At 41.5% G+C, this 144179-nt stretch overlaps 2 protein-coding genes and 1 long non-coding RNA gene across 8 annotated transcripts; all 3 read left to right on the forward strand.

The window, feature by feature from the left end:
• The first annotated feature begins 1728 nt into the window (after window positions 1-1728).
• CACUL1 (CDK2 associated cullin domain 1) lies at window positions 1729-54770 on the forward strand. 5 transcript variants are annotated; one of them, XM_030031528.2, is made up of 10 exons: window positions 1732-2217; window positions 8791-8917; window positions 13407-13509; window positions 20032-20118; window positions 24185-24280; window positions 30370-30472; window positions 43709-43798; window positions 46617-46755; window positions 50121-50164; window positions 51340-54770. In XM_030031528.2, the coding sequence occupies exons 1-10, from the start codon at window positions 1899-1901 to the stop codon at window positions 51378-51380; spliced, it is 1149 nt and encodes a 382-aa protein (XP_029887388.1). In that variant the 5' UTR covers window positions 1732-1898; the 3' UTR covers window positions 51381-54770. The 5 variants fall into 5 exon arrangements, with proteins under 5 accessions (XP_040983255.1, XP_040983256.1, XP_029887388.1 ...); XM_041127321.1 differs by lacking the exon at window positions 43709-43798 and having other exon boundaries at window positions 1729-2217; XM_030031529.2 differs by lacking the exon at window positions 20032-20118 and having other exon boundaries at window positions 1734-2217.
• A 64185-nt stretch (window positions 54771-118955) lies between these two features.
• Window positions 118956-125056, forward strand: LOC115348570. The gene is made up of 3 exons (XR_003925856.2): window positions 118956-119040; window positions 121341-121474; window positions 124984-125056. It is a non-coding gene; the product is annotated as an uncharacterized LOC115348570 (long non-coding RNA).
• Window positions 125057-130463: 5407 nt separating this feature from the next.
• Window positions 130464-141853, forward strand: PRLHR (prolactin releasing hormone receptor). 2 transcript variants are annotated; one of them, XM_030031469.1, is made up of 3 exons: window positions 130464-130599; window positions 133030-134292; window positions 140467-141853. In XM_030031469.1, the coding sequence occupies exon 2, from the start codon at window positions 133216-133218 to the stop codon at window positions 134248-134250; it is 1035 nt and encodes a 344-aa protein (XP_029887329.1). In that variant the 5' UTR covers window positions 130464-130599; window positions 133030-133215; the 3' UTR covers window positions 134251-134292; window positions 140467-141853. The 2 variants fall into 2 exon arrangements, with proteins under 2 accessions (XP_029887329.1, XP_029887328.1); XM_030031468.2 differs by lacking the exon at window positions 130464-130599 and adding an exon at window positions 132746-132917.
• Window positions 141854-144179: the final 2326 nt, after the last annotated feature.

The following is a 144179-nucleotide window of genomic DNA, read 5'->3' on the forward strand; positions in this document are numbered from 1 at the left end:
ACATAAGCACTTTCAAAATTAATAAAAGACAAAGATAAAGCTATGCTGATAAGTTCCTGATTTCCCCTCAGGTCACAGTGTTTTTAAATACTGGCAAACCATCTGAGACGCGCTCCTGAGATCAGTGGAAGCGGATGAGTAGGAGGGTACGACGGAGTTGCTCTGCAGGTTGAGAACACAAAGATGTCTTTCTTGAAGCAGTGAAGACACGCAAACTTCATTTACGTTTCTTTGTGATTACCAGAAAATTGCAACACTTACCTAAGCTAAAAATGGTTTGCTGCTTTAGCTTTCAAAGTTTAATATCCATTATAAGTGACGCTATTGATATTTGCATTGTATTATACAGCCCACTCAGTAAATGCAAAGATGTAGCAGAAGTGAACAAAAAATGTCCTTTCTGTCCTTTTTCCAGCTGTAGTTAAGGCATAGATAGAAACAGATCAACAGCCAAAGCAGGCGTGTGAATATGCTAAATCCATAATCTAAGATTTACGCATGGTGCGCCAAATCAGCTTTTGGTCTCTGAGACAAACTGTGACTTGCTGGCATCTACCAAGGTATAAAATGGAGAGGACTTGGTATATTGAACAGACCGTTGATATTCACTGTGTGATCTTGACGTATAAGAAAAACACTATTAGTTCAAATACATAAGGAAAAAATGCGATAGGGACCAATTCTTTCCATCGCCTGCTTCTATCATAGCAACCTGAGACAGCGCAGTGAAACCAGTGGCATCTTCTGCTTTTAGAAAACAGGACAATTTTGTCTCATGCTGAAGTAGAAATCTGCGTTTCTATTTGGAAAACAAATGACATGCTTTTCACTTTCCACGAGACGTTTTGGAAAGAAGGCTAGACACCTCTGCTTTTATCTATGCTTTTCACTTTTTTTGTTTGCTAGGCAAGAGCAAAACCCCACACAGTGGAAATGTGTTTGCAGTAAAACCCCACTATTCATTTCCGTCCTTCCATGGCAGCAGCCAGTTGCAAACGAAAATAAAACCGAAAGTAAGCGTACTTGAAGGCAACTAGACAACGTTAACGAATTGTTTTGAACCGTGACATCGTTCACTGACAAGACAAACGGTTCTGTGCGTTACTCGCGCAGGCTTTCCCTCAGCAACAGCCGAGGGGAATCCCTGTGAGGTGGCAACGCTGTGCCGGCGCCTCACAGAGCGCCAAGTACGAGCGGGAGGGGCGGCAGAACACCCGCAGCCGCGTTTCGGGTGGTTTTCTAAGGGGGATGTGGCCGTGCCCGTTTCCCCGGCGGGGCCCCGCCGCCCGCGGAGCGCTTTCCCGCTAGAGGGGGATGCAGCCCAAGGCCCCGAGGCCGACCGCAGGCCCCGGGCGGGGGCAGTCCCTTCTCCTCAGCGGGAGAGGTGAAACCAAAGCCGGGACCTGCCGGAGCCTGCCCTCTCGAACTAAAATTAACCACCGGGCTTGGGACGAGACGGGGAAGGGGAAACCCGGCCCCGCTCCACCTGCCCGCCAGCCCGCCCTTCTCCTCACAGCTCCGCCGAGCCCACCGCCACCCCACAATGCACAGCGCGCTGCCCGCCGGCGGGCGGCCCCGCCTCCTTCCGCACGCCAGCCAATCGCAGCTCCGTCCCGCCGGACTACACTCCCCAGCATGCCCCGCGGCGTTGTCAGTGCGTGCGTGTGGTGGTTGGCGGCGGCGGGGTGGGGCGTGCGCGTCCTCCCGGTCCGCTCCGCCGCCTTTCCGCCTCTGCCGCAAAGTGTCGCGCTGTGCGGCCGGAGCCTGGGCTGGCGGCCGCGGCGAGCCCCGGCGGGCGGAGAGCGGCCGCCATGGGCGGCGGGCGGTGATCCCCCCGCCCCGCTTGGCCTCGCTCTTCTCCTCTCCTCGCCGCCCCGGCCGGTAGGCAGGCAGCCGCCATGGAGGAGGAGAGCATGGAGGAGGAGGGCGGCGGCGGCTGCGAGGCCATGATGGACGACCAGAACCACAACAACTGGGGAGCCGGCGGCTACGGGCGGCACCTGCTGGGCCCCGCCGCCGCGCCGCTCGGTGACCGACTCCTGCGCGGCGCCGCCGCCGCCGCCGCCGGGCCCCCGGCAGGGCCGGAGCTCCCCGCGGTGCCCGAGGCCAACGGCGTGCTGCGAGGCTGCGAGCCGGGGGCCGCCGCCGCCGCGGGTAAGGGGGGAGCCGGAGCCATCGCCGCCGCCATCAACATCAACGCCTCGACCTCCAAGTTCCGTGAGTGACCGCCCTGCCCTCGGCCTCGGCCGCACGGGGGGGGACCCCGGTGTCAGTCCCTCCCTCCCTCCCTCCCTCCCCGCCCGCTTCTCCCGTGGCTGGGCTCAGGTCGGCCCTACGGCCGGTCCCTGACGTGGGTCTTGGCCCGAGAGGCTTCTCGAAGCGAAATCGAAGGGGTGAAGGCGCCTGGGAAGGAGAAAATAACCTTTCCTGCGCACACCCCAACTGTCTGCTGCTTTCCTGTCACGGCAAGGTGACGTGGTAGATCTGGCTGTTGAACTGGGAGAGCGGGTGTAGGCAGGGTGTTCAGCTGTACGGAGGCACTGTTGCTTTTCCTCAAGCTCTTAGCTCAGGCCGTGTTTTCCTGAAGACTTTTTCTTTCTGCCTGAAAAACCCAAAGGTGGGCCTGAAACCTGTTTGTCATTGCTGACGGCGGATGGCAATGTGTGCCGAGCCCCTGGAAGGGGTCTGCGGTCTTGGAAGGGACGTAGGCCTGCAAAGGCCTGACGAGAACGACTGAGGGCAAATTTACCCCTCCAAAACATCTTCTGCATATAGCTTTTAACAGAAATGGCCAATTTTTCTGTTGTTTTGCTGAGCTAAGGTTGAGGGAGGGGAAGACCTTTTGCTGTTCATTTCAATTCTGCTTTTATTTCCGGAAGTCACGCCTCTGGGCAAAATATGCCCTTTTCTCTAACGCTTGCAGAAAACTTGGATTTGGCTAGTTAAAAGTATTCCTCGAAGTGTAACCGTGTAACTGCCATGATGAAATTTTGATGGGAAGCGCACCTTTTTTTCTTTGTTTCCCCCCTTTCCCCAGTGCCAGCTCACCTGTCCAGCTCCTCAGTAGCTCAGCTCCAGAGCTGATCAGAAGCTCGAAGTTCAGGCTTCTGGATCCCTGCTTCTCTGGTAGCCTTGGATTTCATGGCTCTAGGCACATTGCCAAGGCTAGCAGCTTTGAAGTTGAGGCTCCCAGACTCCATGAGCTTTCTGGCTCTCTGCCTGCCTTGCTTGTCAGCTGCCTGCCTTGCTTGTCAGGACTCCAGGTACCTTGGGGTGGCTTGTAAGCACTTGAGTCAGTTGAAATGAAATGTCGTTCAGCCTTGCTAAACTCAGCTCTTGAATTCCCAATCGAGAAATTTAGAGTCTTAGTTTTTCCTTCTGTTTCAGAATGAAAATGGTTTTCAAGTTGGATCTTCACCAAATGGGAAGGTGACTTTCCGGCTAATCTGCAATTTATGTCTGAGGGGGAGAAGAAGAGGCTGTGCATGATTTTGCTTAGGGTGTGGTTTTTGAGTTCTTGTTTTCACTTCTCCAGCATTGGTATCTCAACCCAATGTCTGTCTTACTGATGTTAAGTATTGTTTTGAAGAAAATGAAAATTCCTGTAAAATACAAAATTATCTGAGTTAAGCTCATTAGAACTTATCTACACAGTTGTGTTGTGGATAGCCTGTGTATATGAACAGAACAAGTCCAGTGAAGTAATGTGCACTGAGAAAGTACAGGAGCTGAGTTGGGATCCTGCCTGTTCTAATCCTGGCTCTGGCAGAGGATCTCTTAATCGCCTCTGTTTAATTTTCAGGTATAGAAAGAGGAAGAAAGGTCACTTTCAGTGTAAACGTACAACGAAGAAGCGGACAGTGTGTGCTAGACCCCCTTCTGCATGCTCTGTCTTAGCAATGGCAGAATGTGTCGAGAAGGTGATTGTCTGTCTTAAGCTTGAGAGGAAAGTTGTCTGTTCTCTGCTGCATGAAGAACTTCTTGCAGTTGAATGAGCATGAGGACTCATGCCTTGCTTCGTGATGCAGAGGCTTAGCCTTAGACAGGTTATCCTACAGGTGACCTGCAAGAATGTTGGTGACGTGTAGTTTCCAACAATCCTATGACGAATTGGAGTGCCTCTGACGTTCAGATAGGTCTCTCCCTCCTGATTCTTTCCTCCAAAACAAAAAATCCAGTGCCTGTGTTCCAATACATAATTTCTTGCAGCTTGTTGGTTTTGTTCATGTTCGTAGTTGCAGACTAAAGCTGTTTGGTGGGCCTTTTTTGGTCTAATTCAGCTGGCAGAATTAGAATTCCTTCTGGAGGAAGAAGGTTAGATGGTGACCCTTTAAAATCTTTTGAAGGGGCCAAATCCAATTCTCCTTCCTTGAGATTTTGGTGAGACTGAGAACTAAAATCAGATATAATAATGCATAGTTCAGTTAATAGCCTTTCTTCTGATTAAAGCAACTTAAGAAATTTTTCTGTAGTGTGGTAAACTTATAACTAAATCTTTATTTACAGTTGATCAGCTTCAGTCATAGTTACAGATTTATAAAGTAGTAGTGTTATGAAAGATATTTTTCAAAGGCCGTAAGGGAGAAAATAAGAGTAAGAGCATTTAATACTTTAAGCAAAACTCTTCTGTACTAGTAATTGCAGTGTCTTGTTTTTTTCATCCTTTTCAGGCAAGGATGGTTATAAGTGTAGTTGATCCCAGTCCCATTTAGGATGGGCACATGTAGCTGTGAGCGTTGGCATATCCATTAAATCTGTTGACTACCCTGTTGCATAATGTAGTTCAGTGCAGTGTATGTGCTTTGCTGCGTAGGCAAATTGTCTGATGAAGAAAAAGTTTAACATTACTTTTACTAACCAGTCTTAACGCAGACTGAGAAACATGTAACAAAAATAGAATAGAACTGAAAGCAACTACAGGGCAGACTCATAAACGTGCTAATATATGCTAGGATGTGTCAGGCAGGGGATACAGCAAAATCTATTGTGTAAACACGCACATGATGGCTGAGAAAAAGGAAAGCGTAGAGCCACAGCAATAGCTACAAGTCTGTAGATTAGTCTCAGACATCTGCTTGAAGAGTCTGTACACTTTGACAAAATATTTTAGGATTGTGGGGTGCATTGCTAATTAAGCAGTAAAGCTTCATATATGTCACTTTGAGATGAAGCAAAGCTTCTGAAGGATGCCTAGCTGCTTTCTTTGATTTTTATTGTCAGAATAAATGACAGATAATTGTCAGACTGATGTCTGCTTACTTGACAGTAGGTTGGCTTACCTGTCCTGCTCTGTCCCCTGCTCTTATAGCTATGGTTTTAAAAGAAGGATGGTTTTTATATGTGAACGTAGTAAGCGTTTTGAGTAGCTTTTCAGGTTGTCTCATCTAAATAACAAAACCAACATTATCAATGATTTTTTTTTAATTATTATTCTATTCTTCACGTCCTGTACGTATTACTGTTCCAGCATCTTTTTTAAGCTATGTGTGTTTGTAAGTTTTTCTTATCAATTTCATGGGGGACGTATACCTCCTCTTAGACTTTTTGCTTTTGTTTTTTTAAAGTTGTAGTGTTTTTTGCCATTCTTTTGATTGAAGTTGATATCAAAGAATTTGGTAGCTTGGAGCAGGCTATGTTTCAATTATGGCTATGGTACTGAAATATCTAGGTTATGAAGTGAAGCTCATGCATATTCTTTTTCACTTAAATGGTTTCACTGCTGCATTTGACTTAAACAGATTTTCTTTTGAACTTTTCTGTATATGGAAAAGCAGCAGTTGCTTCTCAAGCTTTACTTGTGAAGTCTTTTATAATTCACTGGAAGATACTGGCTTCCTTTCTATCCGATCAGACTGATTTCTCTCCCAACCCCACCCCAAACTCGCTGTAGTTGGATAAAATCATGCATTCTAGCATGCTTTGTTACAAAAAGTCTGTGTCACTTCTCAGAAACTTAATAAATCTCAATGAAATGAAAGTCATCTTTTAGTATCATCCTTTCCTTGGGAGGAACGTAATGGAGGCTGTTGGACAAATCCTTTTAAATCTTGAATACCTAATGTAGGGATTAACATTTAAGAATGACATCCTAAAAAGATAGAAAAATAAAAAGTTAAAGATGTTTCTGAAAGGGCAGTCTGTCTTTTCTTTCTAAGGATTTGTGTGATTTCTTTCCTTCCTGGTCTTGAGTTTGTTCTTGCAGAGTTTGTAACTGGAGGACGCAACTTTAAGTCACCCTTCGCTTTTTTTTTTGTGTGTGTAAGCACTGCCAGAAAAAAAGGACATTAGTAACTTTTGGCAGTTACTAAAATTTTAAAGTAGTTTGTTTTCTGGATTAGAAGAATAAAAATAGTGATTGTTCAGTGTGTAGTCTTTGGACTTTTAACTATATAAATATTATGGTTGGCTTAGTTTCAGAACTGAAGTGTGGAAATCAAATGACATAGTACTTGTAGGAGTCTTTTGAATAAAAATGAAGCTTTTCTAGAATGTTACTTTGAACTTATCAGTGTTTCCTATGCAAGCCTCTTGGGGCTGTTCGTAAAAGCATTTTGTCTTTTACCTCTGCAGCACTTCTAACGGGCAGGCCTTCTTGTCTGCTGCTTCTTTCTTCTTCCACATTGTAAAAAAAAAAAAAAAAAAAAAAAAAAAAAAAAAAAAAAAAAAAATTGACATCTCAACAGCCTGTTAAACACTGCAAAATAGTTTTTTTCAATTCTTACTTGACTATTTTCTTTCAAATGAATAGAGCTCATTTAATATGTTAAACCAGATGTGGGTGTGATTATACATTGAAATCTTAAGTCAAGACTTGGTCTAATATTTATGCTGACTTCAGTTTAATGTTTTGTGTGGAAAAGAGCGCTTCTGTGGAGACCCACCTCTTTCGGGGTAACAAAGTGAAATACAAATGTTCAGATTTGCTACTGAGTATGAATAGTAAAGCTACTACATGGAAGCTGGTCCTGAGAACGTCTGCCCAGCGCCTGAGCTCTGTAAGACACGAGAACTCAAGCAAGTCATTGCAAGACAGATGAATAAGGGGTGATTTTACTGTCAGGCAGGTGCTGTGCTGTTCCTGACTGCACAGATGCTTTTACATTGTGGAGGTGACTTGCTGGACATGTTAACTTATGTCCTGGTAGTTGCGTACCAGGACCTGTAACCTTTATCAACCTGTTAGCGAATGGTGTCATACTTTTAGATAGCAGGCTGGAGTGTTGGGACAGCATCCTGCAGCATTTGGCGGTGGTGACCTGTTCACTAATCAGACACATACTGTGTTAATTAGATCCGTTTCTGTAACAGGTATGAAGCAAAAGTGAACCAATGACTAGGTGGGGGAAGGGGGGGCTAGAAGTACTGCACTAACATTCTTCACTAAGCAAGGTTTCTGGCTGAAATACCCTAAGACAACACACAACAGGAATCTGTAACACCTGCTCTTACAGATAGTGTCCAAACATTTCTTGTCTCACACCTCTCTTACTCCACATTTTCTTTATACTCTTCTTTTTCTCACGATAACTGTCTTGCCTGTATTTCCCTAGAATTGTTCTTCATAATGCTGCCAAAAGTGACTTACCCAGCTCCTTTCAGCCCTTTGTGAAAATAACATTTCAGAAACCTTGCTCCTCAAACCCAGCAGTGAATCTACATTTACACATGTATTTAAAATGCAGCCCTATTAAAAATATTTCTTTTCAGTGCAGTGTCTAAACTGGATTGTTTGGGGTGGGAACTATCTTTATTCTCTGTTCTATATAGCCTAGACCCACAGGTGGAGTTCAAATGAAGAAATTACTTTTGATTTCCTGGACTGGATAGTTTTGATGTGAAGTATACCCTGTGCTGTTATTTACTGAGGGCTTTGTTTTGAGTGGGTGCTGTGAAGCTATGGTGGTGTGACAAGCCAGCAAGGCAGTCCTGTGAGTACATCTCTGAAGGGAAGGTGCTAACCCTTCTCCTGTGGCTGCTGTTGGAACTGAGCCACGTGTGGTTGGTTCAGAAATCCTCCCTGAAAAGAGAGAGATTAAAAGTGTCTGTGAAGACACACTGAGGGGCTTGTGCAAGAAGGTGCCCTTGGGAAGCTCGGGGAGAAAATCAGGGAGTGATGGGGAACGGGAACGCTAATTTAAATGCCTCCTATTCTTCCCTGTGTTGATTCTTATCTGGAAAAGGAGTATTATTGTGTCTGCTAGAGGGGGAGCTGTAATACATATCCAAAACAGTTGCCCGGGAGCCTAACTGCAATTGAAGGCAGAGGGAATTGCATCACTTTTTAGGCCAAGGAAGCTTCTGGTTCCACCTGAGACTTGTAAAATTAATATATCTGCTGGGAAGGAGTATGCCAAAAACTACCAGTCTTGGCCAAAGCTTGTTCTCCTGCATGTAAGGACCCAGTGTTAATTGTTGATTCTGGACTCCCACAAAGTTGTGTAATTTATTAATCTGAACTATCTACTGAACTACACTTTTTTTTTTTTAAATTATTATTATTACATTGTCATGCTAGAACTCCCAGGACTTTGTTTTTCCCTGCTACTTGGGACCCTAAGAAATATGCAAGCACTGATTTGGCAGGTTTTCTGATTTTATTTTATTTTCTGTAAATAAAAAGGTACAAATTCAAGTCTGGGCTTTAGTTTTAGATGAGGTTATCTTAGCGGAAGTGAACTGTTCCCAGTGTTTTTGGGCAGCTGATTGGTGTGATCTGAAATTGCAGAGCATTCACTTGCTTCTAATCTTTTAGCTAAGATTACTAAATGTAGTTTTGTCTTTTTCTTGTAGTAATGAATGTTATAACAATTGAAGACTATAAGAGCACATATTGGCCAAAGTTGGACAGTGCCATAGATCAGCTTTTAACTCAGAGTCCTGGTGACTACATCCCTATCTCCTACGAACAAATATACAGGTAAGGAAATCTTTTAAGTGCTACGTTACTTTTTTTTTCTTTCAAGTTAAATGTTTGTTTTATCTTGCAGCCTATGCATATGTTATATTTTGTATTTATGAGGAGGAGAGTGGGAAGGTTATGGAAGTAACAATATTGTTTAAATGGTTGGAATGAGTGAATAAGATACAGATGTTGACATCCCATGTTAACAGGAATAAATGCCAGAGAATTAAAATGCATAAGTGCTGAAAACATTAACATTAAAGTAAGCTCCACCACAGTTGCTTAATGTAATATATTAAGAAATGTATTAAAGTCTCAACATCCCTTTCCTCAAAGGGGCAGAAGAGACTGGCATGGTAGGTGTTTGAGTTGATGTTTCAAAAGGCTTCTTTGTCATGTCTAATAGGAACTAATTTGGTGCAGTAGAGGTGCAGAAGTAAATAGAAGCAACCGGTGCCAGGGTCTGTCCATATAAACTGTCATTTGTGTTTTGCATCAGGTAGATTTGGTCTGATTTTCCCCTTGCCCAGCCATCCCACTGCATGTGTAGTTAGAGGCTGTCTGAAAGACTGACACAAGGTTCAGTCCTTTATATCTCCATTCTTGTCTGGAGAACATTTGATTTGTACCTGGCGTGGAGCTGCAGTTTGCTTTAAAAGGGATCTAGTCACGCACCAGAACTGCCTTGCAGACTAAGCTAGTGCACAGTGGTGGGGATGGTAGGGGATTTGCTTCAAAACCACACTACCGCTCCAAACCAAAATGCTAAATGCTTTAGAGACCTGGCAGTTTCTTAAGGGATTGACTAAAATTGAGATTTTTGTTCTGTAGGTGACAGGTATCCAGGATGTTGGTAAATAGGGTGGAAACTGGGTAGCTGCTGCTGCATTTGCTGGCCAAGATGCCATTAAAACTACTGGCCCTTGCCAGCAACACAACTAGTAGTGCTGCTGTCTTGATTTTCTTTACCACAGTGTTGCACTCTATGAAATAACACTGGCAGCTCAGTCACCGATTGCCATGTTTAGAGGCTTTCAGCTCTGTTGTCTCCTGCCCGCTTCATCTCTCCAGTTTGAAACTTTGGATTAGGGAATCAGATCCAAGAAGGGCAGGTGTTTAGTCTTCCCTCTTAACTCCAGTTAAAAACTTTAATAATTTTCCTCTTTCCTCTCCAAACTTTTGGAACTGCTGTTACCAAGACTCAGACATCAGCATGTGTCTCAGTAATTGAGGTGGTAAATTTGAACTGAGAGACATTTTGCAGCTTTAGTGTAAGTAATCAAAATCCTTTTCCTAGCTTGAAATCCCCAATGTGCAAACAACTGTCAGTAAGAGTTAAGCCAACATCTCTCCGTAGTCTTCTCTGATAAAGAGTAGGTGTGCAAAGTTAATGCTTTAATACCTAGAGTAGACCTGTACCTAGTTATGGGTTTCAGATAACTGCAGTATATCTTTGCCATCTTTTTACTGCTCAGAAGTTTAATTCTTAAAGGAATAATGGGTTTTAAGTTTCTCATAGATAACCCTTAGACATCAGGGTGACTTTTGATGCAGTATTGTAATGATGCACAGATGTCTGTTGCATGTATTTTGCCAAAACAAAAGATTGTCTGTAGTTCAGTGTTACTGATAAAGCTACTGTGTCAGTTTTTTAAATTTTCTTTTAAAAATTATGTCTGTGGATGTAATTACTCTGACACAGCCTCTTCCAACCAGGAGGGTTTTTTTATGTGTTTTTTTAATTTTATTTTAGAGGGTGTCCCTTTGCTTGACTTATAATCTAGACAACATAGATTGAGGATGGAAGAAAAACTGCTTTTTTGTTGAATTTAATGATGATGCTTGCTTGGAGTGTTACAGAAAGTCTGCAGCAGACTTGAGATTTAGATCCTCTCTGCTTCCCTAGGCTAGTTCTTTAGTCTGAAAATGAGGTGGTTTTTGAAGTGGTTCGAACAGCTACATATCTTTTATATTTTTTTTACAGTGAAACTGAGCTGAAAATACAGTGGTCTTTTTGATCGTCCTTGTGCTGACTAAAGGAATCAAGGTTTCCATAAAGCAAACTCAAAATATATTATTAGATACTCAAACTACTGTATTTGACATGATCAGTGATAACTGTAGGTGTCTACTCCACAGCAGTGAAGGCTAGGAGATAACTTCAAAGGTGTGTATGCAGATACTTACTACGGATCAGTTTACCCATAAGGTATCAAAGTGTGATTAGTGACTGTGTTTTCATCTTTGAGTCCAAAGCCTGCCTGTGCATAGTCACTTCCTATTACAAGGGTTAAATATATTGACAAATGTGAAGGAAACTTTGAGATGAGGAAAATGTGAGCAGTGAAGTTGTACTTCTGGCAAGCGTTACAGCTGCCTCCCAGGTACAATGCAGTTAGATTGCTGCTCTTCAAGACAACTTACAGATCTCAGATCTTCATCCCTCGCACTAAATGCTTACCTTCTAATGTCCTGCTTGAGTCTTCCTTTTCCTAAGGTGCTTGGTTATGCTAAAGGACTAACAAGCTCGTGACTTCCTTTGGGTAGTAGCAGGGCAAGGATGATTCACAGAATCAGCCCACAATCCGGAACTGAAAACAGGATCTGAAAATGGGGAAGGAACCTCTAAATAGAAGTGTTCAAATAAAATGTAAACACACTCTGCACGTACATACAAAGACTGGTGTTTGACTACAGAATGTGTTGCAGAAGTAGGTATAGCAATATTGTATGTAAGGCTAAGCAGAGGTGTACTTTAAAATTCAGTTTAGTTACATTGTTGCAAGTGGTCAACTTGTGGAAGTGGCTATATACTGGTTAGTTATGGAGTAAACAAATGTATGGCCATTTGCCTTTTACCTAGCTGGCTGGTTTGTAAGAGGTAACAAAAATCAGTCTGGCTTTTCTTATCAGTGTTTGTGTCTTTGGTATTTTTGCTGTTACTGCATCATACCAAAATGTCTTTTGCACTTGCTTGTTCCAAAATAGGATCTGCTATTGGTAGAATTCATGTGAAAGTAACAGGACGACTTTGACTATTATTTAAATAATATCAAACTACAGATACTGAATTATTTTTAAAATATAATAGTAGGAGAGGTGTGGGGTGTCTTTTGGGTTTTAAGAAATAGCATGGTTTGCCAAATGAGGAGGCTTTGCATAGGGGTGAATGCTGTATTTTTGAGGCTTTTGAAGTTGTCAAAGGGAATAAATACGAACTTCTAAAAATTAGTGATAATTCACTGGTAAAAACTTCCTCCAGAAGAAGCCCAATAGCCCATAGTCTATAGTTGTTTTAATCCCATCTTTGCAGTTTGTTTGTCATTGTACCACCTTCTCAGCAGAGAATCGGAATGTCATAATTCCCCTACAGAGAGACAGTGTTGTTGTACCATAGCTTTAGGCTTTCGGTGCTATTAAAAACCTGTAGAATTCAAGTCTGAGATCTGGACCTTGCTGGAAATAGGTTTTTTGTGCATGTCCTAAGGGGCGGTCTCTGGCCTAAGTTGCTCGCTGTCACAGTACTCAGTACAGAGGGATGGAGAGAGAGGGAAGCAGAACAGAGGCATGGGGAGGAGGTTTGGCTTGCCCAAGATATCAGGTGAAGTCTTCCTTGTGCCTCTTGATTTTTGGCAGCTAGCTTTCAAAATGCTGACTTCAAAGAATGAAAGCACTCGAGAGAAAAAGCTGTTTGGTACAGATAATGTTGGTGTTAGTCCTGACGATGATGACTACCTTAATGTAACTTCTTGCTGAAAGTAATATATATATTTGTTTTACAACTGTTGTAAATTTGTTTTCAACACATAGCCTTATTTTTCAGATATGTGTTATTGACTATGAGAGCAATAAAATGTTCTTAAAAAGCAAAGGTAACACTGAAGACCAGAGTTAACACAGCCAAGCCATGGGAAGTAGAATTAAAGTTTTGTTGCTCTGTCTCTGCATCTTTGTTTATTATGAAAATTTAGGGTTTTCTTAGAATTTAGGTAACAGAGGATGGAGTAACATGCTTGGGTTTCTAATTTTAGAACTTTTGCTGTTTTGTTCTGAAACGTTAGCATGGTTTTGGTGCAACTTCTATGACTGCATGTCAGTGTTGCCCTTCTTTTGATAAGGGTTTTGCCCTAGAATATGCATATAATCATTAAACCCGCTTATTTTAATGGAGACTTCATTCACATAGGAGAGACAAAAGCCAGAATTAGGACTGTGCTGTTGACAGAATTATCCTGGCTGTTCTGAAGTGCACTGTTAAGAGAACTCATAAGTTAAAGTGAGGTTGGGGAGGGGGAATGGGATGGACACACTGGGGCCTCCAGGGGAGATTTAAGAGTCTGCTGGAGCTCATTCCAAGCTTAGGACTGTATTTAAAAGTTCAGCAATCATTCAGTTAACTCTATTATCCTCTAAATTGAGACTTGAACAAAATATTTTGAAGTCTGTTACCCTTCATTGCAAACTGTTGTAAGTTCATTGTTTGTTCCTATATTTGTTTCTGCAGTTGTGTGTATAAGTGTGTATGCCAGCAGCATTCGGAACAGATGTATAGTGACCTAATAAAAAAGATAACTAACCACTTAGAGAGAGTCTCAAAGGAGCTGCAGGTAAGAAGCTGCACAATCTAATTCTGTCTTTCCTGGGATCTGTGATTATATCAGAGCAGCATGTAGATGGCCCATGGAGGGGATTGCCATTAAGACTGATTTACAGGAGTTTACTAAATTGTGGACTACTTCATTTGCTAACTGGCTGTCAGACAGAATACCAACTACTAGATCCAATTGTATGGCGCTGATTAGCCTTAGAGATCTGAACCACGTGGAGAGCAGTGGCTAAACCTGAATACGTAATATAGAATCAAAGATTAGAGAATCTACAGTATAATCTAGGATGTAAATGCTTCAGTCAAACATGATCTGAGCATATGACATGGATGTCTGCCATTGCTGTGTTAATCTATATAAACGGTTTGTGGTCCTTGTGCATCACAAGCAGCACAAAAGGGAAAATCTAAAGGAAAAAATTGAAGCTAATTAAATATGAATTGTGAAGTATAAATTAGAAATTATTGCATATGAAAGTATTGTGCTATGGTTTATTCTGCATTTTTCTTGCCTATCTCTAGATGTCAGTGGTTTACAGCAGTCCTAATACAGTTTGTATATCCCTATCCTTCTCTGCATCTTATTTGTGCATCCATGTTTGTTTTCACGTGTGTTCCTTGTTGAAAATTCCTTTTCGGCTAGAATCTCCAGGCACGTTCTTGAAATTGTCATTGCTGTAGCAACAACACTGTTTTATTTCCCCACAGCTTTTGTCAGTTCCATAACTGATGTTTGAGTTCTGTACTGACTGCAGTGTGTCAAGTAGGGACGCCAAATACAAAGGAACCCTTAGCTACAGCAGTTCCTTCAGTGCTTCTAACAATTGATAACTAATTTCTGTCAGTCAAAAGCAGTCTTACTACTTTTAACTGCATCAGGTACTTCTGGCTAAGCATGAATTCCCATCAGAATATATAGCACGGTGATTGCTCTGATGTCCTTCTCGCTTCACTATTTTCCTCTTGTTGCCTTCCTTATAAAGAAACATAACCACCCTGCACTTAATGGGCACTGTCTTTGGGACAGTCTTTGACTATAAAATATCTGGGTCATCCTGAGCTATGTTCTTTGCTTCTCTTTTACAATTCCTTTATTCCTCGTGGAATGACAGCCTCATTGTTCTGTAAAAATTGGTTAGAGTAGATGGACATAGTATTTAAAGTAAAGCCTTCCCTTGGTTCTGCTGAGCTGGTGCAGCCTGTACATTTTTCTTCTGCTTGTGAGAACTACGAATCATTGCAGCTGTACAGGTTTGGCCAGTTCTTCTGATACATCCCGTGGTAGTGTACTGCATTACTTTGAATTTGGGAATACTCCAAATTCTTTGCTCTGTGGTAGTCCTTGATTGTTTCCTCTGAAGCTCCAAAACTGACTGAGGCAGCTGCTTTTAAAGTTTGCTTTAGCACGTATGTGCATTAAATTCTTATGCCTAAAAACAAGGCTGCCTTCTGAACATCAGCTGTTGAAAAAATAATTGAGACAACTATTTAATGCAATCTTTGTTTTGCAAAAGTTTCCTTATGTAGGTTAGACACACCTTTGTGGTAGGTGGCAAGAGGACTATAATACACTCCAAGATGGTATCATGTTATATTACGTGAGTTTTGCCTGACACGAACGTGACTTTGGTTTTGGATGGTAAATCCATCTTTTTGAGCCACTTGAAGTAAAACTCGCATGCCTTAGAAAATTGTCCTGTAAAGAAACTGTTTTAACTGTGGGCTGTGAAATTTACTCTTAAGGAATTACTTTACTATAATATATTTTATTATCCTGATGTTCTTTTATCTTAATACGTTTTGGTGACACTCAGTCATTTGGGTTTTATGTTGAAAATGCGGTGCTAAATCTTTACCCTAGTAACAACAACTTACTTTGTAAATGTTGGTCACTTGGAAGTGTCTGGTTCACACAGGCAAACAATACAAAAACCCTAAATATGAATCCTTTTAATGCACAATATGTGGTGTTTTGCTTTCTCTGACATAAACTCATTCCACTTGCTGACAGTATTTAAACTAATTGCAGAGTTCTGTTTAGTTGGCAAGGTGTGACTTGATGCAAGATAATTTTTTTTTTTTTTTTTTTTTTACATGCAGAGATGCAAATGTAGCCCAATATAAGCGGGAATGTTGGTTTGTGTGAGAAAGCAGATGATCATGAGAACTGAAATGGCAGGCAAATGCAATGTCTTATTCTGGACAAGCCAAGCAGCTCTGCGTAGAAGTGCAACAGTTTAATGGCAAGTGGATTGCAGAATATATGCATGTAACCAACATGCCAGAGCAAGCTGTTTCCTACAAGAACCACTCATCAACAGCAAAAGCAGTAAAACTGTCAGATACCAAACAGTAAAAGTGGGAGCATCTCAGGGGACCGGTCAGACTTGCTCTTGCATGGTTCTAGCCTTATTGGAGTTGGTCTTCTTTCTGCGTGGCATTCACTGCAGAAATTCCCTATATTCTTTTTCTTCCCCTGTGTGCTTAGCCCTCAGCTTGCCCGACCAGCTGGCCTCAGCTGAAGTCAGAAGAGTGGCGGGCACTCGGGGGCCCCGAGCTGGGTGTCTTGGATGCTGCCGCCGGGGCCCCATGGTCACACAGGGGCATGCACGTACTCCCTGGTCATCCCCTGCGTGACTTCTGCTCTCCCAGACTGCAAGACACCTTGCGTGGCATTGGTGTTTGTCACCACGTGTACCCTTGAAGGTCTGCTTCACAGGTTTTCAACTAAAAATCTAATTTTCAGTGGTGGCAGTATGGCATTACGAAAATGTCGGTGGGGCTGATGTATTCTCTGCGTGTTAGACGTTGGGTGAAAAGCAGTGAATGTTGCCTCCTGAGTAGTAGTAGTACATTTAGATGAGATGAGTTGCCTGTCATCAGACCATCAGCTCTTTGATATGGGGCCTCCTATATCCCAAGACATTTGTAGCTCCCTCCTCACTTATGTGTGTAAGTAAATGATCCTCTCTTCAGGCTGTTTCAGTTATGTGTTTCAGTTATGGAAAGACTTCCTTTCTTGCAATTGATGTATGACCAGTTTCTTTGCATTAGTAAGACTGAGTTTTGCCATGTGAAGCTTCCAGTAGTTGAGAATTAAATTTCCCTAATTCTTGAGTTGATCAGAATTTTGTATTTTGTGTGCTTAAAAAAAAATAAAATAAAATAATGGGTGGCTGCAGAAAACACAAATGAACGTGTTTCCTGTTGTCTTGAGGTCTGTAAAGCCTGTAGTATACAGATGATTTTTCCAAGATGCTTTATTTGGAAACATTTTATTGGTAATGGACATAGCCCATTATGTTGTGGTTTAAAATAATGACAGCTGTTTTTGTGGGTAAGTGCTGAGTCATTCAGATGTATGAGGTAGGGTGGATACACAGGCATATGCTTTCAAATTAAATACATCTATTTTTAAAATGAATAAAACTATATTTGCATTAGGCACTAGTGTTTCTGGCTTACCTTATTCTTATGCACTCTGATAAAGTCATTTAAAATCAAGTACTCTGCCCATTACATATCTCTTCAGCAGAAGACACTGGACAGTACTTTAGGCATTGACAGTCAACATGCATTGAGGCATTGAGCTGCCCTGTGACAAAAGTAGCTTTTTTTGTGCAAGTGCAGTGAAATATTTTCATTTTAGTTAGAATAATCTCAATTCCTTTAGGAAATGACTGAGAGCTGAAAAGCAGTTCTTTGTCAAGTTGCACCCTTTTTTTATTTAGAGAAGAAGGCATGTGTTGTTTTTTGTTTGTGTGTGTGTGTTGCTTTTTTTTTTTTTTTGTCTTGACCAGAAACAGTTGAACTCGCTAACTGTGTGTCATTTTTATGTTCATTGAAGTTAATAAGTGAGAATCAGTCTTTTGCTGAGTAAATAAACACCGGTTTTCTTGCATTGTTTCTATTTTAAATCAAACAGAAGTGGTAGAGCTAAACCACCAGAATTTCTTGCTTAAATTCCATCTGTCTAAAAGCATTGGATTAAATTTGGAGCCAATTGCTTGTAATATACTTAAGCTCCTGAGCTCTCCAGAGGGCTCGGGGTTTTTCTTCTCTATTATGTCTTGAGATATGTATGAATATGTGTGTGTATTTTTTTTATTATTATTATGAACAATATATTTCTTTTCTAATGAACATGACCGAACTGAGCAGTCACTGGTGTTGGTAGGTAATTTGCGTGGCTGCCGTGTGTCCCCCAGGACCTGCAGATTTAGGGTCTTCGCTGTGCAATGCCAGAAAGCTTTCCTGCCTCATATTAATCCTTACAACTTCTCAGCCTTCTGTCTTGTCAGCTCTCAAACCCGTCAGCGCAGTGTGTGAAAATATCTTCTCACCTATTGTTTCCTTGGAAGAATATGCATTGGAGTCAGGTTACTGTAAAAGCTATTCCACTGTTTTGAGGAGTGCCAAGTCTCTGGGAACCGAGTGCCTTGTACCACATCACTGTCGGTTGCCATCTGTTCTTAAAAATATGTCAGCCATATCTGTTGTGGACAATCTGTTCCTTCCTTGCCTTTTCCTTTCTTCTTTTCTGTCTCACGTTTACCTTCCACTTGTCCCCTGTGATTATATAGAGTTTTGCCATCCAGTGGTGAGGAGCCTGTCGTTTCCTGCCCCAACTCTTTCTGAAACACTGATCTGATGAATACAGATGTCTTACTCCAAACTTCAGATTAGATTCTGAACTTCCTTATTTGTCTTTTAGAAACAGTTGTGTAACTTCCAGTATTTCTTCTGATTGCAGGAGTAAAAGCATGAAGCTTAAGTGGCTTGTCACGTTTATCTTGTGAGCTTTGCATATAGTCAGGGTGGTTGAAAAATGCATTCAAGTAGTGCTTTGAGAGACTGGTAGAACTGAACTTCTGACCGTGGGCAGTGTTAGGTACTGGGTACCACCTCATAGCAGTTCTTGATATTTATACTTTTAAGGTAATTTTACCCGAGATTGTTTTTGTAGATACATTTTGCTTTCCTTTCAAGGTACGCTGATGATTACATTACCTTTATATAGTGCTATATTGTAATTGAACAGTTATGCCAGTCTGTAAAATAGAACTTTTGACATCATCATCTGTGGCTGTTTTTTGTGTAAACTTAGTAAATCATCAGATTGCTAATGAAGTTATGATTAGACTTTAGTAATGTTCTTAGTGGAAGGCCAGGCTATATACTCCGTCTATGTGAAGAAGCCCATTCTTATTACACTGTTTGTGTGGGCATTGTTGTCTGACTTGCTAGCCAAATGAGAAATAGCCAGCCTTCTTCATGATTCATGTCTCATCTCTTGTAGCATAGAAATAACACTCAAATTAGCTCTTGTTAATTTGAAATTAGTTGATTCCCTGAAATAATTTCCATAGTTGCAGTAGTTTCTCAAACATTGATGTAGAAAACAATTCTGCCTCCTCTATGCTCTGCCTACAGAAAAAATCAGAAGTAGAGGTGGAAAATGGAAACTGAGAACTTGTATTTCCTAACTCTTTTCTTACTAAATATGTTAAATCACTAGTGTTTCTTAAAGTTCATTCGGGTCAACTGCATGATCTGTTAATATCGACAGTCCGTTTTTTAAAGAGGAGGAGACTCAGACTGGCTGTTTATCTGGTCTATAACATTTAAAAGGAAAAAAACCAACAAATGCAAACATCCAGTGCCATAGGCATTTATCCATCAGTTTTGTTGGGGGAACATTGCTTAATTGTGTGTGAAACAAGGCTTTACTGCTGTGAATCACACTGAATTGAATCAGATCAAATGAATGATCAGTATTAGAACTCAGCAGAAACCAGAAGTGTTAGAAATGTGTGCATCTTCATGTGTGGACATAAAAAAGATGGCTTTTGACTTGAGGTAGAAGTAGGGGTCACTGTATTGCCAGAATTGCCATTAAAAATGACATTGTCATGAGGAAGCTAACCTGAAAGAAGCATCCTTGCCTGCAGCTTTTTGAAAAGGCTTGTATTCCTGCAGTTATTTTTAGTCCCTTGCCACAGTACACTGGGTGCTGCAGACCCTGATATAATTACAGAAAGATGTAAGTAAATACAGCACAAATGGATATATATTTACTAGATGGAAGAGGTTCTGAAGATCTCTTACTATTAAACAAAGTTTTTGTGGTCCTTAGGTACAACGTCTTTTTGTTTTACAAACGTGTAGAATGAAAATGGAAATGTGGCCCACATCTGCTACCCTGCTCTAAGACAATTATACGACAGTATGTCACGGTGCTGTACAGCTTTGAACAGTTCTGAGTGCAGACTTGAATAGGAAGACGCAGTCAGTCTTTGAATGAATTGTACTTTGGCTTGATGTCTGTTTTTTATAAAAAGTTTTAATAGTACTCTTGTCTAGTGAGGTGGACCTGGGCATCATATAAATAGTCTGCAAGGCGAAGTGAACAAATTACATTTTCTTGAGAAAGAACAAACACTGGTTTAAAAGATTCAGACCACTTATATGAATAGCAGGTTAATTTGTGTAGTCATAGCCATTCTCCCTTTTCACTTGGCAGGCATGGGAGAGATGCTGCAGCATGTATGCTGGCATTTTGGCAGTGAGCATGTTCCCAGGAAAATGGAATTCCATTCTACATAGGAATGTAAGCTTTACTGAATATATTGCTGATTGTGCCAGACAACTGTTCATAAACAGATTAACTTTGTGTTCCTCAAGCAAAGAACTGTTGTCACTGTTTCTTTCTTGTGAGCCATTTCTGAGTTGTCTTGAGCCAGCAGCATGTCTTCTGGTTTCATTCATATGTTCGGTTAAAAGAATGATATTCAAACTGGTTTTCAAACTGAAAAAACCCACATCTTTTTCATGTATACAGTTTCTTGCCCACAAGTTCATTGAAATGCCTAGGTATTAGATTTTAAATAAGAGAAGGGTGATTTAGTACACTGGGTCTCTAACTGCTTTGTTTTGTTTGAAGATGTCTGTCTTACATGTCATCCTTTCTCAAATGTGTTTTCTTGTTACTTCTCATTTTTCCCGGTGCTGAGATGTCCACTATGGTGTGTAAGTAGATTAAATGATGTCTTTAACATCAGGTTTTAACAGCAGCCATAGCATTTTATGCTAAGAAGTAGTCGACTCAAAACCAAGCTGAAGATGTTAAGCAAATGCAACTGCATCACAACTTGAGAAACCTGACCAAACGTTCAGTGCTCCCGTGGACAGATGCACTGTATAGTTGCTACTGGAAAACTGTTCTTAACCTTTTGAGTGGTAGATGAGAGCAAATGTAGGAGAGGATTTAAGCTGTCTCCCTGTATAGAGTGTCTTAAAAAAACCAAAACTGAATTGACAGTTTGATAGGGTTCAGGATGGGGAGTGAAGGAACAAAGGATTCTCTTCTTTCCTGGAAAACCTTATGCTAGCAGTATATTCTTCTTTCTTTGAATAGCTTCTGTAATACATTCCTCAGGTAAGATAGGAGTGGATTTAAAGACTTAATGTTTATTGGGGGGAGGGGGGGGGTGGGGGGTGTTGTAAGAAGTAAATGTCATGCTTAATTCTGCCCCTCCCCCAGTAATGAAAACAGCTGAATGTGTGTGTTATCTTTTCTGGACTAGAACCAAGAGTGAAAAATGTCAGCCTAAGCAGTTTCTTTCTTTTTTGTAATAGTTATAGCTGAATAAATACAGATTTTAAATGGAAGTTCCACTCTAATGGTGGCCATTTAATAGAAGAATCTTAGCAACATCTATTTACTCATGAATGTGGTGCCATGCACTGCTTTTTAGTTTGTAAAATTCATGTAGTTTCTATAAAGCTAGTCCCACTCCAGTTACTGTCTTATTAATGTCAATGTAGAGATGTGGAGAAAGTTCCTATGCTCAAAGTAGTAATTGATTTCAGTCTAGCAGTTTTGAGCAGCCACACAGTAACACCCTAATGAACGGAAAACAGATGGTTCTGTTTTCCCCACACAGGTTACGGTAATTCATAGATGAGCTGTGAAAATACTATTATTGATTTCTCTTTGGCTTGGGTTTTTTGTTAGTTTACAAGTCAAGCAAGGAGAGTTTGATTGTCAAGCTTTTTTTTTTTTTTTTTTAACAAGCAGTGTCAGGTAGTATGTGCTTTCCTGTTAGTTCCTTGACTGTTGAGGCTTGACATGGAACACTATCATAAGAACAAAACTGAAACGTAACATCTCATGCTGATAAAGCAGTTAACACTGTGATTTTGCATTCCAGGAGTTAAGACCAAGGCCTTGATACTTGCCTGACACTAGTGAGTGCTCCTCCTGAAGCTGTCAGGACTTTTCTTAGCTTGTTTGTCTTTATCTAGAGCACTTATTTTCCACTTGGTTGGAGGGTGGTAGTGGTGGTTAACAGCTTCCAGGTATCCTTCCATTAAAGGACTCTTGAGGTTATTCTCAGGAGACAGCTGGGTGTGCAGTCGTTGTTCCCTCTTAAAATGTCTCTCTTAATGGGACATAGGCTTTGTTAGGTGAGCTAGCAAAGTTTTCATCTTCGGTGGAGGAAAAATCCTTAATGTCCCCTGTAAAAAGGCTGGCAGACTGGCTGTCTACCATTGCCTAGAGTCTGTTCATGGGATTAAATCACACACTGTCCAGACAACTTCTGTCTCTGGGGTTTTTTTGTTTTTAATGAAAAGTGCAAACTGCTAGTGAGAGAAGAGTGGTGCCCTGTGTCAGGCTATGGTCTCCTTTTGTCTGACATGTTCTTTGAAGTAGAATTTTCCTTTTTCTTTAATCTTGGAAGCTGTATACCAAGCTTTTACGAATCAGAGAGTGTAACCATATTTAAAGTTGAGGTTAAAAAGGAGTGAAGCAGGAATACATACTGCTTAGAAATGCAGATTTCATTGCATGTTATTTGCAACAAATTATATATGTAACTATATATGAAAGGGAGTCCTTGGAGTTCATAGTTGCTTTTATACGTTGTTGGCATTTTGAACTAAAATTTGTTTGGCCACCCCTGAGAACTGCATCTGCACTAAGATTAAAAGCTTATGATCAAAATGAGGAATAACCATACATAATCTTTGGCAACAGCATATGGAATAACGCTCTTTATTCCTTTGCCAGTTTTGCTTTCCTTTCTGAAATGTCTGCTCTCTATCGGTGTTTGCTGTGAAAATTACCCACGTGTTCATTAAGCATATTAAGGAAGGAGGCAAAAGAAGCTAGTTTAAAGGCAAAAAAACTTAATAAACTTAGAATACTTAATAGAGCAAAAAGTCAACATAAATTTTAACTGTTCTCTTAGGGCCTCTGATGAATGTCCATAAAAAGGCTGAAAAATCTGCTTTGTAAAGATAAGAGCTTTAAGTTCCAGTAAGGTGGTTGAGGTGCAGCTAGCCTTGAGTTTTTCTCATGCCACAGACGCTTTGGCTTTAGAAAAATCTTTGAGCTTGTTTTCTTGCAAGGTCCCAGTCACTGCTGCATTCTCTATCCTCTTCTGGCTTGGTGCTGTCAGAGGGGAAAATGGTGCAAGGGCAGAGAAGTTTTGCTTCTCATTAGCAAGCAACACTTTGTCCTTGGGTGTGTGTAGCTGTGTATATGTATATGAACAGCAGAAACTCAGGCAGCTACCCACCTCTGTCTGAAAAGACCATAGTAGGGCAAGCAGGAGGAGTGGGGCCAGAAGCAGAGCACTGTATGCGGGTGGGGTGGGATGGAGAGGGGGATAGCGGAGGAACACGTTACCCCAGCTCCACTTCCATCCCTGCCTGTGTAAGTGCACTCCTGAATGCTCTAACACAGCTCCCCTGCATCCTTCCAAATAAATATTTATAAAAGAAACAGTGGTTAGTGCTTCCCATTTTTCTGGTTCCCTTCTCAATTTAACTTAGCTTGCTGCAGAGCAGATCTTTTTAGCTTCCTTATTTCCTCCTTTGGGAAAGATAGTATTGTACATGGAAAATAGCAGGGCTGTCACTGTGGGCTCTACAAGGCCTATCATAAAGTTGGCACATTCAGGTTTTGCGTAGCAAAGTTTTTTGCTTGGGGCTACAGGGTAATGCTGTGTGTTGGAGCACTGCAGCAGATTTTCATGGGCCTGATCTGGAGTGCAGGACGCCAGATGTGGAGCTCTATCTGAAGCCATTGCTTCATAGTCCCTCCAGCTCTACGCCCTGAATACTTGCCTTGCCTTAGGTGACCCAGCAAAAACTTAAAAATGTTTCCTGTGAAGGACAGTGCTCCCTGGAGCTGGAGGATGTGCTGCTTGCCAGCTCAGATGCAAAGCAGCAGCTTAATGCCACCCTACTGTCTTGGACTAAAAGCTTGCAGGGGGGTTGGAGCACACACTGCAGCACTCGTTGAAATTTGGTTATGGATTCTAGGCGTGACAGATAGTCCTTTCAAAATGAAGGTCTGGTCTTCAATAAGTGTTTTGATTTGCATATGCTAAATGTTAGTTTGTTACAGGCATACTGTATTTCTTATTGAATGCACCTTTTGCTGGGCACTGACACATAGTCCTAGGCAAAAACCAGTTACTGAAGAAAACTGTTTTTGCTGGAGGGAGTTATAGAAGAAACTCTGGAATGATGTGTGGCTTGCTTTGTGTGGACTTAGTGTATCAAATACTTTGTAGTTTTTTGAGTTTGCTATGAAAGCATAGCCCATGCTGTTCCAGATCTTTCTCTTGTTCAAATTGCAACCTGACTTTTACGGTTTCTTGCAGGCCAGCCCTCCAGATCTCTATATTGAAAGATTTAACGTAGCTCTTGGACAGTATATGGGAGCATTGCAGAGCATTGTGCCTCTTTTCATATATATGGTAAGTTTTAGAAAATTCTTTTCAAATAAAGTATGTCCATACACAAGATGCTGACTGAAAGTGAAAAGAATAAAATGCAGCTGTAATGATTTTTAACTTGTAGAACTTATGATTCATGCCTGGTTTTGCTACTTGCATAACAGTACTGATGAAGTTGTATGGGGAGAGGAAGGGGGAGTCGTGCTTTCAAATGTGGAGTTTTGCAGTTGGTTTCTACCCTAATATTTCTTTCCTGGGAGTGGGGGAATGGTTTTTATTTTGATTGCAAAAAAGCTGTCCCAAATAGTTAGGTCATTATTTATATCTTTCTGAATAGAGAGAGTTATTGGCTTGTTATATGTTGGCTTGGTAGTTTGGGCAGGTTACAAAGATGATTGCTTCTTGCTTTTAAATTGCACAGATTCAGACAAGACGGAAAGAAATGTCTCTTGGAAATGTCCGTGTCCCTTGATAAAGCAATTTACAGCATTGGTTGACTGGATGAAGACAAACTTATGTTCATAGCACTGTCAGGCATACTTGCAGAGGTTCAGAAACCATTGGCTATAAGTGTTTGTTGTGCTGATTTTGTAGATTATGAAGTCTTCTATACCTTTGAAGAAGTTTATAATTTGCATTGGTTTTGTCAAAGTGCCAAGACTTTTATTCCTTTTTTTTTTATGGTAATGAATAACTTAGGCTTGAAATTTGTCCTTCTCCTAGAAACTGTCCTTGCCTTGGCATTATAAATAAATAAAAATAAAGGAAATACTTGTTGGGAAAGAAACTTTATTTAAAAGGAAAAACTATTTAAACTGATTTAGATTAAATAAATCTCAAACTCTTTTTAAAATTATTCTCATTGGTAGCTTCCCAGAGTTTGGGAAGCAGTAGAAGGATCTCCTATGGTTCAGTGAATGTATCTGAAACCAGGTAACTTGCTACAGTCTTTCGGCATAGTGTTACTGTACACATTTGTTGCATTAAAGGAAGAATTTGCCTTTCTTGAGCTGGGTGTCTTGTAATTTGCTCTTTTATCTAGTTTATACAGAATGAAATCCAGTTGGTACAGCTTCACTTGTAAGCTAAGGGATGTGTTCCTGGTGATGATTTTTTTTATTTTTCTCCTGGTTCTTGTCGTAAAATGCTGGGGAAAAAACTAGGAAGAGACTTTTTCCCCCTATTGCATTCAGATATTTTTAGATGCTACTGTTTTTTCACTTGTGTGCTTCGCTTGTTTATTGCACACAGGTGTTTAAGCAATCTCATAATTTAATATCCATTTACAGGTGGAGATAAGCTGTTCAGGTGTGTACTTTTATTGAATGCTCTGTTCTGTCACTGAGGTTCTTCCATCACAGAGGTCCAAATCTATTCTTAACAATTAAGACTGCAGTAACTATCGTTGAAAAAATTTCATGATAGACATATAAACAGACAGGTTTTACCATCATAAGCTTTGTCTGTATGACCAGATGAGGTATAAATTGCCGAATAGATCTCCATATCTTTCTTTGTGATGTAGTGTTTGTATCTTCAAATGAGGAGTGCTCTGTATCCCATCGTTTCTTTTTTAGAGTTTGAGTCTAACTGATACCTGAACATAGTAAAAATGGTTAATGAGTAATAAACAGACCTGTAAAATAAGTAGTTAGATAGTAACTTTTTAATTTGAGAACAAAGAAAAGTGAAAGTACGCTATGGTTTTAAAGGAGAAGCTTCTTTAAAGCATGACTAGTGATTTGTTCAGGCAGTAAAACTCTGTTAATGCAAACACTTTTCATTTAAGTGACTTAATTAAAGTTAGGCCTGAGAGTTATCATAGAATCATAGAACGGTTTGGGTTGGAAGGGACATTTAAATGTCCTCTAGTCCAGCCCCCCCCCCTGCAATGAGCAAGGACATCTTCAACTAGATCAGGTTGCTCAGAGCCCCGTCCAGCCTGACCTGGAATGTTCCCAGGGATGGGGCATCGACCGCCTCTTTGGGCAACCTGTGCCGGTGTTTCAGCACCCTCATCGTAAAAAATGTCTTCTTTATATCTAGTCTGGATCTACCCTCTTTTAGTTTAAAACCATTACCCCCTGTCTTATCGCAGCAGGCCTGCTAAAAAGTCTCTCCCCATCCTTCTTATAAGCCCCCTTTGAGTAGAGTTAGTGACTTATGTGTTAGTTCCTCTTGCTGCCAAACACAATGCTGATTTGGCTCAGCTATATAGCTGGTTTTGTAGGCTGATGTCAAATTAAGTCTCATACTTTTTCTCTGAAATAATTTATTAATCAGTGCTGTGCATGATGTGGAAAATATCTCTAGAGAAGTCAGGATGAAAAAATGTTTGCCTCAGTTTTTTTTTTCTGTGTGTATTTGGAAGTACTTTTATGTACAGCTACTCTTGCAATTTTACATTGTAGCATCTAATCAAGTTTTCTCTCATACAGCAGCAGCAGTTTCCTTTATTTAGGCAAGAAAATACAATTAAAAAACAATTGGAAGAGGTGAAAGCCTAATTATGCTAGGTATAAATTACAGCTTTGCAGTTACTTTAATAGATACTTTCAGTGTATTTTTAAGTGAAGAGGACTAAGTTGTTGAACTCTGCCTTTTTATCAGAGATGGCAGGGCTTTCCTTTTTTGGTAGTGATGTGATTGCTTTAATCAGGAGTTTCCAAGGCTGTTGAGTTGCACAGATAAACTTTGTTCTGAAAGGATAATTATGTTGCTGCTTAGGAAGACTTTTAATATGCATTTAAATATTTTAAAATCTAGGAAGCTGAGGAAAACCTAGAGGTTTTTTGTGCAACTGTAACATGCTTTTGCCCCTTGGTGGCCAAAAAAGGCGTAGTATTTTGCCTTAGGCTTAGTCTTGTGTGTTTTGATATCAACAGCAGCACTTTTCTTCTTTTTCCTGATGTACCAAACCATATTCTTGTGTGTGAATGGTGGGGAATACAGGAAAGGTGTTTTCTTAACCTGCTTGTATATGGGACCAAGGTGTGTTTCAAAGCTTATTTTGAGTGCTGGTTAGGAGGGCTGACTTTGCAATTGAGGGAGTTTTCTTTTTCCTTCTCTTGCTAGGAGCACTAGTGGTTGGTTTTTTTCGCGTGGTGATGGATTTTTTTCAGTCTTACGCTGCTACAGTGGACTTTTCAAGAAAGCATGGAGATGCAGAGCACTTTTGTCCCTCCAAAATTCTGTGGGTTTAAGTTTCTTCAAATGTTCTGGGACGTAACTGCATATAAAGCAAATTAAACTGGAAGTCAGCTTAGCACACAGTGCTTTATTCCTAAGAATAATTCCTAGTGAATAACTGTTTGCTTTATAAATCTAAATGAGGTTATTCTGGATGCTTACAGATTGTACATATCACAGTATGCTGCATGTGTGAAGGAATAAAAATCATATTTCCACTTCAAGAAAATTTCAAGTCAGCATTTGGATGATATACTTTTTTCTAATAGGTTCTCAATCGTTAATTATGCTTAGAGATGTAGCTGAAAATCTGTTATCTTGTGGCATTAAATGAGCCTAGCATTTGTGAGCACCATGGTTTTAGGATAGTTAAGAATTTTTTCATTGCCTCTAAAATATTACTATTCTTACTGGGTGGTATTGCACTTTGTTGCTTATCAGCTAGAGGGCATTTTGTGTGTGTCTATACACAAATATATGTGAGTATATATATGTGGATGAGATGATAAGCACTCTTATATACTGTTTTTTCTCTTTCAAGGATTTATTGCTCTCCTCTTAATATTAACACAATTATGTGTTTTAATGTGTGCCAGATTGCTTTATGTTATGGTGGTTTGTAGAAGAAATGCTTATATCGTATCTGACTTTCTCACTTATTGCTGTCTGCTTACCTTTTACCTGTCAGTTAGACCTTTAGGTGACTTGACACACTTTTCAAGAAATACTGGTACAGCCTAGGTAGTGACATCTTACACAGAAAATCTTCCTGGTTTTCCTCTAACAAGAATGGGGAAGGTGACAGCTCTTCTGCTATCTTCTTTCAGCACTGTGGATTGGAAATGAAGTACTTACGTTAGGTGATTTTTCATTGTCTGTTTAAATCCATGCAAGTGTAACATCTTTTTGGAAAGGTGTCTCCAAGTAAGCAAATGTGAAGAGTATTTTACAGTTGTTCTATGTATAAGTATTGTGTTGTAACTCTTCCCCTTGAAACTACAGGGGGGGTTTTGTTGCTTTTCTAGTTAGGAAACTTAAGATATAGGCTTTCCAACTCTTAAACAAAAGAAAGCATCACAGTTTGCACATGTCACTGCCAGCTGCTTTTAATGCGAGAAGGTCTAGAGGCTGGGAAGGGAACTGAGTAAGTTATTTCCTTAGCCGGGCGCATCTCATCTGTCAGCTCATAAGAATCAGTAGTTTGACATTGTCAGGTTTGATTCAGGTCAGTAGACTTGTGCTGAGATGCTCTGGTCACGCCTGTGTGTTGCACCAGTGGGGACATGGCAATATGTGGTCAGGAAGCTCAAGGTGGAAATGGTTTAGGAAGTTAAGCCTGATGAAAAACTGTAGTATGGTGTGTAGTTTAACACCTCCTAGAAGATGTGTATCTTCAGCTGCTGTTCAATTTCTGTTGCATTGGCAATTCACCATTGACCAAAAATTTTACAAATTAAGTTAGTCTGTTTCTTACAAGACAGGTTATTCTGTCTGCAGAGCCTTTCTCTCAATCTCTGTTTGAAGAACAGGCCCAGGTGAGGGGGAAATAACTGAGTCATAGCCCTTGATAAAACCTCTACAGGTAGGATAGCTTCAGGAAGGGAACTGGCGGTAGGAAGCTACTAAATTTTTTAAAAATCTTTTTAAGATTGTTGTCCATTACTGCAACAAACCTAAACCGTGTATTCAGCCCTCGTTTTGCCTTTGTTTGAACAGGTTCAGTTTTCATTAAAGGTAAATAACTACTGCTCAATGCTTGCCGTGAAAATTTAAGTGGTTTCTGCATGGACAGTTTATTACGGTATGTCTATAGTTTTGGTAATGGCCAAGAGAATGGGTTTCACGAAAAAATGTAAAGATTGCTCTAATAGCGTTCTGAGGGTTTGTTCCAATTATGTTTAAATACATTAGCAATTAGGAGAACATCTTGATTTAAAGTGTGGAAAAACCTCTCTCCCTTAAGATATCCCTTCCTCTAGTAAATCTCTCAGATAAGTGTTCCAGTATGTTATTTTTGATTAACTTGATTTTTCTGTTACAGTATTTGTTTAACTCTTTTACACAAGTTGTCCAGATGAATTCAGTTGTTCTACTTTCATGTTAGTGTTGTAATGATAGAAGATTTATATTGAAACAACTATTTTTTTCCAGCATTTAAAACCCACCTATGAATAAAGTACAGACAAGAAATCTTACTATTAATTGCAAGCTGGGAACTGAGGCATAACACCAAATAGTATATTAGGTATAGAGGCCCTCAAGGAACTCATGAATAGAATTTCCTCTGAGGGTTGAAGAGATTAATTTATTATTAATGCTGAGTGTGTCAAGATAATTGAATCCTAAAAATTTTAATGTAGTTGAGTTTTGTATAGATTTGTATATATCACTTATTTCCACAGTTGATTAATTCTGAGTAGCTGTTCTCTGAGATTATCGATGAACCATAGAAGTGGATAGCTGTACTGATGATTTATTGTTGTAACATACCTATTTTAATGGCTTAATCACTTTTAGGCATTGGTAAAAATGTTTTCTTTTGTTATAAACATGATGTCCAGCCCTGTTTTGGTGTTAGAGTGTTTATAAGGTTCTAAAACGAAGTGTTTTTTCTGCAAACTCCCCAATCTCGATCGATATGGAGATATATCTCTAGATATAGGAAAAAAAAACCCATATGCATGCCTGTATGTAAATAGGTTTGTTACCAATAGTACCACATGCATTCTTAATTTTAAATATATGGTTTTTTGTTGTACAGGAATGTTCTATTTATTATAAATGCAGTCACCAAGGAAGCACGTTACAGCTCAAATATTCTACAGCTTTAAAATTTTGAGTTATTTTTCTTCAGGGAAAAAGTAAGTTTACTGTTTGCTATTATGAAAAACAAACCTGAAAACTTCTGTCTTATTTTCCAGAATAAATTTTACATAGAAACCAAGCTTAACAGAGACTTAAAAGATGACCTTATAAAGCTGTTTACGGAACATGTTGCAGAAAAGCACATTTACAACCTAATGCGTAAGTAAACCTATTGAATTTTTCTTACAGTGGGACTCTGGAAAATGACAGTGCTTTCAGATATTGCAGAAATCCACAGCAAATAGGAAGAAAGTGGGAAATGATTAGTGAACTTAAATACAACTTCATTTTTAAGGCGTCCACGTGAAGAAATGTGGCACACTTCAACTTTTTTTTTTTTTTTTCCAAAAATACGACTTTGTATGAAGTCATGGTTTTCTTGAGTATCTGGGGGAACCAATATATATTTTCGCTTATGACTATGGCATAACAAATGCTTTATTCTCCTGTTGCTTATGTTGTTATTCTTTAATTTCATTATCAAAATATTGACAGGTATCATTAAGAATGTGGTGTGGTCAAAGAATTGTGATACCGCTGGGGTTATTGTCACGCTGTACTCAAGTAGTCCCTGGTAGTTAGTGAACTGCATAATGCTGACAGCAGTTTCTCTGTTAAGCTAATGGGTTAATGCAAATAGAATACATTTCAAGTGATATGCTTCCCATTAAGTGCTCCTGTCGTGAGCCACTGAGTTTGCCTGCAACCTGCCACCATCAGTGTGTGCTTGTGTGACCATGGGGACCTTGCTTCTGACCTGGTTAGCTCCTCAAGAGGGCAATTAGCAAAGGCAGAGATAATCGGACTTGGAGTTCAAATTGGAAAAGTTTGCAGAGTGGTGAGCAGTTGACCAGCGTGCTGGGAGAATTGCAACTGTAGGTGCTTCGTGCAACTGGGTAGTTCCTGTGCCCTGTGCTGAGTTCAGTATCTAGCCTGGGGTACTCCTCTCTGTGACCCAGCCCTACTCGGTGTCTCTGTTTTCATCTAGTTGCTCCCCTCCTCTTTTTTGTGAAGCAATCGCTATCTGTATGCTAAATGGAGACCAAATGATGGGTGATTAGAGTTGAGTATATTTTGCCTTTTGCCTTCACTTGGGTAGTAATGTCCTTTTATCTCCAGCGAAGGGCTGGGGGAAAAGAGCTTTGCTATGTTTTTTTAGGGTCACTGTGAGTTGGCATCCTGGGAGAAGGGTGGGTGAACAAGGTGACTACCCTGAGGGCAGGGAGCCTGGTACCCTAGAATGATGGGAGACCATCAGCTCTGATGCCATCTTGTTCTTGCCATCTGGAAAAGTCTCCCTAAGAAATGCTTTTAGCCATGTAGCAGATCAGATCACCTTGGAAATAGCAGGACAATGAGGAATGCCCACCCATGGACCTGATGTTTTATTTTGTGCCAAAGAGGTTTAATGGTATCCTGAAACCTGGTAAGATAATTGCTGTAACAGGATCATGGAAAATTCAGCTGATATTGCCTTAAAATTGAATACATTTAATTTTAAGTGTGTGCATTTTTCAGGCAATGAAAACATTAATCTGGTGGTTTTTTTTTTTTTTTTTTTCAATGACAAAGCAAAGGTAACACCAGTCAAATCTTTAGAATGTAAGTAATGTCAGATGTGTGTTGCTATGTAGTTCGTTTTCTGTGGATGATAATATGAGAATCAAATAGAAATTGCAGATGAACTATTGAAAGGAAAATACCTGTGGTTGTGTGTGTGAAACCTGAAATACTTCTCCCCAGCTCTGTGTTAGTTGCAGAAGTAAAATTAAAAGAAAACATTGAAAAATAAAAATAAGCTGTCACCGACTGTGTTGCTGTATATGGTGCTATTGTTTAATATGCAACTTCCTTGGATTTCATTTCAGTGTTACCGTCAGTTTATTAAAACTAAGTTATTTAGTTTTCATCTTACTCCTAAGTAAGACAATATATACTGACATGTTTAAACTCTTAACTGTGATCTGACTTGGATAAATCTTGGATAATATGATCTTTAAATTGAGTTAAAGTATGCCTAAATAAAACTCTAACCTTGCTAACAGATTCCTGGGAAATAATTGAAGACACATAGCACATGATATATTGCTGTAGACGTGCTGAAAAAGTTCTAGTGTTGTATAATTTTCTGCCATTGTCAGCTGTTCTTTCTAACTTGCTGAAATTCAGACCGTAATACATAAGAATATTACCTTCATTTTTTGGAAGTGTAAGGGCTCTATGAAAATAGGATATAAGTCAGTGTTTGTTAATTACTTTACTTCCCGATGTCATTGTCAGTATGTGGTACCATTTCCTGATATTTGATATAGATTTGGTTCAATAGAAAAGTGTTTTTGTATTTGGGGGGGTGAGGGGGGTGGGAAATAAGGTTTTGAGTGGGTATGCTTAGGAAATTAAAGTCAATGAAATTGTGGTCTATATAGAGAAATGGAATCCTGGGGCTGTTTTTTAAAGAGATGCTGCAGCTGCCACTTCAGTGAGAAGCAGCATGCCTTCCTCTATTTTAAAAAATGAACAACAAAATCAGTTTAATCAGTTTATGATCTAGACTCAGAGGACAAGAATAATATCTGCTCTTGCTATATTTTTCATACGAAGGGGTTTTTGTTTGTAGTATCTTGTCATTCTATCAGAGCCTGGAAGCTGGCATTTCTATTTGAAGTTGTGCTCAGGAAGGACTGTAAGTACATTTCAGGTTCATTTGATCTAAGAAAAAGTTCTTGCTCCACTTCAAAAGATGGGGAAAAAAAATGTCAGAAAAGCGGTGCAGCACAGATCTCTTCCTTAGTGTTTGATCTTGCTCAAACTCCCACTGGTTGAGTCGGCCCTAGTCTCTGTGCTGTGTGGTTGAAAGCAGGAAGATGCAAAATGAACTCCTGGTACAATGGTCTCTGTGGTGGGAGCACTTATCTGAGCACTTAGTTGCAGAAAATAGAGTGATTAAGCTGTGAATTCATTATTTACAGAAGAAATATTGCCCAAGTGAACTTTATGTGGATAAATTTTGCCTGCACAAACACTGATTTGGTTCCTTTTTTTTTTTTTTTTTGATAGAGGAAATGTTTTTTTTTTTTAAAAAAAAAGCTCTACTATCTAGAGCACTTCTGAGCTTTTAAAGGAAATACATAAAAAAATATAATACACAGATCCATGAACACAGTTGTGTTTGTGAAACACTTTTACACTCACACATACTTACCAAGTCAATGCTGTTCAAAGTGGATACATTTGAACTAAGTGAATATAACCTGATCATTTTCCTTACAAAGCCAAAGCTGGCTCTTGCTGATAAGACTGCTGTATTAAATGGCTTGGGAGAAGTTGCTATGTGCAGAACTACTTAACTGAATGTAACAAGCAAAGATGTAGCATCTTATTTACAAGAAGCTTCAGAAATGGCAGGAGGAAAAGATGTGGATAATACCCCCTTGTCACGAGGGAAGGGATGGTGGCGAATGTTGTCTTTGTTCCTGCTGGAGTTCTGCATAAGATGACTTTAAGCAGTAAAATTCAGAAGTATGTGTTTTCTCTCCTTATGCAGCCACTGTCTCTTCTAGTAGGTTAGACCTGGGTTTCTGGGACTGTAATCTCAGTGCCCTGGAAACATCCTGCCTGTTTGTTCTTGTGTCTAGAAGAATGGCAATTACTGCAAATGTTAACTGTCTTCAGTAGTGAAAATGAGTAACAGCTCCTGAAACTCTACTTTAGTACTTGCGGTAGGTAAAATTCAATGGCAGCGAGTATTTGCAAGTAACTGCCACTCTTCTCTTTTTGGATATTGGCAGCTTAGCGCCCAAAACAAGCTTGCTTTTGAATCTAACAAAAGAGGAAAAGCTATTAACAGTATACTGTTGTTTCTGGTTGGTGGATAGATCACTTGGTTTACAATTACAAGAGTTTGTAATTACCCCTGTTCTCTTTCCAGAAACTAGAGAAAGGAAGGTGAGTGCTAGGCTGGAGTCCTGAACTGACAGGGTTGATGAGGTTCTCAATATCTTGATATTGAGAAGAAAAGCAATTATAACTGAAACTGGTCATATAGGTGAAAGCAGTTTTAGAAGGCAATCTGAGGAAAAGGAGTCTCCTTATTCTTCACTTAAAATGGTGTTCGTGGGGGAAGTGGGATGTATCAGATTGATTATGGCACTTCCAAATAAGTGGTAGCCTTAGCATATCGCTGTCGTACTTCATCCATTTCTATCTGTGTGTGTATGAGCTGTTTCTTTCCTTCCATGTTAAGTGTTTTGAGTTCAGGAAGTGGTTTCTACTCTTGTAGGATCAATGTACTGGTAGATATCATTCAGTACAAGCTGGTTCTTCCCAAAGAAGCATCTGCCTGAACTTCTGGACAGAAGTTAATCAACTAGGAAGTCAAGTGAACTCTATCAGAGGGAAAAGCGCTTTCTTCAACACTTCTGTTTTTGTTCCTATTGACAGGGATAAGCAGTGAATATTTGTGTGCTCCCATCTTTGATCTACTGTGTCAGGAATAAATCATAGAAGCAGATCCTTTTTATCCAGAGGAAAGGAAACCTCTTGGGGCATGGCGAAAATGCCATAGAATAAATAGGGCGTAAGACTTCATGGGTCTTAAAATTGTTATCAGGATCCAAGGTGATAACACGGCCTGTGAACAAGACAATTCCCTTGAAACTTACTGATTCAGAACTAGAGCATGGGCTTGAAAACATGTGAAATATAGGCAAAATGATTATTGAGGATTAAAGCATTAGATCTCAGCTTCTGGCTGTGTCAGATTTTTGTTCATGATATATATCAAGATAATTACAGAATTAGCTACAGAAACCTGAGCATACAGAGCAGTTATCTGTATGTAGATTCTAATAGCATGTAGGCAATTGTTGAATGTCGTTTTCCATATCAGTGCTTGTGTGAGTTCAGAGCTAAAACCCAGTGTAGAAATGCATCATCTGTAAAACTAGCAGCTTTTCTCATGGTTTTCCAAGAAAAAATTTTTTGTAAAAAGTCTGGAGGAGGGTGAGGAATCACAGCCTATTTCATTATGTTTGCAGTTTCTAATTAGTTACTGGGAAAAACTTTTCTCTGAAGATTCTTACATATGACAGCTTTCTTCCCAGTTATGTCACTTGGATTCAGCTGTGGTGAAGAGATCTTGCCGCTCCATTTTCTTAATTTTTATTTTTTTGCTGGGGGTATATTATAGTTCAATAGAAGGTCTGTTTATGTTGGAAAAGGTTTTCCTTTATAAAGATGTCAGGAAAGCTATTTCCACTGCATTGGTGCTTTCTGAAAAGTACCAGAAAAGTTAACTCAAAAGTTGGAGAAGGTTGCTAACAGCTTTTTGATGATGAAGTTGTGCAACTGTCCTTTTTGGTTGCAGCAGGTACAAATTTAATACAAAATTACAGAGAATGAATCAAGTTATAACTGTTAGAGGTTGATAGATGTAGCAGGGAGCATGTTTCCTGTGCAGAGATTTTTTCCTGTTGTTTGTGTAGTGGGTAAGCGGGAGAGGGTGTGTTTCTCCATGGGCGTCCAGATCTACATACTTAGCAGATGTGTTTTGCTGTGTTGACCTCCAGAAGCCTGTTGATCTCAGTCAAGCAAGGGACCCTTGTCTCTTTGGCTGTGTACTGCTATGACATAATGCCTTTAGTTAATAAATTCCATATCTAGCTTTTGTTTGTGAATACCCCAGGAGAAGAGCAGCAGTGCAAAAGGCTGAGAGAAGGACTGTGATTGATGCCAGGTTCATAGCCTGACTATACAGTTGCAACAGAGACCACAGGGTTTATTTTGATGTGTTGGGTTTTTTTAATTCACTCTCCATGCCTCACCCTTTGGCAGAGATAGACAAGAAAAAGATGGATTGGGTTGGCTTTTTCCCTGCTCTAGTTGGCATTTCTTTTTTTCCCCTCCAATTTGACATCTGTCTCAAATGATCTGCATATGAGAAGCAAGCTGTCATTGCCTTGACCCACAAACTGCAGAGAAAATCCCCTGAAAAGGGGGGAAAACACTCCTGTTATTTTGCAGCTTCTTATGGAAGGCATTGCCCCCATGCTTTTTGTATGCTGCCCTTTTGGATTTACATTCAAGAAGTTGTTCTTCTTTGTGCTTCTCATTTCCGTGTCAGATCTAATGCTTCTGTTTCATAAAGAAATACTAGTTAGTTTCATAAATGAACTTGTTTTTGAATGGCTGTACTGAACTGGATCAAAAGTCAGTGTAGCCCAGTGTCCTGGCAAAAAAGCATGGAGTTTCATTATAGGTTTGGTGCAGCAGAAGTTCGATGACCATGGTTTTATATCTTGAAATGTATGTGCCCTGTAGGAAGAGCTGAAGGTTTCCTTGCACGTTTTAGTCTATGTCTACATTAATAAGTGGTGTGGTGCAAAGGGAGCAGATCTACAGAGTATGAAAGGCCTGTGTGTTGGTGTTGAGGACCCAGTGGTCGCCTTAACACGTGTTTTGGAGAGTTGTATTTCACGCTTGCTAATGTCTGGTCCTGTGGACAGAATGCCAGTTAGTAGTTTGAGCACATCTGGTTTAATCTTGTCCAAAAGGAATTAAGTTAATACGCTCCAAGGCAGCTCTGTCATATGAACCAAGGAGCAGTAAGTGGGGATGATCAGTGAATTTGCTTCAAAAGCACATTTCTAATCTGAACTAAAGCATTAATATATAATCTGCCCTTAAGCATTTGAAATCACTGTTCTTTTTTCTTTGAGACACAGAGTGACTACTGTGGTGGCAGAAGCAATATTTTGTTAAAAAAATGTCCTATTCGATTGCTGAGGCTTTTCCCTTCTGTAATATACTGGATGTTGCTCAGCCCCTAGACACTGCTTTGCTTATTTTTTTTCCTTAAAGTGTGCAAAATCAGTATGAGAAGAAAACCTGCACAACCTCACTTTGCCACCTTCATAAAGCTATGCTTCTTGCTTTTTAAGTTTAAGAATGATACAGAAAAATAAAATGGTAGGTTTCTTTAAAAAAAAAAAAAAAAAACCACCAAAAAAACCCGCAGAATTACTTGCCTATGGAGTGACTTGCTCTCCGTCTTTAGAATCAGCCTACTTGTCTGGATGGGTAAAATGAAATGAGAAGATTCCTTCCTGAGAGCCTCAAAAAATGAAGCAAGGTAGCAGAGCACTAGGAGAAAATACTGATTCATTCCAGTGTATTTGTACCAGACTAAAATGGGGTGATTTCTGTTAGAATTCTTCTACAACAAAAAGCTAATTTACTTTTTTCCCAGCTATAAAGTTGTTGAAATACCAGCTTTGGGCAGCAAATGTTTTGGGGGACAAGAGGGTTCTATAGCATAAAGGGTCCTTTTTGAGATGTAGGGAAGGGATGCTTTTATTATCAAGTTCTTTGTTAAAAGTAATTTTTAAAGACTTTTGTGCATCTACAAGACTGTGAATCTGTTCAGTGTTTAATTTCTGGCTTATTCTACATAGGCAAATAGTTTAATCCCATTACCTCCACTTCAAATTCCCATTCTAACCTTAAACCAGTGTTTTCCTTCCTCTCTTCCTTCCAAATATTGGTAGACAGAGATAACCGATAGTGAAAATCAACTGCAGTATGTTCCATTTCTTTTCCAGCATGTGGGCAGTGTGCTGGGGCTCTGCTATTGCAGGATAATCAGCCATTCCTTCCTCTTCAGAATACTGAATTGGCACGTTAATGTCAGTCTGGTCTTAGACCTCAGCAGGTACCTACCCTACTCAAGGGCTGTATAGGATAGCTTTTGTAGCTATTAATCTTTCTTATATCCTCTGTGCTCTGCAGACCTGATGGAATAATCGAGAATAACACACTTGCCAGTTTAAGGGTGGTATCACTAATATTGAAGTGGTAGCTGTGATTTGACAGGGCTAAGTAATTGTGTTGTAACCATATTGGAAACAGTACTGTTATGAAGTATCATAGAATACCGTCATATTCTTTAAATAACATTTAATCTACACACAAATTTTGTCACTGAACTAAACTTTTCATCAAAGAACTAAGTTATTTTAAAATAAGTTGCAGCAGTGTTTCTTATTTTTCTTGTTCCATGTTGATAAAGTTGCAGCACCTCAAAGTAAGGGAATTTTTTAATTGGAAAATGATGGTCATTACTTGAGACTACATGTTTAATCTGGCTCCTTGGTAAAGAAATAGGAACAATGTTCCTATTTCAGTAAGCCTTCATAAAATTGTAAACATGAAAATACCACCTTATTTTCCAGTTATAGAAGTCCAAAAGTCTATAGTTCTATATTTATAGCTTTGTTTTTCATATTTATTCTTGTTACAACACTGAATATTTTCCATGTTATTAAGACTTGGAATTTTTATTTTGTGGCATTTTTATTAGATACTTTATAAAGCTTTTGGGCTATGTAATGAATATTTCAAAAGTAATCTGTGGCTTCATTAAATGCCTAGTGGCAAATGCCTAGTAATAAATACAACTTTTTATGTTTTTTTTCTAACGTACATTTTAATTAATTACAAACTTTTGAAGAATTTAACTTGCTAAGAATTTATTTTTGGTTCTGTTTAAAAGAAAATAAAAATGCAGAATCTCAAGGAGTTTGATGTAACAGCAAGTGTGAGGGTTAAGCCAGAGGGAAGGTCAGTTTTCATGCAAATGGCTTTTGAAGTTCTAAATCAATAGCTGACATGTACCTGGGTTAAAGTAATGAAAAGGTAACATATGATCAAACTTCATCAGTCAATTTAATAATAAAATAGGCAGCAGGTGAAAAAACCCCAACAAACCCCAAAGAACAAAAAAAATAACAGAAAACAACCAACCTCCCAAGAAGCCTCAACCCAAACAAACAACAACCTACAGCCACATCTCGGGGACGCCAGCTGTAGCAGTTCCCTTCCTGTTTAATTGCAGTTGGCGTGTGGGGTTCAGTCAAGTGCTTTGCATGGACTAGATTTGGGAGTAAAGAGTGGGATACAGGAACCTTATTCAAGGTGAATCTGATGTTATCACAGTGAAGTAGAAGGGTATGTGTGGTCAGATGGACCCGATATAATTTAGCTGAGAGAAAGGTAATTTATTATACTGTAGATTTGAATGCATGTGATCTTTCTATTTTGATGATATTTCTAAAGGGCAGAACTTGCAGGTGAGCCTGTGCTGTGAAGGTTCATTTAGGCTGTGCACTGGTGATGGCTCCATTGTTACAGCTGTGCATCCCTGTATTTCTCAAAGTTGTGCAAGGGCTCAAGTTCTGTGGAAATGTCGAAGTTGCTATTCTGCAAAATAATATTGTATTGGCTTTGTGTGGCAAGGTTTCGGTAGCGGGGGGGGGGGTGGTTACAGGGGTGGCTTCTGTGAGAAGCTGCTGGAAGCTTCCCCTGTGTCCAGCAAAGCCAATACCAGCCAGCTGTAAGATGGACCCGCCGCCAGCCAAGTCTGAGCCCATCAGCGATAGTGGTAGCGCCTCTGTTATAACAGATTTAAGAAGGAAAAAAATAAGTTGCTGGGACAGATGGAAACGGCAGCCGGAGAGAGGAGTGAGAACATGTAAGAGAAACAGCCCTGCAGACACCAAGGTCAGTGCAGAAGGAGGGGAGGAGATGCTCCAGACGCCGGAGCAGAGATTCCCCTGCAGCCCGTGGTGATGAAGACCACGGTGAGGCAGGCTGTCCCCCTGCAGCCCAGGGAGGTCCGGGGGAGTAGATCTCCACCTGCAGCCCGGGGAGGACCCCACGCCGGAGCAGGGGGATGCCCGAAGGAGGCTGTGACCCCGTGGGAACCCTGCGCTGGAGCAGGCTCCTGGCAGGACCTGCAGATCTGTGGAGAGGAGCCCATGGAGCAGGTTTTCTGGCAGGACTTGTGACCCCCGTGGCGGACCCACACTGGAGCAGTGTGCTCCTGAAGGACTGCACACCGTGGAAAGGACCCACACTGGAGCAGTTCATGAAGAACTGTCTCCTGTGGGAGGGACCCCACGCTGGAGCAGGGGAAGAGTGTGACGAGTCCTGCCCCTGAGGAGGATGAAGCGGCAGAAATAATGTGTGATGAACTGACCGTAAACCCCATTCCCCGTCCCCTTGCACTGCTGGAGGGGGGGTAGGTAGAGAATCTGGGAGTGAAGTTGTGCCCGGGAAGAAGGGAGGGCTGGAGGAAAGGTGTTCTGAGATTTGGTGTTATTTCTCATTACCCTACTCTGGTTGATTTGTAATAAATTGAGTTAATTTTCCCCAAGTTGATTCTGTTTTGCCCGTGACAGTAATTGGTGAGTGATCTCTCCTGTCCTTATCTTGACCCACGAGCCCTTTGTTATATTTTCTCTCCCCTGACCAGCTGAGGAGGGGGAGAGATAGAGCAGCTTTGGTGGGTACCTGGCGTTCAGCCAGGGTCAATCTGCCACAAATATAAATATTGCATATATATTAGAATTAAGCACTAAAGAGCACAGTTTGTACAATGGGATAAAGATCTCTGGAATAATTTGTTTTAATTTGAGTTACATTTAATGGGAATACACTTTATAATTTTAAGTGCATTATTGAATAGTTACAACTTTGACTACATCTGCCTAAGCCATACTTACGTATGATTGGTTAAAATATCTTACTTTGAAGTTCTATTAGATCACTGCAAAGGCAGGAAAAAAAATCTTCTGTTCTAACATGCAAAAGTTTCATTGTTCTGCCAGAAAAATTACATCTTTGCCAAGCAAAATAAATCTATTTTGAAAGGAATGTTGAAGGACAGAAAGAGATTTTTAGGATAGCCAACTCATAGTTTCTGCAAGTGAATCCTGAGTTATGAGCAAGTGAGTTTGAACTTATAAGATATCATCTGCTACTCTTGGAATTACTGCAGTCCTGGATCTTGCCCCAAGGACGCCACTGTAATTAGGAAGTAGCTTAAACCTTCATCAAGGGGCAAACTTCAGAGTACCTGAAGTGCTGCAGGTTCATACCTCACTTATTCCAATACAGTTCATCCTCCATTCCTCAAAAAAATCCTGAGGCCATTCTGGGTATTGTGTCTTACTTCAGTTCAACAATATTTCAAAGCATCTTGTATCTTTCTGCAATTAAAGCATTTCATCATGGGAACCCACACGTCTCTTCTTTGATTCTGCCATGAGTTATTTTCAAGACTATTTGCAGGTTAATTAACTCATTTGCATATTGGTTACTTAGTCTGTAAAGTGCAATATTAGTTCATAAACACTGTGGAGGTGGTCAGATAGTATCATAGTGTCATTACCACTGTCATTCATCTGAGGTTTAGTTTTATTCTGCCTCACCCTGTTCTGTCTTTGTAAATGCCACAGGTGGAGCTTCTGGGAGTAGGTAGAAGGAGTATGTCTCCAGTACCACAGCCTGAGAGGAATGAGGTGGGCTGCCAGTCTGGTGTGCTCATCACGTCTTGTCTTCGATCCATATATACCATAAAATAAAATTTTTCTTTGTCTCTGCCATCTACTTGTTCTATGTTATTTAAAAATAAAAAAAAAAAATAATTGAGAGATGGCAGTACGTACAACAGTGTGCTTGGGGTATAGGCACTGTATTTTGGATTTCATCCGTAGGTGGAGTGTGACCTGCAGTTTTCCATTTACTCAGAGATACCTAAGTAGTAAGATACCCTCTAGTTCATTATGTAGTTGTGAGCAGCTTCTGTTAATGCTTGGTTTGTCCCCAAAGCAACTCTGAATAGCTTCTTTCTCTTCTACAGTATGCCCTGTACATATACAATTACATAAAGTAGCTTCTGAAATATTTTAAAATTGCTTTTACTAGTTATAACTTGGATACTACTGGAGAGCACGGTTTTCAGTTTATCAGGAGTAAAATCAAGAAAGTCTGTTAACTGAATTACTTCTTAACATCTATTAAAATGTTCAAGTGACTTTTAACTCTGGACTTTGTGGTCTTTAAGTCAGTATTAATTTTTAGGCTTATTCTGTTTTAAATAATTTATTATACATAGCTTTGGAACATAATTTGGTGCCTACATATGAAGAATAAATTTTGGGTTCTCTGGACACTTTACAAATCTATTGGTGAAGTTTATGCTGAAGTAGTTACAGTCTAATTAAATATATATATATATGTATATACACACACATTGTATGGATTGTGCATTACTGTCTGCATATCTTCCTTACAAAGCATTATCCCCTTTTTAATTTTGATTTGCAACTTTCCTGGCTGCCAAGAGGCTGTTTGAAAAATCTTTAGGAAAGAGGCTGTAAATATGTCATTACAAAACAAATCACAGGTTCTCACCCCCTCAAGGCTTCAGCTGAAAGGAACAAGCACTTTTAAGATGGTTCTATGTAAAATAAATTCATCCATAACAGTTAAATATAACCACTTTGATTACTTGGAGGTTAGAAAAAATACTTTCTTTTTTTAATCTCCCTATTACATGAGCCCCTTAAACAATTTCACAAAGAGAAGAACATGCTGCAGAAGATTTTTCTTTTTATGGTAAGTACTATAGTGGCAGATGCTGAAGACAGAACTGAAGAAGCTTTGAAGTTTAAAAACCAGAGTCTCTACAATGTAAGCACAAGAGATATGCCCTTTAGGTAGAATTGTAAGAGTCATTTCTCCTCTACATAGTGGGTACAGAAAGGTGTGTATACTGCTCAAGTCCTTTGTAGAGGCATAAGAACTGAAAGGCAGCAGTTAGTTTTAAACCTTACTGATTTTTTTTTTTGATTGTTTGTTTATGTAATTCAGATGGATGTACAAACCTCATATAAATACACGGCAGGCTAAAGGTCTGGCTATTGTAATACAAGCAGTAGATCTGCTATTGCCAAGTTTTCCTACAAGAGGAAAATGCTGTTATTGCAATGTTTACTACAGAAGAGACCAAAAATGAAATAGAAATGTTCACTTGTGTTTAAAAGAACAAACAACTTTTCTTATTTGATTTTTACTTTTTTTTTCTTTTTTACACTACTTGTACTTCATTCATAGCCTTTCAATGCAGCCTTAATTTAATGGACAAGATGCTAAACACTGTAAAGCGAGGATCTGTGGATCTCGAGGTGTTCAGCACACTCGGAATGAGAGTGCTTCTAAAAATAAGTTGTTTACTTCAGTTCTGCATCTGAATACTTAGAGCTATTGCTTGCTTGGTTTTTCCTCAGAACTCCTGCTGCCTGTCTGAAAACAGATGAAAAATAAGTTATTTCATATTTTCATCATACATAATTTGAACAGACTACTTCTATCGAAAGGTGATGGTTTATTACTCTTGAGAATTAAGTTGCAATCGGATAACTGGCTGTTCCCTTTGTGAGGACATCAGATAACAAAAAAAGCACAACTGCTGTATTTCTTCGATATAAAAATGTATGTTTAAGAGCCGATATTTCTTGGTTAGAAAAATGGCTAATTCTCTTAATTTTATTTCAGCTTTACTTTTGGAAGCTCAGTCAACGCCGTTTCAAATAACTCCTTCAACCATGGCAAATATAGTGAAAGGCCTGTATACACTACGACCAGGTAAAAAAAGAAAAATGTTTCTAGGAGTCTCTCATACTGTTCCTAAATATGTATGCGGTTGCTGTCTATCTAATGCACATTTAACAAACAAATGTGCATTGTGTTCTGTCCATCATAATGCTTAGCATCTACTATGCAAAGGCCCTGGTTCTTCTTGTTGCCCATTTCTGTGACCTGGGTACCATGTGAACACCAAATTAATTTTAAAAAAAACAACCCAACCCTCTACTCTGGGGACAGAGGGAACACCTATTTCTTTTGCTTTGTAGAAATAAAGAAAGAAGGCTGTTTAATAAGTCAGTCATGGCAGAAGTTTAGAAGTCTTGAAATAGTGAAAGTTATATTGTGAGTCACGCTTCAGCCAGATCTTTGACATGAGATGACTGTTTTGTCTATGAAGCCATTACTTGGTTGGTATTATTTCATGGAAGAGCTTAGTTTAACTTGTGAGTACATCATGACCTCTTGTGCAACAAGCCTGACCTTGGTGCCAGGGAAGGTTGTGGAGCAGATCATCTTGAGTGCCATCACACGGCACGTACAGGACAAGCAGGTGATCAGGCCCAGCCAGCATGGGTTTCTGAAAGGCAGGCCCTGCTTGGCCAACCTGATCTCCTTCTGTGACAAGGTGACCCCTTGGTGGATGAGGGAAAGGCTGTGGATGTTGTCTACCTGGACTTTAGGAAAGCCTTTGACACCATTTCCCACAGCGTTCTCCTGGAGAAACTGGCTGTTCGTGGCTTGGATGGGTGTACGCTTTGCTGTGTTAAAACTGGCTGGATGGCCGGGGCCAAAGAGTTATGGTGAATGGAGTGAAGTCCAGTTGGTGTCTGGTCTCAGGTGGTGTTCCCCAGGGCTCAGTATTGGGGCCAGTTCAGTTTATTATCTGTATCAGTGATCTGGACGAGGGGATCGAGTGCACCCTCAGTCAGTTTTCAGGTGACACCAAGTTGGGCGGGAGGGTTGATCTGCTCGAGGGTAGGAAGGGTCTTCAGAGGGATCTGGACAGGCTGGGTCGATGGGCCGAGGCCGGTTGTATGAGGTTCAACACGGCCGAGTGCCGGGTCCTGCACCTGGGTCACAGCAACCCCACGCAGCGCTACGGGCCTGGGGAAGAGCGGCTGGGAAAGCTGCCCGGCGGAAAAGGACCTGGGGGTGCTGGTCCACAGACGGCTGAATGTGAGCCGGCCGTGTGCCCAGGCGGCCAAGAAGGCCAACGGCATCCTGGCCTGGATCAGAACCAGCGTGGCCAGCAGGAGCAGGGAGGTGACCGTCCCCTGTGCTGGGCACTGGTGAGGCCGCCCCTCGAGTCCTGTGTTCGGTTTGGGGCCCCTCACTGCAGGACAGACATGGAGGTGCTGGAGCGTGTCCAGAGAAGGGCGACGAAGGTGGTGAGGGGCCTGGAGCACAAGTCTGATGAGGAGCGGCTGAGGGAACTGGGGATGTTTAGCCTGGAGAAGAGGAGGCTGAGGGGAGACCTGATCGCTCTCTACAGCTGCCTGAAAGGAGGTTGTGGTGAGGTGGGTGCTGGTCTTTTCTATCAAGTAACTAGTGATAGGACTAGAGGAAATGGCCTCAAGTTGTGCCAGGGGAGGTTTAGGTTGGATATTAGGAAAAAATTTCTTTACTGAAAGGGTTGTCAGGTATTGGAACAGGCTGCCCAGGGAAGTGGTGGAGTCACCATCCCTGGAGGTATTTAAAAGCCGCGTAGACGTGGCACTTAGGGACATGGTTTAGGGTGGACTTGGCAGTGCTAGGTTTACAGTTGGACTCAATGATCTTAAAGGTCTTTTCCAACCTTAAATGATTCTACGATGAGGGAGGTTAGTGCATTGTTTTCTGTTTAAACCACCTGCACATATAGTAATAATTATTTAGTGAGTTTGCTGATTAAAGACTGTTGAAGCTTGGCATGGACCAAGTAACCAAATGTGGGAATTGGATAAAAACTCATAATGTGCCTTAGTGAATATGTTTAAAAGCATCCCTTTTTCCAAGTAAAGATGAGGTTTAAGATAAGTGCTAGAACCTCTGGAAAGTCTGGCTTCAGAAATAGTTGAGGAGTATTTATTTTTCTTAGAACTTCTTACACAGTTGCTATAAACCCCATTTTCATCTTTTGCTCCGTCTTCTGTGTTTCTTATCATCAGCCTTGAAGCAACTTTAACATAATCTGTCTTGCTTCCGTAAGGCAATGTTCAGTGTAGTGAAATTAAATCACATTTCTATCCTGAAGCTGAACTAGTACAGGTTAAAATTATATAATGAACATTAAAAAGTGTTCATCTAAGCTCTAGAAGATCAGTGAGAGAATTGCATTAATTCGTTTGAAATGGGGGATGGAGAAGCAGGGTTGTATGGTGGTATTACTGTGCTTTCTAGAAGTAGGGCTCAGGGAAGAGAGGTGTAAATTTTGTGAATACACTTCCTGGAGTAAAGTGTTACAAATGATCTGATTATCAAGGTGAGTTTGCTGATAGTCATTACCTGTCCTTGAGAATGTCCAGAGACTCAACAGGCCCTACGAGATGCAGCAAGAACTGAATTTCAATTTGATGATGACGTTGATGACCAAAAAACCCAGTAATTCCATTATCTACATGTAAACATCTGATTTTAACAGTTTGATTATGTGTTCTACTTTAAGACTTGGTTTCTGTGGTTTTGGGGGGATGCTTTGGGGTTTTTTGTTTTTGTTGTTTTTAAATTCAAGATCCTAAAATGTATTTAAAATAGAGCAAAGTTACATTTGTCAAAGAGTAAAATTTTCAAAAGATCTTTTCCACGTGTTTTGTTGTTGCTTTCCCTTTTCTTACAGAATGGGTACAGATGGCACCAGCTTTATTTTCTAAATTCATCCCAAATATTCTACCCCCTGCTGTGGAATCTGAGCTTCAGGAATATGCTGCTCAAGACCAGAAGCTTCAAAGAGAGCTTATGCAGAATGGATTTACTAGGTAATAATTATTAGTCTTCAGTAGTAATTGTGCTGGATGGTGCTGAAATGTTAAAATGGATACACCTAAAAATATTGAAGAAATAATTTAAGAGTTAATAAAGAACCTTCACAACTCAGTATCTGAAATATGGCCTTATTTTCCATACATTTTGAGCACTACTAACCCTGCAGATGGTACCAGAAAGTAGATGATCAGAAGTCTTGAGATATTTTCATGAAACAGATTGCTTACAGTTCATGCCTCCCTGTGTTTTGATTGCACTTCTAATGCATGATCATGCTCCTGTTCAGCCTTTACTTTGGCCATTTATTTTCTATGAGCTGACATTTTTTCATGATGCTTCTGAAAATGTCAGTTGATGACTTCTTATTCCACTTTCAGAGCTATTTTATACTGTCAAGGTGTTTATTTTTAATAGGTATTTCTCTTCTGGCTGTTGAATTGGGGGGAAAAAAAAGAACAAACAGTAAAAGAGACAGTGGAAAATTTTTGTAACCTATATTGTTCACTCTGGGCTGTGCCTGTTGCTCTGTGCTCTTCTATTTAACTGTCTAGACAGAAGCACAGCGCTTTCACCACAGCAGTGTGCCACTTTTGCAGTAGTCTGACAAACCAAGATCAAGCTGGGGAAGCTATTGTGCTCTGTTCCCAAGAGGTTTGTGAAGGGAATACATCTTCATCTTTCCTGTTACCTGTGCAGTGCTGAGAATCTGGTCCTGTAGTTTGAAGACCCACTAGATGTGGTTATGTTTATAGTGTTAGATGTACTCCTGGATTTCATACTCTTGTGTAGTTTTCCTTGAAGGTAATCTCTCTCTTCAAAGCTTGGTAAATTATTGAGCTTCAAAACTCTAATTCTGACCCAAATGCAAATGGTATTGTAGACTCATTCCTTGTAAGGCTTTCTGTTGAGGAAAAGAATTTTTTGATAGATATGCATGAGTTAAGACACTAAAAACAAACCCATAAGAGCTTGGGCTGAGAAAAGTAGTGCATTTGGCCCAAGAAATAGAAGTTTAGACTTTGAAACTGAGTGAGCATATAATGCTGACAGAGGATTGTAATGCACAGAACAAAACAAAACTAAGAACATTTTGGTTTTGTCTAACTTTCAATCTTACTAATTCTGTAGGTGACTTATAGTTCTGCTTACAACTGCATTTCACCAGTTTTACACTCCACAGAGAATTAAGAATGAAGTTTCAAGTAGTAACAGTCCATATCCACAAAAACAATTGGTTTCAAAAACATTTTTCCCTAGGTACCTGAAAATAAGACAGGCTTGTCAGCTTGATTTTGAAGTTCTTTGGCTGGTACTGTGAGGAGGATACTGTATAAAAGGCTAGGAAGGGTAGTAGGAAGGATGCTGACCATTGCAAAGGCAACATGCCTCTGTCGTGCTCTCCTGTTACAGACTTGGTGGGATCCTTCAGAATATATTTTAGCAACTCCTGTTTTATGCAGGAAAGTAATCTGTAGCACTGGAACTAATGCAAATCCATAGGAAACTGTTTCTATCCTGTGTGATAGGTGGGGACAAAGAAGAGATTAGGGCTTGAGGATAGTCATACAAGAAAGAACTAAGTAAAGATTTCTCTGTCACACGTTGTTTGCAGAGTCTAATTCCCAAGAGTTCCTCTTTCTTTTGGCTTTCTGCAGCATGTGGTGATCTGGCTATTGGACACGTGAAGAGTTTTGGTGTGCCTTATAGGTTTAGAAAATTGGCCCACCCTAGCCCATGCTTTTGTGCAACTGCTGTTTCTATGTAGCTTGCTTTCAATTTATTAAATAAAAATGCAAAGTAAAACTTTGCAGTGGAATAACTGATTGATGGCATTTAGTCTTTGATGAATGTGTTTTGCACAGTATATTTTATATGGTTGTACTGCGAGGGAGTCAGTGCAGTCTGGTAAACATAGAGGTTATATAAAGTGTTAGAGTCGAGTCTGTCATCATTAAAAGGACACAAGGAAAACAAAACTGAAGTACAGGTAATGTATTTGCTACATGCCATTTTGCAGTGGTATTTGAAATGCATTTTGCCTTGAAATGTATTTCAAGATGTAATGTGCTTCTTCCTGTGTTATGAACATAGATTATATTTATTTGTAATTTTTCAGAATTGTTATGAGGTTATATTCCTACACATATAGATGTATATATTTATATGTATGAAAGGATTGTTTTTCTCTTTTAGCAAGTAGTGTGCCAAGTCTGTTCTCTTCTGGGTTAGTATGAAATGTCATCTGTTCTCTAATTGCGCCAAAAAATGGTGAAGTCTTTGCTGCTGCGTTTCCTACAACAATACCCATGAGGAACACAGCACAGTGAGGTGTCTTCAGCAGCGTTAATGTCATGTCAGGCTCTGGTTTAAATAGTCAGCTTATCAACATTGTTAAATACTACTGCTGCAGCAAGTGGGAATACAAGCCAGTTCATTGCTGGTATTTCTCTTGTGAAAGACCTTAATTAAGGCATACACAGCAGATCCATCACCTTAAGAGTGGTTTCAGGGAAGAACACTTCATGTTATTCAAAAAAACCCCTATTTCTACCAACTTCCAGCAGATAAATATGAAATTACAACCGCTGTGATGAAAATATATTGAAATCTTCCTTCCTTATATAACACTATCAATAGCATATCTATCATCACAAGAAACTTGTGAAGTTTCTTCACAAGCAGGATTTTCCAGCTTTAAGAGTTTGTGTGCACAAGAAAAAAAGGGAAAAAAAAAGTTTTCCAAATAGACGGGAATTTGACTTTGGGTTTTCAGGAGCAGTGATGTCAACCGGTGTTTACACAACTTTAGTTATTTATTTAAATCATCTGCTTGAAGAGGGAATGCTGGCAGCTGAGACTTGCTTAGGGTCTGATTGTTGGGTTTTCAGGAGCATCTTACCTTTTTAGACTGATAGAGGCAGAATTTTTCAAATAGTTCTATAAAGTTTAGTTGAGGAGTTTGAATTGAGGAAAACAATTTTATGCATGACTTAAGACCACACTGCATATGAGCAATTTTCCTCATCTTAAGTTTATAAAAATCAAACCTACTATCTTTAACAAAAGGATGAGTTAATTAAATCTATAAAATACAGCTTATACTTCTGTTTTAGTAAATTGAGAATCCTGCGGTCATGTGTTATTGCTACTATGTTTGCATTTTGTTTCTAAAGTCTGTAAAAGTTGATGATTGTGTGGAGGTACTTCACTGTTGTTTTCCCTTTTTTAAAATCATAGAATGGTTTGGGTTGGTACGGACCTTTAAAGGTCATCTAGTCCAACTCCCTTGCAATGAGCAGGGACATCTTCAATTAGTTCAGGTCATCATGAAAATACCTTTCTTCCCCTTCTTTCCTAGAGGTGACCAGTCACGCAAGAGAGCTGGAGAAGAGTTAACTTACAGTAAGTATGCATCTAACCCTGCCCTCCAGTGTGCTACAGTCCCTGACGGGTTGGGCATACAGGTAGTGGTGGGCTTCTGGGTTCTTGGGGGATAGTAAGGTGTCAGAGGCTACATCTCCACACGCAGCTAGCTGTCTGCCAATGTAAACTTTACCATTCTAAGTAATAATAGGAACTTCTTGGATCTAGAGCCTGGCTAACTGTGCTGGAGTCCCACAGCCACCTGTAAGGTAGTAAGATATCCTAGCTACTGAGGCCAAGAAATTTGCACTTCATTTAAGTGGAAGCTGAGGTCTTGAGGAAAAAGGACGTAGTTGTCCCAAGTCTCTGCCTGGTCAGGATACGCAACAGGCAATGAAATGATGAGCCAGTCCACCTCTGATATAAATTACCTACTGGTAATGCATGTTTCTGTCCAGTGACAGAATGGAGAGTTTGGAGGGGTTTTTCACTTGGAACCCTCAATTAGTGTCTAATACAACCTGGGATCCACCTGTGTTGAGACACTAAAGGCAGTATTTGGCCACAAATGTTCAAGTCATGCAGCAGGGAAGTTCTCTTCCATTTGTAGATAAAGTCTCTTGCTGCATGTTTAACTGTAAGGTTCTTCACTTTGTTACTCCCTTAATTTCCCCCCATATAGTTTAGGGAGTGGGGGGAAGAGACACAGGGAGGAATTGTATTTCCATTCTCAGTTGGTTGCTCTACTCCAGACAGCCCTAATTTGGGTGCAGTCAGTCAAAGGTCTCATCTTCTCTGCTGACTAAATATCTAGCCAGGAGAGAATCTAGTCCCATACATTCTATGGTAGGATTGAAGTACAAAGTCCTGACTGTCGTTAAATAGGCTTGGGGATTGGGGAATAGCATCTGTTCTGGTACTGTTGTTAACTTCAGTTCATTTTATTGCATTCTTTCTACCAAGTTCCCTCCTGTGCATTCAGCTGAGTATGTTCGCTCTATTCCCTACCATAAAATGTCATACAGTTTTGTGATGAACTCTTATTACAACCTGAAATGAATGAATGGGTGTTTACGTGGTATATCAGCTTCTGTTTACACTGTTAACGTTTTGCAGGCAATGCTGGTTTTTGGGCTGTTGGGGGAAGAGGGGCAAAGGACATAAGGTGGAAGTTTAATATGAGAGAATTTCTTGAACTTTTTATGTAATTTCAGATGGCTCATCAGCTTGTGCAAGCTCCAGGGGGTACAGATAGTGAATATACTGGATCAGCTTCTATTCCTAGCCAGAACAGACACTGGAGGAGCGCAGGTGGTATCCGGAGCCTCCTTTGGCAACTGCTGATACTTGAGCTCTGACACGAACTATGCCTCAAAGAAGAATTTTGGACTTTCTTCTTTATATAATAAAATGTCAGTTGCTGCTACAATTGGGATGACTTTGAAAGACATGATTCCTTGGTCTAGCCTCTCAACAAGTTCATGTTCTGCGATTTTTGTGAGGAATGCACCTTGAAAAACAATCCTTTCAAAGTGGAAATGGGCAGCCGAAATCAGCAGCTTCCAAAAGCGTTAGAATGGAAGAATCTTTTTTGCACTCTTTTCTTAAATATTAAGGACATTCTTAAAACTAGTTAACACGTCAGTGTATTAGTTTTTAAACTTCAAGGTATTTTCTGGAGCTTTTCCTTAAATAATAAGAATAAATTTTCATTATTTTGCAGTATTTGTTCATTAGTTTAAAAGTTGTCACCTTTTAAGAGTTGGTCCCATATAAATGTATCTTCTGTCAGGGAGTTTTAAATTCCAGATTTTTCTTTTATCTCTTTTTTTGTTACTTGGTATTTTGAAATCTGTTTTCCTATGTGTTTGTACTCTGTGCCTTCAGCTTGTGCACTTTGCAACTTTATAGACCATATTTTGTTACTGCAAAATGTGTTCTTGAGGAAAAACTTGATGTGAACAAACATGCTGCAAAGTTGCACTTTCTCTTTGCATTAATGAGAGGTGAATTTAAGGAGGAAGGAAGAAAAGTTGAACCTATCACCATCTACTAATAGTGACTTGAAGTTTGTCCACTTTTTTTTTTTCATATGTATTAGTGTTTAATGCTGGGACCAACTCTTGTAGAACCCCTCTCATTGACTTTTCACTGGCTTCCATAATTGCAATAGATTGAGATGTGAATTCCAGACTGAGTGAAATACTAAGATGTGTATTATGCTGTGCTATGTAGAACCAGTGGGCAAAATTCTCCAGTCTCGTAGGTCCGCAAAGTGCATCTCCATCAGCACAAACCAGATTTGCACCTGATTAATTGGTGAACAATGGTACCTGTCCAAGATCACTTTGTGGCTCCTGTGCCATTTCTCCTGCTTCGGGGATGTGATGGGGGTGTGATAGTGGATGTGGTCAGAATCGGGGAGTTGAGGAGTGGTGTAATGCATGCGTGTGTACCCATCAGCCTCCTGCTTCCAGTCTTGTGTAAACTCAGCTGGAGATCCAGCTGAGCCCAGTTCCAGGAGATCTGGACCTATGGTCTAAACCCTAATGATTGTGACATGGGCTTGTAGTATGGCTAATGCAATTCTTTCATGAGGGGAGAAACATACTTGAAAAAGCAGTGTGACTACAGGTTGTGGGGTTGGTTTTTTTTTTTTGTTACTATGGATTTATTTTTTATCACCTTTAGTTATGAAGAGAAATGAGTTGGTAATATAAAATCTTTCTGAAGTGAAACAAAAGTTTGTTCAGTTTTGTCTTGCACAACCCTTATGCCCGTTCAAAAAACCTACACAAAAACCTGACACAACCCCCTTTATGCTTGCATGAATTCATTACAAAATGCAGGAAAAAGAGATGCGGCAGGGACAAAGTTTCTTTTTGTTTTGTAGCCAGGCTTCATGTAAATGAATTTAATTCTATCAGTTTCACATCAGCCACTTTGGCACTGCTGTTAGTTTGGAGGGGGTTGGGGGTAGGGGGTGGAGAATGAGGACGCTGCTGTGATTGACAGATTCACCTTTATATTTCTTTGCATATTTGCAAAGAAAATATTTAATTTTGAGGAAGTTTTTATTTTAAAAGTGAAAATGAATGCTTTAGTGTTTTGTTTTCTATGCAGAACAATGCCAGCAGTCTAATCTCTTCCCCAATCGTGGAAAACCAAACCACTCTGAGTAGGGATTTTTCAAGTGTTGATAATGTTTGCTTCAACTTTGCTACCAGCTAATTAAGTTGAAGCAGAATTAGATAAAAACAGGGGTTTTGAAAGTTTTGCTGAAGTATGCAGTGGAGAAGTTAATGAAGGCTAATAGGGAACAAAAATTATTTGCCAGCTTCCAGATTTTCATCAGTTTTGGCTTTAAACAAAAATAAAACCTCTGATAGTGTCCTTAGCTTTAAAAATCACTGTTTGCTGAAGTGACAATATTCTTAAGAATAGATACATTAACCTAATTTGGTTAAAGTTTGTTTACAACTTCATTACCATTCTAGTTCACATAACACAGTAATCAAGCTCTGTCATCTTTGTCAAGTGATCACAATTTTTTTTCTGTTCTTAAAGTGGTTTTACTGGTTCAAGTTTGTAAATAACACGTCGTGCTTTTGCTTCAAGTTTGAGGCAAGGGTTCAACATTCATTTTACATTGCATTATGTTTGGGACACAAACTTCTACAACAGTGATTCCATCAAAAGGTAAAACATTCCTGTCAACGTGTTTCACTTCTTATGCACTGAGTAGTGCTTGGATGCTTCTCAGTCCTGTGTAGCATTTTCACTAGGCCACCATACCTGAGAAATCTGTCTGTTAAGCACTGTATTATGTTGTAAATTTGGCATTAAAATTCCTGTATGTTTTGGCATTATTAACATAATGCTGAAATATTGTTTATCTGTTTGAAGACGTTATCATTGTGACTGAGCATGAAACAGAATACAGCATACTATACTAGATTATTTTGTTTCTCTGTAAACTTGCATTTTACTTACAGTAAAACTAACTCAGCCAACTTGAGCATCGGTACTGTAAAGCCACAATTACGAACAGCATGATCCTAATTGCAGTATTTAATTTAACCAAATAACTTGTGGTAAATCCGTTGCATCTGTAGCTTACTCTGTTAAGATTAAGAGTAAAGTCAGTTATACAATGGGTGTCCTCTTTATGTTGCACTGGTTCTATAGCCAAACTTGCTACATTAAAATATTTTTAGATTTTCATTTCTTGATTTGGGAAGTTGAAATATTTAAATTCATCCTGCTGACTACTATAATGGTAGGCAATTGTCAATATATGGTCAAGATACTCTTTGATACAAATGATGAAGGCGGGGGTCTAAACAGATAAGTACTCAGCTCTTCTACAGTTGGATCTCCTTCCTGCAGTTGTTGAGGAAGTGTTTGTGGATGAATACTTTGAAGCAAAAGTTTTTGACTCTTGTCATTTGACAGAGATACGATCAGCTAGATTAATTGCTTTTTGTTTTTCCCTGACATGATTGTTTACTTTCTACAGGTTAAAAAAAAAGAAACTACAAAGGCCATGTTCTGAGCAACTGAAAAATGTTTTTCATGTACACTATGACAACCCTAGTGAAAGGACTATTCTGTAGAACTACGGAATAAAACCCAACTGCTTGAATTTGACTCGTGTCTTCAACCCGGCTCCAGTAGAGAGAAAACAGATTTTTGATGCCTTGACATGCACCAGCTATCCAGAGGGCACTTAGTTCAGCTCACAGGGTGGACATTTAGGATCAATTGACCACAACCAAAAGGTACTGCTAGGGAGGGTTGGTCATTGCTTGGGTTGGTGTACTTCCCCTTCTGCTCTGCTGGGACCGTGTGGTAACATAGGGATAGTCACTGTGCTGATGCCACTCTAGTTGAAAATTCCTTTTTTGAGGGTAGTCTTGTGTTGACAACTCATTTAACCTTAAATTCACAGCCAAATACTGTAAATAAGTTTGTTAATGATAGTATTTCCTTGCATCAGTGGTGTTTGTTTTGCTGCTCTTCAGAGTTCCTTCACTGCTCTTAGAGCACCTCCTCTAGAAGCCTTTAAATGCACGTTACAGATCGCTGCACCTTTGTGGAGGTGTTTGCGTGGTGTAATACTGAGCTGCAAACTGTGCTCCAAACATTGTCACTGGGCAGGAAAAATGCAGGTGGTCAGGCTTTGCGTGTCCCCGTTTCTCTGACCTGGGGCTCTGCCGTACCAGATCCACGCGCCTCGCTAGTACGAGGTGCAGCCTTCTCTGTGCTGTCCCTTTGGCCGAGCGTGAGCAGGGGAGGATGGAGCCCTCCAGTGCAGTTGCTTTGCTGGCTGATGCATGCAAGTCATGGCAGTGCTGTAGCACGTACTCATGCACACGCTCCGCACAGAGTCTGATCTCGGTAACTACTGCAACTTTTGTGAAAGGAAATGGAGGTCTCAGTCCTATTTGATCTTTTATTTCTAGGTAAGATAGAGGAGAATTTGCACATAGTCTGATCTTTCTTTCTGGAGCTCTCTTGGGAAGCATTCTCTGGCTGGTAGAGGAGAGGGATCTTTCCTCCAAGGGAAAGGACTATGGGTCATCTGTCTCTGATTTTTGTCTGCTGGTCTCCAAGGCAAGGTGGTGCAAGACGGTCAGTCGTATTGAGTGCACTATGCTTATAGCACTGCAAGACTTAAATTTTGGATTTAATCTAGGATAAACAATGATCTTTTTGGTAGGCTTACAAACTTCAGGTATTGGTAGTCACAGAAGGCGTGAACCAGGGGTGGACTTACTCTGGCAGGTGTCATTCTAGTAATTATAGGTCAGAGGAAGTAATTTTGTCCCAGAGAACGTTACTTATTATAGCATACATTGGTGTGATACTGGCCTAACAAGATATTTTTAATACCCATAGCACCTGTTAACAGAAAAAGGTTGGAGAATCTAAATTTCATCTTCATCAGCACTGAACTACACTGGCTTTGCATTGGGAGCAGAATCACATGGGAGGGGAAGTCTTACCTTCTGTCAGGAGGCACAGATCATCAGCATTACTGCATTAACAAAACAAGACAAACTTGCTAATTTGGCCTCAGTTGAAAGCTCCTTCACAAAGTGCTTTGTACTTTGCTAGAGGGAGTGGAAGGATTAAACCCATATATCTTGACCTAACTTGAATGACTGGTTTAAGGGGATTCCAAAATTTCATAGGCAGTGAGTACTCAGAAATCCCTTCGAGCTGTCTCTGTCCCTGGGATGCTCCAGATACACTTGGTTAATGTTCCTCTTTCTGAGCTTCTGCTAACTGATCTAATTAGCACAGAACAGGAAAGTTGACTCCCCTAATGATGACAACAGAATGAATTTAGTAATAGCATTTATTGCCTCTTTAGTATTGTTTTTCAAACTAATCATTCCTTAAGAAAAACTGTTAGTTTCTGAGGTGATCTGGGTCATCGCCAGTTTCTATTAGAGGGCCGCAGGTAATTTATTTGTTAACACCATTTGCCATCTATCAGCAAATCGAATGATTTTGTACAGAGAACAGTTCATAAATGAGTATCTCAGGATGGTCGGTAGACGTTACCTTGTGGATGAGGTGTGTTGTCAGCATGCTGCTGTCCTACAGAAGCATATAGCGACCAGCAAAGTGAATTGCCCTGTGAGCATACACCCAAAAAGCCTCTACACAGTCCATTACCCTGGGATAGCTGATGGACTGCAAATTCACATCGTATCTTCATAGTAACCTGTTCCCATGGCAGGAATGGCTGAGCAGTGACATAGGACTCATGTTTGAAATGGGTCAAGGCATGCAGTCATAACATTACCTAGTTGTTAAGGTGCCTAACTTAAATTCCCCGTATGGTCAATGTGAAGCAAAAGATTTTTCCAGCAGATACCACACAGCACTAAATGGATGCACTTCAAGATTTCCGTTTTTGGGTCTCTGTTACTAGCCATGGCCTGCTGGTACTTGAACCCATCTCATCAAAGGAGCTGGAAGCAGAACTTGCCAGGCAGGACCTGTGCTACCTGTGCAAGAGCAGAAAGAAAGCAGGCCTGTTCAGTTCTTTTCCTTAATGACTTTTGTATTGAGTCTTTACTGAGCAGGCACCTTGTTGCTTAGATAGCCTGAGTTGTTCAAGGTACGCAGTTTTGATGGTTTAGTCTGTTGGAATGAATCTTAGGGAGAATTTCTTCCAAGCTATAGGACCATTTCCCTTAAAATACAGAGACGCATCATACCTGGTGATTGTAATGTAAATAATCTCATTATCCTATTTGTTCCCTCAGTCATAACTTGTGAAAGCATGTTCAAGTGTTCATGTGCTTTCCAGTTATGGTTCCAACCTTCTACTTAAGAGAATGTCACAGTTACTGAGTACAGATACGCAGGAGAGACCCATGCAGTAAGACAAAATTGTCCATGCATACTTCTGTTTCATGTTTCCCTCCAGGGATGTGTCATGAATTGAAAAACTACACACACAATCCTTCACCTCATTCATGTTTTGGCATAATAACATTTTATTCTTTCTTTTCTAATAATTCGCAGCGTTGAATTTGCCTTTTCTTAATAACTGCTAACACTTCTTAGAGCTATGTGTTATAATCTCAAGATGTCATTTGGGGGTAATAGTAGCTCCTCCTTGTGAAAGTAAAATTAGGATCGTGTTTTCCCAATGCATCATTTTGTCAGTCAATGTAAACATACGTAATCTGGATCTCTCACCCCATTGCTTAGTGAAATGAAGTCCTATAGCTCTTTGTAGTCAATCCTCTTTACTTCCCTGGATGATGGCACGTGAACTTTGCGTTTCACTGTTCACCTTCTTTTCAGCTTTTTATGAACACAGCAATTAGCATGACCCCAGCGCTGTGGTATTCTGCGGGTGACCTCTCTCTGTTGTGAGCACTGTCAGTTCCTGCTCTGTAGCTTTCGAATGACAATTTATTCATGTGGAAAAGCTTCTCCGTTATCTCATGGTAGCTTTGTAAAGAGCTTTCAATGAGAGAGCTCACCAACACCCTGGGGAAATCTGTATCAAAGGATCTCACTTGCCACGTGCTTGTTGAATGATCCGCCCTATTGTAACTCAGCTACATTTGTTGTCGTATGAAGCCATGTATCTGTGCTATAAACTACTGAAACAAGCCCTCATCACTCATGTTTTATAGCACACCGTTTTAGCACACAGCTAAGTTTTAGACTTACACTGAACAGACTCAAGTGTCCAAACTCTTACATCACAGATGACAGGAGTTCAAATGGGAATTTGTGATGTCATGCTCTGTTCCTGCTGATGAATTGAGAATTATCAAGATGATTTCCTTGGGTAAAAGGAAACAAGAAAGACTTTTGGTGTGATAATATTTATTTTATTTAGCAAAGAGTTTCTGCAACTCTGTCTTTGCTGCAAGTTCTCTGAACTCAGACTAACTAGTCATCAGCCACTTCATGATTTGCTGATACAGGACAAGAAAGCAAGCAAGCTTATAACTTACCAGGTCCTCTTGTCTGCTTGCCAACACAGCTACTCGTCTTCTAAGAATCTACTTTCATATGAAGATCTAAATGGAGCAAAGGAGACCAAGCAGAGCAGTCTGGCAGCAATTCAGCCGCTCTGGCTGAGGTTTAACATTTGTAGTTGTTGCTGCAGAGTGGTCTCTTTCATCTATAGGGTGCTTTAATGCCTTGTTGTTGAAACTGCCTATCATCACGCTTGCTTCTTTGATTGTTATATTAAAATAGACCAGTCAGTGATCTGCAAATTTCAGGAATCACCTTTGAGGCATATTTACCAAAACCACTGTGCCCCTCCTGAAGCCAGTCATCTCTGGGCTCTTTTGTAAGAAATCAAAATTGTGGCTTTCTGTTTCCAAAACCTGCGTGCGATTGGCACGGCTGCTCCGAGGGTCTCTGCTCAGCTGTGTGCAGGCTGGGTGTGCAGTGGTACCCGAGGCCCTTGTGCGTGTGCCGTATGCGTTGCAGTAAAGTTTTTAATTAAAGGTGTAATGACAGTGTGTATATGGCCCGTGGCTAATCTTTGGGGCTGGTAGATAATTTGCCTAATAAACAGGAAAACAAAAGATTGTCCTCTGCTCTGTATTTACACAAGTGAGCAGATAAGACAGCTCTCCCTTGGACTTTGGGGAAGAATGGACTAGAAAGCTGAATCACGCTGGGCAAACTACAAAACCAGTCTGCTGCCAGAGCAGCACTGACTGTGCTCTTGGCTAAGAGAGGGCACTTTTCCACACGCTCCAAAGTGTAGAGCTATGTGCTGAAAAAAGGGTGCTGAGGAGAGCAGGATTCCTCAGCGTTCGTGTAGATGCTGATGGTGGGAGAACTGCTAGCCACCATGCCTAGGCTGGAGGTGCGTGTTGGGCTGGGGAGGATGTTATTGCTTGTACCACCAAATGGTGCTTGTGTTTCTATTCAGCAATTTCCAGGGTAGAACAAATCTCCACTCTTAAATTGATAAAGCTACTCTGCAGCTAGTCTTTGGTTGTATTTAAAGTATTTCAAGAGCTTTATTGATTTTTAAAAGCATCCTGAAAAATAATGTATGTGAAATTAGTTCCCAGTGGAGCTAATTTAACTTTCTGTTGGTCTGTGTCCTCAGAGTGACTTAGTTCAAACTTACTTTAGTCTCATGAATTCCTCTTGTGTTGAATACAAACAAATGCTTTGGCCATTATTACATTATTCTCTTTATTTCTTCTGTGGGCTATATATGCACAACAAAACCCCCAGCATATCTGGCTGCTTTTAATTGAGCCATTGTGGCTTACTTTATTTTTATTTCAGTCAAATTAGGGCTAATAAACTGAATTTAAAGCAAAAGAGTGATATTCGTACAGAAGAAATAATTCTTCTCTTGGCTAGATAAATTTCAGAAAACAACTGGCTCAGCCCTAAATACTAATCTCTGAGAATTTTCAGACTCATGAAGAGCTAATAATAAAGCTCCCAGGTCATGTTGAACATGGCAAGTCATGAACAGAAAGGAGAGAGCACTTCACCACTTGGAAGCGCTTGTCTTCGATCACGTACTAAGATTGTGCAACACTTGTGTGTGCCTCTACAGGCACAATTTCAGCACCTTTTAGCTTCTCCAATGTATTGCCTGAGTTGTGTCTGAAATTCAGTTTTCCATGTGGTTGTCAAGTATTGTCTCTGTTTCGGCGATCCGGTGTCTTCTGACTTGGAGAGGCTGAACACCTTCAAACCCCTGTCTTCCCTCCCAGCCCTAGGGCGGCGTGGTCTTTGGGCAACTCTGTGCATCTCTAAAAGCAGATGCTGTGAGGAGAAAGGATGGGACAGGACAAGACTACTCAGTTAAGGAAGGATGACAGTGCAGGTAAGTGGTCTCTTTGTCCCTTTCTAAGGAGAAATAGCATGACCTGAATTCCCCTGGATATTTAGTAATCTTGCCTGTTTTAACTGCTCCGCAATCTGTGCTTCTGGCTGTCCAAATGCACTCTGAAGAGGCTTTACACTGTGTTAAAGCTGTCTGTACCCTTTTCCTTCTGAGCTGCTGTCCTTCAGTGCTGGTCAGGAGTAGGCTTTTTATCATAAGCAATGTTCTCCTGCAGCTGGATGAGGCTGCAGTTGTCAAAGCAGCTTTAATCTCTCTCTCCTGTGTGGATGATGTACTGGCAATCATTTAGCAATGTTGCATTTTAATTCTTCTTAATGGTTGTATTGCAGAAAAGATGAAAATACAGGCAGCTTGATGTTTCAAAACAGATTGAAAACTTAGGTACTTCCAGTGTCAACATAATCATTTTCTTGGGATTGGGGGAATTAATTTAAATATATTTAAATTTTCTACCAACAATTCTAGTCTGCTATTCTCTAGGTGTTGCTGTGCTGTCAGTCAGGTTCTCCTGATTTGTGGGTTCCTACAACTATGATTTTCTTCTGCTGTCTCTTTTTTATAGTCTGCTTCAATATGTATGAAGTTGATGTCATTTGCAGGTGCGTTCTCTCTGGTTTTATTCTCAAGCTGTCCAAACCTGTCACTTCTTCTGCCTTTCACTCTTGAGTCAGAGCTGCCAGAAAGGCTTATTCCTGCTTGGCGGAAAATTCCTGGAAGTTGAAGACGTGAAAACCACCCAACTTTCCGTAATCTGCCTGATTACTGAAAGATACTAAGAGGGATTCCTTGGGGACGTCCGTATATTTGAAGATGGGTTGAATGTGTCTAGCCATCAGGCAGTGCCAGCTGTTGCTTCAGTATGTCAGAGGTTTATTTCACTGCAGAGTAACATTTTTCTTGTCTGTATTTTAATAAGAAAATATACTTTAAGTTTCTTGAAGTCATAGAGCTACAAACAAAACTCGCCCCACAAAATGAAGTGATGGTTGTAAGGAAAACAGTGAAACAAAAGGTGATGGACAAAATGAATGGTGAAGGTTGCTATTCTGCCCCCACTGAACTCGGCGGGAGTTTCCCTGCAAAATACCAGATGCTGTTGTTTTAACTCGAGGTGTTTGTGCAGCGAAGTGCTCAGACATGCGGCTGCATCCACTCTTGCACAAGGAAGGAAATGGCATTCAGCTGTTCCTTAAATTATGCACAAACCGAATAGGGATGTTGTGTTAAACTGTGGCTTAAGTGAAGTATCCAAACATAGAGAAACTGGTGAACGATAAATTAGGCAAAATGTTAAGAGTCTGCTGGAGTCTTTGACCTTGGAGACTTCATGGCAGATTATTTCCTTTACCATTTCTTGGTAAAGGACATGATGTGGGCTCAGTTTGCTTGCGGTGTTTTCTGAGCATCTCTGATGGAGGGGTGGAAAGGCTCGCCCAAACCAAATGGCTCTGCTCACAGCTCTTGAGGGATGGCAGTACCGAAAAGGCTAAAGAAAATACATCGTGTGGCAACACAAATGGTCAGCCTGCGGTATCTGCCAAACAGCGTGTTTGATTGCTAGGTGTTCTTTGGGCTATTCCCTCTCCCCCTGACAGCAAATACGGTGCTGCTGAGGAGCAAATGGGGTAAATGCCTAATTGCTTTGGGCAGAAGAGGCAAACTTTGTCAAATCTTGTCAGGCCTCTAAGTGCACGGATAGATAAACTTATCCATCAGGTAACAGAGCTGCCTGGCCTCTGGGTAAATGTAGAGAAACCTGTGGCTTTGAGTAGCAACATAATATTGCACAAAATGTTGTTGAAGGTCATCTGATCTAACATAGGCATGTACAGTCCGACCTGAACTCGTACAACGATTGCTGGGGAGAGCAAGTCCTCCTGGCACGCTCGTTAACAGTAAGAGCGTGCTGCTTTCTAACCTACCCGAGCTGTTGCCTAGTCTTAAAACAAAAATCCCAGTCGTGTTCCACATGGGAGTCTTCGCTGCTGACTTTCTAGAGAGCAGAAGCAGCGTGCAGACCTCCTGCACTTGCTGAGCCTGCGTTGTGCTCGGTGTGCCTTCAGAGAGGAAGGATGGAGGAATGCCAGAAATGTCAGTCGCGTTTCTGATGTTTTTTTTTTTATAGCAGACAGACAGAAAGGAGACTGTGGTCACCTAACCTGACCCTGCTTGTCTTTCCTCTTGTCAAGTTTCTGTTCCGTGTGAGTGTGTGCTTATAGAGCCTGAAGAAAGAGAACAACACTGTTTGGAAGAGCTTTATAGGGCGAGTTTAACGGCAACTTTGCAAGTTTTAGTAAGACTTCTTGCTATTGCCCTTAACCTGGCCATGTCATTTCTGTCTGCAGAAATGGAGTTAGTGGCTCGGGACAGCTGGTCTTTGTGTGTGGGAAGCTGCAGGTTTGGTACCTCTGGCTCTGCTTGTCTGAACCATCTCAAGAGGCTCCTCGCAAGCCTCCAGATGCAGTGGCTGCCTCCCTGCTACGGTCCCAGAGTAGCCTTTGTAGACTACAGGAGTTCTTGTTATTGAGATTTTTCTGTAGTTCTCAGCATTTCAGGTAATTTTCTTCATAACGCATCCCGGAACCTGGGAGGCGATAGTATCTCCTGGGGAGAAACAGGCACTCTTGACTTCGTGTGTTCGTGAAGGACTTCTGCTGGGGAGTGGGGATCTTAACCCGCATCTCCCGGGTGTAAAGCTTGTGCCTTGAAGCACCTTTCTTCTCTGTAGGCTTCCCCCTCCTGCACGCTCTCAGGCCCACCCTCCTGCCGCTGAAGTACTCTGGCTGGCGTTTCAAGATTATGTTCTTGAACATGATCAGCATCAGTCCCTTCCCTGCCCCCATCTCTTCAAGTGCAGTAATAGATATCTAGAACGGATGAAGTTATGAATTAGATTGGTGCAACACCCAGGCCCTCAAAAGGGTGTTGAACTCCCTCTGCAAATCACAGCTTTGGTCCTGCAGGAAGGGATCCTCCGATCTCTGCCCGTGTCTTTGGGCTGCTGTGGTTTGGTGGGCAATTAAACCAACAGAAATTTCTTGTAGTCCCAGTGACCACATCAAGATCAAAAGCTGGTTGTTACCTTCCGTATCAGGAAATGTATACCTTTGTGGGAAACCCCCCAGTGACTTTTGATAAATAACTTTATTGCTTTAGCATAAAGAGACTTTTTGTTCCAGTTGCAGGATCTTTTCCTTTGCTTAAAATCAGATTTTGCTTGGTGTAATGCATTGAACTCCACAAAGTACAATTATTCACTAACATAAAAATTAATGTTAATGTTAGTATAATGCAATTTATGAACAATTTAAAAAAGCATTCAGCACTTATATTTACGACGGAATTATAAGTTTAAGAAAAAATAAAAATCTAGCTCTGCTTTGCCTCACACAGATTACTAGTCTGACAGTCCCTTGCACAACAATTCCACAAAGCCTTCCGGAATAAGGCAAGTAGGAAAGTCCTGGTTCTGCCATGATTGCTTACATGCTGTGAAGCCAACAGGACTGCTCGGAGCGTGGGGGGAGCGCGTGGATGAGGTGGTGTGGGCTCAGGTCCTGCTCGCTTCCCAGCTGCTGTGCACTGACATTTGCATGTACTGTGTTTCCCGGGTGAAAGTCTGGACTGTTTCTGAGAGTTGAACCCACAAAGGCTGTAAATCCTAGTGTTGCTCTTTGCTGCCCCCGGTTTTATTTGCAGGTTGGCTTTTTTGGGCCATCCTTGTTATCGTGATACCAGTTTATGCTTTGTAGTCTCTCGACTTGCTCTCTCTCTGCTGCCCCTTCTCCATCTGTTTGGCCACTGAGGGAGCCTGGGGATGTGAGAGCTCCCCGTGCCCCGAACTGTTGAATCTGCACAGACTATGGAGATCAGAATACAATTTTTGGAGAGAAATTGCAGCATGGTATGGGGGGTGAGAGGGAGGATGCCAGTGATTTTGGAAACTTGTATTTCACTTCTTGCTGCACCTCAGCCATACCCAGTCGCTTTGGTATCCACTTCAACTGCTAAAAAAAGCATCTGAGTACGGAAATGCTGCTGAAATCAGTGGAGCTCAGTGTCAGATACTTTTTAGCCCTCTTCTTTCTGGTACTCCAGATGCTTTTCCACGTATTGAGGTACTTAACTTTTAAAATGTGACTTTTAGTCACGCTAAGCCTCCATTCCTTACCCATGAAGAGGACATAATGGCTTTTCCTCATCTCAGTTTTGGGAATTTCACAGAGCAGGGTACCTGTCTGTCTTCTTACCAGCCCTACCGGCTCTGTTTCCCCATAGATGATGCTGCACAGAGTACAAATGCAGGCTCTTCTTGCTTTATTAAATAATTGACAAGCTTGAGGTAGTCTTTGTCGGATTTTGACGTCCTCTCTGCCTTGCTATCCATCACGTTGTCTGGTTTAGGCTGTGCGTTCCCCTGATGCACAGCAGGGTTTTGATGGAGATTGCACCTTCTAAATACTGCAGTAGATACAGCTGTGGCTGGTGCTGCTTGGTCTCTAGAAATGGTGCTTTTGGCAATGAGGTATCTGTTTCCTTCAAAAGAGCAGTTGCATAGCGCAGCTGGCCGTGTTCAATACAGCACGTTCGTTTGCTGGAATTGCCTTTCTCAGATCACATTTCCTCTGCATTTCTGCCTCACGGAGGGATGTGGAGGTGGTAACTGCTGCCAGATGAACAGATCCTCTCCTGACTCTGATGTTCCTCTTGCCGCTCCTGTGCTGCCCAGTTGATTTGCCTGCTGCCCACAGGTTTCATACCAATGCAATAAAAACCAGCCACCTGACAGCAGGAGGAGGCATTAAGCCATACAAGCTGCTCCTTCCTTGCTCTGTGCAAGGCAGGAAATTAAGAGGATCGGATATAATTTCTACTAGTAAAACTCCACAAAAGTACATGCAACGTATGGACAGGGGTACCAGAGAGGCTGATGGGCAAATCCTGGTCAGTTCACAGGCCAGACCAGTGCAGCCTCTTGTTCTGTAGCTGGAGGAAGGCACTGTATACTGAGCTCCTCCTTTCCCACCTAGTATGAGGAAGGTGGCCGGTCCTTGCAGTACCCTCCAATACTCCGTGAAAGGTTTTTTGTTAGAGATGTCGTATCACTTGATGTTCAAGCCCTGGTGGCTTGGCAGCCTTCCCGGTCCACGTGCCTCATCTGAGCGCTCTTGGAGTGTGGGTGGGAGTTTGAGGAGGTTGCAGCCTCCATAGCTCTGGTGTGGGGGGGGAGAAGCTGAAGGAGACAAAACTACAGCTTCGTGCTCAGCTGTTGTGGCACTAAAACAAAGGAAAAGGTGGGGTGACCTTTCCATTTCTCTACCCTGAGGAGCTGGGACTTCCGAGATGTGGACACCGACAGAAGCCGGTCACCAAAGCCTGAACCAGCGCAGTTATCCCAGACAATGAGCATTTTCCCGAGATTATCCCAGACAATAAGTGGTTTCCTAAGACAAAGCGCAGGCAGACCAAGAACCGAACTTGCCCGGGTGCCTCGGTGTCCCGCCTGCCGCAGTCGGCGTTCTCGCTGCCCGGGGGGGCTGTTCTCGTCGCTGGTCCGGCAGCGCAGGCGCGGGACATCTTACCACGGGGGCCAGCCGGTAGGAATCCCTTCGTCAGACCTAAGTCACGAGCTTTCTGAAGCACCTTCGGCTGAAACAAGCTCTCTGAAGGCCGACTGAGCCTTTCACAAAGACTTTCTCATTGAACCCTCTCATTGCTGGATTTCTCATTGCCTGTGGTATAAAAGCAATAGCAGGCAGCAAGGCTTCCTTGTGTCACAGCTATTTGTTCCTCTTTTGTGTTAACTCCCTGTGTGAAATTCCTGTTTATTCTCTTGTACTGGTCTTGGGCTATCTTTAATGGTCTTGCTGTGTATATTAGCATCTCTAAGTGGTACTTTTTATTCACTGTCAACTCTGTAAGCACACGATTGACGTTCAAAGTGATGATATTGGCGCTTCTTTTCTTTTTTTTTTTTGATCCCGAGGTGACCTGGTTCAGGGAACTAAACAAAGAAACAGCCCAGCAAAACCAGGCAAGTGAGTGGTTTTCTGCTGTGTGCCCTCCCTGAACCAGCTGCCTGCAGAATTGGATAGATACCAGCACCTGTGCAGGAGAATGGCTCTTGGGAGCACTAGTGCTAAAGTCAGCTTAATAAATAAGACCCCCTTAACCACTGAAAAATCGTGTTTTCAGGCTCCTGAGGGATTTCTCCATTTTTGGTGGCCGTGAGCATTGCTACTTTTCTTAACAGTCACCTAACAGCTGCCAGGTGATATCGGTGACGATCTATGTGGTGTGTAATTGGTGACTGCTGCTCCAAGGCCTCAGTGCAAATACATCCTGTGCCAGCCTAAAATGATTCACGAGGGTAACAGCACAGTTTGCTTTCTGTGGTACGTCATTGTGTTTTTTGACTGAAAGGCAGTCTATATAAAGATTTGTTTTGCAGGCATCTTTTCACCACAAAAAAAAAAAAAAATGGTTCATCCATTATAAGACTATCAATTTGAAGAGTTTAACTTCCCTTTTGTACGAGACTTTTCATATATGTCTGTGCCTTGGTAACCCCTCGCAGGAACTTTAAAACTGTCTAGTTGGATACCCAGAAATCAATCCCAGAAGTGTCCTTTTCGTTAATGATTTGGTTTTGCTGAAGCCATTTCAATACTTGCTTTTAATGGGTCGATTCTTTTGAATTCATTTTACCAGCTCTCTGCTCACATTGCTCCTTGTGAAAAGATGCTGTAAAATGACTTGCTGCAAAATCCTAGCCTCAGTAAACTTAATGTTCTTGATTGAAAGAAGGTGAGCAATAGAGCCTAGAGGCCTTGCCTTCTTGATTTGCATTCAGAAATACTTAATTGATTGGCACCTAGGGCATTGCCTGGCATGAGATGGCATCTCTGCTCCAATTTTTTTCATGGAATGGTCTGGCTTTTTCTCTAAATTCCTGAAATTAAAAAAAAAAAAAAATCTATAAAGCACATTGCAATTCTATTATTAGTAAGTGCACAACTATATCCTGGACCTGTAGCTATGATCTTGTACAAACAGGCAGATGAGAATCACCAGACAGACATTTGTTTGATCAAAGGCTAGTTGAACACTGCAGTGAAAATCCAGCATGATTTCACCTGCTATTGAGCAGTGCCCAAGTGTATACCTCAAGTGACAGCTTAAATAAACATAACGGGTAACCAAAGGCCATTAAGTTCTTCATGATTCAGAAACGTGTTGGTCTGCTTTAGAGATTTTACAATGAGCAGTCATTAGTAATTTCCATGAACTGTCTTTGGAGCAAACGTTGTTCCAGTCCAGCGTTCCTGATTTTGTAGTGCTGACTACAAATTCTTCCTTTCTATTTTTGGCATTTATTTAGTATTAACAAACTTCCTGGTCCCATGCCTCTCACTAAAGATGTCCTTAAAAAGAGTGACACAAATTACTGTTGGTTTCCCATTGGCCATGAATTCACTTTTCATTAGGAACTGCCACAAAAGCAGTGCTTGCTTTAATCAGCTCTAGTCTTGTTGTTTGGAAAGGCTTGCAAGGTTGACTGGCTTTCTCAACTTGATCTGTGCTCACAGTAACGAGGCATCAGGCTAATGAGACCATTGCCATTACAATTACCAGCTTATTAAATCCTAATTAGGGATCCAATTCTGCTAGGTGCTGAGTGCTGGTTGTAAGTAGCTGAATATTTTCATGTGCCCATTTTTGATCTCTAGTTGAAAGCGGTGCTTGAAGCGTATTGAAGCTCCCTGTTCACATATAAGGTCTGTTTCAGTGCTAATAGGGTAATTGACCCTAATGATGTTGGCTGGTGTGTAATGGCCAGAGCTGCCTTTCCTTCCTCTGAGAAGCTTAGCATCAATGTCATTGTTAAATGGGCTGTGATTCACATGGCAGAAGGCTGCATGGTGCTGAAGGACAATATTTCCTATATAATGTTCTGTGGCAGATTGTTTTCTGCACATTCATGCACTAGTGAAAGGAGTTTGCAACTTTATTGTTCATTGGTGCCAATTAAATGCAAACTCAACGTTAGCCAGACATGCTTCCTCCTGAATAAACAACTCAATTCTGTCCTCCTGAGGCTGGACATTTTTAAATGTGCAGTGTCTCTTTTAGAATTTAATTTCTGAATGACCTTCCCTTCTGTGCTGAGCTGAGCAGGTAGTGTTGGTACAGTAACAGGGCACTTTCCAGCAGCGCATTAAGGAGCATCTCTCATGTCTGCCACGGGCTGGTGGTTTTGCTCTTGTTACTGTCAGGAGAAGACTGTATGAACTCTTCTTGATTTTCATCTTGTGGAGATGAAGTTTTAGGCTCACCTTTGTTAGCCTGTGGAGTTCGGCTATTCATGGCAAATGTGCCTTTGCAGGACACGAAACCTTTCAGCTCAGTTTGCCAGCAGCGGCTGCTCCCAGGTTTGGAGAGGCGATGCCGCCCGGATGGTACTCCCTTCTCACCCATGAACCCCCACAGCCTGAGCTTAGGGAGAGCCCTCGGGGGTAGGTCCCCTACAGAAAAGGGACTGAATTTTGTACCTCAGTCCCTATGTACGCCTGTGTGCACGCACACCTACGCGAAGCAGATTCTTTCCATCGCAGAGCCTCTCCCCTATCAACCGAGCAGTCAGAACTCCTTGTGTTGATGTGCAGACGTGACATTCTCTGTAGACGCTAGGTAAAATTAACATTGCAGCAGTCTTGTCATGCCCTAGTCTTTCTCATACCTTTTTTTTATACTGTGCCGTTCCTATTTACCTCCCAGCAATCCCTGCTGAAGCAGCTTTCTGCTTTGTATATTGTATAGGGGCGACGCTGTTCCCAGTGATGCTGCATGAGTCTGAGATGCCAGATGTCTTGTACTGCAAAGAGCTGCATAAAAGCAATCTTGTCCCATTTGAACTTAGGCTGGATTTCATCATAGGTGTATTTTAAGATAGACGCCCTTAACTTTTAGTGCTCTGTCTTCTCATAGGGGGATCATCTGCATCTCTAAAATTGAGCTCAAATGGGGCTTCCACGAATCCATCGCTCTAAAATGCTGCCCTAATCACTGTCGAAAAGCTAGTGAAATGGAATGGGGCTTATTTTTCAGGCTTAGTTGAAATCATAATTTTTTTTGCGTTGCTATTGTGTTACAGATGAAAGCTAATTTCCTGAGTTTGACCTTGGTATCTCTCACAGGGCTCTCCATGGCTCTGAAGAAGTGGTCTTGAGTGTCCAAGGTGCCTGGAACCAATTCTCAGTTTTAGAGGGTTGTTAACATCCTATAACAGAACATTCAAACACTTAGTATTAATCACTGGTTCTTTTACTTGCCACGTTAATTGGAAGAATGATGTCTTGTCTTTGTTATGCAAGTGGTGAATTGAATGCTAAATGTAGCAGCCAAATTGCATTTCTTCTTATTTCCCTGTCTGACTCCTCCCAGATTTAAAGATTCATTGCAGCTTTTAGCAGTCCACATCATTATTGGGATTTCCACGGCATACGCCTTGAGACTGAGGACTCTTCCTGCTGGTTGCTTATCAGCCTTTCCCTTTGCAGCTGGTCTTTCTGGATCTGAAGTCAGATATTTCATGTAGCAACCTTGCTAATGAGAAATGAGATCAAGACTAAGTGAGTATTTTCCCTCCCGGGGACAACAAATTGACCAATACTATAAGAAGCAGTAAAAAGCAGGACTTTGGTTTTGTGCCATCTGGGCAGTTTCCATGCAGAATGTATCTGGAGTCATAACAGACCTGGAGGAAACCGCCTGTCCTCTTGTAAGAGAATATGTTGCAAGGGTGTACTTGTACCTTCATGTTTCAGTTTTAAGCTACTCCCTGAAGCTGGCAGTAAAGCAAAAGTGTGTAAAGCAGCTAAAAAAATCCCTATCTTAAAAGATAATTCCAAAAGTTCATTTCTTGGGCTTGCCTATTTAGTTTCTTCTTCCCCCACAATGTGAAATTGGAACAAAGCACTTAGATGTTACTGCGGTAATTGGGCTTTAAAGCATTTTTAAATACGTAGAGTCCTAAACCACTGGCACACAGGATGTCAAAGGAGAGATTTTGAGTCACGAATATTCCTGAGAAAATCCAACTTATTTCCTGACTTGCTTTGAAAATAGTGATGTTCCTGGCATGACACTAATCCCGCTTTCTGATTTCATTTTGAAAACAGAGTAAAGATCTGGTTCCATCCAAGTGAAATGCCACTGGCCCAACTGTCATGCTTTTTGTAGGATAGCAATGCTTCTTTCCTTCCCCTTCCCTTACATTCTTGGTATTCTACTATTTTGAATTAGCAAAGCTCTGATCTTACATTTAGAATCACAGAATGGTTTGGGTTGGAAGGGACCTCTAAAGGTCATCTAGTCCAACCCCCCTGCAATGAGCAGGGACATCTTCGACTAGATCAGCTTGCTCAGAGCCCCGTCCAAGCTGACCTTGAATGTTCCCAGGGATGGGGCATCGACCACCTCTCTGGTCTCTTGCTAGGCACTTGTTTAAAGACAGCAGGGGAAAAAATGGACTTAATGTACTCAAGCTTAGTCCAAGTGATCCTGTATGCTGGGCTAAGAGCTTGTTCTTGTGTCTGCTTTGGGGCATCTCTTTTTGCACTTAAAATGGTCTTGGGCTTGGAAGAGAGCTGCTTGATATGAAAGAGACTGGACCAAGAAAGAATCAGTTCTGGGTTTGGGATGCCAGCCCCACACATCAGCTTGTCGTTGCCCTGTTCAATGGGACAAACACTGTCCCAGAGTAGGAGACTGAGCTGTGAGACACCAGTTGATTAAGAGTATTTTCTAGGTTTACGCAGAGGTTATCTCAAGCAGGCAGATGATCTGCAGATGATCTGGTTTTTGTCTGCTTTGCTCCCAAACACTCTCTTCTCGGAGCTCCCCCTGTATGAAATGGGCTGAATGCTAGATGAATGAGTTGATTCTGGTGGGACTAAGGCATGAAATTGTTATGTGGCTCTGCCTGGAAATGTCATGGCTATGTTTGAAGCTGCTATTACTGATGTGATTACCTGGGCAGTGCTGGCCTTGCAAGACTGCTCCCCACCAGGCTCTTGGTAGTCCCCTTCAATTATGTGAAATTTGGCCATTTCTCACGTAATTCCTCTGCCACCACCTGTAAATCCAGCCATTCCTTACCATGCTGTCTGTAATGCTCGTCAACTGCTTACACTCTTACCTACCATGTCCAGCAATTTCTCGTGTCACGTTCAGGAGTTTTCTACGTCTTTCCCAGTTACCTTAATCTCAGTCAAGGGCCTCGGCCGCAGCCAACCCAAGCAGTACGGAAACACAAAGATACAGGTATGATGAAGCCTATTGCTGCCACAAGTGACCAAACCAGATTCACGTCTGCTGTAGAGAGAAGTGATCCCCATCCATGTAGCTTTTCATGGCATACCTCTTTGTGGGTCACTGTGGGACTTTGTCTTTTTTAGTCTGCAGGAGAAGCAAAAGTAAAGCTCTTAACAAAATAGTCACAGGAAAGAAGATTCAAGTATGTGTATCTGGGGTGCTGTTATTCATCTAAGAGTTTTAAAGAAATGGCTAGAGTCTTCCAAATACAGCCCTGGGTTTAGTAATTAGATCCAGCAGAAACGATCTGTTGGATTTCGAAGCCTTCAGCCTCACAGAGACATGTATGTATTTGTATTGTTTTGAATCCCAGAGAAAAACTGACGAGTCAGTGTTAGGCACTGCACAAAGCTCTGGGAGATGGGAATCTGAGAGCTCAATCTCTTAATTACAGCAGTTTCATTTCCTGAAACCTTTATTCTCTGGCATAACTTCATTGAAAGAACTTGGTTGCAATTAACCTTTAAATGCTTAGACAGTTGCGAGGACTGCTGAATCCCTTAATGCATTAAGAGATTAAGGATGCCTTTTGATGGTGGGAATTCAGCTTCTGGGCTGTCTGGGATGGGTCATTTCCATTGTCTCTCCTCTATTTAGATTTTATGCTGTATGCAGCTCCTTTGTACTTACTCATTTCCTCCAGGTCTCCACTGTCACACCTTCATCCATGCCCTTGGGCTTGTTGCATGCTGGGTCATGCATAAGTGGCTGCCATCCAGGACAGGCTTCAAGAAAATCTGTGGGCTTTGTTTTTGTTGTTAGCAAGTGGTTTTTTGTAAAGGCAGACCCAGATAAGGCACTGAACCGGAGACTCCTGAGCATGCTGCAGTCTTTTCTGTTTGCCCTGTGAACAGCACACACTGCAAAACCACACCTTGGCCACAGTCATAAGTTCATAAAAGACTCCACTTCTTGCTTGAAAGAAGGCTAGTTACAGCCTGGCACGTTACACTGTTCAGGGATACAATTGACCAGAATAAATATTCATAAACTTCTCCAGTTTTCCAGCAATTTGACTGCAGCAACTATTCGTGTAACACATTTCTTCCTGGCCATGAGCGTAGCGCTGCTGTTTGAGCCATTAATTGAAGACGGGAGTCTTTAGATATATCTGTTGCTATGTGAATGGCATATTCTGACTTTCACACCTCTTTGTGCATCTATTAAAGTGGAAAACAATAATTTTCCACTATCTTGCACACTAGCTATGAGGCTTAATTTGTCACTGGAAATGCTCTGAGCTGATTGATTCAGCATCCATGCAAATGCGTCCTTCTGCTGTATGTCTGGTAAATAGGTAGCTCTGATACCCAGGCCTTGAATGGGCTCTTTGAATAAAGGAAAATGTTGCATGTTGGTGGTGGAGATGCCTTCGGCATAGCAGTTCAGAAAGAGAAAAGAGTAATGAGAACTTGAAACAATTGATAAGTACAGGAATTTTGATCAGATGGATTAAGACAATTACTGATGGGAGAATGGTCATTAGTACATTTTTTTTAACATGGAGATAAATTGCTGAAAGCAGAGAAATGTGCTTATTTTTTTGCTGGTATCTTTTTTTATCTTTGTAATCGTGATGGAAACTAGTTATCAAAACAGACTGGCAAACCTGGGTGACTGAGCAGGGGAGCAACATGTGGGAGCAGGGAGAGGATGTGGTGCTTGTGCGTGCTGCTGGTGGGACCACCGCTGAGGAGAACGTTGCCATCTGTGTGCTTAAAATAAAGTAGAAAAAGTAGAGAGTGGGTAGAAAAGAACCAGAGGCAAGAAAACAGCCTGGCAGCGGGAAAGTCAAGCAGACATGCCTGTTCAGCTAATGGAAATACTGCAAGGGCACTTCATTAGAGCATGCTAATGCCTTCACGGAGATGGTTCTTGGTGTTAAAAGGGCTCTTTTATGTAGCAAGAGAAGTAATAGTGAGAGGGACTGATTAGAACTGAAGTCAGACAAATTAGGAGCATTTTCTTTTTAAGATATCAACGGCTGGAAGAAGCTGCTGGGAGGGTGGCAGGTTCTCTGTATCCAGATGTCTCCATGTCTAGACCGGTTCGTTGTTAAGAATTTAATCTTTTGCCAAATACGTTCTGTTCTTAGCCAGATGTGGATTTTTCCCTTTCCAGCGCAGCAGACTGGAGCTACGTGTAAGAGCGTTTCAGCAGAGACTGGGTGATCATCACCCCTGCCTGGCCACGGGCGCTGCATGAGCCCCGCATACAGACCGGCTCTGGGGAACAGGTTTGCTCTGCAGCAAACCCAGCCCTCAGGCTCTAAAGCATCTCCTTAGAAAAACATCCCCCCCCATCCCAATGGGCCAAAGCCAGTAAGGCAGAAATGACTTATAGTGGAGCTTGGTCCTGCCCACAAATCCTACTGAAGAAAAACATTTCCGAGAGGAATTGTAGATGCTTTAGTGAAAAATTCCTGTGATAGCCCTTTAGTGTGCTTTTTCATATGGCAAATTACAGGCTTCTGCATAGGTCCAGGCATTGACACATATAGTGAAATTCCTATAGTAATCATGCAGACTTTTAATGAGTTGTGTCACCTGGGTGAGGCGTCTAAGGCTGGTATTGAATCTGGTTGTTGATCCTTTAAGGTGAATTTCCTGTTACTGATGTTGATGCAGATAATTTTTTTTTTTTTTTTTAAGGTAGAGGAGACAAGCATGAGATCAGCCTGTTGCAGCTGGCTGCCTCCGCTGGGAATGCAGACGTGCGCTGAGGGGGAGGATGAGCTGCACTGACATTTACATTGGCAGTGCTCGGTTTGGATGTGTACAAAACCAGGATGGTGGTACTGATGAAGTCTAGCTCTGGTACAACGGACTTCAAAAGAAATAGCTTAAGGAACGAAGTCGGTTATGGCACGTCCCCTGTGGTGGGGCGTGGGAGCCGATGCAGAAGTCCCTGTGCTGGGAATGGGGTAGATGGGAAGAGTCCTGTGCCCTGGGCAAGGATCTGTCTCCTGCCCCCGGGTGTGGGACTTGGAGACAAGCTGTCACGCCTGACCTCCCTTCTTTAAGTAGGAAGCCCTCTGCACTCTGTGAAGTCTGCACAGCTTTCCTGAGGTGAAGGAGAACCGGGACCGCTGCCCGCTCCCTGGGTGCAGCTCCGACGGGATGCTCACCGGCTCCGCGTGGTGCTCGGCAGCCGGGGGTCCCGGTGGAAGGCGGGGTGGGTGCACGTGCAGATTCGGTGGCTTCAACAAGGGATGCGAATGTCGGCAGCTGGTCTGTAACCGGTGCATGCTTCGGCTCTGCGTGCGGGGGTGGATTTATTCACCTTCATTTTGGAGAAGATTCCTCAAGGGAGGGGATGACTCTCAAGGTGCCAAGAGAGGAAACGGTGGACTGCAAGTGAGGAGGGGAAGGAAAGACTTCAGGTTTGATAGCTGTTTGCCTTGAGCTTTCCTTCCAGGCATCTAGTATGAACTACAAGGGGAAAACAGATGGGCGATGACTCTGCATCTGCCTGTTTTTCTCCCTCCCATTACCTAGGTCTGGCAGAGTGCCCCGACCATTCCACCGAGCTCTTAAGCAACTGCAAAAAACGCAGGCAAGATGTTTGCCAAGCTTGGGAATGCATCCAAGCTCAAAGCAAAGGCCCACGTTAGCCCCCAGGTTTCATGAGCTTGTGCTTTGTATAGGAGAAGATCGTCTACTCACCCTTAACGTGAAAACATCAGCTTGAGCCAAATAGATGTAATGCCTCAAAAATCGAAGAGCAGCCTAATATCAATATTGCGTACTTCTGCCTGGCAAGGAAAGCCAAGAGAAATTGGAGGGCCCCCTCAGTGTCAAATCCAAGCAGTGGATTTGACTGCTGCCCTTCGCGTGTGAGGGGATGCGTTTTCAAGCAAGGATACATTAGATACTGAGCTGCTCCCTGATCCTGAGGTGATGGGCCAAGTTCACAAAGTCTGGGGGAAACATCTCACTTAAAAGTTAAACACTTCACATAAACGTATGCCTGCATATGTAGGCATTGGAAAAAAAAAACCCAAAAACCTAGCCTTATTTAAAAACAAACAAATAAGAAAAAGCCCCAGCCTTTGGCAGTAAGGAATATTCCAGAGCCTGAAAGCAAGACAAACCTGGTATTTCTATAAATCCCACAAGGAGAAGAAGTTGTGCAGGTTTATCCTTTTGCTTTGCATCTCATTTTAGTTTCTCATTCCTTCTGCATTTTCTGTGAAGTGTTCCAGACCCTTGCCTGCCCTGGGTGCTCTTTTCTCTTGTTTGCGTGCATAACCTGGGGAATCTTGTATGCAAAGAGCCGTTTTCCCTAATTTGACACCACGGCCGTGATAAATCTTTGCAAATGAGGTGGTGCAACGGTGCATAAATAATCACCAAGATTTTCCTTCTAATGTGCAGGTGGATGATCTGACGCTGCCCCAGCACAGTGTTCGTTTGTGGGTGTTGTCCCCGTGCCCCTGCTGGGAGCTTCTGGTGGTGGCACGGAACCGTGGAGAGCTCCAGGAGGATGGACCGGTTCCTCCGGGGGGCCGTGGGCTGTGGGTGGGAGGTGGGCTGGGGGTGAATGTCTCTCCCCACCCCTGCGGGGACTCTTGCACAATCCGTCCCTATCGGTGTGCTCAGAGGACCCGTGCCTGCTCCATGAGCGTCCTCTCCGCCTGCGGCAGGAATAACCCAACAGCTCGGAGGGAAGCTCCAAGGAGCGGTGTTCTGCTGCCTCTTCCTCTTGAGTCTTTTTATCCGTTCGGAACGGACACCCCCTCCTCTTTTTGACTTGCGTAAGGGGCAGCGTGGCATCGCGCTGCCGGCCTTGGCTAACACCACCAGCTCACGTCCTTTTGGTCCGATTTGGGCTTTTGTTCCCTGGCTGTGGGCTGGCTTTTGGGGTGGAGCGTGCAAGACCTTTTCCTCTTGGCCGTGGGTACAGAGGGCAGACCCGGTCTGGCCCGTGCTGAGGACTGAAGTTAGTTCCCAAAAAGGGGATGAACAACAGAAGAGGAGGAGGTTTTTGTGCAGTTCACTTGTGCCTGTGGGCTTACCCTCGTGGAACCAGAGAGCAGCTCACCTTTGTGGTGACGACAGCTTTTCCTGCACAGGGTGGGTCTTGCTTTAGCGTTAGGCAGCTTCGGCGTTCCTCTATTCAAAGGAAAAAAACAGATGAATAACTCCAGGATGATAAATGGCCCACAGCTTCTGCATGCTGGCTGTGACTGGCTTCTGTCTGGGCGGTAGATAAGGCTTGTGATTTGGAAATAGCCAGACATGTGAATGTTAGCAGGGAATGCTGATGAATAATGTCGCTTTCCAGATATTGTTTTGCTTCTAATCCTGCATGGCTTTTGGATAGCACTGATGATGAGGGATCTTGTCTGAACTGGAATTTACAGGGAATCTTGCTTCCTGGAACAGGCTGAAAATCCCCAAACTTATGCAAATTCAGTGCAAGGTTTGCTTTAATTTTTATATTAAGTCATCACTATTTGTCAATGACCTTCTCTGACCTTGGGTTGTCACAAGGACAAAATACATTTTTGCCAGGCATGTGGATATGGAGTCAATTTTCAAAGCAGCAGGAAACTAGTCAGGGCTTGTCTAGCTGCTGGAAGCCTGCTTCATCAGGAAACAGGAGAGCGAGTATTGCTCATGGTCAGGCCTGAAGTCAGGCACAAACCAGTCCTTAGGATGCTGTACAGCTGCGTTTAGTATGAGATCTGCAGTCTGTCTTATTCTTGGCTGATGAGATGATTGGGGATGACAAGTTTCCCCAAGGGACCTCAGCTCTGGTCCTGTCCAGTCTGGACTAAGAAGATAATAAATTTAAGTACTAATCCATTTAGGCTGAAAATGCGATTCCAGAAGAGGTCTGCTAAGTGCAGTCCCATTCCATGAGAGCAGGTGCAGTGAATATTTCCCATATGTATTCGTAAAATCATTCTAAGTATATTCATTTATTTTTATGAGCGCTTGTCATTACATAAAGTATCGTTAGCCAGCAGCGCACCCCTGCTAGACTATCTCTGTAGCAACCCTACCGAGCGGTAAGCAGCCTCATGCTTTTATAGTCTGATTAATGGCTGCAGGAGACTCCACTGGCTTCTTTTGGGCTGCAAAGGGCACCGGTGGAGAAAAGCCTTCTGGCTGAGAGCTGGGGGCACGGTAGAGCCCTGGGGCTCTTGGCTCTTCCTTCTGCCTTCAGTCCCCTCAGCTCTCCTGCTGCAGGCAATGTTCCAGATGTTTGGCCAAACCCAGGGTACCACTATTGAATGAGAAACGTGTTGCGTTTTGGGAGAGGTTTATAGCCACCGCGCTCATCTGATCCGTTCAATTTGGGTGATAGTCAAGCAATGCTTTTAGATAACCAGGGAGGAACCTCCTTGAAAGTGGTTTTAACTAGATCTGGGTGAAGGGTTTTCAACAGAGGGAATCGACCCCAAAACATGGATGTGAGGTGTGAATTTAGAGAATGGTTAGTGAATTGTTTCAGTTGAGGGGAAAAAATAATCACTTTCTTATTTGGAAGCACTGTTTATTTGAAACATTGAGGTTTTATTGAACAGCTTCCCTTATTTAAAATTTGATCCAACAGCAAATGTTAGTAACTGGATTTAAATGACCTTTCAAGTCAAACAAGTTTGAAGGCTGACTCCAAGTGGAGTGTTCTTGTTTGCTTGTCTCAGTGTCAACTTGAAAGGAAAATTTTTAGTTTGTTTTATTTGGAGACAAACCATTTTCCAAAGTCCGTCCCAAAAACCTGGAAAATTCACTATTTACCGTTTTAGTCACTAGTTGGAAAACAAAATTATTTTGCTTTGGCTAAAGCAATTTATTGGAAGTGCAATTTAAAAATAGAAGTATTTATTTTACAATTAACCCTAGGTAGTTTTTACTTTTCAAACTAAAGTATAGTGATACTCTGGTAATGACATGCGGTTTCCTTTAAGGTTACCTTAATGCCTATGTTGAAATGGGACCTATATATTTTTTTTAGACTTTAATGCTAATTGATGAATTTGCCAAGATCTTTCAATGACCTTTATGACTTGAAGCTTTCCAGAACTGACTTAATTAAAGATGAGATGGATTCAAAGTGAATTTTTAAAAAGTCTCGTTTATTATTCCTTATTAAAATTCTCCTGAATTACTCAGCTGTCAGAGATGGAATGGAATTTATCATTAAGTTATTCACTTAGATAATTAAATGAACCTGCAGCTTCAGTTGAAATGAAAGTGAAAAAAGGCAGTAGGGTGCTACATGTGACAAGTTCGCTTCCTGGCAGACTTCTTGGGATTATTTAATTGTCCACCCATAGTTTGAGGAGGGTTCATTGAGTTTCTGCTTTTGATATATTAAATCTATAATAGAGTCTGCAAATACAAGAACTCCCAGCAGTGTTCAGCTCAGCTCTTCTTCTCTTTGTGTTGAGTCTGAAGGGGATTACAAATAGGGATTACAAGATCTAGCCCCTAATGTATCGGTTATTCCAAGTGGACCCTAAAACACTCTTTCCTGCCCTCACCGTCGCATTGAAAACTAATTGGAGAGAAATAAAAGAATGGCTGGAAAAAACACTGTGTGATACAGAGTCTTACACACAGATGCCTGCCTTGCTGTGCACCAAGGACATTTTTGACAAGACTAATTATTCAATTTCTGTTGCTGTGGCTCATAGTAACTGTGCTGGAGGAGGCCTTTGTATAGAGTGGGTACGATCAGCATTTGGCTGTTATGATAATTCATAATTATTTTCACACCACCTGCTGGATTCATTTTAAAATAAATATCCTGAAATGTGAGGAAAGCCTAACTATAGACAATCCTGACTAACGAGGAGAAGCTTGCAATGCTAAGCCTGGACCTAGGGATGCTTTTGTCCATTAGTGATTTAGCAAATTCTGTAAGAAGAGGATGGAGATGGTAAAAAAAAATGGATGTAGGAGGGACCATTATGGTGAAAGCATTTGTTAAAATCCCAGACCTGCAGCACTCTGTGCTTCCTAATCCTATGAGCCTGCTTGACTGTGGAGACCAAGGGAAAGCGTCATCTGGGAGGGAACAAAGATGACAAGGAGGTGGAAGCAGACCAAAGGCTGCCGATGAGAAGCCCCACGTAAGTTCGGTTTGGTGTGTTAAGTTGGTGCAACGCCTTTGGAGAAGCTAGATTAAAACTTAATTTTTAAGAGGAGGCATAAAGCCATGCTCGCCCCACAACAGGGTGATGTTTGAACCTGCGGGAAGTCTCAGCTTGCTTTCTGTTTTCCTCCTTTTCCACAGGAAGAAAGTTGCTTCATGCTGGCCTGTTCTGGGATCTGACTGCTCCCCGGCATGCCTTGGCTCAGCTCTGCTGGTCGATGTATCCTGGCAGAGGGCAGGGCAGTGCTCGCTTCGTTATCCACCTTTATTCCCTGGTCCCGGAGAGGATGCAGCAGCCGGCAGAGATTGCTGCTCCCCTTGAACCGTGACACGGGCTGCGATGCTTTTCTTCCCAGCGTCAGAAAACATGCGGTGCTTCGAAGCCGTTTTCATTGCGGTGGCTGGCTGAGGCTGGGCACCCAATCCCATTCATGTGAAGTTGGCCCGTTTTCTGCTGAGTTTTTGTGTAATCTGCATTCTGCAGGCTCTAAAGCCGGCCCGATCTGGGTCTGCGTGATGGTGCCACGCTGTGATACAGGGAAACCTGTTGAATGAGGTGGGAAAGGTCAAATCCTCAAGTTGTGTCTACGCTGTGCAACTGTGAAAACACGTGCTATTTCAGGGGTGAAATTTATCTTCTGGCTGGAGGTGAGGGTGCTGGGGGTGGAGGAGAGGAGGGTCCGTGGATGCAGTATGCTGTGCCGTGCAGAATGTGACTACGGAGAGAAAGCATTCCCTTCGGTCACTGTTAAACTTCCACCACTTTGGCTTTCATATGTGGCTGCAAACTAGATACCATGTAATAAATCCCGATCTGTTTATCATAGAGCAATTTCCAAACTATGTAGTCTTAATTTTAATTAACTGGTCTCGTGAAAACAGAAGCTTGTAAATTCAGTGCCCTCTTGGGGCTTAAGTGATTGAATGCAGTACTAGTTTCAAACTTCAGTAGCTCTTCTATTGCACCTGCAACTCTTAGATATTGCTTTTCCTGGCTGTGTTATTACTCTGCCAATGAGCACTGTCTGTACCAACAAGTGCATAAAAGGAGAGACGTTATACTGCTGGCTGTTGCATTCAATAGACCTTTCCCATCACTAGGACCACTCTGAAAGGTTTAATAGTCTTGCTGAAATATTTCCTAACTACTTCTCCAAGTCTGGGTTTTCCAAGCTCAAAAACTAGCCTCTGGATTTCTCCAAGGATTCCTACTACTTCCTCCCACAAAAATGTTTTAGTTCTTAATGATATGAAGGTAAAAATAGATATTCTCTTGCACAGTGTTTGCTGTCACAGACTTCATTTCTAGGAGTCTGCATAACTGCTGGATCAAGCAAGATTGATGCAACGTTGGAAAGCAAAGTGTACTTCTACCTGCTGTGCTCTCTTCTCTGAAGAGAGAGAAAACTGTTATTCAGGGTGTTGGAGGTGAATTTCTCGCAGTCACAGGTCACATTTTGTTGATATTCTTTTTCTAAAGAGTGGGTAACCCCTGTAGGACAACAGGGCATACCTAACCAAGAGGCATCGTAGTTTTAGGGGTCTCATCATATCCTTCCTTGGAGATATGAATAGAAGCAAAATGCAAAGACTGAAATACATCATTCTAGCGGTGATTTCCACACGTGTGCTCCTTGACTATGAACAAGCCTGGGTAGCTGCTTCCTTGGCTCTTGGACACCAGGGCTGATGCATGCTCCTGTATACGTCATGCATCCTCATGAATGTGCCATGAAGCCCTCTGGCAGTCACCCCTTGTGACTTGCTCAGTGAAGGAAGGTAGCTTTGCATTTCTGATAGTGATGGACTGGTGGATACGGTTGAAAGAGAAAAATAAATCTTTAATCTCATAAGCATACTTTGGTTTGCATTTCATTTAGGTTTCATTTTTATTACAAGAAAATGCATGTTTACTAAAAAAACTTGTGCTTGACAAACTGATCTATCCACTTTAAACGCTCTAGGGAAGTCGATCAAAGGCAGGCAGGAGAGCTGCATGCCTACATGTGCCAACCAGTCTTCCTCAGAAATTCCAGCCTATATGTTGAACTCATTTATTAACTATACATAGTGGTGTATGATTATTGATGCTATCTTAATTAATTTTCCATTGCTATTATGAATTTTTTTCCCTTAAGTATTTTATTCAACAGTTTTACTGTGAACCAAGGTATCCTGGTTTCAGCTGGGATAGAGTTAATTTTCTTCTTAGTAGCTGGTACAATGTGTTTTGGATTTAGTGTGACAATAAGGTTGATAACACAGTGATGTTTCAGTTGTTGCTAAGTAGCACTTATCCTAAGTGAAGGATTTTTCAGTTTCCCATGCTCTGCCAACGAGCAGGTGTACAAGAAGCTGGGAGGGAGCATGGCCAGGACAGGTGACCCGAACTGGCCAAAGGGATATACCATTCCATAGAATGTCATGCTCAGTATATAAACTGGGGGGAGTTGGCCGGGAGGGGCAAATTGCTGCTCGGGCACAGGTCAGCAAGTGGTGAGCAATTGTGTTGTGCATCACTTGTCTTTTCTTGGGTTTATTTATTTTTTTTTTTTTTAATTTTATTCCTTTTCATTACAACTATTATTATTATATTTTATTATTATTTTTGTTAGTATGACATTTTGTTTTACTTTAGTTACCAAATCATTCTTATCTCAACCCATGATTTTTACTCTTTTTTTTCTGATTTTCCTCCCCATCTCACTGGGAGGGTGTGAGTGAGCGAGCAGCTGCATGCTGCCTCGCTGCTGCCTGCGCTTAAACCACAACGCAAGGAAACTAAGAAATTTGTGGGAAGAAGTTTGCTGCGGCGTAGCATCTGAAATCAGCATAGGAATAGAAGACTTAATAAATAACAGCAAAGGAAATGAATTAATAAGAAGCATGGCTGGTTATGAAGAGTTAATGGAAATCAGCTAAGGGGAAAAGGGAAAGATGCTGCTGGATCTTTTCTTATAGCTTGCACTAGGAAAGAGAAATGCGTATCTATATCTAGACAGCAGACGTCACAGGCTGCAGTGGCTAAAGAAAGATGTTTTTGTGATTACAGCCTTCGTGTTCATTTTCAACTCTTCTTCTTGGGAAAGGGCGGTTCGATTCAGGACTGAAACCTGCTCGTGTCTGTTCCTGTGTCCCCAGCCTGCCCACTGGCCCTCGTCTAAATGGGGAACGTGCGGCAGGTTGCAACGCGAGCCGGAGACGTCCAGCTCTGCCGATCCAGCGAGGCACGTCCCGTCTCTCAGAGGGCTCAGCCCTCGTCCCCTTCTGTATGAGAGCGGCGTTCCCTGGAGATGTCGGGTCCATTTCCCGGCTGACAGGCAGTCCGAAGTCTTTGTGACATGGCCGTTACCTTGGCTCCAGGTAACGCAACCTGCTGTTTAATGAGATAGCTGCACTTGCGTAGCGTTATCTGGCTTTGACAAATTTGGTGAACTCGTTTTGTACAACTGCTCTGGGGACTCTGAGGATTTTAAAAACACACCAAAATCCTGATTTGCTGATTTTTCTCTCCTACTTCTAAATTTGAGTTGTTTGTGAAGTGATTTTTAAAAATAAGTACTTCCAAATGGCAACAAATCACTCATTTGAGTTAATTTCAGCCTCACTTAAAGGGTTTGCAGATCTCAGGGGCTTTTTTAACAAACTTGGGTTAAACAAGCTAAAACCAAATAATTATCACATGGCTTGAAACGTGTGTTGTGAGTGCCATGCAAATCTCTAAGTGCCCTTGAAAAATGGAAAGCATCATATTTATTTACATAGCCACATACTTCCACAGCCAGCTCTCTGCTCTTTAGCGGTCAGAAACTGGCAGTTACTGTGTGTTCCTAGGTGAAAATGTGTTGTGGTGGCTGTAAAGGAGTATGATTTGTGGCTGTAAAGGAATATTATTTATTCCTGTAAGGAAAATGGTAGTAATAAAACATAATATAGTGGCTCCCTTTGGTTATATCACAAAAGATTAGTCAAATTACAGATGTCATTCATGTGCAAAATGTACATAACCAAATGTAATGCAAATAGAAGAATGGTCTGTTCCCTAATCGAGGGAAAATATGTGTCTCCATCAGTTTCCCTTTGTTCTTGAAATAGTGTGTCCTGGTATATAATCTGCTGCAGCACGCACAGGAACTTCACACTGATAAGCAAAATACAGTCTTAGGCATGTGTTTGAATTGCTGTAATACTATAGGACTCCTGGATGCTCAAGTAAAGTGTTATGGGAGTGGTGAAATCACAGTTCCTTCGCTTGCGTTATTCTAAGGAGAACCCCAGGTCTTCAGCTTCGCCCTCAGCATACATCCTTCAGGCTCGTTTACTCACGGCGACCCTGAGAAATGCTGAAATTCCACTGAACTCTGGCGATGGCAAGCAAAGACATGCTGGGCTATGGCCTGAGAGTTGGGGGGGGCTGTGCTTACACCCAGTCCCACCTGGCTACAGCCGTGCCGGCTGGGGACGTTGCTGTCCCCAGCTGCTTGGTGTGCAGCCCCCCCGGGACAGCCGCCCTGTCACCTCTGCTGGGGTAGATCTCCTGCATTGGTTCAACGAGCTCGTAAGAGAAGACCAGCCAAGCTGGCTAAGCTATCCCAGCTCGTTAGCGGCCCAGGGAGTGGTTGTGTGACCGGCTCGGGGGCACCTGATGGGGCAGAGAGAAGCATCTGGGGGCTGGAGGTGAAGAGCGAGCATCACCACCGTGCTGAGGCTTGGTGTCGTGGTTTAACCCCAGCCAGCAACTAAGCACCACGCAGCCACTCACTCACTCCCCCCCCACCCACTGGGATGGGGGAGAAAATTGGGAAAAAGAAGCAAAACCCATGGGTTGAGATAAGAACAGTTTAATAGAACAGAAAAGAAGAAACTAATAATGATAATGATAATGCTAATAAAATGACAACAGCAATAATGAAAGGATTGGAATGTACAAATGATGCGCAGTGCAATTGCTCACCACCCACCGATCGACACCCAGCTAGTCCCCGAGCGGCGATTCCCCACCCCCACTTCCCAGTTCCTATACTGGATGGGACGTCCCATGGTATGGAATACCCCGTTGGCCAGTTTGGGTCAGCTGCCCTGGCTGTGTCCTGTGCCAACTCCTTGTGCCCCTCCAGCTTTCTCGCTGGCTGGGCATGAGAAGCTGAAAAATCCTTGACTTTAGACTAAACACTACTAAGCAACAACTGAAAACATCAGGGTGTTATCAACATTCTTCTCATACTGAACTCAAAACATAGCACTGTACCAGCTACTAGGAAGACAGTTAACTCTATCCCAGCTGAAACCAGGACACTTGGCCAGACCCAAATTCAAGAAGCTGCCTGGGGACAGAGCTGGACGCTCGACCATTGCTCCTTCCCCCTCAGTAATGAAGAAGAGCCCAGACTTTATTTTTAAACAGCGATGCGGAGTTTTAATATTTTTGATATTTTAAAACAGCTTTGCTGCAGAGGCGAGGACTGCCTTTCCTCTTCGCTTCTCCCCTGCAAGGTTTTGTGAAGGAACCAGTCTCTTCGCCACAGCATCAGCAGCATGTGCACATCCTTATTTTCAAAGGAGCAAAAATATTATAGGGTGTTAGTTGTCCTTTGTTCTCTGCAGATAGAGAAGCTGATTGCAAAACTATTACGATTATCACCCATCTTAGCAAGAGTTGTTGATCTCTGCTGTTATCGTCTGAGAAGCTCTCTGACTGTTGATTACTTCCCTTGAGAGTGTTCTTGGCCCACTGATGCATGGCAGTGCGTGTTATGCCTACGGCCCGTTAGGTACGCATGAGCACCCAGAAGACAGTAAAACTGCTCAGGTTGATAAAAAGAAGGCATCTGAAAAGACTCCAGTCTTCTCGGCATGCACCAAAAAAGACAAGGATTGCTACTTACATATAGCAAGTAAGTGATGAGTGTAGAGAGTTGGCTACGTAGTATTTATTCGGATAAATATCTCTGCCCTTTGAAGGCAGAAATGGCAATGTTAGCTGCTAGCAATCACTTAGGAAGATGATGTATTTAATAACTGATAAGGTTTATCCTCCCCTTGTATGTGTGCCAGAGTGACTTTTATTTTTTTTAATAGGTGCAAACTGGATTTTGTGAATATTAAGGGAGTTCTCCAGGTCTTAACAAACAGTGAAGTATGTTGTAGAAGGCTGCGATCCAGCTAGCAGTGTAGTAGTGGTGTGATCTACTGTGCCTGGCAATCTGCAGATTTGGATTTATTGGAAAAATGTAGGCATATGGACTCAAACTATTATACTCTGCACAATCATGTTGCTTAATGGAACAGACTGGAAACTGGATTTTCTCTTTAATAAGTAACTCACACTTTTGATAAAATGTGACAGTTTCTAGCAGAATGAAATTTGGAAAACAAATTTCAAACTAATGGAAGCATTTTGATAAAATGGAAAGGTTCAGTTGATTTTTAATGCTGGAAACCTTCTTGGAAATTTCTGGATGAAAAATCTTTCAGGGGGAAAAATAAAAGTTCTCTGAAGGGGAAAAAGGGTTCATGGGGTTGTGCCATTTTTCATGTTAGAAAATTGAATCAGCCATAAAATTCCATTTTTCAGGATGAACTATGGATGTTTGCGTATGGAACATAGGCCAGAGCAATCTCTAATCTATGCCACCAGTTTACCATTTTATAGAGGAAAGCATTTGTATTTTTCGTGAGGTTGGAGTGGGGTCCCAACTGTATTTTCTTTGACTTGCTCCTGTCAGGAAGAATAGAGCTTTTAATTAAAATGACAGTGTTAGACTAGTCAGATTTCTATTATCATATTTAAGGGGCACTTTAGGGAGCCATAAACACGACAGGGTTTGTATTAGATATGATCTAGCAGAAAAGTACCTAACTTTCTAAGCAGTTCCTTTAGGTGTTTCAACATGCTTCTTGGGGTATTTGGTAACTCTAGCACATCCCGTTTGCTGCAGGACCAAAGGACGTGCTTTGTTCTGATATTTGTACAGCCCTTTGTATCCTGAATATTTGAAAATCAATTTTAATGCTTTTGAAATAACGAATTGTTCATTATCCTCTTTTAATTCCAGCCTCCCTTACCCTCCCCACTTCAATTTATGCTTTTCTGTGCTCCCCAAACCTCAGCAAACCCTGATCTTCCTAAGCCAAAGAGCAAAACGAATCCCAGAGCGGAGAGAGACCCTTGGCAGGGCATCCCCCCGGGACAAACCTGTGCCACCTTGCCAGCCAGCGGCCGCTGAGCACCCCACAGCATTCCAGTGTCCCTCCAGGGTGCTGCTGAGCGTTACTGATGTACTGGAAGAAGCAAATCCAAACCCAAGACTACCATCTGCCAGGCAAGGCATGGTTGCAGGAGAGGGCTCTGCAGAAAGGGGGCTCAACCTAGGTCGTGGACTTGAACTTGGTCTGGGCTTGCTTTGGAGTAAACAAGGATTTGGGAGATGAAAGAGAAGATGCTCTGCATCTAATAGCTTGCTTGGTCACGTCTTTGAGACAGCAGGGTTTAAGTAAGGCATGATCTGGCTCCAGGCATGGTTCCTTTCTGTGACCAAAGACAACTATGGCACAGACCCAGGAGCAGAGCTGGCCCTGGGCTTGTCCCTTGGGCCTTCAATTGCCTGGAGACTTGAGCTTTCTCCAGAACTGGTCCCCTGACGAGTCTTTCCATCCCTTTGTTTGGGTGTCTTCAAATGAATACAAAAAGGCATACTTAAGCTCTTGAAATTGGACTGTTTTCTTGCTTTTGCATATGTAAATTCTAGATTAATCTGTTTACAAGTCCAAAATGACTCTTTTAGTTCATAGCATAACTGAGAGCAGAATATCTCCACATTTATTACAGGGAAGGTGCAATTAACCTAAAAAGCTGGCAGAACAACTAAATTACTGCTTCAACACATTGTCGGGGTCCTAATAATTTTTTTTCATTATCACTGGAGAACAGGGTCCAGTGTGCTCATATAATTACCATCATGGTCTGATATAATCTGAATAACCAGATACTGATGTCTATTTAGAGAGACCTATTTTAATTCTCCTTTGGTGACCTTACACAGGCACTCAAAAAGGGTATAATGAAGCAACTAACATATTTTAACTCCAAGCGTAGCAAAGTTTTGCGATAAGTTTAATTTTAGTGTTTCCATTTTACTGGTATTGGAGGAATACTGAAACCTAAAGCGTTTTTAGGCAGAAATAGCAGCAAGACAAGTTTTTTAGAGTCCTGCAGTGAGGATTATGGTTATTATGGTTACTAGATTACCTATATCGCTACCCCATCTGAATTCATCCAGAGTCTCATCCCCACTGGAGGATGTAGAGTTCCATCTTACAAGATGCACCTCAGCAAGCCAGTACACCCATGTGTCATCATTCAGAAATAAAAAGGGCCCACAAAGATCTCTTTTGTCGCAATTGCTTCAGGCTCCCTAGCCGTGTCTATGGGCCCCAACTATGTTACTGTTATGACAGTTGATGGAAATGACTCAGAAATGGTACTTCTCAGAACAGAGCACTGTTTCTTAATAAATCCAAGAGCAGAATATGAAGGGTAAAGATATAAACTACAAATCCCACGTAAATATTCCCATAGGAAAGTATTTTCTCGTTATTTTATGAAGAAATTTAGTGCATTTCTGACCTGCGCTCTTAGCACAGTTAAATGGGAGCCTTCGAAACAAACATATTTGAGCAAGAAAGATCCCCAGAGAAACAGGATTTTAGCAAAAGGATTCTTTTTAGCTTCAGCTGGGACTAAAAGAAGCCGGCTGCACAAGAACAGCCTGCGGAAAAGCTGCATGCAGGAGACCTCGAACTGTAGCGTAAGTCTCAAGTTGCTTGAAAACAGTGAGGAATTTAGGCGGAGAAATGCATACAGGACTTCTATTGCTGGCTCTTTTCTCTTACCGAACTTATGAAAATCCTCCTCCTTCTGTCTGCAAGACTGATCTGTCAGAAGGATCAATGTCCTTTGATCTCTTGAAAGCAAGCCTTGTTAATACAGACCTGATGTGCAAGGCTGGATTGGATTCCTCTACCTACATGTATATGTTTTCTTCTTATCTGGGATATTTTATCTTTGGAGTATTGTTTCTCATCTCTAGTGATTGCTTTGCCTGTGGTGATTTAACCCTGCCCCTGACACACAACATTTCAGTGGTTTCACTGCTTCACAACTATTGAACGCTCCAGATGTGACTCCGCCGCCTTGAATCCCCGCACCCAAAACTCAACCTTGCTGGTTCTGCAAGCCTCTCTAGTACCTTCCTGTAGGCGTTAAATGAAGTCTTTACTCTTCCAGTATAAAAATATGAACAGTATAGCACTCGCGATAGCTGTCCTCTGATTTGGTTTTGGATCAGCCTCCTGTTCGCATTTCTGCGTGTACCCACACCCCTGGACTAAAAGTTGCTGGTGGGAAACATGGGCTGATGCCATTAGCTGAGGGACAACTGGGGCTACAACATCATAGGAGGTGCAACAAGTGGCCTGAGGAAAGAACGGTTTGTGTCAAAAGAACCTGTTGCAAATCAGGTAGCAATCAAACTTTGTCATTTGGTCATCTGTTTTGGCTTTCAGAGGATTCCGAGTCTCTTCCAGGCTGACACAAAAGTTTATTATAAAGCTGACTGCAGAACAGGTATTGTGAGAGGCCCAGTTCAAAGGCTGCCTCTTCTTGTGCATGCTGGAGTTATTCCCTCACCAACTGAAAGCCGGGATGCTGGGACATTACTCTGGAGGTTGATAAGATCCATAGTGGGAGGGAATCTGAGAAACAACAGCGTTCAGCGTAAACCAACAAGCAAAGAGAACTCAGCAACCAGGAGTCCATGTTCAGAAACACAACCCAACTGTGAATGATGGTGAGGAGCCAATGCTTCAGCTCTTAGTTTAAGAAGCACCATCTTCAGAAGCATAGGTGTTCTCTGGCCATGAAATCATTAGAAAACAATAGCTTGTACCTGGAGAGGTGCAGCCCCTGCTGACAATAAATAGGCTCTTTGCTGCTGCAGAAGTTATATGGAGGCATTAACTGGTAATTTGTTTTTCTAAGTTCCTTTGGGCAGTGGGATTAGGAAGATTGAGAATGAACAAATTAGAGAAAGGGGGCACTGGAGATGGCAGAGACTTTGTTTTTTCAGCTTCTTATTCTTTTTTCATTACTTGCCTTTCTAATGTGGTGATGGCTCCATTGCCAAATGGAAGCTGAGGGAGGGAAACACAAACAAGGAGACTAAAGGGTGAATCTTGCAAGGAATTCTGCATCCCTGTGGACCACAGTGAAGTGCGTGGGTGTCCAGCATATTGCAAATCAGGCCCTAGAGTGTCCCAAAGATGTAGTCTCATAAATCCTGTTTGTGTTCCAAGAGGGGTATAAAGTGCAGAAATGACACTGCAGATATTAACCAAATGATCTGGTTGTATCATTCTGTTATAATGTTCAATGTCATTGGGACTTTGTTGTTATAGAACCACTAATTCATTACAGATGCTTATCTGTGATTATTACAGTGTATAAAACACTAAAGATAGATGTGTTTCAATGATTTTTAATGTTTCTGCAATGTAAAAAATTCAAATTGTGTATAAAAGTTCATGTCTAGGACATCTTTTTATGTATTGGATTAACTTTAAGAATCTGCTTAAGTCTTAGTGATTTCTCTTGTTGATTCAATTTCTGAACTCCTAACAGCCTGCTTTATATAATAGATCAGAATGATGCCCTTAAATCATCTGTGCAAAGCAGTGCTCCTCAGCTCTGCCCAGTGCTGTTGGAACCTGATTACCTGAGTTTCTGAGATTTACTTGGACAACAAACAAGCTCCAGATCCTGCATCAGATAGGTGAAGACTGGTAAGTGTGATTTAAAAGTAGAAATAAGTAAATTACCCTGATAGGTCAAGTAAAATAAAAAAAGAGTACTACTCAGTATTGGCTGATATTTAAAATAGCTCCACCCCCAAAACTGTAGTTCTACCAGCTATAATCTGTGAATAGAGCAGTTAATTACAAAATAAAAACAGCTAAAAGCTGGTGGCATCAGGGATAGGACTTTATGCGACTCAAGCTTGAATGAGCGAGCCAGAGGTGTACATAATTGTTTGACCACAGCATGGAATCCCTAAGGATGGAAAATGCAATATGATGTACTTTCCATGAAAGCATGTTAAGTAAAGGATTTGGGAACCCATTGCACAACAACTGTAAAGTCAAACTCTTGAAGCTGGTATTAGAAAATATTTTTGTTGAGTAAGTCCATTCCCCCCCCCCCCCCCCAGAATCTGGAATGATATTTTGGAAAGAATTGCTTTCTATGTCAAGGTATTTCTCCCACCCTGGATGGCTTCTAATGCTCCTTTGTAATGGTTACGCTTGTGCTGGTTTTGTTAATGACCATCCGTATTTCCATTCCAAAGGTTATAATAACCTAGCTATGAAATATCACCGCAAGTTGAAACTGCTGCAGGTGTCAACTTAGAAATGTGTTCCCAATATGCAGGAGAATTCTGCCTGTATGAGTTATGAATGCATACATAAACTGAAGGGCAAACTTTCTTTCTTGTTTTATTTGAATGGCAGGTTCAGGTTGCTGGGCATTGACAAGAGTGACTCCCTTGAGTGAATATCAATAGAGTTGACTCTGAACTTCCACATGGCTGGACCTGCACCAAGCACGTAATTTATTGGACTTGAGCTATCTTCTTCAATGCAAGACAAACTCCTGGCATAAGCAAAGGCTAATCCCTTTCCTTCCCAACTTTAGGAGTACATGGTTGGCTCAAATATGTGGATTACAATTGATGTTGGAAAGAGTTATTTATGTCTTGGTGTTCTGAGGCTACATAGTCTGTAGTGAGCTATCAGACGATGCGAGAGGCTAGGCTTAGTTCAGGCAAACCCGAAGCTGATAAACTCTAACCTCAAGGAGGATTATTTTACAGATTTATGACATTCCCTTGGCAGCCTTGTTCATTCAGGTTGACTGAGCTGCCTGATCCACAAACACAGTTTTAACATCTCTGGCAGCAGACATAGAGAGGTTAACAGTCTCAGTGTGTTGTATCTGTTTCAAGGTGTGGTGATGAGACACCTCAAAAAAACAGGTGTTTCTTGTATATGACATGAAATTTTGAAACCTTTTGGTTTACTGCTTGTTAAGGTGCCTCCAAGTTTAATCAATCCAAGAGGCACAATCAATTGCAATTCCTGCTCTCAAAGTCATGGTCATGCTCATGGGCAGGTCTGTTATATCACTGAGTTTGGCTTTGGTGTGTTTTGTAATAAAGCCACAAGTAAGATTACTACTGAGGAAAGTTCTCAGCAAGAAGCTTGATATAATGGTATAACTGTTAAATTCTCCCCACTCAGCCATGGCCAGTCTTTTATAAATTTAAAGTCTTGAGAATTTCAGCGGCACCTCTTTGGTCTCTCATTCTTCTTTTGGGTGTAACTTCTCTCACCTCTTCAAGTAAGCGGGATCTTCTGGTCCAGCTATCCCTCACCCTCCAAACAAAGACTAGCCTTGCTCTGTGGAGAGACCCTTGTAATTTAGGCATCCGATCACAGAGCTTGAACCTTGGATGTTCATCATGGGTCTGTGACAGTAGGAGCAACAGACCCCTGAGCTTTTTGCAAAGTGTTCCAAAACCAGACATTCCTGGCTTAGTTGAAACAATAAAATGATTTCTTTTTTTTTTTTTCTTGCTCAAGTTCTCTTCCTGTTCTGAAGGATTTTTGGCCACAAGTCACATGCTTCAAGAAATCAAAAATCACCCATCGTCTACATGACTTCTCAGACTCCAGGAGTCCTTTCTGCTCTCAGCTTCTTGTTTTCTCTGCTGTTGATACAGCAAAAAGAGTTGCTTCCTTCTCTGAATTTCTGTTTTTCTCTGGGTATCCCTCCCAAGTGCCAATGGTTCTGCACTTTTTAACAACTATTTTTACTCTGCTGGGGGGTGAAAGTTTACTCCCATAGAAGAGAAGTTAGAGAAAACTGAATTTTACGTAAGCTGCATGTAGTTGTTCTTCCAGGCAGGATTCATTGAGCTGCTGGCATTCCTTCATGCTGATCTAGACACGGGTAGACAGATTGATGAGTTGTGTGTAGGTTCCTGAGTCACACAGCAGCACATGCTAATTATGATATAGAGATGCTGCAGTTTGGACTAGACTGCCCAGATATCTGGATATCTGTTAATGTAATCCAAGTTCCATATTTAATGTCAACACTTCAATTAAAAGTGAATTAGCGTGTCTTTTACACAAGGTTGCTTATTTGAATACGGGTTTGGCTTTCTTTAAAGCGTACAGCAGTTGCTTTCCAAACCAGGGTATCTTGCAGCATATCTAAAGTGAGACAAGAGAGAAAGCCCCAAGGTTCTTCCCTCACTTGTATGATGAAAAACCGGTGGCAGGGGGAACATAGCAGAAGCAGCAGCTCCTGGTGTGTGTTCTGCTGTAGCTCACAGCAGTCTGCTCTCTGGAGGCACAAATCACCTTCAGTTACCAGGACTGTTGTTTTTGGTTGCTTCAGCTCAAAAGTAACTTCTTTGGTGCTTTTTAACTTCAAATTTTTAAATTATTAGTGATAATATAGGTGAGTTAATTTTGCTGGGATTCCTTTACTCGCTTAGTTTTTCCTGGTTCTCCCGGTCTGGTTACAGCGCAGGGATCACCTTCCTTTGATTGCAGGTTGTTCCAGGTCTAGCTGCTGCTTTTTCTGATAGGAGACTGGAATTGTAAAGAAGCCAAGGTTCAATTCCCATAAAGCACCAAAGTAACATTTTTTAATTAAAGTATTTCAGTTCTCTCCCAAAATCATTGTTCAGAAGAAGCCTACCATCTGCAGAACATTTTGATGAGACATTATTTTACTTCAGGTTTCACAGAAAGGAGGGAAAAGAGAAGATATTTCCAGTTCTACAATTCTAGTTGGCTTCGAAATACAGCCAAGGACAGCAGAACTAATACAAAATCCTTTGGTTGTTCCGAGGCCCAGAGATCATTTTTGCCTGTCTTTTCTCTCTTTGTGGTAATAACTTTACTTATTTTTAGGTGTCTAGATACTTATGAGTGGCTGTTTGCAAAAAAAAAATAATGGCATGAACAGATGAAGGCAAGGGAAATAAAGTGCTTTGATTGATGTTAGGAATTTTATGCAACATAGGGATAGGCTTAAGTGTGTGGGTGTCCTTTGTCTCTAAACTTCAGAAATTGTTAAATATTTGACACTGTATCCTCTAAGACTTGCAGTTTGCCATCTGTCATTCATGCCAGATCATTGCTCATTTTTAATATGATTATTTATTGTTACAAAACTGAGCCACGGTAGCTGCAGATTTAAGAAGTGCAAGTTAGAATGTAAATCAATACTATGCAGAGTGGTAGAACTTTGCAGGAGTCATTTATTTTCAGGTCTGAATTTTGGTAAAAAAAAGTAATACTGGTTTTCTTTAAAAGTACTTTGGACTTTTCCACTTCATTCATATACCTGTCCTGTTTAATCTTTCAGTTTTTTAATGGGAGTTGTATCTGTGATTCCTCTTATGATTTTTTTTTTTTTTTTTTTTTTTAAGCCTAAAAAGGTTAGTTTTCCTGTTTCTCTCCAACCAATAATATGAAAATGCACCTCTCCTTCTGTGAATTACCAAGTTCTGTTGGGTAAAACCTGACAAGTACTGACAGTCTGGACAACATGTTTCTGGCAAGTGAACAAGAATGACAAGAAACTGAACAGCATGTGTGTTTCTGGAGCTGCTGAATATGAAACAGCTGAGAATCATTTGGGTCAGCAGTAATTGAATAATCACACCTAGTTTAGCAACCTGAAAGGTAGGTGTCTGATCTTAGCTGGTGGCCCAACATCCCATTATGGAAAGGGAGATGGAGAGAGAAAACACCACCAAAAAGGGTGTCTACACTTATTGCAGCTGGAAATGAATCACCAGCTCTCTTCCATTGATTATGGGACACCTTGATAATTTACTGAGATTAGATAGCTACAGCTAAAGAGGATGAAACCCATTCTCTCTCTGTTGAGACATATTTCACTCAGCCATCCTAGAATTTATGTGAACTCCTATAAATGAAAGGTGATAATACACTGCTCCCCCTTGGTGTTCAATGATGTAGAATTTAAAGCCAGAAGGGACCATTTGATCTTACTGTATGCCATGGGCTGTTAAATTTCTGGAGCATTTGCTATTCTGGACCCAATATCCTGGTCTGAACTAAAGTGCAATTTGTGTTTTGGGTTGAGGTGTGTGTTTCAGGAAGGCACATCAAGGCTTGCTAAGTAAGTTGATTGGAAGGAATGGAGACTGGTGAGCATTTTGGAAGGAGCAGAAATGGTCTTGAGCATTTTGCATGAGTTAACTCTTTTTGTTTTCCTTTCATTTGAGTTTGGCATCAGTTTACTGCTGTAGGCCCTTTTACTGCTTAAAAAAGGAACCTTCGGCATACGTTTCATACCCGTGAAACAATTTGTTGCTCTTTTTTTGTTTGTTTTAAATTTCAATTAGCCCTGTTTGCAACATGGTTCTCATTGCTTTGTGTTACTGCCCTTATCCGATCAACGGCTGATACTTATTTCTGTTATTTTATGCTTCCATGTACTCATGGAAATGCTGACTCCAAATGCTTCCATTTAATGACTTACCTGTAGATAACATGTTTTTTAGGTCTCTTATATGGCAGATTCTTCTAGTTGTTATGTCAGTTAGGTCTTGATTCAGTTGCCTAAACACAGAGATCTAATACCTTTTTGTGTTACTTTCTTGGCCACCAGCTGTGGCTCCAAGAGGGTGTTGGGCTTCCCTAGGTCCCGCATCCTATCTGCAAGCCCCATGTGAATGTCTTAAATACTATAAAGTGTCTCAAACATGCTAGTTGCCCATGTTTAGAGAGCTGAATTGATCGCTTACTGTCATATAGCACTAGCTTTTTAATCGTTATATCATACAGCCTTTAGGTACGAAGACAGCGATCGCATTTGCCCATTCTGAGATGTTACCATCTGCCATCCGGTGAGGCAGGAAATGATTATGAGCAAAGAAAAGGAGATTAGCTTAAATCACCTCATTCTGGCCTTCTGTTAGGAAGTTATCTGCAGTCTTTAGAAACAAATGATTTTCTTCTAGTACCTGAAATTTCTGATGTAAAACTACAAAATTCTCTTTTACCAGACAGGCAATTTCACTTTGCTCCTATTCAGGAAATGTGCTGAAGGAATAACACTTCCTGCTCTCCAGTTTAATTATGTGGGCAGTGACAGCACCCCACCAGGGCTGTCCTGGCTCTCCCACATGGTCTAGTAAAACAAAAATTAAAAAAAAAAAAAAGTGCAGACGGAGGCAGGAAGGACTTTTGACTACAGATATAGCGTGTGGGAGAAGGGCATGCTCTGCATCAACTTCCTTCCCTACGGCCATCCGCTTTGCATCGCCACACTGGCTTATTCAGAGTTGAGGAGGATAGGAGAGAAAGGGCTCCAGATGTTGGGCATTTAGGGTTTGGTTTGCTTTCTCAGAGGAGCAAAGGCAATGTACATCGCTTGCTTGCAGCACCCCCAGATGCACAGTGTCTTGGGCAGTCAGAACTGGGGAGGCTCAGGGTCTCCTCCTGTCATATGCCCTGATATATTCATGCAGACCAAGCCATGATTCATGGTTAAAAACCCATTCCTTTTAGGAAAATTGCAATGCAGAGCATGTTTATTATTTTAGATATGGCCCCATGTGATTTGGAAAAGGTGTGTTCATTGTTAGTGACATTTATATGGCTGATAACACCATTTGCTGACTGGTTTACATTTTCTGATGCGAAGGCAAGTATCAGTCAAGAATATTTTTATTTCTGGCTGGTGTGGTGTTTCTGGGCAGTGCCAGTGAAGATGGCATAAAATGCAGTTGGTGTGGCTTGCCCTTTCTTGGGAGTGAGCGTGAGTGTGCAGTGCATCTGAAGCAGAAGAGGGAATGTCCAGTCGAAATAATTTTCAGTGCCCAACTGATACTTCAGAGTAAACTCTAATGACCATTGAAAAAAGCTGCTATATAGATAAGATCGGATTAATCATTTATGTCTAAATCTAGGAGCACATCAAGTGAAACTAATATAAGCCCTGAATTAGGTCCTGGCCCCATCACAGCTTTTCAGCATTTCCTGCTTGAGGAAGGCACTTACTAAGAGGTCATGTAGCAGTTCATGTTTGGCTCAGATTAATAGAGTTTTACAGAAAATTCTGCTGAATCTACATGCAGAAGTTTCTGTGGAAGAAATACATTTGTCAAGTGATATGTAAATCTTGGTTAGAAAATTTGTAAAATATTCTCTATGATGTTCATTAAAGGGGGCTTATAAGAAAGATGGGGACAGACTTTAGTAGTAACGATAGGACAAGGGGTAATGGTGTTGAACTAAAGGAAGGCAGATTCAGACTAGATATAAGGAAGACATTTTTTACGATGAGGGTGGTGAAACACCAGCACAGGTTGCCCAGAGAGGTGGTCGATGCCCCATCCCTGGGAACATTCAAGGTCAGGTTGGACAGGGCTCTGAGCAACCTGATCCAGTTGAAGATGTCCCTGCTCATTGCGGGGGGCGGGGGGGGGGGGGGTTGGACTAGATGGCCTTTAAATGTCCCTTCCAACCCAAACCGTTCTATGATTCTATAATTATGCTGCATAAGAAACATAGGTGGAAGAATAATTTTTTTATTGGACTTCAGTCTCTTAGAGGTTACAGATACATGAAAGGACTAACCATAATAAGCACATGCTGTATGAATATTTTAAGTCTGAGAAAGGGTGGCTATCTTTTGGATAGCCATGGATAATATCCTGTGGATACCATGCATGATAGGGAAAAAATCCTGTTGATTAATGTGGGTTGTATTTCTCAGTTTTTCAAATGCTTCAATGCATGGTCTATTCATTGATACATGATCATGAAAGTATGAATATATGGAGCTCTGCTTCTCTGTTCATGTACTGTAGCCTTAGCCTTAGCAGTTATGTATCTGGACAATCTTCAGCTGTTTTTGGAAGTATATTCTACTTGAGCCTGTTGACAGAAAAATAATTTTCCTCCCAAAGGACAACTGAATATTCTATGTAATATCTGGAATTCTAAAATTATTTCTGTGCTTCTGATACTCACTAATCAGATATTGAAGTCTAATGGACATGACTTTCTCGCTCTTTACTTTTTTAATATGTGCAAAATCAGGGCTTGGATACAGGTACTTCAACAATGCTGTACTCCGAAGATCTCATTTCTATTCTTCTGTGAATAAGACTAGAGTCTTGGTCCTATTTTCTTTTGCAGTAATGTCCCCAACAGTGAGGATCTGATTTAAGACCACTTGAAGTCAATAGAGAGATTGTCATCCATTTCAATGGGCTTTGAGGCAGAGCCATAAAGACTAGCTGAAACAACTGCTAGCATTTCAGGAAAACCACAGGTTATACAGCTGAATTTGGCAACATGTAATTAATTACTGAAATTCAATATCATGTTGCACAATATTTGGCTCTTCACATAAGAAAGCAGGGCTTTTTAATGTCTCTATACTCCATTGCAAGACATATTTTAAAAGTCATTGACATGAACTAGAAGAATGTCTTTCATTATGTTCAGAATTGACTGTTTGGTTTTTTATCCCCATCAGAGGATAATGAAAACAGCTGGAGTTAAATTATTATAACTCAGAAATATTCACTGGCACATTCCTCTCTCAATATGCTCTGCCTTGTGGAAATGAGTTGCGTGGTGTTGTGAAGACCAAGACAGTTTTGTAGCAATGTTCCCGAAGTTTGAGATGGAAAAACCCTAACCTCCTTTGGTCACACAGTTCATCTCCAAACATGTAGATGGTACCCTGTTGGAAACGGTATTTAGACTCATCAATATTTCCATGAAAAATGCCCCATTTACTGTTAGACTGAAAATCTAAGGTCAGTAGGTTGACAGGATATCTATTTGATAATCAGTCTAACAAGCATGCAAAAGCCACAATAACTTCAGGTCCTTGACAAATTGTTGTCTAGTGGATTTAGCAATAGGAATGGTTGAAGGGCAACACACGAGGACAACAGCAAATCTGGTTTATGGTTTGCAGTTGCTCCAAAATACAAAGTCATAAAATACTTTGGAGATTGGCCTCCTGATCTGCTAAATCTCAGTTTAGTGACTCAGGCAGCGATGTTTTGAGGCTTATATAGTATATAACAATCAATCTTCTCCCAAAAGTTTTCTTTGCTTCCCTTTTACAATCATACATTTGTATTCTTACAGTTGTCTGAATTTCATTAAAAAATGACTTTACTCCTCGTTGTCAGGATCCTTGTCTGCTGAAGACAGGATAATAAAAACATTTGTAAATTCTGTTTTAATGAGACTGAAAAGAAGGAAAAGTGGGAAAACTATTGTGATTTTATATTTCCCTAGACATCCACTTTTATCTTTTAATTTTGTTCTTTAGGACAGACTCAGAACAATGCTTTTTATCTAATCTGTAGTCAAGTATTGAATGAGTCACAGTTGCCCCTTATTGATCAGTTGTTTAATCATATAAAATGAATAGTAGTCCTTCCTCCTCAGAGTGAAATACTAATAAGTATGAGAGAAGAAAGCAGGATATAGCCTGAAACTTTATTGCTGTAGCAGCATACTGCTAGTCTGTGGATTTGCATGGTTTAGTCCTGTCTCTTGAGATCCAGCTCTAACACTTATATTTTCACCTTTGGGCTTGTTTGCTCTGTGGCAAACTGCAGCAATCTCGAGAGATATGCTTTGGCATGAGCTACTACCCAAAACAAAGAAAAAAAGCATATTGTCTCCAAACCACAGGTGACCTCTGCCTGGGATCACAGACTGACTGTGCCCAGTTTGGGGAGAGGCACTGACAGCATCCTGAATTCCTCTGCAGTGAGTTACGTGTTTGTATGTCTGCATCAGGTTACCTCTGCATCAGGTCAGCTTCTTAACATGCTAGAGGAGGTTAAGTGCTGTATGAACTCAACATTAATTGCACAGGGAAACTGCAAGCCCCGAAGTAACCTTGCAGATGGGATCAAGTCTCGCACTACTTCATTTTGTACAGAAAAAAAATGCAGTACAAGAAAATAAAGTGGATGCAAGGAATGGATGGGGACAGTAGATGTAAGAGAAGACAGGAAGCTTTTTTTAGATATTGAGACAAGGGGAGTCAAAAGAAGCTCAGTAGACATAATAAAGGGGGATGAAAGATGATGTTTAGCGCTTACATTGTTGAAATTAGCTAACGTAGAGACAGTCCTTGATAAGAAGAGCTGGTCCCAAGAAGCAGCCAATGAGGTAGAGACAGTTCCTGATAAGAAGCAGGAGCTGGCCCCAAGAACCAGCTAAGACTGGTCTTGCGGCTTGGATGAATACCAAGAAATCACTGAGCCTGCGCAAGAAAAGAGGTTACTAGCGGTGACGAAGAGGAGTCATCTATCTTCAACTCTGCGACCACCAGACGACCACCATAAAGAGGCACTGCGCAAGCGCAGTTGAGAGGAGACTATGGAAATGACCTCTCGGAGCTAATTTTAATATGAAGCGGGGATAGGTCATGGATATGTATAGGCATATTGTGAATATGTAACACTTGGCTGGATAAACTTGAAGCGAACTGCTGAGTCGGGCGCGCACGACTTTGGTGGGACTACCCCCCGTGCTGCCCAGCGCTGAATGAACATACCTACTTTACAATCTCACTGACTGCAGAGTCTGTTTTCCACGTGTCAATATAATTCACAATACATTTTAACTTTCAAAATTTATTTTTTTCCCTACCTGGAAAGAAACATTTGCCCTTTTTACATACAAAATCCTATGATTTAAAGGTTTTGAAATACGGGTTTTGATCCATACTTCTCATCTCAGATAGGTACAAAACTAAGCACATATTCCCGCTAAGGCTGTGGATGTTAGTGCTTCGGTGGACGTGTTCATCCCACAGGGTTTCCCTGTCAATCCGTGCTTCATGCAGTTTCCACGGGGACAGCTTGCTCTGCTGTACCTGGTTTTCTTCCCTGCTGTGAAATGTCCTTTAGCAGTAGCCTGTACACGTGGCGACTGAATTAAGCGCTCAAGCTCTCCGTCCAAGATTCCCTTTATTTCACAAAAGAATCCAACTTACATATGTTTCAGCGAAGATCTAGAAAGAACTAACGGCATGCAGCCAGTACTACTAACACAGGAGCGCATATCTGGCTCAGCTGGGATGTTTGCCAGTCCTCAGAACAGTTAAAGATAAAAACATTCCATAGACATACTCGTGACCGTCTTCAGCCACATCTTCCTAGGCCTGCACAAGGCCATCCTCCAACCTGACCTTGTGAAACTAGTTCTTCAAGGGCTTGGCAAACATGCAGCCCAACAAATTCTAACGGTTCACTCTTGAAAACAAATGCCAGGTGTTCCGAGCTGCTCCCACATGTACATCTAGGTATCGACTTTCTAAAGTAAATTTTTCATTTCTCTTTTCTATATCATCAGCTAACATTTTCTCTCTCCAGTGTCCTCAGACCAGCAATTTCCTTTCAGGAATTACCTAAGACCTTTGTGATCAGCAAAGCTGTCCCACAGCTGCACATCACCTCTCCACCACAGGAGAGGGTGGACCATGGGGTATCCACCATCTCCAGCGTGTCCTCCCCACCATCGGCTCCGTCCTGGTGCATGGCTGAGATCTGGAGAGCGTTCTGAAGTATGGAGGTGACTAGCTATCTCATCTCCCACCCAGAGTTAGAGCACATGGGTAGAACCAAGTCAAAGGATATCTCCACCTTCCTTTCCTCAGTGCATGGAATATATTAGAGAATCTATACCAGATCCTTAATTCCACACACAGTACTCAAACCCCCTCTAAAATGAGGTATATTTTCATTTGTTAAGGAAGTAAAGGTGTGAAAAATTCTTAGATTACATGTCAAATTGTTGAGGTGGTGGTGAGGGGTGGAGGTTGTGGAAGAGAATGGATGGCTAAAGAATGAAAAGATTTACTAAGTCTGATCCACGACAATGAATGCATGCTTCCAGCCTCCAAATGTACAGCAAACAGCAGCACGCTGGAATAATAGATTACAAAGTGAAAATGGATCAGATGAAAATAAGACAGATAAAGGGAAACATAATTCATTTAGATCTGAATTGCTGCCTGAAATGTGTTCTTCACGTGATTTTTGGTTCCTCTGGCTGAACCTGTAGTCCACATAAACTGCTGATTTCACGTGCACTTCCAGGTGCTTTCTATAGCATGGGGTCACTGGAGCCAAGGCTAGCGTGTCCAAGGAGGATCTCCTTTAGGGACTCTTTCAGTCAAAATACTGTGGCTTGACATTGAAAGGAAGCACTCCAGAAGGGCATGGGATCCATGTAAAGCAAGGAGTGAGTTATCTGGAGGCTGTTGATTCACTGGGTAGTTTTTTTCCCTCTAGTTGGATGTTGGAGGTGACTGTCTCCATGACCTGTGCAGTTCTACACTCCATGTCCATGCAGCTGACTATTTCTGCCCAAATGTAGTGCTTCATACTCAGCTTTTTTCAATCACACATTATTTTTATCAGACCATTTCTCCAGTTTGACAAGATCCTTTTGTATTCTAATCGTGTCCTCAAACTTGCCTGAAGCCAGTTCCGGCTGGCTCTTGAATGGATTTTTATAGGCATCCTTTCTAATCTATCATCCAGGTCCATGCTAGATGTACTGAATGGGGCGAGATCCTTCTACTCCAAAACCTACTATGTAGGAAAAGTATGTTTGACAGTGAATATTGCTGATTTTGCACCTGCCCCGTAACATTTTCATCTAGAGAGATCATGTTTGTTAGTTTGTTCAAGTAAAAGCCAAACGTCCTAGAGTGTATGTGATATTTATTGCTTCTCCCTATCTTTAAAGCTTGTTATGCAGTCTGAAAAGGACATTACATTGGTTTGCTGTGATTGATTCTCAGTAAATCCTTTAGTTTTACTTATCTCCTGGTTTAACTCTAGGTCTTTACAAATGGTTTGAAGTTACACTGGTAGGTATAATTCTTTTGTGCCTTTTTGTGTCCCCAAGCATGGCTGCAGCCATTCACCAATATGATGAAAAAAGTTTCTTGTTAGCATGTGTCTGACAGAGCACAGTAAACAAGGCATCTAATTAAAATCCTGTCTGAACTTTGATCTCTCGTTCTCACTTTCTTACCAGCAATGACTGTTTTAAAGGATGTTTTTACTAGTACTTCACAGTATAAGTAATGTTTTCCTGACCTTATTTTCATGTGTACCAGTATCACCTCTCACCTTCGGTCCAGCAGAGAACTGTTGTCTACCCTGAGAATTCAGAAATCTGGAGTGGTTCATTGCATACTGAATAAATCACAAAGGCTGTCTTTACATTTGTCCTTAATGTGGTGCAATCTTTATTCTGTCTGACCTTTTCCCTATTATCTTACACCTTCCTCAACTTGTTTACCAACTTTTCAACATCCTCATTAAATGTGAAGAATTGTGCAACTCCTGAGAAAAGGCTATGAATATTGAAAAATGCTTGAAACAACAGATCTGTTTCAAAGAGGAACTGGAACTGGTTTACAGGCTCTGAGCATAGTGTGGGTTGGCAGTGTACATCCTATTCTCACGTTAGGCTATCATGTCAAATTCCCAGGCAGTGAAATCTCATCACAAGGTGGTGGCTTGGAAAACATCATACAAGCTTTTCTCTCGTCAAAGAGCAGGTGTTTTCTACTTTTGCTTGCTTTATGTTCTTTCCCCTGGGAGACAGAAAAGAATATACTGTTAGACTATACATGACGTGCATCTGTGAACCAGCTTAAAAAAAAATCACGGAAGAAAATAGAAAAAAAGACCGGTTAAGAAAAGAACAGGAGAAATCGGAGGGAAGCAAGTAAAACAAATGGAAGAGGGAAGTGCAAGAATCCTCCCTTCTACCCACGTTCCTGGTAACAAACTTACGGGGCACTGACCAGAAATGGGGTAAAGTAACCCAAAGAGAAATACCACTCACAAAAGAAGACAGGGTTTTGGAAGGGCAGGTTTGCCAAGGCTGTACTGTGATGTTAGGACCTCAGAGCACATTACAGCTCCTGCAAAGAGAAACACTGCTACATGTGTGAGTGTTTGGTGATGGATGAATAGCCAAAATTCACAAAGAACAAGAGGGTTCATACTGGATGGGGAAATATAAAGAGGAAAGCAGCATGGAGGAGAGAATAAAAGGCTTGGTTATTGCGGTGACTGAATTAAGTGCTCAAGCTCTCCGTCCAAGATTCCCTTTATTTCACAAAAGAATCCAACTTACATATGTTTCAACGAAGATCTAGAAAGAACTAACGGCATGCAGCCAGTACTAGTAACACAGGAGCGCATATCTGGCTCAGCTGGGATGTTTGCCAGTCCTCAGAACAGTTAAAGATAAAAACATTCCATAGACATACTCGTGACCGTCTTCAGCCACATCTTCCTAGGCCTGCACAAGGCCATCCTCCAACCTGACCTTGTGAAACTAGTTCTTCAAGGGCTTGGCAAACATGCAGCCCAACAAATTCTAACGGTTCACTCTTGAAAACAAATGCCAGGTGTTCCGAGCTGCTCCCACAGGTTATATGCTGGCTGTATCAGCCAGGAGCTGCCCCAAACATGCCGAACTGGAAGCTGAAGAGCCTAAGCAGGGTACACAAAGATTTAGCTCTATTAAAAAATTAAATCAAGCATGTAAGGAATGTAAGGTCTGTAAGCTGGATGTGTTCTGTGGAGCTGCTTCAAGTCACTTGCAATCACACTATTATTAGCAATATGCAATCATACTACAAATATGTATATTAATAAATACTTTCCTAAATGCATTTGAGAAAACTATATAGATTTCGAGACAAAGCTTTCCCAATGTGCACTAATACACCAGAAAAATGGCAGAGGCCAGCAAAAGTACCACTTGACAGGAATGACACGGTGAACAGTTTAAAAGCCTCTGAATGGTTCTTTGAACGAAGAGACCTAGGCAACAAAGACATAGAAATTCCGTAAATATTTTATTCCAGGACACAATGTTCTTCTACTGAAAGTAATAAATATATGGAAAATAAACTTAGTAAAGGTTAGGTGGAAAACTATTCTGAGAAGGCGTTCATTGCAAATGTCATCTAGCCTCATAACATTTCCAATTTAGGTATAAGGTTTTTATGTCGTTTTGGCAACAGGATAAAAATACAGATGATTCATGTATCAAGATGCATTAAAGAGAAATGCATATGGAATTTTAGACAAAAAAAAGTTATTTTGGTTATTTGCAATTATGGGGCAAATTAAGTTAAAATGGGCCCAATCTGAAATCAGCATCCAAACAAAAGGATTGGAGTCTACATTTAAGTTATGTGGCTTTGCTTGGAAATAAGACCTCATCTGATGAAAATGTGAAAAACTCACAGTTCTTGCCAAAATTAAACTACGAAACAGTCAATTCATAGCAGTTAATGGGAATCATTACATTTTATTGCTTGACTTCTCTCTCCCTCTTTTTTGTCTCTTGAATCATTTAAAAGAAACCTATTTGAAAATGTCACATTGAAATCAATTGATTAAATCTGATTGTCCTTTTGTTCCATTGGTTGCCAGTGGAAACAAGCACATTTAAAAAGAGCCTCCGCTTACTCTTTGCAGTCTATCTGACAAAGGCCAGTAGGGCTGATATACATTCAAAAGCAAAATGCATCCAGCTTTTAACATTTTGTTGATGAACAGCTTCTCCATTACACTTCTTTCTGTCATAATCTTAGAAAACACCAGGGCATTCTAGCCAGCTTTTAGATTGCCTGGGGGAGTTATTTTGTAACTGTCACACCGATTAGAAACCCAGGTGATGGAATGGACACAGGTGCTTCTTTGCAAATGATTTATGGAACTTAATTGCAATTGAAACCATGAAGGATTTTCACAACTTTTCCTTTGAAATCTTGTCATGGTAGCCAAATATTGACAAAATAACTCTCTTCCCAAATTCAGTGTATTCTTTGTCTACTTTGTTATAAAATCATTAGAATCATCCTTTAGACCATAAGCTATATGCCATTGTGAATGGGATTCTGCACAAGACAACCTTGATTTGGGTTGAGTTTCTATGTAAGCCTGTGGTCAGCTATCAGAATAGAAAATTAACGGGTTTGAGGATTGGAAGAGGAACAGGAGGACAACCAGTAAGCCAGTCTGCTCTTATCTACCATGGTGTTCACCTAATGCCACTGTGGCTTCCCTTTTTTGCATCATGTAAGGCCAGGACACACAGAACCTACCAAAGTATACCCATTATTTCAGGTCCCATTGCTGAGCCTTTCCTACTGCTGGAGAACAGGACCATGTCATCACTAAGCTATCACTGGGCTTTTTTTAATTGCACGTTGAAGAGGCTTCTGTTGCAGCAGCTGGATTTAGATAAGGCCCTCAGGAGGAGGTACATGGAAAGAAAACATAGATGATCTTAATCTTGAGCTGAATCTATTTATTAAAGGGATTATATAATATAAGGTGGCTCTGTCAGCTGGAGGCAGTGCCTTAGGATTTCCCTTCAAATCCTGTTTCCTAAATTTAAATTACCAGGGAGTAGCATGATAGGATATCCTGGTGGAATATTTCAGATTTGTGTGGCTTTCATCTTTTGGTCAGAATAGAAATTTTTACAGACTACAGACAGTTCGTACTACAATTACTTTTTAGGTGAGAGCCCAGATTTTTTGCAAAACTTTTGAAGAAAAAATATCAACAAGCTCCTTTTACTTCTCTAGCAGTCTAAACCCTTTGCTAAGATCACTCAATGCCTTGCCTTGTCAAAGTCAGCTGGACTTGGATGAGAATTTGCTTTAGTCTCTTTTATGAAAGAAAACTATCAGTCACTGATTAGAGGACAGCTGTGCTTTGCTACTTGCATGTGCCACTTTGCATTGCATTAAATATGGTAAGTCCCAAGGTAGCCTAGCTGCTGTTGTAATCACGCCGAGTGGTGGAGGTCTGGGCAGCGTTGCCACCAGCCATGCTTCCGAGAATAGCAGCAGCAGCCTCGCCAGTGTGAACCTATTTAATTTCAGGACAGACTGTGCTTGTTGAATGAAAAGACCAGTGTTTATGCATGTTGTTATATGACATTTCTTGTTCTTGCTTGGCATTGCTCATGTCATTTGCTTGTTCCCTTCAAAGACTTGTAGCGACCTGTTTTTGCTGAGGATTGGTGACGCGAGGAATCTGCTCACCAGTGAATCATGTGGCAGCTGTCTGAGGGCACAGCCCGTAAACTGCGGGCACAGAAGCTGCAACCAAGAGAGGAGATTCTCACCCCAGCTCTGCTGACAGCGGTGAGGCTTTGTCAGGTTGCATCATGCAGTGACTGGCCTAGAGCTTTGGTTATAATCAGGACGGAGGAGGTGCTGCTTAGAGGAAGAGAGTCATTATCTGAAACGATGCTTTGGCTCTGTAGGCATGACACCACTAGGGAAAATTTAAAGTTAATTAAGGAACGTGAACTTGGAGCACTAAACTCAGTGTCCTCACTCCCCCATAAACATAATTTACTCCTTATGTACAGTAGATCTACCTATATGGATGGTCACAGGGTATACCTTACAAACGATGGCCATCATTTTAAGAGCGGAGGTTGCCAGGCACAGGGTGGGCAGGTGGAGTTGTCAGGGCAAATGCCTTGTTACATCCAAAGTTGATGTAAGCGAGGACGTTCAACTAAACATGTCCAAGTTTTGGGCTGCAGGAGCCCCTTTCCTCCCTAAACCCTTTTTTCATGTTAGAGATGTCCCTTCTTTCATAACAGTGAAAAAACTATAGGGAGGAAGAGAATAGGAAAAGAAAAGGGTGGTCCACCTTTATCCTTTGTTCCATGAGACAATCTAAAAAAGCATTGCTAGAAACCCCTGCTTCAGGGAGGTTCAAATCCCATCAGCAGTGTGCTCAGGCTATAAATTAGGTTACCTCATTGATGAAGAGATCCTAATCCTTCCGTTGATGCTATTTCAGCTTTGAACAATACTAACTCCTATGCATTTTAAGTCTTTCCATGTCAGAATACTGAAAGTTGCAGTTAGATGAGACTCAGATAGTTAAATCCACTGTGGATCGAACTCAGTATGATCACAGCTGCAAATTGCTGCTGGGAAGGTGCAGGCTGGATGTTAGAAAAATATGTTCATGAGCAGGGTGCAGTACTGGGGTGGGTTGTTCAGAGAGGTCGTGAAGTCCTTGGAGGTTTTCAAGCCTTCATTTAAATGAAATCCTTGCTGAATGGATGTACTGTGGGCAGTAGTCTTGCTTCAGGGGGAGGTTTAATTAGGTGACCTTCAGGGGTCCCTTCCACCAACACTTCTGTCATGCTGTGAACAGCAGCCTGAAACTCAGGCAACTTAGACATATCGTGTTGTTAATACCTTTGCTCCTGAAAGGTTTAGCAGTCCTGGGCGAGCTGCTAGTGCGGGGGAGAGGAGCAGAGGAGAAGGTATCAGATGGTACCAGGGAAGAGAATGAGCTGCGATGGGGATAGGGCCCCCAGGAGACACCGGGTGCTTGAGTGCCTTTAGCAAAAGGCTGGGATGGGTGATTTTTGAGTAGCAAATCTACCACAAGACTGGAGGGTTTCTTGAGAGCATGGGGAGAAGAGAAATTACTTGTGAATTTGAATTGAACTTAGGAAATAGATTCTGCTGGAGGGGAAAAAAAGGAGAAGGAATGTTAAAAACATGTCTCTCCTCAGCATTTTGACAAAGCTTCACTCCGGAATTGACCAAATATTTAATTTTCATGTCCCTGTTTTTTTTTCTCAGAAAGCAACCTTGACTTTCCATACTGACATTGTGTATTTTCATTTTGGACGAAAAGGTGAAGTAACCCCAAATGGGAAAAGCATTGCTCAGAATGAAATTTTTGTGGGGTTTTGTTTGTTTGTTTGTTTTACTCCAGTCATATCCCTCTTTTTTTTAAAATGTTTGTCCTAAGCCAAGTTTTTAGAATAATTTTTTAATTCTTCCCTCAAACTGAAAAATCCATTATTTATCCAGCGAGCAGGAACAGTCATCCTGCCTGGCAGTGTATTAAGCTGCAACTCCATTAATATGAACTGTGAAGAGGCAGCTGCTAATTGGCAAAGCAGAAATGTGTAGGGCTGTGCCTGCAGGATAGGAGGGATAGATCTGAGCAAGCAGTTGAGAGAACCAGCTTCATGGGCACAAAGGGTTTTAGTGCTCAGGAGCTGTTCCTTACACCTACCAAAGGAATGCATCGGAAATAGGTATTCCTGTATGCAGTGGACCCCTTTGGAAAGATTCAAATGCTGGGATTTGTGAAGATATGTGATAGACTGATATTACAAGAGTCCACTTTTGTAGTAATAGTAAAAATTGCACATATTATTTATAGAGCTTTTGGCTAACTACGGATCCATTTAAGGACTTCATACAGTTCCAACTCTCCTCTGTGATGGCATTCAATAAATAAATCCAACAGGTAGGAAAACCCAGGCTTTTTTAAACAACTGTTGCCAAAACAAAACAAAAACCAAACCCAAACTCTAAACCCAACCTACATAGATTTCATCGTTGCATTGCATCAGGTATGTTGCACTGTTAGCCAAAAAATTCTACAGAAATATGGGCCAGATACACAGTCTGCTGTAACCAGTAGGAACATTTCCATGATTATCCATGGATGTGGGAGCCGGTCCCTTGCTTAGCTCATAAACAGCTAGAATTCTTGCCTTCTCACCTTAAAATAAAAACTGCATAGTCCCTCTGCAGTGTGGTAATCTCCCTTTATGCTGAGAAGAGTTACAGATGGAGCAAAAGCAGAAGCACACAGACGAGACAGTTTGATAAGAGAAGTGTGTGAAGCATGCTTTTGGCAAGTACAATGAACACACACTGTATTCTTAAATTGCTTCTGTCTAGCTTTTAAATGTGTCAATACTTGTTCCACTACCAGTCTTTTCTTTAGGAAACGCTCAGCTGCTGTCCCTGCAGTTTAATTTCACTCCTGAGCCTTCGTCATCACAGAGCCATTTATTCCAGGTTTGATCTGAAATTGTGCTTGTGATCCAGGGATGTAGCATGTGGCTCATGAACATCTTTGCCAATGGCTTTAAATAGAAGTAAAAATTCTTAGCAAGATGCACAATCAAATCCCAGGCAAGGAAGAAGGCATGTACATCAGACACAGATGCAGGGTTTCACTCTTAATGCATAGAGAAGTATGTACTCCTTTTAGTTCCTGAGGAGTACATTGTCCTCAGGAAAGAGGGGGGCTTTCTCTAGCTAATTCAATTCTGTATGCAGCACAAGCAACCTTAGCCATTGCTTCAAGATTGCAAGTCCTCTGTGAGCTGCAGAATACCTTCTAGAAAGGCAATCAACCCTTAAATCTTAAATCTTTAGAAAGATTTTAAGAAACAGAGAATCCATATTCTCAGAAAATCGCTGTAATATCCAATTACCTTCATAGCTAATGTTTTGTGTCTTATTTTTAGCATTAATTTATACAGCTCCAGCTTTGGCCTCCAGCTCTCATTATGCTTTTGGTAGATTAATAATCCCTCCATTATCAGATGTTCTCTTCATGTCTGTATGGATTGGAACAGCTTCACCTTTTCACCTCCTCTTGGATGAACTCATACTGAATTCTGTCGCGTCTTTCATGAGAACAGTGAAGTCTAGGAAAAACAGCCCCACAGTATTTGTTTTCTGGCACTTTCAAGAGGGTATTGAGAAACTGAGAAAGAGCAAATAGCAAAGCAAATGCCCAGCACCCAGCCACAGGGCTATAAATGGCAGGAGTGAAGCAGGCACAGCCGACAGCCTGGTGCAACAGGGTTTTGCTGGCTATTTGAGGGAGACGGGTACCCTGAGAAGGGTGGGCTGCCTAGGGAGCTGACTGTTCATGTCAATAAATGGTCTGAGCAGTGGGGCCATGCGGAAGGTGAGGACAAGGCTGGACAAATGTTGCAGTCAGGGACTGCAGCTGATCCGTCGACAAGACCCGTGAGAGCAGTCCCTAAACTAGGCTTTGGCTCTGCTGCTAATGAGGCTGGATCATTTGCCACTAAACATTCCTCTCCCTCGGGATGATGTTCCTCTGCTTTTATATCCAAGGCTCGTGTTTGAACTCTAGCAGCTAGAAGCCACCACAGCCTTCTTTGGCTGCTCTGTAGTAACTATACATGCATACAATCTTACTTAAGGGTGAGTGTGAGACAACTATCTCTTTCTTCACTGTAGGGGCAGCTTTCTCCAAGTTCTACTTATTTATACACAGCATTAAAGCTGGTGCACAAGGCAGTTGTGCATCTGACAAGTGGTAATTTGGGATCTGTGGCCATTTGTGCCCCTAGACTCTTAGCCGAGGCTGTAGGAAGGCTGGCCGGTATGTGTGCTGGGATATCTGGTTTTGTGTCCCTCTGCGATACGTGTGGTCGTTTCATTTTCTGGTTGCATCTCTGTTGGTGCTAACCTATCCATGACATCTGCAAATTTTATAAAACAACCAAATAAACCTTTCCCCTGAGATGGCACGATAACCTTTTACTTTCTCAGGTATATGTCATCTACATTTGAGCTCGCTTTCTCCAGTACATTGGTTTTGTGTATATTGTGTTTTTTAATCCAAATGCCATGTGCCAGTACATTAAATGCTTTACAAAGGCTTATATACATTAGCGCCGATTCCTTCATCAGCCAAATTTGTAGTTCAGGAAAAATATAAAATGTATTTGTGTGTGAATGTTCATAACTGCAAATATTTCTTTTCAAGACAAAATATATGGGGCTGATTAGAAAAGCCTGACTCAAAGGCTGTTGGAAGGGAGCAGATATAATGTGTTAGAAAGAGTGAACATGCTTTCTTAGAAAATACTCCCAGGACTTGTGATTGCATTGGGTCTACATTTGCATAACAATCACCTTGTCTAACTACTTTCCAATAATTTGTGTAGATGAAAGGGTGATTTTAATTTCAGTGTTCTCCATGTTACTTAATTTGTATAGTAGTCAATAGGATTATATTTTTTAAAGTGCAAATGATTTTCAGTGTAATTCACTCCCTCTTTTTATTTATTTCTGTATTTATTTATGTTAGTTTTACTCAAGGACATTTTAAATACTTAGTCATCTTCTTGCAAAAATGAACAATCTTTTTATACCTGATTATAACCATTATACCTAATTGTTATACACAGCAGCCAGGGTTTAAAAGAAAAAGTGATGATAGACTAATGTGGAAAGTATCAAAGAAAGTCTTCCAGTGTAATCATCGGATTTTCAGATCCAACGCTTCAGAGGGTTCCTAGTGATTGTCCAGGGCTGTATATGGATACATTTGATTCCCACCTTACCGGACAGGGCTTTTTCTACGGAACACTGCTATGTGGTCCTTGACATCTGCTCTGTATCGACTCTCCGCAAGCTGTAGATCTGTCCCATCAAGCTTTGTGAAAGCACCTATTGCATGAATAAAGGTGAGCGCAGAGTCTGGTTAGTGTTGTGCACAGCATGATACCAGTGGGAGGAAAGTAATTCTACGTGGCTGGTTATTCACATTGCAATTATAACTCGTACTTGCTGTCCTGCATAGCCTTAGTCTAGCTAATACCTTGAAGAAACAAGAAAGGTTTGTTGTCTGACAAAAGGGTCTGAAAAACCTTCCTAAAACATCCACTTATTTCTGGATGCAGATGAGCTGGAAGAGAGGGGGAGAACGGAGCATTAGAAACTATTGTGTGTCACACACACACAAAAAGGCATTTTTCTCTTTATTAGTTGTCACATAGACAGGCAGAACTTTGTTCCCGTGTAGACGTGGTAGTTCTGTGTTGCCTGTATTATGTCGACTGCTTCCTTCGGGAAGCTTGTCAGACTGTACAGTGAATAGTCACATGGAACCAGGTTTCAAGGTAGTGAGATTGCCATGGCCCCCCTGAATCTGTGCTGAAAAATTCGGAGGTCACACCCAGCCTGCGCGCTGGTTGTTGACACAGACCTCATCTTCTTTGTTGCCATGTGTGGAGAGGGAAACAAGCAGTGTGTCAGTAAGCTCAGCCAAGAGCTGGAGTCACTCTGTGGCACAGCCCATGTCAGCCACGCTAATCTTTTCACAGCTGGGAATTGTGCATAAAAGGCTCTTTCTCCTTCATTACTAATTGCCACATGTATGACTGAAGCAACCAGCAATGCCACTTACAGGATGGACTCAATCAGCGGGGTCGGTTGTTATGAGATGGCTGGAATTTTGTACCCATTGGAGCTTTGTAGGAAAAGATAATTTCTGAGGATGACTCATGTGGATCTGGCTGCCACTTACTGAAAAGTATGTGTGTATGTGGGATGTAGCAAAAATTAGCTGGATCTATTGGGTAGCAATAGAATATGTACAGGAAAAAATGTTAAAAATATGTGAATGGCTCTCTCTAGTGACACCCCAAAATGAGGACATTTCTGGGCAACATGGGCAAATGATCTGGTCAAATAAGCTTTTCCTGGGAATCAGTGAGCTGTGAGCACAATCTTCCGGATTTCAGTCTGGGGATCTTTACCAGAATTGCGGGCACCCCTTGTGCTGCTTTGCAAATGCCCAGGTTTAAAATGAGTTTTATGCCGCTGTCAGAAAGGCACAAAGGACTGTGTCAGAGTCACAGTCTGTCCCCCTCCAGCCCCTGGCACTGCTGTAGTGAGTCAGAGACACCGTGGTTTGGGAACAGCCTGTGAACCAACCCTGCTTATTAATCATTTTGCTTTTTGCAAAGCGTTATTTTTAAGCTAGATCGGTTTCCCAATCCAGCTCGCCAGGCAGCTGCCTGAACGCTTTTCGGCATCAGACCTGTGGGGCAGAAGCAAGCCAGCAGCGGGAGGCAGGGAGAGGAACTGGGAGCTACGGCAGTGCCTCTGCTATTTAAAGGAGTTCTGCGTGTCAAAGCAAATCAGCCTCTGAACTCTAAAAGCAGCCTTGACATTACAACCTGTTGGCTGGTTAGCTTAGCACAGGCAGGTGGAAATTTGGACCTGGGCATGTCCGTAATGGCAAAAGAGGAAAAGTCTCTTCAGCTTCTGCAGAGCTGAGTCCATGGCCAGAGCTGGGAGGTGTTGAAGGAAGGAAGCCAAACGCTTGTCGTGCAGCCACCAGTGCTCCTTGGCTGTCCTTGCCATGAGCTGACAAGGGAAGGGAAACTGAAAAGGAAGCTGATTTTTAAAAGATCCAGAACTCAAGAGCTTAATTAGCTAAATTTCTTGCCACCGATGAGGCTGGGAAAGTCAAATATGCAACCTTTGTCAAGGTGCACATTTTTGGAAGGACATCTACTGTTTTGGTAGGTTTATCAGAAGATCTGGAATCCCAGCTTCACAAGAAAAAACTCCTGTACATCTTCAGAATAAAATACTAATAAATCCTTGTCCTTGTACTACTTCAAAATAAAATATTCTGTGATTAATAGTTGCAGAGGTAAGTGCTTGAAGCACTCTCTATATTTAAAATACCAGTTACCCTCCTGAGGCTCAGGCAAAAGTAGACTAAAGACAGCTCAGGAATTCCTGACTCCTAATTCTGCTCTCTTCATTTGGCCTCAATCTGATGTTTTAATAGGCTAATATCACAAACAAATTCTCCCTAACAGAGAAGATGGGGAATATACCTCCGTCTTGGTTTGTGAGTTTCACTAACACATATTTTAAAACAGTTATATTGAGGATTTATAGTGTGATTATCATTCTGCAAGCAGTTTACGTTGGGAAATTCATTGTTGCAATATTAACTTTCCAGTCATCCAGTAAATAGAATAATCCAAGTGCTGTTATGAATAGTTCTAAATTACAAATGAGTTTAAATTCCAATAAATTGCCTAACCTGAAATCAGTGGCTCTGCAGGGAAATGGGTGAATCTCATGTAGACAGCACTTGAACAAAAAGGTCAAGGATGCAGTTTGTTACTTGGAGAAGGAAAAATTTTTTAAAATGTATTTTGTGTTTCCTTCTAGTAGTATTTATAGCTATTAGCACTAACTATGCAAACTAAATCAATATTGTTACCAGATCATATGCACGGAGTTTTCAAAAGTATTCAGTTTCTTTTCATCTGAGATTAAGCTGCTGATCTTGTTAAGATGAATAATAGATGCAATATATTCTTAATTATTAAATTATGAATTAATTAAGTTACTGCAGGACAAATGAGAAGCGATCATTGTGTGGAGAAGTAAACACTGTCGTTGATTTTGGATGAGGCTTGTGGTAACTTACTGCAGTGCTAACACTAGTGAATCACTGTCCAGCTCAACACGGTTTCATGGCTGCCTTCTCCTGGTTTTTGTTGGGGGGGTGAAATTAGAAGTCAAAAATGCTGAGCTTATTCACATCTTTGGTATGTCATTAGAGATGCTTAATCATTTGGAGAAGCTCTGACTAGCTGGTTAATGTGTTTATTCCACAGCATCCAGCTCCTGTGGAGAACTCTCTATAGCAACAAGTTCACCTGAAAGGACCTCAGCAACCGCATTTAAGACTCTCTTATGGGAATTCATAGCAGGAATATTCAAAGAGAAAAAAGGAAAGATTTGTAGGTTAAAATGAGCGAACAAATGATCAAAGCTTCTGAGGGTCTCTTGAATTACTGATTTTCTGGTTTTTTTCTTAAGCATCACAAGCTCACTGCTCCAGGCAGAACTAATTAACTAATGAAGACAGGAGAGAATTGCTGAGGAAGGGATGGAGAACAAAAACTTATTAAAATTTAACAATAAGATATCTCTGTTTCATGTAATATCTGTTATGTTGATCACTTCTAGTGACAACATCCCAACAGTATTTTTTTCTAATTATGCAGAAGTGCCAGGTACTGTAGGCTATATAGTCTCCTGTTTTGAAGTTCAAACTGTGCCTTTGAAAGTACTAAAGATTTTTTCTTTTTGATTGCTCTGTAGGTTAAAGAAGTCAGGCATTCAGACACAATCTCTGCCAAAAAGGTGTCACATTTTAATTATGCAGCTTTGGTTTTTAAGTCTATTGCCTGATTGATAACTTTATGGGTTCAGTGTAGCAAGCAAACTATGTGGTAGACCTTGAGGAAGCAGAAATTAGGAAGCAACCCATAAAGTTATCAATCAGGCAATAGGCTTAAAACCCAAAGCTGCTTTATTAGAATGCGGCACTTTTTTGGCTAGGATTGTTTTGGATATGTGATGAATGGAGTTCAGAAAACAATTAGACAAATTTGTGGAAGAAAAGCCCATGGAACAAGCCTCTCTGGATTAAACGACTGGCTTAAAAGAACCTAAAATGTTGATTGCTGGAAGGCCATCACAGGGAAAGCATCACTGTATACTATTTCTGCTCCCCCTTCCCTTCTCCCAAGAGATATTACTAGAGATAGGCTGCTGGACTAGATTTGTTAGATAACCTAGTGCTGCTATGCTTCTATTATGCAATTTAAATTCATTTAGTCACTGACTGAGCTCATGACTCAGAAATTCACAAGTACTATTCAGGGGCAAAGAACAGGAAGATTTGGTCAGTGTTGACTTGTAGTTACTATTCCACACCTCATTCCATAGTCATAATTTGCCCCTTTCACCTCCTGTTATGGGAATATTTCTCTACCCTTCCATACTAAAACCTTTCTAGTCTCATTTACATACCTGGATCATATTCCTGGTGAAAGTATAGAAAGCAGGTATGATTCGTGCCTTATATATAACATATACATCATAATTATATAATAAGCATATAACATAGTCCATTAACAGCATGATTCTTCATGTTCCTTCTCAAACACCTTTTTTCACACATCATTGTGCCTCATTGCCACCCAAAATTATCCCTGTTCCTTATTTTTGGAGTTACTTCTATTTTTTCTTTTCAAAATATGTAGATATTCTGTAGATAGCTGTGTACATGTAGATAACATCTGTATAAAATAATTAGGCATCATAATGTTGGGCAGAAAGACCAAGCTTTCAACACCAAACTTTTATTGACTTGTAAAATTTAACAGCCGTGATAGGACAGTACATGTGTGTGTGTGGGAGGGGGTTCCTGTGAAAGATTACATTATTTTGGGATTAGAAAATCTGAGAAACATCTGGTTAACAAATGAGTCCTGCGATAGTTAGTTCTTCAGCTTCTTTTTATCCCTAGAACTAACGTTAACCATACTACTAGATATTCCCAGTGCCAGTGAGTCCTCACGGGTTGGTGGTTACAACGGGGAGCTGAGAGCAATGTGGTGAGCTGGTCGTAACGGGCGTGAGTATGGGACAGCTACTGTGGTACGGGGAATGTAAGGTACGTATCTTACATTATATATGCTTTTCATGGAACAACTTATTAGATATCTGGGATAATGAGACCCCTAAATTGTTTACATGGCAGTCAGTGACAGAAAGTCTGTTGACTTAAAGGGAAGACTCCAAATGCCTCGTCACGTGCAGGGACAATGCAGTGCAGACCACGTTGGCCCTGCCTGGTGTCAATAATACCCTGCAAGCAGCATGAGTCTCCCCTTTTGAGTCTTACAGCAGGATAATTCCTTCTTTGGCTGGAGTTAATGTCTTGTGCTTCCAGGTGAGTAATGTTAGACTCTCCAATTGGATAATTAACACAAATTTAGACTCGGAGCCACAGAGCTGCACCCATTTATGGCAGCTGACTTACACCATTTCCCCCTATGCTGTCAAGGGTGGTGGTGGTTATATAGCAGCAAGGCTATGGCCATGTTACGTGACTTGGAAGACTCTGTCAGGCTGATGCAGTGAACTGTAGGGGAATCTATGGGGCTTCTTTTGCCCACTCCTTTGCACCAAACGCACACCTCCGCTGAGCCTTCTAGATCTTTTTGTTTGGTTTATGGACATGGTGTCTGATCTTTGATAACCTGATGCAAACAAATTGCTCCAACAGCTTAGATGTGTCTTTTCCCATGACAAGGATGTGTAGATATCCCAGTCTTTGCATTTCAGGCTCTTTCAGCTTTGTTTCTGTTTCACCTTTAACAAATGAGCAAATGCTTGTGATTGTTTCCTCTAAGCCCCATTGACATGAAATATGTTTTTCAGCCGGTCACAGCTTCTGTGATCTCTTTGCTATCTTGTTCCTTCCTTGCTGCTTCTGCAGCATTTTGGTAGCCTTCAAGCAGTGTGTAATTTCAGTCACGTGAAATAAGTCTGTGTATAGCAACCAACCAGCTAGACCGGATGGAGGCAACTCCTGCTGTACACGGCAGAAAGTAGAGTAAGTCGAAGTGCAAAAAGCATTTCAAGTGGCTTAAAAATTGCTTTATTATGAATTATAGACTACTTTTGCTGTCCAGATAATGAGAAACACCATCTACTGTGATTCATTGTAGTCAAGTAGCATTAACTTCAGAGAGAAATGGGACAAAAGGGAAACTGCTCCCTTGGTAATGGGGTATTTTGTGTGGGCAAGCACTGTAGCTATACTAAATTACTTTACTCTGCTCATTCAGATCTGTCCTTCTAGGCCCTTTTGATGTTGAAGTTACATACTATATAGTAAAAAATGAGTTTAAGAGTGTCTGAGTAATCGAAGCAAGGAGTAACAGGTGTTAATCAGAGAATATAATCCTGACATATATTAACAGCTCTTAAACCAATTAAGTTTAACAGAATAGCAAAAAAACCGAAGTAGCAGAAAAATCCCATCCTTTCACAAACGGGGATGAAGGGTTTCTAAAGTGTGAAACCAAAGATAGACTCCTTGGGTGCCATTTTATAAGGGACTGGTAAATTTGGGTACCCAACCATTCAGTAGATGAGCTTGGCTGCTTTTTAACTACCCTCTCGCAGTCTCTTGTCCCACTGACCCCACTGGAAGCCCAAGGAGATATATCTCACTAGGCTAAATTTAGTCCTTGTGAATACCTACCTCTGCCACAGATTATCACACTGTATTAATTGATAATCTATTTTAGCAGGAAACTCTCTCATTATGAAACATGAATGCTGAGAAGGCATTTACAGCTTACCATTTCATTTTGGATGTGTGTGTTCAAATTCAATCAGGTCAGTATGCCACATGGCGCCATTTAATTTAAATTGAATTAATCAATAGAGTACATTAGCCACATCATTTTAATATTGTCTTGGTAAAATTCTTGGCCCGTAGAAGTCAAGGGCAAAAATCCTGGACACGGTGGTGAGATGACACCGTGACATTAGCTCTTTTGCAAAATCAATGCAGCAAAATAAGTTCCTTCTTTCCTCCCTTGTCATTCTTCAAATTTTGAACCACTGCCATTTGGACAAGCATCCTCCATGTTCTGCTTTCATTTATGGAGCAAAGGCATTGGAGGGGTTACTAATGGGGGTTTAACACCTGTCTCTCTTACTAGTTCTTTCTCCTCTTGAGAAAGTTGCTTAGCTACTTCATATTTTAGTTCCTCATTTACAGATTGAGTGGCAGCATTTTCCTTTAGAGTGTGTTCTGAAGACTAAAATTCCAAATTTGAGGAACTCAGGTTCTCCACAAACCATGCCCAAGCGTGGGGAAATAAGGCTCAGTTCTTGTGTGTATAAACCAGATTAAATATATTTTTTGGCCTCTATTTGTGTACCTTCTCTCTTTATGTATTTTGTTTTGCTTTTCCAATTCCATGAGAAAAACAATACAGCTAGTTGTCATTAAAGTGTCCTGGAAATTGGTCCAGAAAGAATAACACCCCAGAGTCCACTGGTTTTGGCTGTCCTGAACAGAGTGGTCTGTAAGAAATGGTGAGAGCTGTTAGTGGTTTGCAATGCCCAGCTCTAGAGTATTGTGATTTTCTTTGGCAATTTCATTTTGTTTCAAGGGAAAAGATGCTCTTTTCACTATATGGCTGGGAAATATAAAGTTGCGGCCATCGTTTAAAGCTCTCTTTCCTGAGACATGCATTTTTATTTTAAGTTAATTGATTAGTTATAATGATGGATGATGAGGACAGACTCAGGTTCCCAGAGGGCAATTCTAGCCTTGCTGGAGCTGGAGTTTACCATTTATTGGTAAATAAATGGGCAGAACTTTGTCTAATGACTTGAACAAGTATATTAAGAGAATTGGACAGTCACAAAGGATCTTGGGAAAACTGAATTCAGCTTCCCTTATCCATATGAGTTAATTTCAATCATGGAGAGGTCCGTATTGAACGATTTAGACATCCCATGGTCTTTTATTTATGAGGTCTGCAGGGTCTATTATATTATCTTATAATTTCCATTCTGCCTCAGGTCAAATGCAGATTTCTATAGTACTCAGAGAACTAATAATGGGAAAGATTTGTTTCCAGATTATCCAAAGGTGGTCCCACACTAGCGAATGTTGTATTTTATATATGTGAAACTAAGTCTGAGGAACTTTTCTGTTTTTGTTTTCTCTTTTCAGTGTGCTTTAGTTATTTATGTCTTTGTGCCTGAAATTTTTCTATACCCTTGTAAATCACAGAAGAAATATTTGAGGGATTATTTTTCCTGTTGGGTAAAACCAGTCATAAATAAAAGGTTTACTTAACTTGTTTATATCTGGATTTTTTTATAAGCCTTTTGTACAATTTTGATTTCATTATGGCAGCATGTGTTGCACAGCCTAGCAGTACAGATCCACAGGGTTATAGCTGGGCATTATGTAAATACTATATTTATTTTAATGGGAACATATTATTTTTTTAATATGCTTTTGGAGATAAAAGGAAAATTCTCTGAATGTCAAATTGGCTCCGCTGAATAGTCATTTAAAAAGAGTGACTGGAAAGTGACATGTGTACCCTTTTTAACTTGCATAACATTGAGAGCCTTAGAAATTTTAGCATCATTCATGTTAACACATCAAAGTATTGCTGGTTGAACTCAAATCTCTCTGAAATGCTAATCTGCACCCTTAACTGTAGTGGTATGAACATACAGATGGTTCTTCTAATTACTTGGAAAAAGAAAAGGGGATGATTTCCTTTAATGATTTCCCCTTCTTTCCAGACTGAAAGCAGTTCCAGCTCTTCCCTCCAGCTAATTTGACGATTAAAAGATGCCTTTGTCTTGCTTTCAGCTATTGAGGTTTCATCACAATTTGTTAAAACTTCCCTTCATGAAGTGAGGTGTGAACCCAGGGCTATGTAGGTTTAGTTCAGAGGTCATGTGAAGGGGAATTATAACCTTGAATATTTAAAGCCAGAATGGGGACTTATTTTCATCATCCCATGTTACTGCACTGATAGCAAAGATGAGTTTCTGGGGTTAAAATCACAGCTTGAATCTTAGATGCAGAAGGTCATTGATCAGGGAATAGACCCAAGGTATTCAGGCTCCAGATTCATGGTAGCTCCATTTTTCCCAAGGATACAAACGAAGAGATTTGAAACACATTTGCCTGGGAGCATGGCTAAGCTGACACGTGGCTGAGAAGAAGATGGGGGATGTGGGTACCCACATCACAGTGTTTATGGCCTCTGTCTGTCTTCAGATCGCAAAGGTGAGTTTCATGTCTGCTGCCTTCTTTCAGCTCGGAGCCCTGTCCCTTGTGGGCCAAGGCTAGTTGGTGTAAACCCAAACAAGACTGGGGAGCAAAAAGGAACGCACTTGATTTCTTCTGGCTCGTGATCTGGATGCAGAGTAGCCCTTTAGCTCTGCTTTGAAGCTTGTGGCCTATAGGCTTGCACAGAAAACTATATGTCAATGCCAGTGTCATCCCCACAACTGCTCCAAGTGTTTCACTTCATTCAACATGGCATCATCTGCTGCTATTTTTTCAGGATTTAATAGAATTTTATAAATTGCCATTTGATGGTGTATTTTCCTGAATATTCTAGAAGATGTCGTGGGTATTTTTCAATTAAAATACTCAGTGGGAACAACAAAAAAAGAAAAAAGAATAGCTTAAATAAATATAGATACTCCATTTCTTCTGAACTTCTACATACACATCTTACTTAATCACTCCCTATCAACAATGTTTTCTGTTCTGTTTTCGAGATGTACCACTTCTGTCCAAGCTATTCAAAAGAAGGGCATTTGGGTTCATGACTGTAAAAACACTATTTCATTGCTCAGAGAGGCTAACTGTGATGTCAGAATTCAGTGGTTTTTTTCCCTTCATTTTCTATCAACCAGAATATTGTATAATGTTTTCCAAGTAAAGCTGTAACCAGGCTTAAAAGCTTTTTCCCTACTAGAACCAAAAATAGGAACCATTACTGATATAGGATAGAATTTTGGCTTTTTTGAAAATACGATAGTGTGGGCATCTTCAGAAAAGGCTTTGGAGAAGTTTGTTGCCTAGGGCTGTGTTTTATGATTTCATCTGCTTGACTCTAGGCTTTACAACGTTGGAAAAGAAACAGGGGAAGGGGAGAATGGTTAATGAGAAATTCTTGCCTTACCTTCTTGTTCCTCTGGAGTGATGACACCTCATATAGTAATAGTGAAAGGTGGTTTGCCTAGGTAGGATATTAGCAGATCTAGATTCCCTTGTCAATTCTACCAGCAATATCTGTCCTGCTCCAGGGTAAAAATTATCCAGCCTCAGCTTCACCCTATCTAGTATGGAGATGACAGTGATCTTTGCTTGTTGTCAGAAAGACATGTTCATTACTGTGCATAAAATGCTGTGGGATTCTTGGCTTGTTACATTTGCAGTGATTAAGTTGTCTTCTGTTTGGGCAGGTTTTACCTTATTCAATAAGTAATGCTGATTGCGTGTCTCTCTGAACACCCGGAGTACTACTAGAGCAATAAGGTTAAAATAATAAATGAGTCCTATGTAGCATATATCAACTCACTTCTATGGAGATTTATTCATTTTACTCTAATTAGAGGATATAGTTCTCATGATTCACTATTACTAGGAATGAAACATCTGAAACATAATACTTATGCTTCTTGATAAGAGAGCATTATTCTGTTGCCATGATGAAACAAACATATGTAAAGTGATGTAAGAAATGTAAACATCCAGGACGTGCGAAACCTCACAGGTTTCAGCCAAGCTCTCCCCATGTATTGTATAGTATCAGGAAGTACTGCACTTGAGCCATTAGTTATTTTGACATTGCATTGTTTTACTGCAAGTTTTTAGCAAAGCCAACAGAATGTGAAATTCCAGGTTAAGGTCCCCCCATGCTTTAGTTAATGAATATGAAATCAACACACATAAAACAGTGGAGTTCGCTTGTTTAATGAAACGGTAGGGACTGGGTTGGTGGTCGAGTCACCTAGAAAGGAGGAAAGAATGTCCTATTTTAAAAAAAAAGGGGGGGGTGGGCGGGAGCAAATTTCTCTGCCTCAAGTAGCATATCTCAGAGCAGAACAGCCACAACAGAGCAGCAGTAATGGGACCACCTTTTGCCATCATTTACCATCGTCAGACGGTGATCACATCCATCCCTGAAGCTAGTGACCGTGGATAACAGACTTTTAGAAATCATGCAAAGTAAACCAGAATTGTTTTGTAGAACAAAAATGTCTGTGGAAAAATGGATAAATTCTGGGATAGATATTTACTGTAGACATTGCATGTTCAAATCTTCTAATCGATGGTAGTTCAGTCAATGCATTCAGCTGAAAACAAGATGTTCATAAAATTAGAGCTAAACTGTGACTTTTGCTGCTGCTCATGTACTCAACAAAGCCCATACATAAAAACAATTCTCCCATCACAAATGCAGTCACAAAATGAACAAAACACTTCTTAAAGTGGAATTTTAGGGGAAAGCTACTTGGAGACTAAACTCTCAATCTAATAGCAATCAGGTAACAGGATAGTATCCGCAGGGGATAATAGGGCTGATTAACATGAGCTGAGGAAGTCTATAGATGGGGCTGGATTCCTGCTTGGTAAGACTCATTAAACAGTGGAAGAGTATCCAAAGGAAGGGCTGAAAGAGGTGAGCCAGAAGTAGTCGCAGTAAAGGAAGTCTGATGGTCTTTGTGGTTTCAAACTTCTTGTATTAGATAAAAAGATAGGAAAAAGCTAACAAACCTAGAGGGAAGCATTGTGAAGCAAATATGTTAAAGAAAAGGGCAGGGGAGAACCTGAGTGGCGTTGAAATCTGCAGCAAAATTCACATTGATTTTCATAAGAAGAGAATCTCAAGTCAGGAGTATTGTCATTTATAACCAGTGCTACTACATATATCAGAATAACATGAAAGAATAAACAACAGAAGTGGTGTGTGGGGGTAAGTCACCTCAGTGGGAGTCATTGTGAAACAATCATTCACCTTATATATTCTTCTAATTTCTTCCACATTAAGCCTTTTCTGCTCCATATTTTGCTCATCTAACAATGGATGCCTTTAATGGCTGCTGTGAATGACACTGAAGCACGAAGAAGTAAGCAGCCAAATTCTGCTATGGAAGAGAAATGGAGACAAAGAAAGAGAATAAACCCATCTCTTGAAGCATAGCTAAAATGGATACGATACGCGTGCACACACACACACACACACACACACACACACACACACACGAGTGAGAAAATAGTCCTGATAACAAATATAGATCTGTACATATGGAGGGGGAGGTGACCATAAACCAGCCTGGCTGTGAATACACTGGAAAATGTTTTATTTTCTTTTTTTAAATACCACTTCCTTAGTCTAAACGGAACCGTGCTGAAAACATACAGAAGACTTCATTAAAAGTTCTGTTAGGTTGTTTTTTTCTCTTGATGATGTAGGTTATTAAAGTCCAATTTCTCTTCCCCCTTTTTTTTTTAACACGAATTTGCACGATAGAGCAGAACAACGCATTGCCAAATAGTAGTGTTATCTCTACACAATTGCAATTATGCAAACTATAATCAACCTAGATGACAGTCCTCCAGACAAACCTTTAGTATTAAGAGTTTTGAAAGCTCCAGGGCAGATTGTCATTAGTGGGATATTTAATTAAACAGAAGTTGAATTTTAGTACTTTATATAAACAACTAAGAACAGCTGGAATGATGCTGGTCCTCTGGGGTTTTCCATTTCTGTTTGACAGATATTAATTGAACTCATTGCCCCATGAAACCAGCAAGTTTACTTCTGGCAATGTGGTCACTACGGAACAGCAGGTAGGTAGCAGTCGCTTTCTTCTGCTGCTTTACCCACCACCAGGGTAGATGGGCACTTTGGGATCACGCAGGAAGCAGGAAATGCTTTTTCCTTCTTTAGCTCTGGGGGAGAGATCCCCTTTGGGTGTGGGGTTCAGTATAACGGCTGGCCTGCCTGTTTTTTTCAAAAAAACCCAAGTGTTTCAAAAAACACCCCAAGTGTTTTTGTGGGCAGAGTCCCTTCCGGCGGTGGCGCGAGAACTCCCGGGTGCAGGGCGGGGGATTTTCCGAGACCTGCCCTTGCCTTTCAGGGGCCATCTGGGCTGACCTGCCTTGTCACACCGCGGGGACAGAAGCTCATCCCCGGCTGAAGCCGTAACCCCAACTCAACCCCCGGGCTGCTCTGAGCCGGGGCGGGGCGGGGCGTGGCGTGGCGGGGCGTGGCGGGGCGTGGCGGGAGCGCGGGGCGCTGTCCGTGGTGCTGCAGGCGCCGCGCCCGGTCCCCTGCCGGCAGGCGGAGGGCGCGGGGAGGAGGAAGACGGGGAGGAGGAAGACTCCCGTCGGTGCCTGCCTCCTGGGAGGTGTTCAGAGCCCAGCAGCGAGGGAGTGCGGAGGGGCACGGATTCCCCGCGGTGCTGTGGCAATGACTGTTAGCAGTTATACGCGGCCCTGTTGCTGCAAAGGCTCAAGAGTCGGCCGTCAGCTTTCCTCGGCGGCCCTCTGCTCCACCAAGGCTAAACCGCACGCGTGACCATGGCTCCTGGCTGTTTATGTCTTCGGGGAACATTTCTGACACTACGTTTCTCCAGGGCTCAGCATTCAATCTGCAGGTGTTTCTGGGAGCCTAGTTCCCACAGTCTGTTCTAGCTTGGGGCACAGATTGGTGGTACTGCACTCTGCATCCCTTCAGGGCTTGTGAGCAGAGGAGAAATGCCAGTTTTTCTGGAGGGGTAGGAATTGTTGGATCTGATGGATGTGCAAATCTGCCTTCATACTTTTTCGTTTTAAACCCTCCTCGTAAGAGGAACCTTTCAGCCTTTAGATCAGAGACATTCACATACCTTCTCCCAGGTTAGTCCTGACTTAGCTATAAAAAAAAAGTAAGCACACTTTACTGTGATACATCAACACCATTGCCTAGAATCATAGTTATAAATGAAGAAGGAAACGTCTAGCTCTGATATTTCTGAAGGTTTTGCCCCACTTTTTTTTCTAGTGTTGTATATCCTGTCTATGGGAACTCTGAAGACAGCAACTGTGTCTTACTGTAACATGATAAGCCTTTATTTCAGTGGTGGTTTTATAGAAGGAACTGTAATACAAATCTTAAATTCTATTGATGTCTGTCCAGACAACTGGGAGGTGATTAGAATTGTTCACCCAGTCCCTATTTTTCAGCAAAATTCTGCTTTAGCATGCTTGATCAACAAATTCAACATGAATACCTCTTGAATCATCATAGCGTTTAACCTACTTATCCTGTGCTTAGAATTTTAAAACAAAACCCAAAAACCAGCCCAACAAAACCCCCAAAATCTCTCAAAACTGTAGATCAAAACCTAACATTAAAAAAAAAAAATCAGGTTAGCTTCTTTTTTGGTCATTAATTCCTGCGTGGGTTTGGCTGGCAAAGGAAATCTTAAGAGGGTGAGGATGTGGGGGAATGAAGCCTGCTTGTATCAAGTCTCTGGGTAGAAATCTTGCAGGAAGGTGTTGTGGGTTAAGCCCAGCCAGCAGCTAGGCAGCACGCAGCCACTCGCTCACTCACACCCCCCCAGTGGGATGGGGAGGAGAATCGGAAAAAAAAGTAAAACTCGTGGGTTGAGATAAGAACGACTTAATAACTAAAGTAAAATAAAATGTAATACTAAGAATAACAATAATAAAATAGAATACTAATACTAATGAAAAGGAATAAAACTAAAAAAACAACAACAAAAACCAAGAAAAAAACAAGTGATGCACAATGCAATTGCTCACCACCTGCTGACTGATGCCTGAGCAGTGATCTGCCCCTCCCGGCCAACTCCCCCCAGTTTATATACTGAGCATGACATTCTATGGAATGGTATATCCCTTTGGCCAGTTCAGGTCACCTGTCCTGGCCATGCTCCCTCCCAGCTTCTTGTACACCTGCTCGTTGGCAGAGCATGGGAAACTGAAAAATCCTTCACTTAGGATAAGTGCTACTTAGCAACAACTGAAACATCAGTATGTTATCAACCTTATTGTCACACTAAATCCAAAACACACTGTACCAGCTACTAAGAAGAAAATTAACTCTATCCCAGCTGAAACCAAGATGGAAGGCAAGAGCAGAGAAAGGAGAATCAGTGATTGTACTGATTGAAGTGCTTTGGGGCTGAAATATTTTTACAGAGTGACTCTGCTGACCCTACCTTTCTCCCTACTTTGTAGATCAGCTGCTCTGAGCAGGTGCCAAGATCAGCAACAGTGAAAGTTCATCTGGCAAATATTCAAGTGCTGTTCTAGTTGATCTGCACAGGCACTAGTGCACAAATCTTCCCATCGAAGAACCACAAAGAACACTCGAAACATCTTAGGACTTAGTCTCAGCTGTGCCCATGTGTGTGGCTGTGCATGTATATAAATTTTAATTCTATCTTTTGAACATTATCAAGGGGAATGCTATTGAAAAAGGCAATAGTGGAGTTATTTTCAAGTACGAGTAAGCGAAGGCCAGAGTCTAAATCCATGTTGATGAATAATGGAAAGAAACGTCCTGAAGCCCAATCCACACGCAAGAAATCATACCACATGCCTGTGATAAATAGGTCAAGCTTTCTGTTAAAAAGAGGGTGTTTTATCCCCCATAATACATTGATTGTTCCAAAAGCCAGCACTTCCAAGGGGCAATTTGTTGCCCTCCCACTTAGAAGTGTTTTACTTTCCAACCTAAATTTGCCCATGGTGAATTTGTTCTTTCATTAGTACTGTTCCTTAGCTTAAATACATCTTTACCTGCCCTGGAGTTTACCACCCCCCCAGTGTTTTTAAAGAATACAGTGCAATTCTGGTCTGGTGACTAGGCACTTATAGCAAGAAAATTGTCCAGAGATTGTAACAAAGTAGAGGCAAATTCACCCTGGAACCTGTCACAAAGTAGTAGATTTTCTTTTCCTTACACTTTCAAATGCACTGCCTGCTCCTTTGTATAGACCTGCAACAGAATTTACTCCATCTTAAGCCATAGTGAAAATGCTTATTATCAGGTGACCTTGATCCTGTCTTTTATGACAAGTTTTTCCTCTGTAATGGTATCAAACTTCCTCCCATGTTCCTTGAGGTTTTCAGAGTTTCTCTGTGTGATTGTGCAGTCATCCTCCATATGGTCTCTGGTTCCAAACTTGGTGGTTCTATCAAATTCAGTCAGTGTGCTCCTCCTTTTTGTGCTAACACAATGAAATTAAAAGAGCTACCAAGGCTGGTCAATTCCAAGCAAGGTTCTTGAGCAGCGTGAATAGTTGCTGTCTTCTGGTCTAATTCCTTCATAAATGTTGCTGTTCTTTGCCTACCTCACAGTTCTTAGGATTCTGGTATAGATAATGGTTTCTCATATCCTACCACATCACCTGTGTTATGCAAACCCAAACTGAGAAGAACTACTACATATCCTATGTTGAGAAAAAGCAGTTTAATAACACATAGATGGAAGGTTCATTTGACAAAAGCTTCCTTTGGTGTTCCATTCTGTCTCCTCTCTCTCTCTCCTTCCTCTGTCCTTAAATCTGGTCTAAAAACTACCGTAAAACTGCTGTCAGACTAAAGGGCCTACACTTTCTCATCACATCCCCTCCTTTCCTATTCTTAAGGACAGGTGGCCCATTTGCTTTTCTTCAGTCACGGAGTTGTGTTCCTGTGCCATAAAGATAGGAAAAGCCCTTATTTCTCACCCGACAGTTCCATGTACCAGTTCTTGCAGAACCTGGCAGTGGGGATTAGCTAGCTCCTGACAGTATGAGTTGATTCACTTCTACATTTGGCTTTTGCCTTTTTGTGGTAGTTGTGATCCAGCACCTTCATTCCCAGGAAGCCACTTGTATTTTCCATCACTTTTTACACTGTTACCTTTATTTTAGCACAAGATCTTTGTCATGTAAGGAACCAGCTCACTTTTCTCATCTCACTTTGCTCAGCAGACTAAGAATTTTGCGCATACAGAGAAGAGTAGAGCCCCTATTCTATAGTTAACGTGCAACCTCAAGCATGTTTTGACTTAAACTCAAGCCTCCTCTTCAGCTTTTATGAATTATTTTAAGCTGAATTCTGAGTTTATCAAAGTTTGGTACCTTGAATTTCAGAAAAGCAGCAACACCAACCAAAAAACTCCAAGCCAACCAAACAAAACCCTTAGTTGTAGACATGGTTTTTAGAGTTTAGAGACTGTGATGTCTCAGTCCATAGCAGGGGCAGACAGGATGCATTTATATGATTAAATGACAGAAGGGGGGACAGGCTGACCTGTCTTGAGATTGTTGTGTGATACGCAACCTTGTTCCCTGGTTGGTCAAAAGAGGAATTTGCTAAAGGAACCCCCAGCTCTACGTCATTCAAAATAGGCAGAGCGTCTATTTTTATTGTAGGGTCTGCAAGAACTACCTGATCTGCTCTGCACAGAACATTCCTGGAAGAATGTGAAAGACTTTTTAAAGGAGTTCTGTGAAACAAATAAGGTTGTGTTTTACAGAAAAAGACAGATATCAAATGAACAAGAACATAGAAAACTAACACCTGAAACTGTGAGACTTTAATGACAGAAGAAACTTCAAAGCCTAAATAATAGAAGAGAGGGCCTGCCAGCTTAAGAAGTACTGTTGAGCTTTGCAAGTATAGCTGCTAGGATCAGATCTCATTCCTAGATCATGCTCTTATAGTTAGGAACTACAGGGATGATTAGACATGCACGTAAGGAACAGCGTGAGTGCTTTGAGAGGTTTACCACTTTCTGAAAGTCACATAGCCGCTTACAATGTTTGTACTCAAAATGTCTGTACAGATGTGACAGGTTAGCACAAGAGATCATGAAAGTTCAGCTGAGAAATGTTTCTTTGAGGTGTTGGTCTGGCTCTAGATATAACATTTTCCATTGACTCAAGGAAGACCACGGTTTCAATTAGACACTAATCAGCATTCCTATGTGTGGCACTCTTATACACTTGGAATATCAAAACAGTTCTAATCTGACAGTAATGCAGTTTCTGTGACCTTTTGTTTTTTAATTAGAAAATTTTGTGTGTGAAGTAGACTTATACTCAGTTCAGGAAGGACTTTGTCATCTAGCCTAGGAAATTCCAAAGAAGATTAATATTTGCAGTTTTAAAAGGAGGAAAGGGGATTTTGGGTGGGTAAAATGTTGAAATACTTTTTCTATTCAAGCCCCTATTAAATATTATCTTTCCGGGTCTTGCCTGTAGAGTACAGTTGAACTGAAGAAATTTTCTGCCTGAAGCCAAAACAAACATAAAGTCACTAACAGAAATAGGGTAAGAGCCTTCAAATAGAAGATGGTACTGGTTTCAGAGGTGAAGAAAATACATTTAAAGGTAAGAGAAAATGCAGGAAGATTGCTTGGTACAGCTTGAAATAAAAGAACCTCTAAGGTTACTTACAGGTTTTTGTGACTGACCATTTAGGTGACCTTGAAGGCTACTTTTGATGGTATTTTGTTTGATTTTTATTCTCACACAGCAAAGTATAAACCTTTTTCTCATAGGAATACAATGAGGATGTTTATTGGATCTACACTGCAGCTCTTGGGAACAAAAGAGAAAAATCACTTCGTTAAAAGTGTGATTTTCAATTATTATGTATGCACTGATAATTATCGTGAGGCTTCTTTCCTTGCGTAAGCCTTATAATTCCAGTAGGATGTGGGCAGTATGAAGGCCATTTACGTATGCCCCCTGTTCATTTTTCTATGTGTTTTGGCTTCTACTAGAGACCACACCACATCCAAAGCCTACTGAAATCCTACTTCAGTAGGTTTTAAATCAGACCTTACTTTTCTCCAACATTAAGTGAAACAACTGCATTTATGCGTTTTAGGAATTACTTTTGCAGCATGCTGCTTATAACCAAACAGTACGGTTGCACTGGGTGGTGAAAGCAGTAGGAATTCCCTTTTTCCTTGCCTCTTTGCAACCTCTACCCTCAGGTCCCTCTCCTAGTCTGGATTTGGGTATGTAGAGATAAATAGGTTCTATATTCCTCTGGGTCCCATCCAGCTCAGAGAGGTGAGATTGAAGTGGGATATGACATCCCATTTTTTCATATGGGTCATGGGTAGGTTACTACATCCATGAAGTGAAGGATGGCACTCCTGAGCAATGCAGCTACATGCCTGTTCTCCCCTCGGGCTGGAATTATAGCTGTATTCCAGTCCATAGCATAATCTAACCATAAATGCAGCAGCAAAGAGTCAGCACTTACTATGTTTGAAATGCCTATCTGTCATAAGCAGTTGTGGGAGAATGGCTCTGAACAAGCACTACACAAGATTAGCTTCTGGGAAAGGATTATCACACAAATGAAATGTATTTAAACTTTTTATTTATGTCAAGTTACATAAAATCAAAAGAAGGATGTGGGCCTGCCCATAGCCTCATAGAAAATAATGGGTTAAATTTTCCTTAGGGTAGTGTGAAAGGTTAGGACATAAACTGTCCGTTAAATTTGTGCCTAAATCTTCTGGGTGCCTTGCAAAACCTAGCAATGTTCTCTGCTCTGAAGTATTCAGAAGTTGTTATTTTTTAAGCTCCCTAGCTGGTATAAATGGATGCAGTGGAGTTTCACTGTTTTTCACCAGCTGAGATCCTGGTTCCACAAGTGGTTGAAATGGAGGAGAGTTAGGGAAGAATTAGGGCAATAGGCAAGAGCTGGATGGGGACATCTGCTTAAACATGTGTTCTCTAAGCACTTATCCTGATTTTTCACTTTCTAATTTCTGAACCACATAGAAGAAGTATGTACTGTTTTACAGACTGTTTAGCCCTTGTTGTCTGGTACAGAAAAGGTTAATGACTGCAAACATACTGCAGGAATGAAGATACACCCCAAATTTTTTTGGGAAGCTGCAGTATTAGAAACAGTTTGCTGTAGATCACTGCAGGTGAACCTTTATAGCTAAGCTATTTGGGTGCTAATATTTCCTTTGAGATGCTCCCATGTGTTTACTTTTAAAGAAGTGTAAACCCCACTGAAAATACTCACAATGGGTGAGCAAACATTGTACCACTGTTAGAAAATAAATTTTTATAAAATAAGGTCCTTTGTGCTATATGCTAAATGCACCTTCCTAATCCTAACTTCATTCACCGGGTACGTAGCTGAGTCCCTCTAGTGGCATCGACATTTACTTGGCTTCAGCACGTTATTAAAATTCTATTTTACAGCCACATTATAGCAGCAAATTCACAGGTAGCTTTTCTGGACACTCTGAGGACTGTGGCAAAGTGAGTATTGGATTAGATACTGTGCAGGCTAGTGTTAATGAATGTAAATTGATTTTTAGCTGTGAGGGGCAATTATAGATGCAGTGGAAGGAGAAGGGGATTTTTGAAAGCATATTCAAGAACTAATTACTATTAGTAAGGAACACGCAAAGAGCAACGTAATACCCAGGACAGCCAATAGGGATAAAAGCTTATACACAAATCTGTCATGACCTAGTAGTGAAGACTGTTTAAAACACTGATCTCCACTTAGCTTGTAAATGCGCATCACCCTCTTTCTCACTCATATATTCTCTCTCTCTCTCTGACACACACACACACACACACGCTCCTGGATTTGCAGCAGACAGACATCTAGGGCACTTCTTGGCATCCACAGGAAAATCATATGGGATTAAAAAACCACAGCAGTAAGTACTCACTGCATTAAATGTTTATTAAGTGGCATGCTGTCAAAACCTAGATGTAATAGTAAATACAGGAGGACTTTAATGGAAATTGCTTGTATTTGATTTTTCTTAGGAATTGCTGAAAGCTGCCTCTCAAGGATTACAACTTTGCCTTTTGCTTTTACGGATGCTTGTTTACTATCCATGTGGTAACCGCTGGACAGCCAGTAATCCATTCATTATCCACACTGATTGAGTGCAGGAGTAGTGCAGTGGTAACTACTTCACTCAGCTGACGGCAGACGACAAAAGGAGGGAAATGATGAATTCGGACAATTTAACTTCCCAAAGCTTCCTCTCTGCAATTCACAGCAATGCGAGCAATTTATTCTCAGGGCTCCAGTTTGTTCAGACCTTCAAGCCACTCATCATCCCCTGCTACTCACTAGTGGTTTTTATTGGTGTCATTGGGAATTACCTTCTCATTTATGTTATCTGTAAGACAAAAAAAATGCACAATGTCACCAACTTTCTGGTAGGCAATCTGGCTTTCTCAGATATGCTCATGTGTGCAACCTGTGTTCCCCTGACACTCGCGTATGCCTTCGAGCCCAGAGGATGGGTGTACGGGCGTTTCATGTGCTACTTTGTTTTCCTGATGCAACCCGTCACTGTGTTTGTGTCCGTCTTTACCTTGACCGTCATAGCTGTGGACAGGTATTATGCCATGGTGTACCCATTCCGCAGGAGGCTCACCATCCCTATTTGTGCTTATATCCTGGCTGCTATTTGGCTGCTGAGCTGTACCTTGGCTGCCCCAGCCTTGGTCCACACTTACCACGCAGAGTTCCCAGAGCTGGACTTCTCCATTTGCGAGGAGTTTTGGTTCCACATGAAAAGAGATCGCTTAGCTTATGCCTACAGCACTCTCATCATCACCTACGTGCTGCCTTTGGCTGTCATCTCCCTGTCCTACCTGAGAATCTCGGTCAAGCTGAAAAACCGTGTGGTCCCAGGCAACGTCACCCAGGGCCAAGCTGAGTGGGACCGAGCAAGGAGGAGGAAGACTTTTCGCTTGCTAGTCTTAGTGGTGGCAGCCTTTGGAGTCTGTTGGCTGCCTCTGCACATCTTCAACATGATAAAGGACATAGACATCAGCTTGATTGACAAGCAGTACTTCAACTTCATCCAGCTGCTCTGCCACTGGTTCGCAATGATGTCTGCTTGTACCAATGCCTTCCTCTACGCCTGGCTCCATGACAGCTTCAGGGGGGAGCTGAAGAAAATGTTTGCTTGGAGGAAGAAAAAAATTGGACCCACTACAAACTGCATTATGGCCAGTGTGGTGCTGTAAACGAGAGCTGGTGGGAGTGCACCTCCTTTGTATGGTAACGCTGTAAGTCATTTCCATTTTTAATCAGTCCTGGTTCCTGACGTTTGTCCTCAGGGCTCAGTTATAACAACACAAGTCCCATGCGTAGCTTCCCCAGCTCCTCCACTCCTACTGGAGAAGGAGAAGCAGACATCACATCCCCAAAATGTCTTTACCTCTTTGACAGGAGTTAGGGGCCAAGGAGGTGTTAGCACGATAAGATACCCTTATGTAACTACAGGGATCCCTCCTGTCTCTTTTGGATATTGCTGACAGTACAGACATGGGATTTGGGGACAGGGAGAAGCAAGGATGAATATGAGACCTAAATATCTCAGTGAGGAAGTGCCTTGGATTGGGTAAAAGTTAAATCTGCCTATCTACCCAGAGTCCAGTCCTTAGCCCAGGATCCAGGGTGGAGGACTAACAACATTCCTGTAGTCCTCTTGGGTTAGGGCCATGCTGAAGAATAGCCTAAGGCTCTCTGAAATGCCCTTCCTGAGCAGCTGGCTAGCTGTGGGCAGGAAACCAGGCTGGTAGGAGCTGCTCCGAGCCTCCCTGGGTGGGATGTGCTGTGTCTGCCCTGCATGGTTTCCCCCCCTCACTGCCATCTTCTTGCCACTGGCCAAGTGGATGGAGTGGTAGCCTTTGCAGCAGGGCTGCTCACCTGCCCGCTGTGGCCAACCACATTGGGCAGGAATCTGTGCTTTATGTTTTTTGAAGCCAGCATCACCATGCAATCCCAAAGCTCCCCTGTCTCGTGAACCTGCAGCACAGCATGTAGCAAGGTGAGATGCGGTATTGCGAGAGGGGAAATAAAACCGGAGTGATGTTATTTCTGTGAGGTGCAACTGCAATGCAGTGTGCGCAACAGCCTGTTGGGTGGATTTGCTGATGCTGTCATCAAGGATGGACAGACTGGAGACATAATGAGTGGTGGAAAATCATCCAAATAGGGGTACATTAAGACATACCACCACTTTACCGACAATGAATTGTGTTCTTGCCATTGTCTCATGTAACCCCAATTTGCTGACCCTACTGCAAGTCAGCTGCATTCCCAGGCACAGGAGTGGACGTCACCGTAGCCTTGTCAGTGCTGAGATGCTTTCCACTCATTCCTTGAGAAACCGATTCTGCTGTGTGGCAATGCTGCCATCAGCTTTGATCTCCAGAGACAGCCAGAGACTTTGATACTGTCTTCAGGAGCACTTCTGGAGGTGTCTGTTAAAAGACAGTGGATGGAAGGGGCTGTTGACATTGAGCCATGTATGAACATCGCGTGACCGGCCAAAGAAAGACCTGTCAAACAGAGCAGAGTGGCAAGTTCTCTCTTTTGAAAGAGTCTTTTGGGAAGAAACAATTTCCTTTGACATTCACCTTTCAATCAAATGATGGAGTTAGAAGCTATAATCAACCTAATGGTTTCTAGTTTCTTCCTCCCTGAACTGAAAATAACTGTGATAAGTATGTGGGACAAAGTTCTGAAAGCAGACATTGTTTCTGAAAAGGTTTCTTCCAGCCTGCTCGGCCAGAATCTGGGATGGCATGAGGAACTGCCTGATACCGAGCTGAGATCAGCTGGAGAAGCAGTGCAATCCAGGGGCAGTTTTGGCCATGGTCTGCAAGGGCATATATTCGACCACAACTGCACAAGGCCAGAAACATATGTGCTGCGAGGCAATGCAAATAGACAAGAGGGGAGAGGGAAGAAAGAGAGGATGGTTTCTCTAGTTTGTAAATGTACTCCTACTGTGAAACTGTAAATATCATTTTGCTCATCAGCATTCAGTAAGCTTAATCTGGTTAAAAAAATACACAGATGCATATGCACACACTGGGAAAAGCATTGCAAAAACATTTGAAATCCCTTTTCACAAATTTCCTTAGGATTTCAAGCTGTTCTGCTGCTAGTAATGAGGAACTGGATATTAGAAATTGATTACAGAGACACTGAATCAAGGAGGTCCTTTTCAAGTCGGCATGACTTGCCTTCACTGTGTGATTAAGTGTATCTATCTGCCTTGCTTACCTCGATTTAAAGATTTGAATGACCTATTAAAGCATGTTTTGCTTTTGCTGAATTTTTGGAACTTGTTTTTCCTTCAAGCTCAATATGGCAAGTTACTGGAATAACTGGTGATTTTGAAAAGGCAAAAAAATCCCTTCCAAACCAACCAACCAAATTTTATAAGCTTTTCAGCTTTTGTTTCAGGGCTCTTTTGAAGAGAACAGAGAGTAGGACACCAAGAGAGCACTGAAACAACACTGCAAAAAGCAGCTTTAAATAACGACAGAATCCTGATTTTTAGAGATTTTTCTTGTATGGAATTATGTGACTTCAAGCTGTTAATTTGTCAGTTTGTAAAGGTTAATTAGCATTGAGATGGCCCATAATGTTTACAATCATCTCATGCACTAAATACAGACAGCACTGTAATCTAGAGTGATGCAAAGCCCAGTGGAGTAACTGGGAAGACTCTTGTTAACACAGCAGGCCTGGCATCATTTCCTTCTTATATATTATGTTTTTCCTCTCATTTGCCGGCACTGCAGTTTGGCTTATTAATGTTCTCTTGAATGTTAGTGACTGCAGATGGCTGCTGCAGAGAGCTGCACGAAGCAAACAAGAGGGATCGCTCGCTCCCTTTTTTTTTTTTTTTTCTTTCTTTCCTTGAGACAGAAATGAAGGGCTGTTGAGTGCGTATATTGTTCCCACAGTGAGGGACGCGCTGGGAACATCTCGCTACCAGCAGCCTCTGGAGCTGCCGTTATAGCAATGCCAAGGTCTGTCATCTCAAGGAGGTCCTCAGGAGTGCCCAGCACATCTGGTACCCGCGCTTAAGTGCTGGTTTAACCTGTACCTGCCTTGAATCTGTCAGGACTCGCATTTGCCCTAGAAAGCTCAGAGCCTGCCCCTTTGCTTCAGGCCCTACTAGGTTTTGCAGATGCGCTGTGAAATGATCTGCATTCCCCGGCGCGGGCTCCTGGAAGCTCTTCTCTCTCCTCGGCAGCCCCCTTGGCCCATCTCAGCGGTCCTGCAAGGCCGTTTTTACAGGCTTTCCCTGCACGGTGCACAGAGGAGGTCCGGCCCCGAGCAGCAGGGCTGGGGGTGCCGCAGGCTGGCGGGGACCGAGGCGCAGCCGTATTTGCTCAGCCCCATCTCTGAATCGAGCCCCAAGAATCTCTGCTCAAAGTAATTACTGTTTTCTCTGATATCCAGAGTAATAAACAATAATAAGATTTAAAGGCACGTTGGTGCACTTCTTTAATCCAGTTATGCAAATAATTATATTAAAAGCTGTCATGTGAAATGCATTTGCTAATCTCCACCCCTCGCTGGGGAACTGCCGTGGCTCTCTGAGGAACCAGCGATCATCACTACGGTATTTTTGGTGGTATAATTTTTAATTATAATTTAAGAAATCATTGCATGCTTTGATTTTATGAAGTAGCCCAGTTCAAAACTCGATGAACATATTAACTTTCCCTGTAAGGGTTTTAGTTGTTGTTTCTTGCTTACATTCAAATCCAAGACTCGCACACTGCCAGGCAGCTGCTCTGCAGGGATGGAGCAGGATTTGCATCTGAGCTGAGGTATGGCAGAATGCTCTATGCTCCTCATCTGCTGGGATTGTATTCCAGTTGTTTAAATGTACCGCAAGACTTTTAGCAGGTAGAACCAGGTGTTCTGCATTTTACAGCAGCAAAACCATGCTATTTATGATGGCTTCTCAGACTGTTCCTGAAGGACAGTCTCTCGTAAACACTTCTAGATGTACTACGGAGTTTGTACACATGCTCTGTGGTGGTGTTTTCAGGTAGATATCAACTGCATTAGCCGGCAAGTGGGTTATCAGAGCATGGTGAGTCTTGGGCTTTGGAAATGGAGGGCCCACTTAGGACCACACTTACTCATTGTAAAAATCATCTGGGAGATTTCGCTGGGGCCAAGCCTTTACAGCTCAGAAGGCTCTGCATATCCTAAATGATATGAAAGATTAACAGAGATATAGAAGGAGTTGATGGGGAAAGGCAGGGGAGAGTGAGATGTCTTCACTTAAAGTGAAGTGCACAGATTTAGATACCAGGAATCACAGCTTCACAATTTGAAATTATTCTGCATAGCTGTTGGAAGGACTCACAGAGCATCGTTCTAGCAAATACACTGTATTTCCAATGTTTACAGATGCAGAAATGGTTGATCAAACATAAGCTGCTCCCTATGGTCAAATGTGGGATTGGTATTAAAAGGCAATGTACTTATGAAACACGTAAAAAAGTAAATCAGTATTTGATCAGGAATTTAAAAACAGATTAGATAGTGAACAAAGGTCACTAAATCTGAAATCAAGCAGCCAAAGAAAAACAACAGTTAATCAAACCTCACTTAGTTAGGGTCAGGCAGAGTTGGTGTCTCCCCAACCTTGAAAATGGCAGCTCACAGCAGCCACCAAAGACTAACTTGTTTGTGCAAAGCATTGCTTTAAACAAATTTTCCTTATACTTGGATGAAGCAAACTGTAAGAAAGAGCTGTATTTGTATCACATTTGGGGAATGGCAGTTTATCTGGGATGGGCAAAAGCAGATCCTGCCATAAGGCTATTACTCACAGGAGCATGGTGAGTTCTTCCCAGCTGATAGATAGACTGGGAAAAGCTGGTATTTTTCATAGCAGCTGAACAACAGATGCTCTGTACAGTTTTAATTGAGCAAACCTTGCTTGTTGAGGTGTCAACAGTGAGTTATAATTAGATGTCTAAGATTATGCAGGGTACAGATATAAGCTGAAAATGGTACACCTGCAGCTGGGAAAAAAAAAAAAGCCAAATTGGACAGAACTGTACAATGCATCCATCAATCTGCCCACCAGATGAGAAGAGGGCAGAGAGAGAAACAATGGGCTGGTGGTAAAGCCACTGCTGTCTTTGCCACTTCTGTATGAAGAAATATAATACAAATTTTTACCTCCAGCCCTCCCCTCTCACTGCCCGCTATCTTTTTCTTTTCTCAGAAAAATAGTTGCATTCCTCCTGCTTCCCTTGGAGAAGAGGTCAAAGCAAGGGTCAAAGCAAACATTTCTGCCTCATAGAAAGCATACAGAAACCAGGGAGGCTTTCTAAAATGGAGATCACCCTCTTCTCTCTTAAACTTCTTTCTGCAAGCAGAAATAGCCAGTTGTGCCTGACACACAGCCTCTGCACCTAACCATTTGCTGTGCAGGAGCAAACCTGGCCTGCCTGCCACTTGGAACACTGGCTTTTGTGGTTGCATCAAGTAAATACCCCTCCCCATGCTAGTGACCTCATTCTCGGTCAAAATCATTGCTAACTCTGGTCCTTTGTACCTGATTTCCCTCCACATCGACCCGAGTTTGCTTTACTGAAAGTCCCAGAGAGCAACTGCAGATGCATCAGAGGTACCCTGCTCGTATTAATGGGACCTTTCCTCCAGAAATCGTTATCATACTCCCTGTTTCAAGAGCAGGTTTCAAGTACATTCGTACCGTGTACTGATATAACCAGATGCGACAGGCTTTCCCCAGGCTGATTTCAATCAAATTTTGTATATGTTTCTCTGCTCCCTGCTCTCCCAGGCCTCCCCCAGACTTTTGAAACCATTGATCAACTAGTCAGTAAAAGCAGGAGCCTCAAGGATGTTAAAATCCTAGTAGCTATCTGAAATTAGGAAGAATACTAGCATTTTCTTGGTGGTCCCCAGGGAAGGAAAAGACATCTAAGTGCTCTCTCCTTTAGGGACCCACCCAGGATTCCATGGGGCATGGTGTAAAGGGTTCAGAACTAGTTACGAGATGGCCAGGCTGCCTCCCTACAGGGCAAGAAGTGAGGGGTTAAGGGCATGAAGATCAAATATATCTCATTGGGAGTTATGTCCCTTTAGGATCTAAAATCTAGTCTCTTTGCCAAGAAGCTGATAGGGTTGACTTTCTTGCCTGTCGTTGTTTACTTTCCCTTCCTACAGCCTGCTTTGTCAAACTAAGTTAATGAAGCTAGTAATTGATATAAATAATAAAACATGCACTCAGGAGCTCCCTGCTTTGTGTCTCCAGCCCATTGGAAATCAATTTGGGATCATTGCTATCTATTTACAGCTGACTGGGCTTTCCATTCTTTGCATCTTGTTTATGTTAATTATCACCATTACATTGTAATTTCCTTGTGTTTTTTTCTCTGCAGGGAACATACAAAAGGAGATGATGGCTTTAATCCCTACATCTACATTTCCTACGATTTCTACATTTCCATTAGGCGCTGGAGATGTTTCAGCAGCAGCTAGCGGGACTGCAAAGAGAAGCTTGCTGCTTTCCAGCATAGCGATGAGATCTGCCTCCCCTGCTGAGCACAGTTCTTGGTTTCCAGATAACATACTGGAAGGGCAGTCTGCGGCTCACGGCAGCAGGAGGGGTTTTAGCACCGTGGTCTGTGAGAGCCTGGTGATGTGTGGGGTGCTGAGGATCGCTCCTACGTGGCTTGGGATCCCCCCAGCGACATCACCAACAAAGTGATGGGCTCAGCTGAAGGCAGCTGGTGCTCCCGTGAGGCCGGGCAGCACGAGGTGTCGTGGGTCTTGTCTACGGTTTCTCAGTCACAGGGAGTTGCGTTCAGTTACCCCATCACACCCACGACGAGCCAGGCCAACGCTCTAGTGAAAAGGTGGCAGCCGAACAACACGGTAGCTGTGACGCGCTGTCACAGGTTGCCATCGGTCACGGCTCAGGTTTGTGTGACCAGCTGCGTTTGGGAGCGGGAAGGTGAAGCAATGGACTGTATTGTAAACCAAGCCTGTCTTGGGCTTGTGGAGGCAGGGCAAGAAAGGAAAAAAAGAAAAAAGAAGAATATTTTTGGACTTCAAGCAAAAAATAACTATCCAAAGGCTAAATCTATAGCTGCTCAGAGGCTGTGTTTCTGTATGAAAGTAGGAGTTACTCAAGTCTTCTTGTGAGTGTGGTCCCTCACTTGCAACATGCCAGTTCAGTGTAGTGGCTTTATTGCATCTTTATTGCATTTTCCTCCCATCCCTCAGCCGTACGGTGAGCTTGAACGTGGGTGAGCCAGGTGTATGCATGAACCATTAGTGTGAGGTCCACGTATGCAGAGCCATTAGTGTATGGTCCAGAGATGGGTGGGTTGAGGGTGGATGCACTTGTGAAAGGGTTTTTTTTATAAAAATAATTGAAAAGTTGGGGATGGGGTTCTGAGGCAAGTGTTCAACCAACCCACTCCTCAGCAACTGGATCCAGCTCTAGAGGAAGTAAGGTGAAAATAATCCAAATATCATGTGCAAGAGCTAGCTATGAGCTACATCACCAATTAGAAATTATTTTCTGAGTCACTATATACAAAGTATTTCAAATTAAGAAGACTCGAATCATTAAGAAGACAAAACCTTCAACACTCAGCTTTGAAATGATTTCCTCTCAGTTACTGGATCCTTTTAAAATTCAACATCTGTTGTTAATATTAATAACTTAAAAAAATTAAAAATAAATTTCAAACCATCTGAAGCACTAGACACAGCATATGGTAGACCTGTTTAATCTTAACAAGTCAATAATATTATCATTGTGAATCACTTCTTCATTAAAACATGTATTCATGTCTGTTGTATAAAATAACGTTTATTTGTAAAAGCCTTTTGTACCACCCATGCAATTGTCAGTTGTCACAGCCAATTCTAAATTGTTTTGATAGTACCTCCTCTTGGAAAATTGCCACAGACTGAGGATAGATGAAATGCAAATCACCACCGGTCAAACAAAGTTCTAATGACATCACCAACAAAGTGCGGGGAAGCTTTTGAAGACCTACGTTTTGCTGTAGTTACAAAAAGATGGGTTTCTTTATTTTTAAGGCATTGTGGAAAGCACTGTTCCAAACACTTCTCACTCCAAAAAAGCTGTACACAGGGTCTGGCAACATCTGCATGCTTTCATAGTTCATAATATTTTTCCTTTATTGCTAAATGAAGAAATATGTTTTCCCACAAAACAGTTTAAAATGGCACTACCCACCTGTAAACGCTGCTGACTAGGAATAGAGTGAGGACATAAAAGAGAGGTCAAACTTCAGAAGTGGGGATTAAAAGCCAGACTGCCCAGACCCCGAAGTCACTAAATTATTGGATAAAGGCAAGTGTGCATTGAAAAGCTGTCTTTCAATCATTTACTGAGAAGATTTACCTCCTCCCCCCCCCCCCCAACCCCCCCCCCCCCCCCCCCATATTTTCAGGAAAGGTGTTTGAATTTCAGGCTACTAATTTTCATGCAGAGACATTTCCCTTCAGCCCAGTATGAGGCACCCAATATTAGAGATCCGGGCTTTAAAAATCACATCTTCACTTTGCATCCTTAGTGGTGGCTGTCAGTGACTTCAGCTCAGACAGCAGCTTATTCTGCACATTAGCATTCAACATTTTGGGGTAAAACCTCCCAGTGCATTATACAAACATCGGCTTTGGATGCTGTCAATGCTCCTGTGTATTCACCCAGTCTTATGAAGTTTAAATCTGATACGTGGGTTTAGTCCAGATCTGCTTTCCAAGGACTTAAACAGAGGTGGTAAAGTAACCAGCAGACCCAGGCTAAATATCTTTTCTCTACATCTGAAATTTATTATCAAGCAAAAAACAACCAACCAACCCCCAAACCCCAACAAGTTAAAGGAATGGATTAACATAAAAAAATAAATAGTTCTTAAAATGCCTTGATTCCTGGGGATTAGGTCACTTTTAAGAGGGGTGGAAGATGTTCTAGTGTTTGCCCACCATTGAAGAAGGTATATGTAAGTGAAATACTTGGTAGCTTTCTACAGCATTATGGGTTTGCTGAGTGATCAGAAAAACACAGAAGATTTGAGGGCAGGAGGAAAACGCACAGGATTTTTAATGCTAAAATGAATTAGCTGGACAAGCTGAATCAGCAGTATGATGTTCAACAAAGCCTAATTTACAGTGCTAGCTATGCTGAAAATAGAGATAATTAGGCAAGCACTTTTACTTCCAGTTCTGACATGAGGTATTTCGAAACAGGGGTGGAAAGTGGGTTGGGAGAAGGCCAGACTGGTGCAAGAATAGTCTTAAAATTTTTGACAGCAGTGAATAAAAACTAAACGGAGAGTGTCAGTACAGCTTTCTAAATCTGAAGCTATTCACATTCAAATATTGAGACTGGAGGAGATAGATAAAGGTGATGTAGAGCTACATTAATTTTCACAATTCACCTATTCAAAAACAGTTGCAAAAATATCAAGCCCTACAGATTACTCTAAATTGCAGATGTTTGAAACATGGATCTGCAGTTTGATTTCACCTTTTATTGCAGAAAGTCTGAGCTCTTTGAGACAGAATTTTGAGCAGAGACGACTGTGTCCCTATTGTCTCTTCTTAGCTGGACTCCAGAGAATTAACCAAGCTGCTACGATTTTCTGCTGTAGATAATAGTTCCAAAACAAGCTTTGAGGTGTCTCTCCACAAGACTTTAATTTAACATTCACAGCATAACCAGAGGATAGAAAACAACAAATCATGTAAGTAGAAACTCTTGCTAATGCCCCATTTACAGTAACTAAATATTTTTAAAACCAAAAGAAATGATGGAGGACTATTGGAAGCTTTGAAGTACTTTGTTTAATCTTTGCATAGCTAGAGGTGTTTTCTATGAAACCACAACTCTTTTGACCTGGAATTTATGCCTTCTGTGTTTGGTTTAGGCAGCCCCAGAGCACTGATGTTTCCAGGGAGAGCAATACTCTTTTAGAAAATATTCTGTCCTTGTGAGCTGGATACTGCCACTTTTAATCACTATGTCATGTTTCAGTAACTGCTGGAACACAACAAGGAAGACATTACAACAAAATATGGCAGAATTTAGCTATGCAGAAGTATGGTAATT

This window comes from Aquila chrysaetos, chromosome 11 (genome assembly GCF_900496995.4).
Source record: "Aquila chrysaetos chrysaetos chromosome 11, bAquChr1.4, whole genome shotgun sequence".
Classification (NCBI taxonomy): Eukaryota; Metazoa; Chordata; class Aves; order Accipitriformes; family Accipitridae; genus Aquila; species Aquila chrysaetos.

What these genes read in the sequence shown, in the direction of transcription:
- PRLHR (XM_030031469.1), top strand. Translation starts at nt 133,216, where the DNA reads ATGATGAATTCGGACAATTTAACTTCCCAAAGCTTCCTCTCTGCAATT.
- CACUL1 (XM_030031528.2), top strand. Translation starts at nt 1,899, where the DNA reads ATGGAGGAGGAGAGCATGGAGGAGGAGGGCGGCGGCGGCTGCGAGGCC. An exon ending in CCTGTATACACTACGACCAG is followed by an intron (nt 43,799 to 46,616) that starts GTAAAAAAAGAA and finishes CTTTTCTTACAG; the next exon opens with AATGGGTACAGATGGCACCA. An exon ending in ATGCAGAATGGATTTACTAG is followed by an intron (nt 46,756 to 50,120) that starts GTAATAATTATT and finishes CTTCTTTCCTAG; the next exon opens with AGGTGACCAGTCACGCAAGA.